The 144,179-nt window shown below is 41.3% G+C and overlaps 2 protein-coding genes across 3 annotated transcripts; both read right to left on the bottom strand.

Moving 5' to 3' along the window:
• Positions 1–17,853: 17,853 nt before the first annotated feature.
• LOC140729177 (neuronal acetylcholine receptor subunit alpha-3-like) lies at positions 17,854–25,412 on the bottom strand. Of its 2 annotated transcripts, XM_073048650.1 has the most exons (6): positions 25,151–25,412; positions 24,846–24,994; positions 24,698–24,742; positions 22,113–22,222; positions 20,990–21,998; positions 17,854–18,018 (listed from the first exon to the last, which is right to left on the bottom strand). In XM_073048650.1, exons 1-6 carry the CDS (start codon positions 25,389–25,391, stop codon positions 17,896–17,898), a joined length of 1,677 nt encoding a protein of 558 aa, XP_072904751.1. In that variant the 5' UTR covers positions 25,392–25,412; the 3' UTR covers positions 17,854–17,895. The 2 variants fall into 2 exon arrangements, with proteins under 2 accessions (XP_072904751.1, XP_072904752.1); XM_073048651.1 differs by lacking the exon at positions 24,846–24,994 and having other exon boundaries at positions 25,151–25,222.
• Positions 25,413–67,572: 42,160 nt separating this feature from the next.
• Positions 67,573–127,989, bottom strand: LOC140729175 (neuronal acetylcholine receptor subunit beta-2-like). The gene is made up of 6 exons (XM_073048647.1): positions 127,546–127,989; positions 108,813–108,958; positions 103,626–103,670; positions 95,258–95,367; positions 92,813–93,764; positions 67,573–68,524 (listed from the first exon to the last, which is right to left on the bottom strand). Exons 1-6 carry the CDS (start codon positions 127,589–127,591, stop codon positions 68,372–68,374), a joined length of 1,452 nt encoding a protein of 483 aa, XP_072904748.1. The 5' UTR covers positions 127,592–127,989; the 3' UTR covers positions 67,573–68,371.
• Between the last annotated feature and the right edge of the window lie 16,190 nt (positions 127,990–144,179).

Raw genomic sequence — 144,179 nt, 5'->3', positions numbered from 1 at the left:
GAAGGAATGATCGGATTTGGAATGTCTAATTAGTCCACATCCCCCAGTGCAGAGTGAAAATTCTGATTTAGTATCCGCCATTACCTCTCTGACAAATAAATGGAAAAATGCTCAGGTTCAAAGTCTCTGCTATGGCAGGCTCCGCCTATTCTCTGGAATAACACTCACCCCTAAAGGGGAGAGGAGTACGAAGCTTGGGCAGAGCAGATCTCCCAGCTGTTAGATGAGTGGCAGTGCTCCGATGACGTAAGGTGACAGTGATTGGTTGAGAGTTTGACTAGGCGGGCTGCTGACATTGTGAGAGCCATCAGGTTGCGGTATCCCATAGCAACAGCTGTCAATTACATGCAAGCACTGGACCATGCTTTTGGCCCCGCAGGAAGCCCAATGGAGCTCATGGTGGGGTTTCAGAACATGCGTCAGAAGAGGGGGATGAAGGCCATGTGTCAGTTTGCCATCACCATGAAGGCAGAGGGAAAGGAGGGGCAGGATTGAATGGTGGATCAATTGGGGGCTTCTGATGATGCCATTGCCCAAGTTTACTGTAGCCTAACTGCTCTGAAAACAAATCAGCTGCCGGAATTGAGTTCTAGGGAATTGGCAGCTGCTCAGTGAGACAACGCGGGCATTGGTGTCATTTGGTCAGCGATCAAAAAGAGAGATATGGCTCAGGCAGAGAAGATGAAACATGCAGCAGTCCCTCCATTACTGTGAAAATATCCTTGGTTGGAGTTGCGGAAGCAGATCCTATACCAGGTCATGTCACCCCGGACCGACCTTGACGTTGACACTTGGTTCCGTCCGAGAAGTATCAGAAGATTGTGTTGAAGACACATCATGATGATTCTGGATATTTGGGGGTTGAAAAGACCTGTGGATTGCACAGACCAGTTTTACTGGCCCTGAATGAAGTCGAGGTCGAAGAATACTGCAAGTTGTGCATTTGCTGCCTACGTGGGCAGCTCTCGAGTCCCACTTGCAGAGTGCGGGGCCCCTGGACCTAGTGTGTATAGATTTCCTGTCAATAGAACCAGATGCCAGCAACACGGCAAATGTCTTAGTCATCACGGACCACTACATCAGATAGGCACAGGCTTTTTCTGACAAGGACAAGAGGGTGTCCATGGTGGCCAAAGTGTTATGGGAGAAGTATTTAATTCATTATGGCATCCCCAAGTGGATACATAGTGATCAGGGATGGTATTTTGAGCAGACTCATCCATGAGTTACTAGGCATGCTTGGAGTCAAGAAGTGTGCTGTTTGTAACAGGTGACACGTGGTACAGTATCCACCCAAACAAGGTTTCTGAAGTTGGCCGGGCTGAGGGCGGGTGTTCCCCTAGATTAAGCCACTAGCTGAACTGAGTGTTACAATTGTATTATGTTTGCTATTGATGTATGAGTACACATTTACCCCAGATTTAGTAGTGCAGTGGTTAGTGCAACTTGTTACAGTGCCAGCTCGATGCCTGCTGCTGTCTGTAAGGAGTTTCTATGCACTTTCCATGACTGCACAGTTTCCCTCTGTGTGCTCCAGTTATCTCCCACATTCCAAAGATTTATAGTATTATTTATGATCTGTGGGCATGCAATGTTGACTCCAGAAGCGTGACAATACTTGATTTGATGCAAACACCACATGTCACTGTATGGTTTGATTCTTCAATATAAACATGGCAAGTAATCAAGTTCATGAAATTGCTTAAGATATCCCAGACGAAGGTAGCCTTATTGACCGAATTCCATGTATGTGTTCTCCAAATACTCAAATGCACTTTTAAGCAAATTAAAGTAGAAAATTATCTGCTAAACTGTAGTCACAAATATTTACCCCCTCTGAACGCACTGCCCTCCACTCTCTCTGCACCAGTCCTAACTTTACCATCAAACCCGCAGACAAAGGGAGATGCTGTTGTAGTGTGGCAGACAGACCTCTTACTTACTGAGGTCAGACACATCCTCATACTTACCCCTTAAAGAGGACCATCAGAAAACTGTCTCTGATACCATCACTGACCTCATCAACTCTGGAGAACTCCCATCAACTGCCAGCAAACTCATAGTTCCCTTACTCCATGCTGCTTGCTTCCACTTCCTACCCGAGATCCACAAACCTGACTGTCCAGTAGGCCCATTGTTGCTACCAGCTCCTGCTCCACCGAACTCATGTCCTCATATCTCGACTTCATTCTATCCCACTTGGTTCAGTCCCTTCCCAGCTACATCCGTGATGCTTCTCAAGCCATTGATCTCCTTACTAACTTTCAATTCCCTAGCCCTGACCGTCTCATTTTCACTTTGGATGTCTAGTCCCTATGCACTTCTATCCCCCATCAAGATGGCCTTAAGGCTCAACATTTCTTTCTCAATAAAAGAACCAATCTATTCCCCTCCACCATCACACTCTTCATTCTCCTAATGAGGTGCATATACGATACAAGCTAAAAGCTAAATAGTTCAACGCTCCTGTCACTTCATGTGTGTTGAGACCTGGGTAGTGGTATGGAAATCAGTAGTACAGACTGGGAGAAGAAGCTGTTTCTCCTCCTAACAGTTTTTGTCCTAATGCTATGGTACCTCCTGCCTTCTGGTGTGGTGGGGTGGGGGGGGCAATCAATTAGTGATAGGTCTGTTGGACAGATGGAGAGCTCTGTATATACAGAGCTCCTGATAAATATCTTTGATGGGTGGAAGGGAGTCCCCAATGATCCTCCCAGCAGTCCTTGCAATCCTCGGAATTACAGAGATGACTTGAAATGATAGTGAAACAGCTGGACAGGGCACTCTCGGTGGTGCTCTGTAAAAACTGATTAAAAGTTATGAGAGGAGGGAGTCTTGCTCACCTCAAATGGGAAATGGAGATGCAGCTGTGCTTGTCTTAACCAATGAGGTTGTGTTGAGAGATCAGGCCAAATCAACTATTATGTGCGCTTCCAGAAACCTGGTGCTCCTAACTCTCTCCACAGATGAACCGTGTATGTGTAGTAAGGAGATGGTCAGACTGCACCTTCCTGAAGTCCACGACCATCTCTATGTTCCTGTCCTCATTGAAACACTGGTTATGCTCACACCATTGTACCAGCTGCTCTACCTCCTCTCTGCACATTATCTCATCGTTGTTGATGAGGCCATCCACTGCTGTGTGTCATCAGCAAACTTTATGATTTGGTTTGAAATGGATCCAGCAATGCAGTCATGCATCGGCAGCATCAACAGCAGTGGGCTGAGCACACAGCCCTTGGGGTGCCGGTGCTCAGCGTGATGCTTCTGTCAACACGAACTGACCGTGACCTTTCTCTCAAGAAGCCTGGGATCCATTTACAGTCAGAGGTGTTGAAATCTACTGAGGAAAGTTTATCCACCAGCTTCTGAGGGATGAAGCAGAAACATAAAAACACAGAAAACATACAGCACAATACAGGCCCTTCGGCCCACAAAGCTGTGCCGAACATATCCCTACCGTCAAACTAGTTAGGCTTTTCCCATAGTCCCCTATTCTTCTAAGCTCCATGTAGCCATCCGGGAGTCTCTAAAAAGACCTTATCGTTTCCGCCTCCATCACTGCCACTGGCAGCTTATTCCTCGCACTCACCACTCTCTGCATAAAAAACTTACCCCTGACATCTCCTCTGTACCTACTTCCAAGCACCTTAAAACTATGCCCTCTCATGCTAATTATTTCAGCCCTGGGGAAAAGCCTCTGACTATCCACACAATCAAGACCTCTCATTATCTTGTACACTTCTATCAAGTCACCTCTCATCCTCCATCACTCCAATGAGAAAAGGCCGAGTTCACTGAACCTATTCTCATAAGGCATGCTCCCCAATTCAGGCAACATCCTTGTAAATCTCCTCTGCACCCTTTCTATGGTTTCCACGTCCTTCAAAGAGTGATGTGACCGGAACTGAGCACAGTACTCCAAGTGGGGTCTGACTAGGGTCCAATATAGCTGCAACATTACCCCTCAGCTCTTAAACTCAATCCCACGATTGATGAAGGCCAATGCACCGTATGCCTTCTTAACCACAGAGTCAACCTGGGCAGCAGCTTTGAGTGTCCTATGGATTCAGACCCCAAGATCCCTCTGATCCTCCACACTGCCAAGAGTCTTACCATTAATACTATATTCTGCCATCATATCTGACCTACTGAAATGAACCACCTCACATTTATTTGAGTTGAACTCCATCTGCCACTTCTCAGCCCAGTTTTGCATCCTATCCATGTCCCGCTGTAACCTCTGACAGCCCTCCACAGAATCCACAACACATATTAAATGCTGAGCTGAAGTCAATAAACAGCATTTTGGCATAGAAGGCACCATTTTCCAGGTGGGTCAGGAAGGAGTCGAACATTGAGGCCATGGCATCATTAGTGGAACGACTGGCCGACTGGCAGGAGACTAAGAATGGGAATAATGGGGGCCTTTTCTAGCTGGCTATTGGTGACCAGTGATTTTCCACAGGGATCGGTGTTAAGACTACTTCTTTTCACATTGTATTTATGTGATTTGGATGACGGAACTGATGGCTATTTAGCCAAGTTTGCAGAGGATACAAAGAGTGGAGGGGTAAGTAGATCTGAGGGAGTGGTGAGGCTGCTGAAGGACTTAGATTAGGAGATGGGCAGAGAAGTGTCAGATGGAATAGAGTCCGGAAGTGTACGTTCATGCACTTTGTTAGAAGAAGTTAAAGCATGGACTATTTTCTAATAGGTGAGAAAATTCAATTATCAGGGGTGAAAGGGACTTGGGACTCCTTGCGCAGGACTCCCTAAAGGCTAACTTGCAGGCTGGGTCAATGGTAAGGAAGGCAAATGCAATGTTAGCATTCATTTCCACAGGACTAGAATATAAAAGCAAGAATGTAATGCTGAGATCTTATAAGACATTGATTAGTCTGTACTTTTAGTATTGTGAGTAGTTCTTGACCCCTTACCTAAGGAAAGGTGGAATGGTTTTGGAGAGGGTTCAGAGGAGGTTCACAAGCATGTTTCCAGGAATGAAAGTGTTAATGTATGAGGAGAATTTAATGGCTCTGGGCCTGTACCGACTGGAGTTCAGAAGAATGAGGGGGGATCTCATTGAAAGCTATTAAATATTGAAAGGTCTAGATGGATTGAATATGAAGAGGGTATTTCCTGTAGTGGGGTGTCTAGGGCCAGAGGGCACACCCTCAGGAAAGAGGGACATCATTTAGAACATATGAGGAAGATTTTCCTTAGCCAGAGGGTAGTAAATCTGTGGAATTCATTGCCAAAGATGTCTAATGAGGACAAGTCATTGCATATATTTAAAGTGGAGGTGGATAGGTTCATATTAGTCAAGGCATTAAAGATTACAGGGAGAAGGCAGAAGAATATACAGGGTATATCAGCTACGTTATAATGGAGAAGCAGTCTCAATGGGCCAAATGGCCTTATTCTGCTCCTATATCTTCTGGTTTTATTTAGTTCATGTAAATAGGTACAGATTTCATTCTGAGAAGGTATTCTGACTGAATTCCTGCAGTAAATATGATAATTCCTAATTGCAGAACTCACCCAAGGTTTAGCGATTGATTCTTCATGCATAGACGGAACATTTCTATGAACCATTTATCCAGATAATCATCCATTTCCAGCATCAAGTTGATAAATTTCTCTGCTTTGAACAATAAATTATCATTCACTGCAATTCAACTTGCTGATGCTAAGGGACTTGGGGATCTTGCCAGCAGGCAAATGGCTTGAAATTTCTGCCAGCAAGTTGCATTAGAGTTAACTTTGTGACTCCATATTTTTAATTTCCTGTGTTTCCTGAGGATTTTTTTTCAAAGTGCGTACCATTTCAGCTCCCCAATCTGAAGATACATTGCATATCATATTTAACGGACATTTAGTGCCTGCACAGAAAGGAAGTAAAGCAAGTGAATGGATGACACAGAAAGCCTGACCCCATTCTTCACTGAATGCTATGCTGGCAATTATAATGGGAAATAAAGTCATCACAGTGTCTGCTGATGGATGGGGAAGGGGTTTACAGCTGATGCTAGGTGCACATGGCTAGAGAGAGCAGAGGCGTGATCTCCCAGTTGGCATCCGATGCTTCAAGACATTTAATGACCTCATTGACTTAGAAAGAATAACTACAGTGGCATGTTTTGCTTTATCATCATTTGTGTATTGATATACAGTAACTAATCTTATCTCCTCTACATAGTCCTTCAGGAGAGAGTGAGCAGCTTCAAGTTCCTGGGTGTCAAGATCTCTGAGGATCTAACCTGGTCCCAACATATTGATGTAGTCATAAAGAAGGCAAGACAGCAGCTATACTTTATTAGGAGTTTGAAGCAATTTAGCATGTCAACAAATACACTCAAAAACTTCTATAGTTGTACTGTGGAGAGCATTCTGACAGGCTGCATCACTGTCTGGTATGGAGGGGCTACGGCACAGGACCGAAAGTTCTGCAGAAGGTTATAAATCTAGTCAGCTTCATCTTAGGAACTAGCCTACAAAGTACCCAGGACATCTTTAGGGGATTGGTGTCTCAGAAAGGCAGCGTCCATTATTAAAGACCTCCAGCACCCAGGGCATGCCCTTTTCTCACTGTTACCATCAGGTAGGAGATACAGAAGCCTGAAGGCACACACTCAGCGATTCAGGAACAGCTTCCTCCTCTTTGCCATCTGATTCCTAAATGGACTTTGAAGCTTTGGACACTTTTAATATACAGTATTTCTCTTTTTGCACATTTTTTAATAATCTGTTCAATATACATAATTGATTTACTTGTTTATTTGTTATTAAGTTTTATTTTATTTATTATTATTTATTCTCTCTCTCTCTGCTAGATTATGTATTGCATTGAACTGCTGCTACTAAGTTAACAAATTTGACGTCACATGCCGGTGATAATAAACCTGATTCTGATGCTGATGCTATTCTCTTCGCTGCACATGTATTTTATTTCTTCATTTTTCAGTATCTGGACGTTGTTGGCCAAGTCTGCAGTTATTGTCCATCCCCAGTTACCCACAGGAAGGTGATGGTCAACTGCCATTCTGAACCACTGCAGTGCTTCCACAGTACTTTTGGGAAGGGTATTTCAAGATTTAGACAAGGAAATATCAGTATATACCACCAAAAAAAATTTCCAAGTCAAGATGATGTGTAAATTGAAGGGATACGTGATAGTTTTGTTTTTGCCTTGTTCTTCTTGCCTTTCTTGGTGGTGGAACTCATGGGCTTGGGAAATGTTGCAGGAGTAGCAATGGTGAATAACTTTATAAATGGAATACACTGCAGCTCTTGTGTTCCAGTTGAGAAGGGAATAAATGTTTAGGGTGATCATGAAAAGTGCTATTCAAGTGAGTCATTTTGGCTAAGAGAGTGTAGAGCTTTTGAGAGTTGGCAGAGCTCCATCACACTCCTCACTAATGTGAGAAAGATATTGGCTATGAAAAGGTGAGTCCCTAGCCCGACAATTACCTGCCTATGACCTGCTTACTTAGTCATGGCATCTATGCAGTTCGTTTGGTTGAGCCATTGGTTTAAGATGCACTGGGAAATGCAGGGTATGATCATTGAATGTCTATGGGAGATGGCATTCCTTGTGCTAAAGAAGGCAAATGCAATATTGCCATTTCTTTTAAGGGGAACAGAATATAAAAGCAAGGAGATGTTGCTGAGCCTCTATAAGACACTAGTCAAGCTGCACTTGGAGTATTGTCAACAGTTTTGGGCCCCATATCTCAGAAAGGATGTGCTGTCATTGGATAGAGTCCAGAGGAGGTTCACAAGGATGATTCTGGGAATGAAGGGGTTACCATATGAGGTGTGTTTGGCAGCTCACTGTACTCACTGGAACTTAGAAGAATGCAGCAGGATCTCATTGAAACATGCTGAATGTTGAAAGGACTAGATAAAGTGGATGTGGAGATGATGTTTCCTATGGTGGGTGTATTCAGAACTAGAAGGCACAGTCTCAAAATTGAGGGGTGACCTGTTAGAACAGATGTAAGGAGGAATTTTATTTAGCCAGAGAGTAGTGAATCTGTGGAATTCTGTGCCACAGACTGCAGTGGAGTCCAGTTCTGTGTGTGTATTTAAGGCAGAAGTTGATAGTTTCCTGAATACTCAGGGCATCAAAGGATATGTTGAAAAGGCAGGTGTACGGGGTTGAGTCAGATCCGGAATCAGCCATGACAGAATGGCAGGGCAGGCTCGATGGGCTGAATGGCTTAACTCTTCTCCTATATCTGTGGCCTTATGGACAGTTCTATCCTATCAAAAATTGTCATTACTTGATATTTCTGTGGCTAAATACTACCTATTAGTCCATGCCTGATTATCTCCTGGGGCTGCTGCATTCAGGCATTTGCTGAGCATTTTTGAATGGAATTGAACATTGGACAAATATGTTTGCTTCTGATCTGCTGATACGAAGATCACTGATGTAACAACTGAAGATGGCTGGGCTTAGGATACTACCTTAAAGAATCCCTTAAGTAATTCCCAGGGGTTTGGATGTTCAACCACTGACCACCATGGCCGCCTTCCATCTGTGTTTAAGTATTCACTTTAATGCTGTTCCTTCTTGCACCTTGTGGAGCATTGGGTGGCAACTTTGCCATTTCTTTAGCATTTTTGTCTGTTTTTTATGAGGACGAGGTGCTAGCTCCAACCTCAACCCAATCTGGATGGAAAGCGTGCAAGGGGGCAGTCAGATTTGAACCCAGGGCCACTCGTACAAGCATAGCATGGGCCCTGTCACATTGGTACGCTCTGGGACTGAACTTCACGGCAAGATTTCAGCTTGTACTTGACCTTTCTAAATTGGCCTGGCATTTTGATCGATCAAACCACTCTAGACACTTGAACGCTTCCTGAAATGTGGAAGTTGAAAGAACCCAGCACTTTCACAGCTACCAGTGGCTGCTGGAAACTAAATCCAGCATCTAGATTTTTGCTGGATTTGGTTTTCAGGTTATTGATCTGAAAAGTTTCTCTCCCTAGTGATGTTCCTAACTGAATGAGTGTTTCCAGCTGCGTTGGTGGTCTCATATTTGACCATGACGTACTGTAGTTAAAGGTCATTTAGATGGGAGCAGACTCATACAGGCACAGGGAGAACATGCAAACTCCTATCACATAGCATGAGAGGTCAGGAGCAAACCCAGACTACAGAAACTGTGAGGAAGTTGCACAATGTACTACCATTTCACATCCAGCCCAGCTGTAGTTGATGGTTTTCCTGTTTTAAACCAACACCATCAATATGCTTTGTTTGAGTATTTATTAACAAATTTCTGAATCCAAAGGGATCTATAGAATGAAATGCATATCCATTAGAAGAAACAGTTGTATAGTAGAAGACTTGCATTGCAATTTCTGTAATAACTCCTTGCCAAAGGACGAGATCAAAATGCAGAACCTTCAGCTGTTTAAAATCCATTATCCTCATGCACTGTCAACTTTAAAATGTCACAGCTCAAATTACACATAAAATTGCACATAAAGACTGCATATTGGCTATAAGGCACTGCGAATATCATGGCAGAGAGACTGGACCTTTTTGTATTTCTGTGCTTTGCCCCCACTTGCTAAGATCAGGGATAATTTTCCATTTTCAATGACTCTTGATTCAATTGTATCCAAGATCATTCTGCAATGACAGACCCTCAGAGGTAGAGAATTGTAAAGCCTGGTTACCATTTAACTGAAGATATCTCTTGTTCAACTGCAGGTGGGAAATACCTTTTCCGGAGCCTATAGCACTAAGTTCTTAACTTCCAGCAAGGAAAACAAGATGATCACATCAATCTCCATTAACATTTGGATAGTACATTGAACTTACTCTTTCACTTTCTTACTCTTCCAAATTCCAGGGAATATCAAATATGTCCTAATCCCATCTTCCAACATTATGGCCATGGTCCTACAGGTCACAGCTCTTCAAGTACATACATACTGTTCACTCTCTCAAGGCCACTTTCCTGCTTTAGCCAAAAAAATCAAATTTTGACTCATCAGTCCAGAGCATTTGCTGCCATTATTTAGCACCCCAGTCCTTCTGTTTTTGTATGTAGGTGAGTGTTTTGGCTTTGTTTCCACTTCAAAGGAATGGCCTTTCCATGAAGACCACTTCTGACAAAACTTCTCCAGACTGTAGAGGAGTATACTTGGGTTCTAGTGGTTTCTGTGAGTTCAAAGCTGATAGCAATGCTGCACTTCCTCCAGTTTAGAAAGGACATCAGTTTGATGTACAGTATCTCTCATCTGCTGCACTCCATGGCATTTCTGATCCTCAACCTTGCCCATTTCTTTGTGCTTCTTCAGGAGATCTCAGACAACACATCTTGTGGTGTTAAATTTCTGCTTGGGAGAGACCTTGCTGGTGCAGGATGACCACCTTGTATCTTGTTGCTATGCTCACTCTCGCCATGGAGTAAGAATTGACGATCTTAAGGTTAAACAGTGACATCTGCCACACCCTCAAATATTAGTTGGGTTGTCCTTTGCCCAAATTGATTCCTTTTACACCTGCTTCTGTTTCAGTTAGTCAGTTCCGTTCATTCAACTCATTTTGTCATTGTTCATTAACACCTGTTTGTTATACTTGTTCAATCTTGCACTGGGCTGTATACCTACAAAGTAATCAAGTTTCATTTGAAAAGTGGTCTATTACTTAATTTCTTTCTTTAACAAAATACATAAAAGTTCCCTGTGACATTTCATCTTTTGGGAAATGAAAGTTTGCAAATCTAAAATTTGCTCTTTTCTACTGACACACCAGTGCTGAAGCCAAAATATAAACATCTAAAACAAAATTTGTATTAAAAAAATAGGGTGCCTAAGACTTCTCATAGTACTGTATATGTACTTGGAAAATAAAATTACTTTGGCTTTGACAAGGGTGCAGTCCTGCTGCATCATCACTAATCTTCTTTGCACTGCTTCCTCTCCTGTGCAAATCCACAGAGGGCAATTTCATTATCCCAGGAACTAGTCTCGTGGATCTTCGTTGTTCTTCCTTCAAGAGAATAAAATCTATGTATAGAACTCTAGGTACATCCTCGAGAATAATTTTTTTACACTCACACTACTTTTATAATTGTTTTTAAAAATTATCCAGTTATTAGGATGTGGGTCTACTGGAAATGCCAGCATTAGCAGACCAATATCTAACGGCTCCTTAACAGACTGCTTTGTTTGGCAGTGAGTCAAAACTGTTACTCTGGGTCTAGAATCACATAAAGGAGAGACAGGTGAGGATGACACAGTTTCTTCCTTCAGGGAGTCAATTAATCAGACAGGGTTTTATCATTAAAGAAACTAACAGTTCTTATTTTCTATTCTATATTATTAAAGGAATTTATATTCCACATCTGAACTCAGGTCTATGGATTGCGAGTTGAAGTCTCTGGGCTACTGGTTTGTTAGTTTAACCACCGTCCCATGACTAAATCCTAAAAGCATGCCTATGAATTAATGCTTATTTATTTCAATAATAATACAATATTAATTTAATCATGATGGCAGCCAGATTTAAGGTAGGGTGCTGCATAATAGATAAATTACCAGATTAGGGATCAGAGAGGTGGACCAATAATCCTGAAAATTGTGGTCAAATGAGAAATTTAACTGTGAGCATTAAATAAAACAGGAGTTTAAAAAATATTTCTAAGATTAGTAATGATAATTATATATTCAAAGGATTATAATCAAAACCTAACTGATTTACCAATATCCTTTAGGGAAGGAACTCCACCATCACCATCTTCACCCAGCCTAATTTATCTGTAACTGAAGGTTCCCATAAAGGTGGTTGATTCCTTGCTCCCTTCAGGTAAGTGCAATTAACCTGGGCAATAATTTCCATGTATATAAATTTCAATAAATACATTGAAACATGCAAGAACTTTGGAAATTAGAAACATAGAAACTTAAAAACATAGAAAACCTACAGCACAATATAGGCCCTTTGGCCCACATTGCTGTGCTGTACATGTACTTTAGAAATTACCCAGGGTTACCCATAGCCCTCTATTTTTCTAAGCTCCATGTACCTATCCATGAGTCTCTTAAAAGACCCTGTCGTATCCGCCTCCACCACCGTCGCTGGCAGCCCATTCAACGCACTCACCATTCTCTGCGTAAAAAAAACCTACCCCTGACATTCCCTCTGTACCTGCTTCTAAGTACCTTAAAACTGTGCCCTCTCATGCTAGCCATTTCAGCCCTGGGAGAAAGCCTCTGATTATCCACACGACCAATGCCTCTCATCATCTTATACACCTCTATCAGGTCACCTCTCATCCACTGTTGGTCCGAGGAGAAAAGGCTGAGATTAAATTCAAATTCAAATTCAAATTTAGATTAAATTCAAATTTATCTGACCAATGTTTTCGATGTAATCAAGAAATTGGTACCGTTTTACATTCTACTTGGTCTTGTTCTAAAATTCAACCTTTTTGGATAAATTTAAGACTTTTACTGGAACAAGTTATTGGAATACAACTCCCACATAGCCCAATTTTATTTTTATTAGGTGATATTGAAGGGATAATACCGAAACCTAAATTGAATAAATATCAGAAAAAATTTATAAAAATTGCATTGGCAGTAGTCAAAAAAGCTATTGCAGTTTCTTGGAAATCTGATTCATATTTAACTATGGATCGTTGGAATAATGAAATATATAGCTGCATTCCACTTGCAAAAATTACTTATAATTTAAGAAATGAATATGATATATTTTTGAAAATTTGGCACCCCTATCTACAAAAGATAGGATTAAATAAATAGGTCATTTGAAGATAAAATTATAAGTTATTTGGGGAAAATAAAAACTAAAGTTATTTTGAACTCCATGGAGCATATGAGAATCCTCTGATATCCAGGCAATCTTTCTATATTTTTTCTTTCTTTCTTTTTTCTTTTTTTTTCTTTTCTTCTTTTTCAGATAGGGATCTAAGGGGGGGAGGGTTAAGGGGAGGGGGAGGGCCAATATTAATTTTTCACTATTCTAATATTCTATTCATTTTATGTAATTCTCTTAAAAATTTAATAAATAAAAAAAATTTAAAAAACCTATTCTCATAAGGCATGCTCCCAATCCAGACAACATCCTTGTAAATCTCTTCTGCACCCTTTCTATAGTTTTCCCATCATTCCTGTAGTGAGATGACCAGAACCGAACAGTCTTCTAGTGGAGTCTGACCAGGATCCTATATAGCTGTAACATTACCTCTCAGCTCTTAAACTCAATCCCACAGTTGATGAAGGCCAATGCACCATATGCCTTCTTAACCATAGAGTCAACCTGCGCAGCATCTTTGAGCGTCCTATGGACTCGGACCCCTTTGATCTTCCACATTTCCAAGTGTCTTACCATTAATACTATATTAATGGTAAGACACTTTGATCTTTTGATCTTCCACATTTCCAAGTGTCTTACCATTAATACTATATTCTGCCATCATATTTGACCTACCAAAATGAACAACCTCACACTTATTTGGGTTGAACGCCATCTGCCACTTCTCAGCCCAGTTTTGCATCCTATCCATGTCCTGCTGCAACCTCTGACAGCCCTCCACACTATTCATAATACCCCCAACTTATCTGTAGTTTAGTTTAGTTTCAAAGTAAATATGAAAAAAGATAGGTCTAGTCCTTGGGTTGAGATTCTAAATTGGAGAAAGGCCAATTTTGATGGTATCAGAAAAGATTTGGCAAGTGTGGATTGGAATTGGCTGTTTTTTGGCAAAGGCGTACTTGGTAAGTGGGAGGCCTTAAAGTAAAATTTTGGGAGTACAAAGCTTATATGTGCCTGTCAGAATAAAAGATAAAGGTAATAGGTTTGGGGAACCTTGGTTTTCAAGAGATATTGAGGTCCTGCTTAAGAAAAAGAAGGGTTCTATAGCAGGTATAGGTAGGTTGGAACAAATGAGGTACCTATGGGGTACAAAAATGCAAGAGAACACTTAAGAAAGGAATCAGGAGGACTGCAAGAAGACATGAGGTTTCCCTAGCAGATAAGGTAAACGAGAATCCTAAGGGATTCTGCAGATATGTTAAGTGCAAATGGTCCTCTGGAAGATCAGAATGATAATCTATGCGAGGAGCCAAAGGAGATGAGGGAGCTCTTAAATGATTTTTTTTGCATCTGTATTTACTCAGGAGATGGACACAGTCTATAGAAGTGAGGCAAAGCATCAGTGAGATCATGGAGCCTATGTAGATTGCAGAGGAGGAGGTGTTTGCTGTCTTGAGCCATATTAGAGTAGATAAATCCCCAGGGCCTGACAAGGTGGTCCCTCAGAGCCTGTGGGATGTATGTTCAGAAATTACTCTCCTTAACAGAAATATTTGTATCATCCTTAGTGATGGGTGAGATAAGGTTGGATTGGAGGATAGCTCATGTTGTTCTACTGTTTAAGAAAGGTCCTAAAATAAACCAGGACATTATAGGCTGGTGAGTCTGACATCAGTAGTGGGAAAGTGATGGGAAGGTATTCTGAAGGACCAGATATATAAGTATTTGGATAGACATGGAAAGACTAGGAATAGTCAGCATGGCTTTATGTGCGATAAGTCATGTCCAACCAATCTGTTAAGAGTTTTTCCAGGAAGCTATCTGGAAAACTGATGAAGGCAAGGCAGTGGATGTTGTCTACATGGACTTTAGCAAAGCATTTGACAAGGTCCCCTGTGGAAGGTTGATCAGGAAGGTTCAGTCACTTGGCATTTAAGCTGAGATAGTAAATTGGATTAGATAATGGCCTTGTGATGAATACAGAAAGTGGTAGTAGTTGCCTCTCTGACAGAGGCATGTGACTAGTGGTATGCCACAGAGATTGGTGCTGGGTTCATCACTGTTTGTCATCTATATAAACGATCTGGATGATAATGTGGTAAACTGGAGCAAATTTGCGGATGACACCAAAATTGGGGGTGTAGTGGTCAGTGATTACAGCGGGATCTGGACCAGCTGAAAAAATTGGCTTTAAAATGGCAGATGGTATTTAATGCAGATAAGTGTGAGGTGTTGCACTTTGTGAGGACCAATCAAGTTAGATCTTACACAGTAGAACTAAAGGATCTGGGAATACAGGTCCATAATTCATTGAAAGCATTGGCGCAGATAGATGGGGACATAAGGAATAATTTTGGCACATTGGCCTTCATAAATCAAAGTATTGAATAGAGGAGATGGGATGTACATTGAAATTATATAAGACATCGGTGAGGCCGAATTTGGAGTGCTGTGTACAGATTTAGTCACCTACCTACAGGAAGGATGTAAATAAGGTAGAAAGAGAACAGATAAAATTTACAAGGATGTTATTGGGTCTGGAGCTGAGTTATAAGGAAAGGTTGAATAGACGAGGAGTTCAATCGTAAACAAGAGGAATTCTGCAGATGCTGGAAATCCAAACAACACACACAAAATGCTGGAGGAACTCAGCAGACCAGGCAGCTTCTTCGGAAAAGAGTAAGCTGTCGACGTTTCAGGCTGAGACCCTTCAGCAGGACTGGAGAAAAAAAGATGAGGAGTAGATTGAAAAGTTGGGGAGGGGAGAGAGGAACACAAGGTGACAGGTGAAATGAGGAGGGGTGGGGGTGAAGTAAAGATCTGGGAGGTTGATTGGTGAAAGAGATTTTGGGCTGGAGAAGGGGAAAGGGAATAGGGACTGGTGAAGGACGGGGGAGCATTAACAGAAGTTTGAGAAATTTATGTTCATGCCATCAGGTTGGAGGCTACCCAGATGGAATATCAGGTGTTATTCCTCCAACCTGAGTGTGGCCTCATCGCGACAGTAAAGGAGGCCAAGGATAGACATAGCAGAATGGGAATGGGAAGTGGAATTAGAATGGGTGGCCACTAGGAGATCCCGCTTTTTCTGGCAGACGGAACATAGGTGCTCGGTGAAGCAGTCTCACCATCTACAATTTTTTTCACTAGTCCTGCTGAAGGGCCTCGGCCTGAAACATCAATTGTACTCTTTTCCATTATGCTGCCTGTCCTACTGAACTCCTCCACCATATTGTGTGCATTGTTTAGATGAGGACTTGATGAGGGTAAAATAAACTATTTAGCTCTTTCTGATCTTGTAGCATGTGGAGTCTGTTAGTGGGCGATGTTTATGAAGTATCTGTACAGGGTAAACACTGTAGATCTGTTAATGACTAAATGCCTGTTGGTCACTTTAAGAGCTAGGTTGATGTATTCTTATTCGTGTCTGTCTGTATTTAGGCTTATCTCATATGTAATATTAATGTTCTTTTGTAGATCCAAAAGAATGTTGTGCCCAAATCATTGATGGACTAATGGATGAAAAGTAACCATTACAATGTTTAGTTGATTTATGAAGGTATGCTGAACACTGTGTTAATGGATACAGGATGTGTTCAAAAAAAGGTAGGCTTTATTGAGACAAAAGATCAAAGATTTTTCTGTCTTGTGATTGCTCTGCACTTGTGAAACTTATATTTATTGGGCTGCTTTTCCCTGTTTCATTGGACTTCAGCCAAGGACTGGAAATCGCAGTCAGTGCCTGTGACCAAGGGGTGGTTTCATGAGTGAGTCGGGAGATTGGAGTTCCCTCGACCACAGCAACAATCAAGTGTTGACTATGAATCATGAGCCCTGAAATCATTATGGCTTACTACATGGTATTTTGTGTGGTTTATTTGCGTTTTCTATTCTATGATAATAAATTAGGCTTAGGTTGTTGTGCTTGTACACTTATTGCCACATTTCCTGGACACTCGAATTGATCAACACGGCCCATTACACCATCCAGGTCATCAGACCTATACTAGCTCAATGTAAGAGCTAACTGGTTAGGCCCACTGCCTGTATAAAGAAAATATTTTCTCATGTCGCTTTTGACAATTGACAATTACCTTCAATTGATATCCCTCAGCTTTTGACCTTTCCATTAATCGGAAGCATTTCTCTTTATCTACACTGCCTAAATACTTCATTAGTTTTAATCAGGTTCTATCAAATTTTCTCAAAACCTCCTCTGTTCCAAAATTTCTGTCTACCCACAGAACTAAAGCCCCTGTCCCTGGATTTATTTTCATAAATCTCTTCATCACCCTCTCTAAAACCTTTAATTTTTTTCTGAAGTGTGTTGTCCACATATTAGAGGCTCAGCTAGTGTTTTAACAACATTCATCATGAATTCCACTAGTACCCTATGCCTCTATTTATAAAGCCCTGGATTGTAGATGTTTTTAAATCACTTTCTCAAACTAATTTCAGTGAATTACACACATACTTACTAGGGTATCTCTATTCTTGTTGTCCTTATAGAATTGTAGTATATATGATCACTTCTCATTGTATACTTCATATTTCTCAGCATTATATTTCATCTTCTACATATCAATCATTCCACCAACGTATCTATAATATCTCATTGAAGTCCATTACTATCCTTGTCATGGTTTACTAAGTCCACACATTTTGTGTCATCTACAGATTTGGAAATTGTACACTGTACATTCAAGTCCAAAGCATTTATATTAAGAAAAAAAGCACAATCCACGAGATGGTTTCATGGTTAATTTAGCTTACTGTGTTAAAAGGTGTATTTTCATGAAATATTCATCACATCTCCCGTTATATATTCTGGACATGATCTACAAGACTTAGATAAGGTAACGTAAACAGTAATATAGGTGATTTGTAGCTTCACACATAAATGGCCACATGAACAGTGATTTGTTAAGTCAATCTTTCCACAATATTAAAGATGGAGATTTCAGTAGCATAATCTTTAATTAATTTTAATGTTGTCATGCAATGTAGGCTTTGATGTGACATGTGACATTGATATAACACACACTAGATCACAACACAGATGACTTTTATAGGTATCAAATGCTACCTAATTATTCTGTAGCCATCAATGGCTGTAGAAACAATCCTGCAGTTCCAAGAACACAAACTAAAGTGAAAACCCACAGAAATATCCTGTCAATCACCAGAGCCACATATTTCCAATCATCTTCAACCTGCAAGACATAAAAACAGATTACCTTCCCATTATATTCACAGCTTTTGAAATGGAACAAAAACGTGAGAGATTATTTCAAGCAAGATCATTGAAACATATACATGAAGAACATTTTGTATCAATTCTCTGATGTTCATAATTGGCCACAAGATGTGGTGTCAATCCAGTGCAAGTATTCTGTGCTAAAGAATATGTTACAATCAAGACAACATCAATACTGCATTTTGTAATCATTGCAATATAGATGAAGACACGGCAGCAGAAGTAATATCAAGTTAATGTCCACATTGAGAGATAATCAGTGGCAAGATAACCGAGAGAAAACTGCAGATCTTCTCTGAATAATTTCAAAAGGTTTCTCTTCTACCTGACGGATGAGGTATAATCTCAACAATCTGAAAACTGGCATCTCTGCTTGGGCAACACTCAATCAGGACTGTATTAGCAGTGTCAAACAATATTTTTAACTCTCAAGCAATCCTCACTGCTGTTTAGTTTTTTTTTTGCACTACGTAATTTAATTTAACAATTTAGTAGACATATATATATATACTTAATGTAATTCAGTTTTTTTCTCTATATTTATCATGTATTTAATTGAACAGTTACTGTAAAGTTAACAAATTTCACAACAAATGCCAGTGATATTAAATGCTGATTCCGATTCTACTAAAAGCAAGTAATCTCTCTTATTGTTATTGTTTGAGGTCGTTCAAAGAATGTTATTATTTTAGGTTACCGGTATTTTTTCTTGACATCCAATAATGAAATATATCTCATAATGGAGCCAGCTCATTGGTATTAATGGGGCTCCTCACTACTGTACTTATCAAACAAAAGAGAACAAGTCATGAAAATGAATATTGTGAACATGTCATGGCTAAAAATAAAATGAGCTCACTTTGGAATAAAGTCTGTCATGAAGATGTTATAAATTCATAAATATAAATGCAAAATAATTTAACAATGGAATAAATATGCATATAAGCAGAATACTTTTTAAGAATATCAATGTATAAGTTTAGGCAGATTATTGTGTGTTTTTGTGTCTTATTAATCGGATGGAGATTAATCCCTCTGTTATAATGATAAAATCATAGAAATAATTGGAGAGGGTTATAGGTGCATATCTGCATCTTAGCGTATTTTTAAATTTAGAAACCAATTACCGGAATGACTCATCACTCGGCAATATTAATTTTGATACCCCTATCTCCTTTATATTATTGTGTTCTATTATTCTGCTCCAAGGATTGAATAATTCTTTTGAACATATGTTCTTTTACTGGAACTAGGGAAATGAACACTAAATAATGGGAACTTAGGGAACCATGTCTATGTGGCTGGATTAAAATTAATATTTATTACCTCTTTATTAATCAATGGGAGAAACTTCCAGCAACACTTATGTGGGAATCTGTATGCATAGGTGATATTAATTAGAAGACAGTAAGATATAATGGGGTTGTTAAGAAAGTTTGCCAATGTTTGACTGGGAGATGTCAGAGGGCTTTCAATTTAGTAAACCATCTGATTGCCACACTAGAGGAATAGCGAGGCAATGGAGAGATCTATAAAAGGTTTATCTGGTCATAAGAGAAATTAGTAGTCATACGTTTCAGGAAAAGAAATGGTTAGAGGTAACAAAAAGTATTATTTTTAATTATTGAAGAGTGTATTAGAGTAGATATACACAAGGTTTTACCACCAATGGGGGGGAAGCCAGGACAGACACCTATATGTCTGTCCTCCTCTTGTGTCAAGATGAGGTCACCCTCAGGGTGGAGGAGTGACTCTTTATATTCCTTCTGGGTGGCCTCCAACCTGATGGCATATCTTCTTCGGATAAAAAGTTTTTTTCCTCCCCCCCCTTCTTTTCCCCACTCTGGCCTTTTATCTCTCCTTACCTGCCTATCATTTTTCCTGGGTTCCCTCTTGCTTCCCTTTCTCCCATGGCCCACTCTCCTCTCCTATCAGATTCCTTCTTCTCCAGCACTTTACCTTTCCCATCCACCTGGCTTCACCTTCCCCTCCCTCCACCTTTTTATTCTGGCATCTTCCCCCATCCCTCTCAGTTCTGAGGGAGGGTCTCAGCCCAAAACATCGACATCGACTGTTTATTTATTTCCATAGATGCTGCTTGACCTGCTGAGTTCCTCCAGCATTTTGGGTGTGTTGCTTTGGATTTCCAGCATCTGCAGACTCTATCTTGTTAATCACATATATGACAATCACTAATAGATGCATGAGGGGATTGAGGAGAAACAGCCTTGCCCAATGAAGGATTGGACTATGAAACTCATTGCCAAAGAACAGTGGTTGAGAAACAGATAACAGATACATTAAAATAAATAGGATAGTGTGTGGGAGAAAACAATAGAACCGTATGTTGACAGGGTCCAATGAGGTGGAATCATGAGCTGCAGAAGTAATGACTAAGCACTGATATTAGCCATTTGGAGTGAACAATTTAATGTACTGCAAATTAAAATCAATGTAATTTACAACTTAACACTACAGCTGTGAAGTGGCTGTGGTACACTTTCTTAATTATTTAATGGAGAGACAAGCTTGAAAGGAGATGAGACTGGGACTTTACTTACTGGAACATGGGAGATTGAGGGGTGACCTGATAGAGGTACATAAGATCATTAGGAGTATAAACAGGGTGAAAGCACATTATCTTTTAATTAGGAGGAGGCTAAAAACACGAAGGCATAGGTTTAAGTGACAAGAGATTTAAAAGGGATAACAGGTTCAGCTTCTTCACGCAAAGGGTGGTGCTAGTTTTAGAGGCAGCATATCAGTAACATTTAAACACCACCTAGATAGGTACATGGATACGAAGGGCTCAGTGGGTTATGGGCGAAATGCAGACTAGCTTGCTAGCAAAACACAGCTGAGGTGGGCCAAAGGGCCCGTTTTCATGTTGTATGACTCTATGAGATACACACAGCAAATTTACTGACCTCTTTAGCTTCATTCTGACTCCGTGTGTTATCTGCAATGTATTTGATACTCTCTATTGCCTGCTGAACTTCAGAAGAAAGAACTGAGACGCCAAGGAGAGATTCAAGTGATTGAGGACTGATTGGTCCTTGTCCTTGCAGGTTAGAGGTTACAGTACTCATGGGCTCCTTGCAGTACAAGCAGTATGATCTTGTCTGATCTTTGGCTGACTTGAATTTTCCATATTCCAGGTGGTTGGCACAGTCTTTCTGGATACACTTATCCTTCCTTTGCCTGCTTTTCAGTTTCTCAGTTTTCTTTTCTTCTAAAGGCCTCCTCATCAACATAACTTTAGGTAGGATTTCCAAGAAGACTTTTTGCACCCACCTTGGCATGATGTGGGTGGTTGGCGTTCGATAATGAACATTCAGGACAAAGACTGTAATAATGATAGAGAGAGTCACAAATATCATCGTGAATAAGAGGTACTCGCCTATCAGAGGGATCACCAGGGAGGTTGAAGGGATCGTTTCTGTGATAACCAGCAGGAATACTGTCAAAGAGAGTAGGACAGATATACAAAGAGTGACCTTCTCCCCGCAGTCAGAGGGAAGATAAAAAACTAGAACAGTTAGGAAAGAGATTAACAGACAGGGAATGATCAGGTTGATAGTATAAAACAAAGGCAGTCTACGTATGTAGAAAGAGTAAGTAATGTCCGGATAAATCTCTTCACAACAATTATACTTCAGTTCATGCTTATATCCAGGGGCATCAATGATCTCCCATTCGCCACTCTCCCAAAAGTCCTTCAGATTTACTTTGGACCCTATGATTGCTAGGTCAATCTTAGCTTTGTCGTAAGTCCATGATCCAAATTTCATAGAACAATTCTGATAGTCAAAGGGAAAGTAGGTGATGTCCATAGGACAGGAGCTTTTGAAAATAGCTGGAGGCATCCAGGTAACAGTGCCATCGTATTTGAGAAGAGCCTTGGTATTATCTTCAATTTGAAAACCCCCAACGGCACTGTAAAGGTGAAAAATCCAGAAGTAATCAGTGCAACTTTCAAATGTGGAAATGGTCATAAATTCTCTCATTAGATTGAAGCACTAATGCCCATTCACTGATCTTAAAACTTACTTGTTATACAGTACAATATCCGGTTTCCAAATCTTGTCAGCTGGGACTCGGATGTACTTGATACCATCATAGTCAACTGGATTCCATCGGAATTTGTAATCATTCCAGATCTGTTACTCATGGAAAAACAAAATGCATTCAGAAGGGTATGCGTTGCCTTATCAATTGTGTAATTATTTATGATACACAATGCACTATTTGTTAATTGGTAAGGTTTTATACCATGTTTAATCCTCTAATTGCTAATGTTCTTGTAAAAGGTAACAATATTCCAAAGATAATGAAATCTATAATTGAGCTTTGTAGCTGGCTTCAATTTTGACTGATGATTAATAATGATGGAACAATAATAATCAGTAAAATAAGGAGGGAAAACAGATTTCCTATTGCTGTTTTCAAGCCACAACATATTACAATAATATAGGCTTATTACTGCAAAGATATTGGTAATGAATAATAATTAATTAGTAATAAAAGCTCACAGATTTCCTAAGTACTGAGTGTGGAAATCTGTAAGATTCTTTTATTAAATGATCTCATTTAGTTGCTGACCTAGAAGGAAGCTGTTGAAGAAGGTCTCATTTTCCCTGAGAACTTTAAATATTCAATAAATAACGATGGAAAATTACACCTAAGAAAATATAAAAGTAAATTGCTTAACAACGAGGGAATATACTTATTATGTGAACATCTATTATATTTACAAATACCTTTCTAAAGGAATTGGAAAATTCTTACATAGAGATAAAAAATATATAGTTTTCCTCAGGTCCAATGAGTAACTAAATAGTAACAGTGCCTTATTCGGTCATGAAGAATTTACTCGTCAGAATCACAGTACTGGATTTACACGGCATGTACTGCTTAGTGTTGAGGCCAAAAACTTCCACTTTAGCCTTTTCTGACCACAAGGGCTTCTTCCACATCTTTACAGTATCTTCTAAGTGACATTTTTCTAAGTCTTTACAGGCAGTACATGTGGCATAAATCTAATACTGCCCATCAGCTACGGAACACCATTCCTACTGTAAAGTATGGTGGAAGTAGCATCATGCGATGGGCATGGTCTTCAGCAGCAGGGACTCAAAATCTGGTCAGGAATGACGGGAAAATGAATACTGCTAAATACAGAGAAATTCTGCTAGCCTCTGCCAGAAGGCTTAAGCTAGGGAGGAAGTTCATCTTTCAGCAGGACACTGCCAGGGCAACTATGGAGTGGCTTAAAATGAGAAAAAATGATGTGCTTGAGTGGCACAGTCAGAGTCAAAATCCCTGGTTGTAATACAACTAATTTATCTGAACAAAGGGTTGAGGGCTGAATACTTCTTCAAGGCACCGTATCCATCCTGCCAGACTTCTTTTAATAAAAAGTCCAGTGTGTTTCTAACATGGCTGAGGAATCTAACTGGCCAGTTAACTGTGGCATAAGGATAGCTTCATGTCAACCTTAAGTGCCAGTTTTAACTCAGCCGGTGGCACTCTCAGATCTTTGTCAGAAGGTTCAAGACTCATTGTAGAGGTAAGTGCAGGAACTTAGACTGATATAAGTAGTACTGCATTCACAAAGATACTGTTTTTCAGACACTTCACTAACTTTCCCGCATCAAAATGAAGGATTCCAATGCACTATTTTGAAGAGGCTTGGTATGGGTGGTGTGGGATGGGAATGATGGGATTGCTCTGTTTGGCAATGAGAAACGCAGCCACTAAGGATGGAGCAAATTAATTTCAGAATCATCAAGAAGTCAGAATTGGAACAATTGATCTGCCAGAAGGACTCAGAGGGCCGAGCAGCATCTGCAGGAGAAAAGGGATTGTCAATATTTTGGGTTGAAACCCTTCATCAGCACCTGCAGAACTGGAGGATTTCAAGGAACTCAGGAAGGAGGGGACCACAAAGATAGGAAGTGGACCATGGCCAATCAAGGATAAATGGTATAAGTTCTGGGGGTGGGGACAGCATCAGAGTTATAAGTCACCACATTTTAAATAGGATGACAAGCAGAGCCCTGAAATAGTTAACTGATATGGAGGTAGAAATAGGCAGACTTTTTTAAGGACCTGAACAGTGCAGAAGGAAGCTGACTGCCCACCTCCCATCTGGCTTATTAACGAGCAATGTGATTAGACTCAGACACTAACCTTCTCTCACAACCCTGCCTTACCTCACTTTGAATTTATTTGGCTTTAAATCACATCCGTTTTAAAATACTTTTGCAAACTGACTCCCCTGAAAGAGAGGGTAAGCCTGCTATCCTGAGGATAAATGGTATAATGGAACAACCCATGCAAATGATTTCATTCTGTCAACTAAAGGAAGAGGACGTTGATGTTTCTGCTGCTGATATTTCAGTGCACATCTCACAGCAAATCTGCTTGCTATTGGTAATGAAGTGACCAGTGATTAAATTAAGCAGGGCAGTCTGGCACAGACTGGAAGTAAATACAGAGCAGAAACTGCACCCAGATAAGCGGACTGCATCTCAGAAACTGGTAAGTAGACAATACTGGTTCCACTGCCACTGCTGTTACATTAGTGGGGCCATTGCTCCCAGAGATGAACACCTGTACCTCATACAACTTACATGCCGAAGCCAAAGATTCGTCTCCATTATTTGGTTGACTTCATCCTGTCAAAAGAGGCGATGGAGATTAAAGGAATTAAACTTTAAAAAGTAACAGCACTATCTATTGAAATACACACTTGCCATGGAGTTGATTCCATACACTTACCACTTTGACCAGCTGAGACATGGAGACCTCGAACTGCACCATCACCGGGTCAGAGACGTTCTCGACGGGCCTGATGTACTGATTATATTTGCGGAATATTCTCCGGAATAGACGGTCTTCTGCTCTGGAGGCAAGACAATCTGCGCGCACTGACACACACAGACACACACACACAGAAATATCAAACATGAAGGCAACAGAATAGTAATTGCACAAACACAGAGACTACATTCTATACAATAATCCTATTTTAGTCCTTATTTTCGGAATCTATATTTTCATTGAGGTTAAAACCATACGCTTACCGTGTATCAGTAATAGCAAACCAATGGGGATTAATAGATGCGTCCTCCCTGGAGTTGTCATTTGTTTCCCTTGAGTGCCGACACGGCTATTTTTGGTCGGAGTTGAGTTACCAGAGGCAGTCGAGCTGCAAAGGATCTCCGAGCAGCGGGACTGGAGCAAGGCGGAGACAAGCCCCCAGGCTCTGATCTCTTTTTCGGATCCGAAGTTGCTGATTTGGACTGCTCGTCTCCCGTCAGTCATTCTCAAGGTACCCGCCTGCGCTCCTCCCTCAGCGGAAGCAGACTGCGGGTCGGCGAGCGCAACAGGGAATCGTCATGGGAAAGAAGTCTCTCTTTCTCTCTCTCTCTCTCTCGCGTTCTCAAACACACATACAACATCGGCCTGTGGGTTCGCAGAAAACCACTGTTAAATTGTGGTTTCATGTACATTTTCATTCAAAGTGGACATAAAGCCTTATCGACGCAGAAGTGTTAGAATCAAAAGTTGCTATTGAAATATGGCCATACCAATTAACCGGGCAGATCCTTTTTTCTACCATCCCTGATGTGTGGTGAGTGCAAATGACGGAGGAGGAGGCACAGTGGACCACATCCTTTGTACCTAGGATGGTGATAGTCCTGTGCGTCCTAAGAGAGTTAAACCAGGAAAGGTAGGACCATCCATTTTCACATACCCCCACCATGATCACCACATTCAGATTTGAATCAATCTGTGACCATTCAGTGAAAACATCTAGGAGAACGCAGAGAAGACTCCCCCAATTGTTCCACATTAAACCACTGGACTATACTTCTATGCCTCTCCTTGCAGAGAAAAAAAATGAATGTTATGCTCAGGAGAGGGTAAGGTAAGTTTGTGTAGGGGGGGTAAGGTGAAGGATGTTGGAGAGAGGAAATTATTTTTCTTTCTTTTTCAATCTTTTTATTAGTATTAATAATATTATGAACAAAATACAATTGATATATTAGTAAAGGGATTACAAACATACAAATTCCCATTACACATGAAAGAATACATAAGCAATGAATACAGTATAAATAAGTTTTCCGGAAACATGAACCATATAGTATATATATGAACAAGGTAAATCTAGATATTTCAAAAAATATAATATAAAAAAATATATATATATGCAAAGTTGACTAACCTACTAATCTAGTATCTAAGGGAAAAAAAGGAAGCAAAAAAAGAAAAAAAAAGAAAAACTAAAAAAGAGAGAAAGAAAAAAAAGGGCTGTTTATAATATCTCACAAGAATACATAAACATCAATGTCGTCAACTCCGATCCTCTCAACATAGATACGACTAAAGCTGAAAAAACCAATAAGCTTGGAACAGGGTCGTATTACATCATATGAAAATATTGAATAAATGGTCTCCATATCTTTTCAAATTTAATAGAAGTATCAAATACACCACTTCTAATTTTTTCTAAATTTAAACATAACATAGTTTGAGAAAGCCCATGAAATACAGTGGGAGGATTAATTTCCTTCCAATTCAACAAAATAGATCTTCTAGCCATCAAAGTGAGAAAAGTAATCATTCGACAGGCGGAAGGAGATAAATGAAGTAAGTCCATCATCGGTAAACCAAAAATTGCGGTAATAGGATGGGGTTGTAAATCGATGTTCAGTACCGCAGAGATAATATCAAAAATATCTTTCCAATATTTTTTCAAAAGCGGACATGACCAAAACATATGAGTTAAAGACGTGATTTCCAATTGACATCTGTCACAAATAGGGTTTATATAAGAATAAAAATGAGCTAATTTATCCTTGGACATATGGGCCCTATGTACAACCTTAAATTGTATTAATGAATGTTTGGCACATATAGATGATGTATGAAAGAGGAAATTCAAAATATTATTTGTGTTATTGGTGAAAATAAGATCATTGCGGTCATGAATAAATGACAAAGGCAGGTATTTGACAGCTTGCCTTTTTTGTGTTGCGGTACGGAGCAATCAGTCATGCTACAAGGCAAAACATTCCAGTTTTCCCTTCAGTTAATTCTGCAAAACGTTTTTGCATAAGGGCTAAGAGACGAGCAGTGGGACCAGTACTGGGATGCTCACTTTGTTGTAAAGACATTAAGTATTTGAATATGGTGATAGGAAGTATGATTATGTTTGCAGATAACACAAAATCAGTGGTGTTGATAGTCGGATGTTCATAGGGTACAACATCATGATATGCACTGACAACGACTGAACCCAGGGGTGGAGGAATGACGGACTCTGATGTAGAGTCAGAAACAGTTTACTCATAGGAATTCCAACAGAATATTGGTGGCTCAACTGAGCGACACTGTGAGACAAATCATTCTCGAAACACCAGGACTCCATGATAGAGACAAGTCGGGGGTACGCTTTAAATAATCATAGTACGCGGAAAACAAGTGCAAATCAAATAAAATAGATACGATTAAACATAAAGCACAATGGCTTAATGACACTGGATAAGACAACAATTAATAAATGCAGGTGCACTGGCCCACAGGTCTCATGACAGATACTGATCAATTGGTAAGATGGTCAGAGCAATGGGAGATGAAATTTAATTCTGATGAACATGAGGTGATGTGATTTGATAGGGCTAAGAAAAGTTAGGACACAATAAATGTTAAGACCTTAGAGAGTATAGAGGGACCATGGTATAGAACATAGAACATAGAATAGGACAGCACATTACAGGCCCCTCAGCCCACAATGTTGTGCCGACCCTCAAACCCTGCCTCCCATATAACCCCCATCTTAAATTCCTCCATATACCTGTCTAGTAGTCTCTTAAACTTCACTAGTGTATCTGCCTCCACCACTGACTCAGGCAGTGCATTCCACGCACCAACCGGTCTCTGAGTGAAAAACCTTCCTCTAATATCCCCCTTGAACTTCTCTCCCCTTACCTTAAAGCCATGTCCTCTTGTACTGAGCAGTGGTGCCCTGGGGAAGAGGCACTGGCTGTCCACTCTGTCTATTCCTCTCAATATCTTGTACACCTCTATCATGTCTCCTCTCATCCTCCTTCTCTCCAAAGAGTAAAGACCTAGCTCCCTTAATCTCTGATCATAATGCATACTCTCTAAACCAGGCAATGTCCTGGTAAATCTCCTCTGTACCCTTTCCAATGCTTCCACATCTTTCCTATAGTGAGGCGACCAGAACTGGACACAGTACTCCAAGTGTGGCCTAACTAGAGTTTTATAGAGCTGCATCATTACATCGCGTCTCTTAAACTCTATCCCTCGACTTATGAAAGCTAACACCCCATAAGCTTTCTTAACTACCCTATCTACCTGTGAGGCAACTTTCAGGGATCTGTGGACATATACCCCCAGATCCCTCTGCTCCTCCACACTACCAAGTATCCTGCCATTTATTTTGTACTCTGCCTTGGAGTTTGTCCTTCCAAAGTGTACCACCTCACAGTTCTCCGGGTTGAACTCCATCTGCCACTTCTCAGCCCACTTCTGCATCCTATCAATGTCTCTCTGCAATCTTCGACCATCCTCTACACTATCTACAACACCACCAACCTTTGTGTCATCTGCAAACTTGCCAACCCACCCTTCTACCCCCACATCCAGGTTGTTAATAAAAATCACAAAAAGTAGAGGTCCCAGAACAGATTCTTGTGGGACACCACTAGTCACAACCCTCCAATCTGAATGTACTCCCTCCACCACGACCCTCTGCCTTCTGCAGGCAAGCCAATTCTGAATCCACCTGGCCAAATTTCCCGGGATCCCATGCCTTCTGACTTTCTGAATAAGCCTACCGTGTGGAACCTTGTCAAAAACATTATACGTTCCAAAGATCTGAGAAGGTGGGAGCATAGGTAAATAAGGTAATGAAAAAGCATGCATATACAAGCCTTCGTTAGCCAGTCCATAAAATATTATTGCATAAAGGTTATGCTACAAATTTATAAAACTTTGGTTAGGTCACAGTTGAAGTATTATGACATGGGAAGGATGTGATTGGACTGCAGATGGTGCAAGAGAGATTCACCATAATGTTGGCTGGAATGGAATGCCTCTAAAGCTGGCCACAGACCAAGTGCTGGTAAATGGGATTGGTATAGATGGAAATATAGTAGCCAGCATGGACCTAGTGGGCTGAAGTTTAGTGGCTTTTGGAGGAGGTGGAGTGAACTGACTCAGGTTTGGCCCCATGGCTTGAGTCAGTAAAGTGTCTAATTAAAAGCTGAAAATGTTGGAACTACTCAGCAGGTGAGGCTCCATCTGTGTTACTTGTTAATGTTTACGGTCAAGGATCAATAGGCCATTGCTAAACCAAGAGTGGGTTACCCAGGTAGCTTCAGCCAGTGCTAGTGAGGGCACATTTTACTAAGACAGGTGAGCCATTCAGTGTCAAATGCAAGCCCCTCCCAATACTGGCAAGGATGCCCATGGATGACAGGATGGACCCAAATCTACAAAACATAAGATGACTTTTTCAAAAGTCTCCATGTTTCCACTTCTAAGGCTGTGCTCCCTGTGGACTGAGGATCCTCTTCGCTCTGAGCATCTGTTACAGCTGGACAAATTGCATCTATTTCACAATCAACTTCTAAAACCTCGCTTGGGATATCCATCACACTCCCTGGACCAGGTTCCCTGCAATGTATACCATGTCATCTTTTCATTGGTGCAGTAGATTCAAAGATAAAGAGTAATAGAATAATACAGCACTGAAACAGGCCCTGGGGCCTACCCTGCCCATATGGACTAATAATGACTAATCCCATTCAAAGCCATTTCCTTCCTCCTGCTCTTCTTACATTCCAGCAGAAAATAGAGGAACATTTGCCAAAGAAGGAATTTTAAATTTGGTTTCAACAAAAGCAAAGGTTTTCTTGCTTTCTGTTTAGCACTTGATTTGGAGAACCTTGTTCTCCCATGTGTCCAAAGAATCCAAACCTCTTCAGAAACGTGGAGCTCTTGGAAAGTCACATTTGACTGGTCTTATGAGAAAATTTATGTTGGTCATTTATAAACTGATAGATACAGAAACATTTGTCTTGAGATTGGGTAACTGTTATTTTTGCTGTACTCAAAACCACAGCACAGTTTAACACCAATATCCAATTAGGGCCCCTGCTGAAATTGGTGAAGTTGACCAAAATCCAGTTTCAAACCATATATATGGTGGTGTTTACAACTAGACATAACTAGACTTGAATGACTAAGGATGCTGTCACATTTTACACATCTTGTGATACGTGGCTATGCATTAACCAGTAGGAAATTTCCCCTTGTTGATACCCATGTAACAGGATGTCAATAAGAGGATGTTGCTGATTGGCACATTCCAGCCTCCAGTCCCCTGTGCCAAGGGATGTCCTGGAGCCTGATGTAGCCAATAACAATACCTTCCTGAGGAAGGAACATATTCCAACATCCTGCCATCTCTAGACACTGAAGTGCTGTGTTCAGTATGAAAGCCCCTTAAACACATGTAGAGTGTACTGTTAAAAGAAGTCATATGAATGGTATTTATGATTTTTAAATAGAATCTACTATTGAATGACAACATAAACATAGAGTTATTTGATGATTTGTATTTTTTAGAAGTTCAAAATACATTTATTATCAAAGTATGTATAAATCTTACAAACTTGAGATTCATCTGCTTACAAGCTGCCACAAAACAGGAAAACCAAAAGAATCCCATTAACAAAAAGGCCAACACCCACTGCACAGAGCAAGAAAAATAAACAGAAATCATGTAAACAATGAAAGCAAGCAAACACGAAGAAATCTGCAGATGCTGGAAATTCAAGAAACACACACAAAATGCAGGTGGAACACAGCAGACCAGGCAGCATCTATAGGAAGAAGTACAGTCGACATTTCGGGCTGAGACCCTTTGCCAGGAACTGCTTTCAGAACCAAATTTATGTACATTTTTAATGAATAGAAATTTATTTTTTAAATTAAAATGAATTCCTTTTGGCAGCCACACAACCACAAATAATTTGGCTGCCTTGCAGGAGTGAGGAAGGTTGATCCCATATTCAGCTAAAGGGACTGGGAAACCCCTGGCTATTGATATCTATAGCAGGAGGGAGGTCCTGTGTGTCAGCATGGCCAGGAGAAATGGCTGCAATTGTTAGCATCAGGAATAAGGATCCCTTCACTGTGAGCAATGCAGAAAGAGATATATCAGTCTACATCTGCAGAGTGCAGATACTCAGAAAATAAATGTACTTTATGCAGAGATCTACATTCAGTATGTGAAGTGCTTTTCATCAAGAAATACACAAGTGTTGTAGCAAACTATTGATATAATGGGAGTAAGAATTGGTTAATTTTCTGCTATATTCCGCAGAGGTAAATTTGCACAGAAGAATATGAAGAGACTTTTGTGACATATGGGTTGCAGATGTTGTGCAGATATTAGTGATTGTATGGTATTGTACTAAGAAAAGGCAGGAGGGTTCTGATAGGAATCAACAGTGGACCATGGAAGAAAAGGAAAGAGGAGGGGTATGATAGGAGAGGATAGTGGATCACTCCCTGCTTCTTATTTCATCCCCACTCTCCTACACACCCACCTTCCCCCTCACCTGGTTCCACCTATCACCCATGAGCTTGTATTCCATCCTCTCCCCCCACATGCAGGAACCGGTAAGATGGTGGTGCACTCGGATGCAGTGGCTCTGACCAAAAATGCAGTTGTTAGCTCTTTATGTCTTTTTCACAATCGCATGACACTGCTGGCTATCAAGAACATCGAGTACTCCATTTCTTCCCCACTGGTTAGCAGCAGAGCTGAACTTGTCATGCACTGTGTTGCAGTCTGCTTCAGCTGCCCAGGGAAGAAGGCACCATCACTGGTGGTGCAGGAATGCTGTGCATGATCCAACATATCAATTATTATCATTATCATTTCCCCAGAGATTTTCATCAATTGTATCATGTTAATGTAGGTATGTGAGATAAGAATAATGATAAAGCACCTAAACTGTTAACAAAAAAAACTATTTTGCTGTGATCTACAAGTGTGTGGTGATGTTGCGTTAACAAAAATAGTGTAAAGAATTGAAAAGTACGAAGTAAATTTATAATTAAAGTACATACATCTATATATACTGTATGTTATTAGATGCAACTCTGAGATTCATTTTCTTGTAGGATTCTGACTTTTAACAAATATTTCTGAGACAAAGACTCAGAGAAGAAGGAGCAATGTGTGTCTGAATAGGAAATTTAAGCCTATTCCCTGTTTTTATCAGTTCTAATGAAAGACCAGCATCATGTTACATTAGCGCTGAATTTCTGTGGACAGATATTGGCTGACTTGTGGATTTAATGACAAATTTCCGGAGAGTCTGGCTTCAGTTCAAATTTAGATCGATAAGTTTCATATCTGAAAGCAGCAATGAATTCGAGCCAAATGCAACAGCGCTAGATATTGATATTTAAAAGGCTTTGATATAACCTGTATCTTTCCAACAATTCCCACACCTGTGCAAATGTTTTAGCCAGAGTATAATTTACAGAAAAACAAAAACAAGTGAATAGATGCAGTATGGATCAGCAAATAAATAAAAAGCTGGACTGAAAAGTCCAAGTCATAATTTCATCATAAAGTGAAATTAAGAAATTATGAAATTAAGACATCTCCCAAGTACTTATTTGTTGAATGGCTAGCTGGTTAGTCTACAGAAAATAAGGGTGGTATGCATTGTAGCATGAAAATATGAATTGCATTTAAAGTGAGATACCACTGGTGACATCTCAACCCTTACTCTGACCCTGAGTGTAGGGAATTTCTGTTGTGAACTGGATGCACTTCATACCTGGCCCCTCAGCTTTGCACAAATCACTGGTGTAAAAAGGATTGTGCCTTCAATTTAAGTTAAGCTGGGGGTGAATTGGTTCGTTATGGTTACTCATTATTTTAATTAACATAGGTGTTTTCATTAAGTATGGAATTTACACTTAATATTTTATTAATATTATTTACATTGTTATTTATTTTTTAATTGCTTCTAAATGTCTCTTATCATTAGCGATATTTGGAAGTGTTGAAAAGTTGGTAGGCCAGGAGGTGACCTCCATTTCCACTGCTAAGTCGCTGCTTGTGAGCCATTCAGTGACATCAGGGGTCGTCAAACCCAATGTAAAATGTGGCAGGTTTTAAATGAGCTTCCCATTCATCCTTTTCACTCTATTAATGAACTGTGTTGGTGCTCTGGTAGAGCACCCTAGCAGGTCCGGTGACCTCGGTTCGATTCTTACATCCTGTGCACTCTGTATGGAGTCTGCATGTTCTCCCGGCTCCAGTTTCCCCTTACATCATGAGGACTTGTAGAGACAATCTAACTTGCAACTGTAAATTGTCTGTATTGTGAAGAAGCATGGTAGAATCTGAGGGGAGCTGATTAGAATATAAGGAACAGAATGGGATTAGTGAAAACCGGTGCATGATGGTTGGTATGGACTAGGTGTCAGAGGATCTCTTCTCATGCAGTATGAGTCTATGATTGCAGCAGAATCATACCATTTATTGAGTGCAAGTGGTTTTGCTACACTGTTTGTGGCTACTTTAAGCAAGTACTACCCTTTAAGTTCTCACAGGTTGATACAGCAACATGCAAGCTCCTGCTTCTCCCATGCCTGAGCTCCCAGCAGCAAGAAAACAGCTTGAATGGGTACAATCTGAGGAGTTTGGAAAGAACAAGCCACAACATAGAGGTGAAATGCAAAGTCCTGTTTCCTTTGCTGCAATTCAACAAATGTTGCCGTTCTCTTCTGTTTGTCCTTCAGTGTTCTGGAATGCACAATTCTGATAATGAATTTTGCTGGTAGAACATGGCCATTAAGTAAGAACAAACTTTTTCCTAATAACTAAATTAAATGTCTCCAGGATTTGATTGAGAAGAATAACATTGTGTTGCCTTTAAGGCATTTGTTTAGTTTATTATATTTTCGCTTTAGTAATTCGTTTGTTATCATTTTCTAGTTAAAGTTAAGGTTGTTTAAAGTAAATTCGTTGTCTGTGATATATTGCAGCATGCGATGACGTCACACCTGGTTACGTCGCGTCTTGTGGGAAAATACCGGTTTGGAGAAACGGGAAGGAGGGGGCTTGTGTGTGTGCAGGATCAGCGCGAGAAAAGTTTTCTTTCTACACCCTTAAAACATCAGTGAAGCGACGCCGTAAGTTCATGAGATAATCGATATGTTGAATTAAAAATGTTAATGCTGATTCTGTTAAAAGTAATGATGATTGATAAAGTTTATGTTTTTTGTTATTTAAAGAGTTGCGGATAGTTAATGTTGAAGTGTATTTAAAGCAGTCGATGGCGTAGGTAGATTCTGACTGTATGTTGCACTTTAATGTAATATAGTTGTTGTAGTTTTACTTTTGCAAGTATTTATGATGTAAATGTGATGTCAAGAAGGAAACAAATACTATATATATTTTGTATTGTTTTATCAACAGTTTTCACCATACGTTAATGTGGAAGTGAACAGTAAATGGTTAATCTTACTGGGACCGCCCCACTGACTGGTTTATGCTTGGTGTTTAGTTCAGAGTTCTGTTATACCTGTGCGAGACCACTACAGTGAAAAGGCGGCGTTATCAGGTGTTTCAAGTGCTGCAATGACAACTCGATCCAGCATCAAGTCGTTGCCATCCAGCGACAGGGGCAGTAGGGCATCAACAAGTAAGGCTGCTGATGCAAGAGCTAAGGCAGAAGCCGCCAAGGTGCGAGCGTTCTACGCCGAACGAGAAGCAAAATTGAAAAAGGAAGCAGCTGCCAGAGAAGCCGAAAACCAAAAGGAAGCGGCTGACAGAGAAGCCGAAAACCAAATGGAAAAGGCTGCCAGAGAAGCCAAAAACCAAAAGGAAGCGGCTGACAGAGAAGCCGCAAACCAGTTGGAAAGGGTAAGGATAGAGTCAGAGTTAGAAGTGCTGACCCTACACTGAGAAGCAGAAGCTGCCAGGGTGGAAGCAGAGATAATAGAAAATGCTGAAGAAATGCATGTTCTAGATGACGTAAAATCTACTTCAGTAAGAACCAGATTGGAACGCACAAGCGACTATGTCCGATCTCACATGGACTTGAAGATTCGTTCTTCCTCTCCATACTTATATGATAAAATCCCACCTCATGAGGAGTCTCAGAGAGGACCAATTGCATCACATCCATCCGAGGAAGACAATTTACCCTTGCAACTCCGTGACGAATTAAAGAATGAAAGGGCCGATGACAAATACTTCTCAACACCAAACTTATCAGATTTGGCGAGAGGAGAGGCAAAGGCTGGATTCAGAACAGCAAATTCCATAACAAATGTACACCCTCAGTCATATACTCACCGACATATTCCCCCAGCCAGCATGCCACTTGCAGTTGAACCCATGGCACAGTATTTAGCACGATGAGATCTCGTCACTTCAGGACTATATCAGTTTGACGATAAACCTGAAAATTACCATGCATGGTACTCCTCATTCACCAATGCTATCCACGGAGTCCAGCTCGGAGCAACCCAAGAGTTGGATCTTATGACGAAATGGCTGGGAAAAGAATCATGCGAACAGGTGAGACGCATACGTTCAGTGTACATTAACAACCCCAAGCTAGCCTTACGCAAAGCATGGGAGAGACTTCGAGAGTGCTATGCGGCCCCTGAAATTATTGAAACGGCACTATTTCGACATCTGGAAAATTTTCCTAACGTGTCAGCCAAGGACCACACTAAGTAAAGAGAGCTCGGAGATTTACTCATGGAGATTCAAGGCGCCAAAGAAGATGGCTATTTAACTAGTCTATCATACCGAGATACTTCATACGGGATTAGACCAATCGTGGACAAACTTCCATTTGGGCTGCAGGAAAGGTGGGTGTCTGTTGGCTCAGAGTACAAGGAGAAGAACGATGGTTGATTTCCTCCCTTTGAGTATTTCATTAGGTTTGTGTGCAAGGAGGCAAAGAAGCAAAATGACCCTAGCTTCATGAGTCCAGGTAGCAGTACAATTTACACCAAGCCAGTTAAATCCACTTCGAATAATTTCAACATCAATAAACCTGTCTCAGTGTGTAAAACTGAAGCCTTTACAACTAACAATGACCCTAGCAAGAATTGTCCATTGCACAACAAACCCCACCCCCTCAAAAAATGCAGAACGTTTAGGAAAAAAACCCTTGAAGAGAGAATGGCCCTGTTCAAGGAGAAAAAAATATGTTTTAAATGTTGTTCCTCTACCTCTCACCTTGCTAGAGAGTGTACGATCTCCGTGAAGTGCCCGGAATGTAATAGCACTAATCACGATGGGGCCACGCATCCCGGCCCGTTACCGCAAACCGACAAAGCTCCTTCACCCTCACAAGAGGACGGCGGGGAGGGAGAGGATCACTCCAGGACAACTGTTGTCAGCTCAAGCTGCACAGAAGTTTGCGGTCAAGCTCAGTCAAGCCGTTCTTGTTCAAAGATCTGCCTCACTAAGGTGTACCCTAAGTGAGCCAAAGACAAGGCCATCAAAGCCTATGTAATTCTGGATGACCAGAGCAATCGCTCACTAGTCAGACCAGAGTTCTTTGACTTGTTCAACATTGAGAGTAATCAGTTCCCATACTACCTTAGAACTTGCTCAGGCAACATGGAAACTTATGGAAGGAAGGCAGAAGGCTTCCAGCTCGAGTCCCTGGATGGTAAAGTTGTCATCTGTCTCCCTCCACTCTTAGAGTGCAATGACATTTTGAATAACTGCACTGAGATCCCGACGCCAAGTGCGGTGCTACACCAGCCACATCTCCACCACATTGCCAAGCACATCCCAGAACTGGATCCAAAAGCAGAAATACTCCTGCTATTAGGAAGAGATGTTCTCCGGGTGCACAAGGTTACGCAGCAGGTCAATGGACCACACGACGCCCCCTTTGCCCAACGCCTGGATCTGGGCTGGGTGGTGATAGGAGAGGTGTGCCTTGGCAATGTACACAAACTGACAGTTAACACACTCAAGACCAATGTGCTAGAGAGTGGCCGCCATTCAATTTTTCAACCCTGCACAAGTTTCATGTGTATCAAGGAAGCACGACAAGGCTTTAACAAATGTAAAGTAACCGACAAGACGCTGGGTCAGTCAGTCTTCGCTCAAACTGAGCATGATAATAAACTTGCTCCATCAGCACAAGACGCCATTTTCTTAAAAATAATGGACACCAAGGTCTTCAGAGACAAAGCAACTAATTGGGTTGCCCCACTACCTTTCAGAGAACCACACCAGCGCTTGCCAAACAACAAAGAGCAGGCAGTCAAGCGGTTCATGTCCTTGCAAAAAACCCTGGAAAGGAAACCTGAGATACAGCAACAATACGTAGCATTTATGGAGAAGATCTGCGCTATTGGACATGCTGAAGTAGCACCGCCACTGAGAGAAGGTGAGGAGTGCTGGTACCTCCCAACGTTTGGGGTTTACCACCCACAAAAGCCCAATCAGATCAGGGTGGTCTTTGACTCCAGTGCTCAGTGCGCTGGTATCTCCCTTAATGACGTGCTCCTTACAGGCCCCGACCTCAACAATACCCTTCTCAGGGTCCTGCTGCGCTTCCGGAAGGAGAAGGTCACAGTCTTAGCGGACATCCAGCAGATGTTCCATTGCTTCTTAGTACAGGAGGACCATCGCAATTTCCTCCGTTTCTTATGGCACAAATGTAACTTTCTTCGCACTGCGGATGAATTGGCCCAGGCAAAGGACATCATCTTTAAAGCAACTCAAAGAGCGGCTTTTGCAAGGGAGTTTTTGGTCCTCCAAGCTAATAAACAAATACCAAAGGACAGCCCTTTGAGGAAATTCAACCCGATCCTGAAGAACGATATCATCTGCATTGGAGGCCGGTTAATACACTCCCAGCTTCCAGCTGCAGAAAAGAGTCCAGTAATCCTGCCCAAAGACAGCCATGTGTCCTTACTGCTCACTCGCCATCACCATGAACAGGTAAAGCATCAGGGCCGTCACCTGACTGAAGGAGCAATCAGGGCAGCGGGACTGTGGATCTTGGGAGGTAAAACACTGATCAATTCAGTACTTCATAAATGTGTAACCTGCAGGAAACTGCGAGGCAAGTTGGAAGCTCAACGTATGGCGGACCTCCCACCAGAACACCTCGAAGCCTGCCCTCCTTTTACATATGTGGGGCTCGACGTATTTGGTCCCTGGACTATCACTACAAGATGCACCAGAGGAGGACAAGCAGAGAGCAAGTGGTGGGCCATCATGTTTAGCTGCATGAGTTCAAGAGCGGTACACATTGAGGTAATCGAATCTTTAGATACATCCAGCTGCATTAACGCTCTCAGGCGCTTCTTTGCGCTAAGAGGCCCTGCAAAACAGTTAAGGCCTGATTGCGGCACGAACTTTGTTGGAGCATCCAAGGAGCTGGGGATGGACAAAATGGTGCAAAAGTACCTCAGTCAGCAGGGATGCAACTGGGAGTTTAACACACCACACGCCTCTCACATGGGGGGCGCATGGGAGCGGATGATTGGTATCACCAGAAGAATTCTTGATTCAATGTTTCTGCAGCAAGGCACCCGACTGACCCACGAGGTACTGTGTACACTAATGGCAGAGGTCACAGCCATTATATATGCACGACCACACCTACCTGACCCGGAAAACCCCTTCATACTCTCGCCATCAATGCTCCTTACACAGAAGGCAGGAGCTCCCTCTCCACCAGGGGACTTCTCAGATAAGGATTTGTATGCAAAGCAATGGAGACAGGTTCAGGCTCTGGCAAATCGGTTCTGGTCTCGTTGGAGGCATGAATATCCACCTTTGTTGCAACACAGACAAAAGTGGACAGAACCCTGAAGGAATCTTCAAGTTGGAGATTTAGTCCTGCTCAGGGACAAGCAAATCACCCACAACAGCTGGCCAATGGCCAGAATCACTGCCACATTCCCTAGTAGGGATGGACATGTCAGGAAGGTTGAGTTGAAAACTTCTGACCAAGGTGATGTAAAAATTTACCAAAGGCCAGTGCAGAAGTCATTCTACTTCTCCCTAAGGACTGATTTAGAGACTGAAGTTTTGTATTATGTTCATTGTGACCTTACGAAGGTCAGGCGGGGAGTGTGTTGCCTTTAAGGCATTTGTTTAGTTTATCACATTTTCGCTTTAGTAATTCGTTTGTTATCATTTTCTAGTTAAAGTTAAGGTTGTTTAAAGTAAATTCGTTGTCTGTGATATATCGCGGCATGCGATGATGTCACACCCGGTTATGCCGCGTCTTGTGGGAAAATACCGGTTTGGAGAAACGGGAAGGAGGGGGCTCACATGTGCAGGATCAGCACGAGAAAAGTTTTCTTTCTACGCACTAGAAACATCAGTGAAGCAATGCCGTAAGTTCATGAGATAATCGATATGTCGAATTAAAAATGTTAACGCTGATTCTGTTAAAAGTAATGATGATTGATAAAGTTTATGTTTTTTGTTATTTAAAGAGTTGTGGATAGTTTGTGTTGAAGTGTATTTAAAGCCAGTCGATGGCGTAGTTAGATTCTGACTGTATGTTGCACTTTAATGTAATATAGTTGTTGTAGTTTTACTTTTGCAAGTATTTATGATGTAAATGTGATGTCAAGAAGGAAACAAATACTATATATATTTTGTATTGTTTTATCAACAGTTTTCACCATACGTTAATGTGGAAGAGTGAACAGTAAATGGTTAGTCTTACTGGGACCGCCCCACTGACTGGTTTATGCTTGGTGTTTAGTTCAGAGTTCTTTTACACCTGTGCGAGAACACTACAAGCATTTCTTACTGATCAATACTTTATTTACAAAAAAACCGAGTTAATGTTTCTTGTCAATGAACTTTCCTGAATCAGTCTTTCTCCTTGGATATTGCTTAACCTGTTGAATATTTCCAGCATTTTCTGTATTTTTTATAGTCAAGATTGCTCTAAGTTATGCAGTGTTTTCTACACTCTGCGCATTGTACATGCCATACTTCAAATACACATCATTTACAGTCTGTTGTTGTTTTTTTCCCTTCACTATTGTGTTACTTTGTGTGGTAACCTTTAATCCTAGGATTTAAAACCTAGGATTTGCCCTCTCTGGGAACTATAGAAAAGTTAGAGGGGGGCACACCATAACAAAAACAAAATATTCTTATCAAGTGTTAGATTGAAAAATGTGAAAATTGGTTTGAGCCATAGACAAACATACTCGATGAATTGTAGTGCAGCCATGTTATCTCATTCATCTCTAATCCCGATCACAAAATGGCCACAGTCAGGATGAATCCCTGCAGCATTTCAAACTCATGTCTTGTGCTTATTTTGATAAAATAGGTTTTATCCATATAAGCGCAAGACATGCATTTTCCAGGAGTTCTGCAGAGGATCTGATTCCAACCAAGATTTTAATTACATTTCATTTTATTACTGTTGCTATTCATGAAATTTCCCTTACTTTGAGATCATTTTGTGAAGTGTCTCTTCATGGGCTGTAATATTGTTGATTGTGGCACAATGTTTATTCGTAAAGGGCTTCAATTTGTAATCATTAGTTTTCTCACCATCCATCCAGTGCATAGTGTGAATGGATAAATGAAAGAACATTGTATATCATCAGGATTAGCCCTGAATACGTTTCTTGCAGGATCATGCCTTTCATGAGATGAGATGAATAAGAAATTATAGATATATCAGATGTACATGTATATTAATGGCATTGTAAGGGAGGTGTTCACCCATAGGTCTCATGCAAATATTAAAATGGAAGCTGGTCATGGCCAGCATCAACTCCTGCTTAAGCAATGACCTGAACCCACTGCAATTTGCCTATTGCCACAGTAGGTCTACAGCAGATGCAATTTCTCTGGCTCTCCACTCCGCTTTGGAGCACCTGGACAATAGCAATACCTATGTCAGGTTGATGTTTATTGATTACAGTTTAGTACATATAACATGGCATACCCTCAGTATTAATTAACAAGCTCCAAAACCTGGACCCCTGAACCTCCCTGTGAAACTGGATCTTTGACTTCCTCGTCGAGAGACCACAGTCAGTGCAGATTGGAAATAACTTCTCCCCACTGACAATCAACACTGGCACACCTCGAGTTAATGTGCTTAGCCCACTGCTCTACCCTGTTTACACCCATGACTCTGTGGCTAGGAAAACAGCATCTATAAACAGTTCAAACAGCATCTATAAATGTGCCGATGACACAACTATTGTTGGCAGATGATGTTGTTTCAGATGGTGACGGGGAGGTGTACAGCAGTGAGATTAATCTCTGGTTTGAGTGGCGTCAAAAGAACACCCTTACACTCAATGTCAGTAAGACCAAGGAGCTGATTGTGGACTTCAGGAAGGACAAATCGAGGGAACACACACCAGTCCTCATTAAGGGATCAGCAGAGGAAAGGCTGGGCAGTTTCAAGTTCCTGGATATCACCATTTCTGAAGATCTATCCTGGGCCCAACATATTGATGCAATTACAAAGAAGGTTCAGCAGCAGCTCTACTTCATTAGGATTTAGAGGAGACTTGATATGTCACCAAAGACTATCACAGACTTCTACAGATGTTCCATGGAGAGCATTCTAACCGGTTGCACCACCATCCATCACTGCACAGGATCGGGAAAAAGCTGTAAACTCATCCAGCTCCATCACTCGCACTAACCTCCCAGTATCGAGGATATATTCAAAAGGCGATGTCTCTATCATTAAGGACCGCCATCATGAGGACCTGCCTTCTTCTCATTGCTGCCATCAAGGAGGAGGTGCAGGATCCTGAGGACACACACAGTGTATACGTAATAGCTCCTTCACCTACGCCATCAGATTTCTGAATCAACAATGAATCTCTGTAAGCTACCTCACCATTTTAGTTTAATTTTTTGCTATCTTTTTGCACTGCTTGTTCAATTTATAGATAAATATATGTCTTAATGTAATTTATTGTTCATTTATTATTATCCATTGCAATGTGCTGCTGCTGCAAAGCAACAATTTTTGGTTATACCTGAACTTGTGGGGAACCAATATGGTTGTGGGTAGATTTGCTAGAGCTACTCAGGAGAGTTTAAACTAGTTTGGCAGGGGGATAGAAACTAGAATGATAGGTCAGGGGATGGGTCAGTTGTTATACAGGTAGGTACAGCATTTAGAAAGACTGTAAGGAATGGTAGGCAATGATTAGGGCAAAATTACAGTCAGTGGGATAGGTTAAAGTGTAGGTATTTTAATGCAGCAAGTATCAGAACCAAGAGTGAAGAACTTAGAATGTGGGTCAATGCATGGAACTATGACAGTGTGGCAATTATATAAACTTGGCTGTCACAATGACAGGAATTGCTGCTGGAGGTTCTGTGGTTTAGATGTTCCAAAAGGGACAGGGAGAGAGAGAAAAGGGAGGAGGTGTGGCATTGCTAATCAGGGATGGTATCACAGCTGCAGAAAGGGGGGGATTTTATGCAGGGATTATCCACAGAGTCAGTGTGGGTGGAAGTCAGAAACAGGGAGGGGGTAATTTCTCAACTGGCAGTGTTCTAAAGACTTCCTGCCCCCCAGTAGTAACACAGTCACTGAAAAACAAATTGGGAGGCAGATTTTGGAAAATTTCAGAAGTACCAGGGTTGTTAACATGGGTGACTTCAACTTCCTTAATATTGATTGGCACCTTCTCAGCGCAAAAGGTTTAGATGAGGTGGAATTAGTTAGGGGTGTCCAGGAACTATTCCTGGCACCATGATGTATAGGCAGTTGAATGATGGGAGAGGTCATACTGGCTCTGGTGGGAGGCAATGAATCAAGTCACGTGTCTGATTTCCTGGTGGGTGAGCTTTTGGAGACATCAAGAACAACTCCCTAACCTTTGCCATAGCCTTGGAGAGGGATATGAGCAGATGTTAAATAAAAGTAGTTAATTGCGTGAGGGTGAATAATGATGGCATTAAGCAGGAACTTGTGGACAAACGTAAATTGGGAACAGGATATTCTCAGGGAAATGCAATTCAGAAATGTGGAGTTTGTTTAGGGACCACATGCTGGGGGAGCTGGTCTTGGATAGGTTTGTCACATTGAGGCCCCATTGCAGATGGTAGAGTGAAGAAATGATGGTTGACAAGAGATGTGGAACATCTAGTCAAGAGGAAGAAAGAAGGTTTTGGAATCAAGGATCAGACTCTAGAGAGTAATAAAGTAGCCTAGAAGGAGATGAAGAATGGACTTAGGAGAGCTGGAGGGAAGCATCAGAAGGCCTTAGTGAGTAGAATTAAGGAAAACTCAAAGGTGTTCAACATGTATGTGAAGAACAGGATAGATAGAGGATGGAACCAATCAGGGATAGTAGAGGAAACATAATATAGCTGGAGTCAGGTCTGGTGGGAAGTGTTCATAATGAATAACTTACTCAGTATTCACCAGTAAGAGAGAGCTTGCCATTTCTGAGGATGGCGTAAAACAGGCTGAAATGTTAAGACAGAGGATGTGCTAAAACTTTTGAAAAACATTAGGGTAGGTAAGTCCCCGGGGCCAGATGGGATATATCCAAAGTTACTACAGGAAGTGAGGGAAGAGATCAATGCAACTTCGTTGAAGATCTTTGTGTCCTCACTGGCCACAGGAGTAGTATCAGAAGATTGGAGCTATTGCTTTGTTCCAAAAAGGGAGCAGGAATAACCCTGGGAATTATAGACAAGTGAGTCTTAATTCCGTGGCGAGCATATTATTGCCGGAGATTCTTGGAAACAGGATTTATGAGCATTTGGAGAAGCATAGCCTGATTGGGAATAGTCAGCATAGTTTTGTGGGTGGTAGGCCATGCCTTACGAGCCTTACAGAATTCTCTGAGGATATGACAAATCACATTGATGAACATAGAGCAGTGGATATGGTGCAAATGGATTTTAGTAAAGCATTTGACATGGTAGGCTCATTCAGGAGGCAAGGGATCCAAGTAGAGTTCACTGCATGAATTTAGAATTGGCTTGCCCACAGAAATCAGGATGCGGTTGTAGATGGAGTGCATTCTGCCTAGAAATCTGTGACCAATGGTGTTCTGCAAGAATCTGAACTGGTACTCTGTTCTTTGTGGTTTTTATTAATGTTTTGAATGAGGAAATGGAAGGATTGGTTAGTAAGTTTGCAGATGACTCAAAATTTGGTGGAGTTGTGGGTAGCGTAGAAAAGTATTTCCCAACCTTTGTTAGCCCAATGTCCCCCTAAAGTACCTCCATACTTGCCAAACCCCTCTTAGGCACAATATACTTTCCTGCACCTCCATAGTGGAAAGATATGTCCACCATGTGCTAACATGAGAGAAATGATTCTGTTTTAAATTTTTATTTGTCTTTAAACTTAGCTTACACAGTACCCGCATGCTGTACAGCAGCTTCAATATCAATGTGATCCTTGAGCTTGATGTTTTTAGCAAGATTTCAAATATGTGGTTCAAGTTGATACAGCAAAAGCCTTAGGTCCCTATGCGTTACAGTGTCCAAGTGGTTTCTGTTTCTTGTGAGTATGTGGTTCACTGCACTGAAGCCTCTTTCAACAAAGGAGGAGGATGGAAATGCAACGAAGAGCAGTTTGGCTCTTCTCCAATGCCCAAGAAACTTCGTATGACAGGGTAGCCACATACCACAAAACCTGACATTTTTGAAAAACATTTTTTTCTTTGACATTATTCTGAATTTTGGTCATTTCTTCTTGCAAGCTATTTTCCTGTTCTTCTTCCTCACAAAGAAATGGGTTAATTACCCAGTTCTGAATTTCCTGATCATTCAAATCCGTGAATCAATTCTGACAATCCTTCTTCAGTGACTGCAGGTCTAAGCAGTACTTTTACAAATCCCCATCTATGAAAGGGAATGCCATATATTCCATGCAGGGAAACTGAGAGAACTTTCTTTTCCCCAATGTTTTACTTATACATTGCCAATTTTCCAACAAAAGTGGACTCTGCACTTTTTGCCTGGATTAAATTGAAATTCTTACCCTGCAGTTTCATATTTAGAATGTACATTTTGTCACACAGATTGGCTAGGTATGCCACATCTCCCCGCAGAAATTCAATCCTGTTTCCCAAGCTGTTGTCGACTTTGAGCAAATATTCAACCACAGTGGGAAAAAAGATCAAAGAAACATTTTATGCAGCAGCCTGTTGACAGCCAACAGACTTCAGTGTGAAGAAGCAAGCATTCAAACTCTTCATTATTGTCTTGGTATAACTGATAAAATATTCTGATATTTAATGGAAGTGCTTTAACTTTGTTGATAGCAGATATTACAAGGGTCATGCTTGAAAAAGCCATTGGCTAAGGTTTTTGGCAGTGAGATGTTGATGATAAATTACAAAAAGGATTGCAAACAAACATGGAATTTCTTTTTTCATGAACACCACTAAACCAGCATGGTGACTTGTCAAATCTGGTGCTCCATCTGTTGCTCAAGAAATCATGTTGCTAATTGGAATACTTTTATCTTCAATATACATTTTGAGCTTGCCATAGATTGATTCTCCATTGATAATTGTTTTTAACTTTTTACAGAAGAGAATTTCTTCATAAACTTTCTCATTTTTGATAAGTTGTATATATGCTATTAGCATATTAGATTTTAAAATACTGGTATCCATTTTGAGAACAGTGGTGAGCACTTCTGATACAGCATGATTAATCTTTCATCGGTTGTATGAGATTTTACACACTTTGCTATCATTTTGGAAGTGTTATAAGAAGCAATGAGACCACTATCAAGGTTATTTTTAGCTTTCTTGGCAAATAACTCGAGTGCGCAATGCTTTTCAAATGTTTCTTTTATTTTCTGGAACTGAGTAATACTATAAGGAGCCTTTTCAAGGTGTCTTTCACGGAAGTGTTCCTGCAATCTTGATGGTTTCATGGCTTCATTGGATAGTACAGTATTACAAATACTGAAGTATTTGTAGTACAGTATTACAAACACTTGGAGCATCGCTGATCTGATGGGAATGAAAAAAGAACACACTCCAGGTGCGTCAATACAATAGCATTGTATTGAAGCACTTTCTGTAGCTTCTGTTTCTTAGCAGGATTAGAATTCAAGGCTTCACCAACTTCAGACACATTAAGATTGTGTTGTACCTATTTATCCATCATTAATGGGGCTAAGTTAAAATAAATTCACACAAACAACTGAATGGTGAGCATTCAGAATGGAATCTGAATGTTAGTGGGGATAGATATAGTGTTTGGCAAGCAACCTTTATACTATTCCAGTTGACTCGATTGACCGATCACATAAGGTCCCATAATCCCCAAGGATGGTTCTTGGCTACACATATCTTGAACACCTTAAGAGCAATCCTTGGGGATTGGCGGGTTCACTGATCGGCTTCATTTCATTGTTTGGATCTGGTCAGAGCTGTATCGTTGCTCGACCTGTTTTCCATCGATCTGTAGAGAAAGTTGAGAGGGCGTACTTCACTTACCAACTGTTAAATTGCATGAACCCATACAATGCTATGAGTCGAGGGGAATTGTTGAGAACCCTGGTTGCTAATAATACATCCCCAATAATGTCTGTTGGCTTGTCAGGTTGGATGAGATTGCTGTGTCTCAGACGTGTTGTGATGGTGAGTGCTTATGCCTGCAGAGCTACTGTTCTTCCTGTGTTTCAGTGCCTCATCCTTTTTTTTTGGAAGTGCCTACTCTACTAACAGTTGGTCAGATCTCATGCCTCATGCTAGGGTGCCACTCACTGCCCTCACCAAGAAACTTGAAAACCCCCCTGACATCTTCTGTTACCCCTATTTCCCGCATTGGGAATCACTGGTGTAGAAGGTTGTGGTAGGTTACAATTGGCATGATTCAGAGCTGGACTGAGAAGTGACAGATGAAGTTCAACCTGGAGAAATGTGAAGTAATTCATTTCAGAAGGTTGAATTTGAAGGCAGAATACAGGGTTAATGTCAGGATTCTTAGCAGTCTGCAGGAACAGAGGGACCTTGGGTTCCACCTCAAAGTTGCTGCACAAGTTGATAGGGTGTTGAACACCCAGTAGCTGCTCACCCTTTCCACTGCTGATGCGTCAATGAGGACTGGTGTGTGTGTTCCCTCGACTTCCTTTTCCTGAAGTCCTCAGTCAATTCCTTGCTCTTAATGATGTAGAGTGCAAGGTTGTTGCTGCGATACCACCCAATCAACGAGAGAGATGAAGAAACATATTTCTGCCAAGATAGTAGTAACATTCTGAATCTTTGTAATTTCAAGACTGTAGAAGCAGGAATCCCAGTACATTTAAACAGTGCTTGGATGTATTCTTGAAGAGTGGTGAGAGCTGATCTTCATGAACATCTTCAGTGCCGGGGTCGCAAAGGATACAACTTTATGGCAAAGTGTGATCAGCAAGGTAAACATAGGATAGGCTAAGTGTAATGAAGTCTTTCAACAAAATGATTGAAGCTTGATCTTGTCATAAAGAATATCCTGTTTTGTCAGGGAAACAGCCACAACATGGTAAGGCAGCACTCTTGGTCTAGACACTGTATCTGCTGGATTATAATACTGAAAGGTGAAAGACCACGATACTGCCCACCTCACATGTGCCATGATAAATGTAGAAGATTTTTGGGCTGAATACTGTCTAGTCGGTTATCGCCATGAACCTGGCCCAGGAGTTCAGCATCCACAGGAGTGTTGCTGTAAGAAGACCAACATTGAAGGTCTGATGAACCAAACTATGAAAGTCATTCTGAGACGAGGGAACTTCCAGTCAAGATGGTGCCTGCATACAGTGCTGCTGCGGTCGACACCTTATGGATAGATCATGAAACCATATATTTCAAACAAGAGAAAATCTGCAGATGCTGGAAATCTGAGCAACACACACAAAGTGCTGGAGGAACTCAGCTTACCCAGCAGGATCTATGGAAAAAAGAACAGTCGACGTCTTGGGCTGAGACCCTTCAGTAGGACCATATATAACCATATATTTCACTTCTTTTATGTCTTTTACATTTGTTTTTTGACTTGTGATTCTGGAACTGTTGGAGCCTGTGGTTTGCAGTTTGGAGATGGTTTGCGTGTTTCAGCACTGCAGTCTCCGAAGGGGTTCCGGGAGGCAAGGGCAGCGTTCATGAACCTCATGGCTAGAAAGCTGTAGGGGGGAGCATGAGCCGATGTTTGCCAATTAAAGTGATGAAGGAGATAGAAACATTGGGGCGAATGTGGAAGGTGAGCATCGGCTGCCTGCCTTTTGATCGCGGGTGGGATTGCTCTGCTACAGAAGATGGGAGACTGCCTTTTGATCGCTGGGGTATCACACTGCTGCTGAAGAGTGGAGACTCCCTTTTGATCACTAGTGGGGTCTCTCTACTGTGTCTGGAGAATGTTACCCAGGTTTATGGATTTTTTTCAGTCTTATAGTTTTTTATATTCTGTGTTTATCACCTGATCTTTCTCATTTTTTGTGTGTGGGGGAGGAGGATGTGCCTATTTCATTTTTGTCTGCTTTTTTTGTGCGGGGAAGTGGATTTGAGGGTTGATGATTATGTTGCTGTTCTTCTCTTGGTTTTGTAGCCAGCTGGAGAAGAAGAATTTCAGAGTTGTATACCTTGTTAGTAAATGAACCTTTGAACAATTGCTTACCTTGCTCTGTCAGATTAACATATTCCCCAGTGCAAATTAATCGAGATCTGTCTGTTGTTTGGTCCCATTTAATATCGTTTCCTGATTGTAGGTACTGTAAGCAACAATACCCGACACATTTCTGTACACTGAAAACACCAGTAGCCAGCTCAGAAGTCTGTGTTGCTCGAAGAGTGACCCTTTCTCATGTTGCTGCAACTCCATTCACAGTGATGTTTAACTAATTTGAGGGTTGCTGGGCAGTGTGGATGAAAGGTCTATATCTTTAAATAAGTAAATAAGTAATTTTCAATTCATTTCAGGAGGTTTTCTCCTAGTATATACCCTCTTATCTTATGGTATAATAACTTTATGGTATGGCAATAGGAATTTTGTTGAAAGAAATATTTCTCAACCATTCCAATGATTCTTTTAATTGAATTGTGGAGACAAGTTAAACTGCCGATCCTTGTGAAATAAGGTATATTGTTTTAAAGAGGTGTCATTAGCTCTTCTCAAGTGATTTCCTGCAGAGACTTCTGTCAGGTTCATCCACTCAAATAGGCTGTATCCGTTCCAGTCAAAGAAAGGATTTATTGTGATTCTGGTCTTTTGAACAAAGAAAGAATTACCCATGTATGAACTAAGTCAACACTCGCTGCTGTTGGAATTTTAAGCAGTTTGCAAAAAAATCAAACATGCAGGCTATATTGATATGGACTTGATGCAGGAAACTGAAAGGAGATTTAAAAATGTAGCTACCAAATTATAACTGGTTAAATCTATTCATACTTGCATAGCATGCATGGTGCTGCAGCAAATGGTGCTTCTGCCTAACAGCTCCAGTGTGCTAAGATCTTGATCTCCAGTGCTGTCTGTGTGGAGTGTGACTGTCCTCCCTATGACCAAGTACTGCAGATGCTGCTGTTTCCTTCCACATCCCAGCTCATCCTATGCTGGTTGATGGGTGGCAGGCAAATCAGGAGAAAGTGATGGGCATGTGAAAGAGAAGAGATTAAAGGGAAGAAAGTTGAGAGGGAGTGAGTGATGGAATTTCTTAGTAATGGACAGAATGGCCTCCTTCCATGTTGTAAGAAAGGTATCAGAAATAGTATGAAAACTACCATATTTCCCACGAACGTTCAGCATGGAAAAGAGGAATAAACACATTTGAGTATTTCTGCTGCTATTATGTTTTAAGTGAGAAAGATTTGTATGAACACTGCTTTCCAAAGGGATGTGAAGAGATTCAGATGTCTCTTACCTAGAAAAGATATACTTCTGCATATATTTATGCATGTTTCACAAATGTATTGAAGCTCTGAGAAAACCACTCCTTACAAGGCTTCATAATCCAGTTCCCTGATTTGCTTCTGAAATTCCTGCTGCTTTTCCTTCCCCTGAGTACAATGAGCAGGGTAATTATTAACAAGATGACACCCTGTAGCTGAAAGTGTGTGAAGTACTGGCTGGCTTCCGGTTAAGATGACATTACCGAATGTGTGTGACTGCTTCTGGTAGTCAGAAAAATAAAAATATGAGTAAAACCATCACTAAACATACCTTTTCTTTGGTAAGTTGTGTTAAATTTTTTGCCACAAACAGCAAAAGGGTTAATGATGGCGAAGTGAGTTCGGGGAGTGAGCCAAGATGGTGTGTTGCAAATTCATTGCAGTTGGAGTTCCGATGCACTTACAACTGGCCCAGGAGTAAGATTGGATCACTCTGGTGCCAGAGGCAGAAGTCAGGGTCTGGGCAGAGAAGTTCTGATGCTTGTTCAACTGGCTTGGGTGCAAGGGTGGGTTTCTTTGGGCACCAAGCTGATCTGAAGAGCTAGAGAGCAGCTTCCGGCTGGCTGATGGAATCTGGGCCCGGAACGAGTCACTAGGCAGCGTGATCCAGGCCCAGAGCCTTTTGCAGCAATTGGGTCCTAGTGTGGGGATACGATTCACTGTTTACACTATTTAAATGCTAGCCCAGATAGGAGGCGGGAGCCAATTTCACTCACTCTCTGTGATCTTCACTCCTCTCTCCTTTCACTGTTCCATTGTTTGAGCAATTTAAAAGCTGTCCCAGGTAGAAAAGACAGGGTATTGATCTGCGATGACCATCTCCGTGGCGCTGAGGCTATGAAGCCTGCCCCAGCTGCGGTGCTCTGTGCCCACTAATATGATGAACTGAGGTCACAATTTTGGTCCAGAATACTGTTGTTCTCTTCAATTGTTTGCATGATTTGTATTTTTTTCTTTTTCTTGTGCATCAAATGTTGGTCCTTTTATTTTTGTTCCTTTTTTTAATTGGGTTCTTTCGGGTTTCTTGCCTTGTGGCTACCTGTGAGCAAGCAAATCTCAAGGCTGTATAATTTATGCATTCTATGATAATAAATGAATATTGAATCTTGAGGTACTGTGATTGGGCCCTGTATAAATAGGCCCCTACCTTGTTTGACCTCTACATTGATACTGCATTTCAGTAGCCGACTCAACCACTAGACTAGCACAAAAGAAACAATTTCTGGAATTAGGCTTCTGGTGGCTCTGCGGTGATAATGTTGAAAGAAGACAGAAAACAGCTAGCTGATTTTTTTTTGCCGTCGAGCGAGCAACAAAGGGTATTATCTGTAGATTTGACAAGCCATTTTGCTGTAAAGAATGAGCACAATGAGATTATTGGTTTCTGATGCAGAAGGCTGCACACAGGAACATGTCATAGCAGCACTAAACTTGCTCACTAGTTTTACTCGATATCAGTCATCTCTGTTAAGTGCCAAATGTTAGTTCAAAATATCATGTTTTCACGTTTTGCAAGCAACTATTGGATTCTGTACAAAAAGGATGGGTTGCACTTGAATCCCAGGGGACCAACATTCAGGTGGGGAGGTTTGCTAAGGCTACCTGGGAGAGTTTAAACTAGATTTGTTGGGGGGTGGGAGCCAAACTGAAGAGACCGGGGAAGAGACGGTTGGCTCACAAATAGAGAAAGCTTGTAGACAGTGCGAGAGGGAGGATAGGCAGAAGATAGAGAAGGGAGGCGCTCAGACTGAAGGTATGAGATGTGTCTGTTTTAACACAAGGAGTATTGTGAACAAAGTGGATGAGCTTAAAGTGTGGATCAGTACTTGGAGATATGATGTGGTGGCCTTACAGAGACTTGGATGGCTCAGGGACAGGAATGATTACTTCAAGTGCTGGGTTTTAGATGTTTCAGAAAGGACAGGGGGTGAGGCAGAAGAGGTGAGGGCGTGGCACTGTTGGTCAGAGATACTGTCATGGCTGCAGAAAAGGTAGGAGCCATGGAGGGATTGTCTACAGTGTCCCTGTGGGTGGAGGTTAGGAACAGGAAGGGGTCAATAACTTTACTGGGTGTTTTTTATAGGTCATCCTTAAGTAACAGGGATATTGAGAAGCAGATAGGGAAACAGATCCTGGAAAGGTGTAATAATAACAGAGTTGTCATGATGGGAGATTTTAATTTCCCAAATATCGATTGGCATCTCCCTACAGCAAGGGGTTTAGATGGGGTAGAGTTTGTTAGGTGTGTTCAGGAAGGTTTCTTGACACAATATGTAGATAAGCCTACGAGAGGAGAGGCTGTACTTGATTTGGTATTGGGAAATGAACCTGGTCAGGTGTCAGATCTCTCAGTGGGAGAGCATTTTGGAGATAGTGATCATAATTCTATCTCCTTTACAATAGCATTGGAGAGAGATAGGAACAGACAAGTTAGAAAAGTGTTTAGTTGGAGTAAGGGGAATTCTGAGGCTATCAGGCAGGTAATTGGAAGCTTAAATTGGAAAGAGATGTTCTCAGGGAAAAGTATGGAAGAAATATGGCAAATGCTCAGGGGATATTTGTGTGGAGTTCTGCACAGGTACATTCCAATGAGACAGGGAAGATATGGTAGGGTACAGGAACCATGGTGTACAAAGGCTGTAATAAAGCTAGTCAAGAAGAAAAGAGAAGCTTGCAAAAGGTTCAGAGAGATGGTAATGTTAGAGATCTAGAAGATTATAAGGCTAACAGGAAGGAGCTTAAGAAGGAAATTAGGAGAGCCAGAAAGGGCTATGAGAAGGCCTTGGTGAGCAGGATTAAGGAAAACTCCAAGGCATTCTACAAGTATGTGAAGAGCAAGAGGATAAGACATGAAAGAATAGGACCTATCAAGTGTGACAGTGGGAAAGTGTGCATGGAACCGGAGGAAATAGCAGAGGTACCTAATGAATAATTTACTTCAGTATTCCCTATGGAAAAGGATCTTGGTGATTGTAGTGATGACTTGAAGTAGACTAACAAGCTTGAGAATGTAGATATTAAGAAAGAGGATGTGCTAGAGCTTTTGGAAAGCATCAAGTTGGATAAGTAGCCAGGACCAGCTGAGATGTACCCCAGGCTACTGTGGGAGGCGAGGGAGAAGATTGCTGAGCCTCTGGTGATGATATTTGCATCATCAATGGGGACGGGAGAGATTGGGGAGGATTGGAGGGTTGCAGATGTTGTTCCTTTATTCATGATTTTTATAAATGACCTGAATGAGGAAGTGGAAGTATGGGTTAGTAAGTTTGCTGATGACACAAAGTTTGGAGGTGTTGTGAATAGTGTGGAGGGCTGTCAGAGGTTACAGTGGGACATTGATAGGATGCAAAACTGGGCTGAGAAGTGGCAGATGGAGTTCAACCTGGATAAGTGTGAAGTGGTTCATTTTGGTAGCTCAAATATGATGGCAAAATATAGTGTTAATGGTAAGACTCTTGGCAGTGTGGAGTATCAGAGGGATCTTGGGGTCCGAGTCCATAGGATGCTCAAAGCAGCTGCGCAGGTTGACTCAGTGGTTAAGAAGGCATACGGTGATTGGCCTTCATCAGTCATGGAATTGAATTTAGGAGCCAAGAGGTAATGTTGCAGCTATATAGGATCCTGGTCAGACCCCACTTGGAGTACTGTGCTCAGTTCTGGTCGCCTCACTACAGGAAGGACGTGGAAGCCATAGAAAGGGTGCAGAGGAGATTTACAAGGATGTTGCCTGGATTGGGGCGCATGCCTTATGAGAATAGGTTTAGTGAACTTGGCCTTTTCTCCTTGGAGCGATGAAGGATGAGAGGTGACCTGATAGAGGTTTATAAGATGATGAGCGGCATTGATCGTGTGGATAGTCAGAGGCTTTTTCCCAGGGGTGAAATGGTTGCCACAAGACGACACAGGTTTAAGGTGCTGGGGAGTAGGTACAGAGGAGATGTCAGGAGTATGTTTTTTACTCAGTGGTGAGTGTGTGGAATGGACTGCCGGCAACAGTGGTGGAGGCGATATGATAGGGTCTTTTAAGAGACTTTTGGATAGGTACATGGAGCTTAGAAAAATAGAGGGCTATAGGTAAGCCTAGTAATTTCTAAGTTAGTGACATGTTCGGCACATCTTTGTTGGCCGAAGGGCCTGTATTATGCTGTAGGTTTTCTATGTTTCTATGTTTCTATCTGGAAATTTTAATGACCTAGATGTTAATGACCTAACACACTAGAAGTAGCAGGTAGGAGTGTGTTTGGGAATGGAAGGAGCTGGTCCAGACACAAATTCACATATTGTTTTCAGGATTCTTCAGAATCCTACTGGGAGATGGGGTGGTTGATATTTGATGATGTTTTTTGAGTGGGTTGTGTTGGGCTTGAAATTCTGCCCTGTGTTTTTAGGAAGAGAGACAACTAACACCGGAATATAGCAAAACGTGGCTTTATTGCAGAATTCGTAACTGGCACAGCGAATCCACGGAGTCGCTGGAGAAGGCGTTCTGTTTTCCCCTTACAATCTGCTCTTATTTATACCCCTTTTCCCCCCAGCACAACCCCGCTACATATTAGGTAATATCGGGCACTTGTGTCCATCTTATTGGCCCGCAGCCATATGCTCACGAGTTACCTGTTTCTTTTGTTTACTGAATCGCGTGACACTAATAGTATCGGTGTAGCGGGGTCCCCAGTTTCGCTCCCCCTCCCTCGCATTCCAGCCTCCTAACATTATGTGTGTTACGTGAGCCACTCCTGACCTGTAATGGCAGTCCCGAATTAACCCCAACACTCCCTCCCTTGGCCTCCCAGAGGCCACATCCCCACATCCCTTACAATCTTTTCCGCGGCTGCCGGGATCAGGCAGAGAGGTGAGCGTCCCCCGGCACTCTTTGGCGTGTCCTCCCTATTTGCTTATCCTGATTTGTCCGACCTAGGGTCACAAAATATGGGTAGGGGTTCCCTAAACATCCGCAATTTTTACAAGTAGCATGCAACATTTCAGAAAACTTAATCAATAACAAATTCACAATCCCCCCCTTGCCATGGTCCATTTCAGTCCGTGTCCTCACATAGCGCGTCCGCTTTCCGGGAGGGCCGTGTCCTCCCCTTCCACCGGGAACAAGGGTGCCTGGTACGCCGGTGGAGGTCCATTCTTTCCAGTCAAGGCTCGATCTATAGTCCGGATGACTAGGGTCCTAATACAGGGTATGCAACAACAACCACACGTGATAAAGATAGCAATTTAAATAGACAGTCCTAGAGCTGACTGTCCCAGAAACGCTCCCCACTTGCCAGAGATCTTATTTAGCCAGTAGAAAATGATGCCAGTTATTGTCCCCCTCCCTTCTTACCTTTTAATGCCCTGTTGGAGACCTCGGCAACAGGGTATGGACCATGCCACCGTTTTCCGTTCCAGGTGAGCTTCCCTGGGCCTCGGAGGAACACTTCCACTCCTACCTTGATGGTGTCCGACCCCTGTGGCTGCTCACTGTTAGATTATTGAACTCGCAGAGTTATCAATTTTACCATATTTCTAAAAACTCTCATATACTCTGTTACTCAACACACAAATGTCTGAGTTTTCGGTAACTCGAAATTGAAGTGCTCCATGGCTCCCTAGTACACAGAGAGGATCAAATGTGGGACGGTCGCCTTTCAAAACCTGACCTTCGCGTGGGAGATTTCTCCTCTTAACAACCAGTCTAAGGTAGGCGCCGTCAGTATCCCTGTGTACTACGGTGTCCCGCGACTTAATTCTCCTCACTCCTGAGACTTTTATGCCCATCGTGGGCGGCGGGTACCCTCACTCAGAAGACTTTTCCACGGGCGGAGAATTTTCCTAAAAACAGATAAGAGTTAGTACTTACCAGTCACGATTCTGCACCGGGAATGATCTCTCCCAGGGTAATTTGGGGTTGGTGAGGATCCGTCAGCAGACAAGATCTAACTCAGTAATTTTACTATCTAGTGGAAGTCTTAGATATAACAGGCACTTCCTGACCTTAGTCGAGGTTGCGGCCGCAAGTTGTCTGCTGTCGGACCCGCCAGCCTGTGTTGTCTCTCCCTCCCCACGTCGGGGTCACCAAATGTTGGGCTTGAAATTCTGCCCTGTGTTCTTTTAGGAAGAGAGACAACTAACACCGGAATATAGCAAAACGTGGCTTTATTGCAGAATTCGTAACTGGCACAGCGAATCCACGGAGTCGCTGGAGAAGGCGTTCTGTTTTCCCCTTACAATCTGCTCTTATTTATACCCCTTTTCCCCCCAGCACAACCCCGCTACATATTAGGTAATATCGGGCACTTGTGTCCATCTTATTGGCCCGCAGCCATATGCTCACGAGTTACCTGTTTCTTTTGTTTACTGAATCGCGTGACACTAATAGTATCGGTGTAGCGGGGTCCCCAGTTTCGCTCCCCCTCCCTCGCATTCCAGCCTCCTAACATTATGTGTGTTACGTGAGCCACTCCTGACCTGTAATGGCAGTCCCGAATTAACCCCAACAGTTGGTACCACATTCCTTCTTTGTTTCTTGACTATCTGTGGGGAAGACGAATTTCAGGGTTGTATATTGCATATATTTGGTAATAAATCAATTTTGAATCTTTGAATTTTGGCTGAACAGGTGTATGATGGCAGACTGATTCAACTTATAGCACATTGCTAGAATAGTTTCTGTTGGATCCTGAAGCTAGTTATGCAAGCAAGCCAACAGATGGAGCAAAGATTGCCCAAGAGATACCACATGGTTGCTGGAGCTCATGGTAAATGCTGACTGGAGATACAGTGGCTTTCTATCCCCTACAAATAGAAAGAAGATGTCAGTGATTAATATGGTGCATCCGGTGACAGCAGGAATGCAATCTGGAGCTTAGCTGAGAAACATTTTGGTATTCTTGTCAGCCAGATCAGATCAGATAAATCATTTTTGACATCCCCATATGCCAGCACCATTGGACTGCCTACATACTGTAAATTACTCTCTCTTTCATTGCTTGCCATTCTGTATCATGAGGAAGAAAGAACCACTTTTCACCAGTCCTTCAGAGTGCTGTTATCTTCCTTCTACTTCAGGACTGCAATTCAAAGTTCAAAATAAGTTCCTTATCTAACTACATACACAGTATTTTACCATATACTTCCCTGAGATTCATGATTCAAAGGAGGTTGATGCAGACTAAGTGGGATCTCCAGATTCTGCTGAGGATGGAGCCAGTGGTTCTTGATGGCTATTCAGAAAGTTCTCAGCTCCTTTCCCCATATTCGTTTGACTTATTTGTTCATCCACTGATGAGACTCAAGGTGTTCAGTGCCTTTCCAGATACTTGATTTGTGTCAGGTCAGTATTTCCCCTGAGTTGGTGAGGATTTACAGTTTTTCTTAAAGGCTTAGAGGATGACGTTGGTGTGTTTCTTTTTGCCTTTCTGGAACTCACAGTAGTGTCTCAGTTTCAAGAATTTGGTAGCAGATGTACAGACCCTGTGGCCCATCTACTGGAGTAGGCTGAATGTGTTCAATACCATTGACTCTGGTTTGATACATCACCAGTAGATCTGGAGATGTTGTGGAATCAGTAAATATGAAGAGATAATGCAATTTCATTTTTCCTCATTAATAAAGTACAATATAAAATTAATTGTGTGGCTTTGTAGTCATACCTAACTGGGTGGTCTCATTGGCATATTGGCATGAGAGGAAACATAGCAGAGAAAGTTTAAAAACAGTCACTGAAACAAGTTCTTTTAAAATTGTTTTCTAAAATACTGTAGATTACCATTTAATAAGTGTCTATGTCAGTAATTAGTAGTTAGCATTTCACCTCCAGAAACAGTTAATACCACAACCACACTCCTCTCAGTTAATGGTAAGCAGACCATCAGTTCCTGTGTTACAACAGAGACCACCCTTTAAAAATAATTTGAAAGACTTAGTATAAATAGTTTTTCTCTTCACTTGGGACCTGTTGAACAACACTGTGGCCATTTGTCCATGAAAGATTTCGGGTTGTCTAAAAATTTAGAGCAGATATAATACAGGAAATGAAGCCGCCAATTTGCACAAACTCCCACAAACAATAAAGCAGAAAACAGCAGACTGAGGGGAAATTTGGTCACTGATACGGAATGCAACAAGAATGTACTGAAGGTGGCCAGTATTATGCAGGTCTCCACACTTTGTTCTGTGGGTTAAACTCTAATTAACTTTGTAGAGGTGAGCAGAGACGTTTGTTGATAGTTTTATATGTGTTTAACTCTACCAACAAAATGTAAACATGAGTGAGTAAAGTTGGTGGTAGGATAATTACTGGTAATAGTATCAGGAATAATTTCATCACTGTTCTTCCATGTAGTGCTCTGGAATCTTTTATGAGCACAGGCAGCCTCACAGTTTAATGCATTACCTCAAGTTCAACATCTCTGACAGTCTAGCACTCTTTCAGCACTGCACTGGAGAGTTAGACTTAATTGAAATTTTTGTATTGCATTTTGAATCTAATGTTGTTGTCTAAAATTCAAAGTTATGTCATGTTTTAGGGAAAAATATCTATCACACATTGTGTATCAAGGAAAGATTGATGCATTTTTACATCACTCTTAATTTAGACTATGTTTAGTTTTGATTCTGCCATTGAAATGGGATCATGTTAAATATCCCTGAAATATAGTGATTTTTTAATCTTAACAATTGTTAAAACATGTAAAGCTATTCATTCCTTGAAAGCCCCTTGGGCTACCTTATCATTTTGTTGGCACAAATTAACTTAGCTGTCATTTAATGCAAAAGCAAACTTCCAATCATTTGATTTATTTTGCATTTCATGGATGGCTATAAATGCCTGCAGAAATGATTAATGAAGGTAATGCTACTTTGGAATATTCTTGATATCAAATACATATACTGGGTAGTGAGATATATGTGTTCAATTCACATGATAGATGGGCAGTCAAATTAGCCATAGTTATTTTGATTATTATGTAGAGGAAAAGAGGTGACAGTTTTTAATATAAATGTTACAGTTGGTACTCTGACTGCTTAGTGATCCTGTGAAACATTTCTGCTAACAGTTGCGCTCTCCATGCTGCACATATTTTCTGGCTCATTTAGAGCAAAAGCATTGGCATAAACTCAGGGGAAGGCAAAGGAGTCTAAATTGGATTCCACATTAAACATTGAAGCATAGATGCTTTAACATGCTCCACAGCCTTGATGGAGGCTTGATGCTTCTGTTCCACTGGATATCACAAAGAGAATAGAAGGATTATTTTCCAGACAAGTATAAATATGATACATTAACTGTGATGTAATTGCTTGTTTCAAATGTATGATGGCAATAATGATTGCACTTCAAGAAGCACCACACTGGTTATCACAAACATCCAAGTCATGAAAGGACCTATATAAATACAAGCCTTTTTCTTTTCTGATTGGTGAGACTGGCCCAGGTCTATCAGCCTGAATTGCCTAATCCATTCCTGTTAATAGTAACAAGAAAATTATTTTTAAAAAACCTCAAATTTCAAGTAAAATTGGATTTTGTTCCTGTCTTTAACTTTCATGTAGGTGTTTATAGTCTTGCAGAATTGAGAAAAAAAAAACAATTGTGAACACAAAGGGACTGGGGCAGGTTAGATATCTTAATAGGGTTGGCATAGTGCCCTAAATATTCTTTCTCTGCTCACTCATTCAATAATTTTCACATTCAAATGCATTACCATGCTGTATCATAGTCCATAAGCTTATATCAATGGAAGAATCATCAGGGCTCTTTTTCATTGGATACTTTCCAGAAAATATCCATAGCTCAAAGTCCCAATAAAATGTTGATGCATTAGCATCAATCATTCTAGTGACATCCTAAGACCTTTAGTTAAAAGTGTGATACAAGGCAGCTAATTGAGGAGATGCATTTTTAATAGTGGGTTGACTCACTTACAAGAAACAGATGTAAGAAGTTCCTACACTCTGGATCAAAAGGGTTATTTCCAGCAGTATTCAGAAATGCAAAATGTTCACCCTCATGGTTGTTGTAATTAATTATACGGGCTCACTGACAAACATGGTGCAAAATATTAGCTGGATGCTGTATTACCACACCTGAGATAGCAGTCTTAAAAAGAAAACAAACATTATTATAAATGTGGTGTAACAATACAGCAATAAATCAAAACCCTACAGAAGTGCAGAATATGGATGGAGTAGGGAACTCCTGGAGTAGTTATCTGAAGTAAAGCAGAGAATGAAGTTCCTCCTGCCAGATCCACATACAATGTATAATTTTATCTATCTTAGCCACATCTGTAATGTAAATGTACGGTATGTATGGACATTCTACCTCTGTTTATGTGTGGCTGTATGGTGATGTGCATCCCATTTCTACACTTGAGTGCCTAAACAAACATGATACTGCATAAGTAGTCTTTGAGATGTACTCCATAAAAACAACTTTGACGCAACAAAATCAACTAAAACTAGCCAAGTGGAAATTACTAATGTTCCTCAGCATTCACTAATTGGTAATGTCTTCAAAAATACTTTAAGGCACAATTTTTAATTTCAGAACAGATCATCATGGGTAGTTAACTGCAGCACCAATCACATCTTCAACCCAGAACACTCTTAAAAGTATATTAGCCAAGCTCCACAAATAATGTGACATGTTACTGGGGCAGTCAGAACGTTTTGCTGAGTTTGAGCTTGTGGGCAATACTTCCCCATCTACTATAAGTCCATAGATAGTCTGATGTCAGAATGTCTGATGCTTTGTCATGAGCACAATTAAGGTGCTTTGATGGAATAAAATGTAACACCAGCAGTTTCAAATTCATCAATAAGTTTCCTCACAGTTATTTATGCTTTCATCTGTTGAGGAGGTGAATGTGTTTATATAAACAAATACTTCCAAGAATTCCTTTCAGTTTACAGCCTATTTTAAACAGGAATTTTGGTACGTCCTGAGTTATTACAGAACAGATAGTAGCATGGCTGACTGGCAGAAGGCAAAGATTGTGAAAAAAGGGGACCCTTTCTGATTGGCTGCCAGTAACTAGAGGTGTTCTGCAGGCTTCTGTGTTGGGACCACTTCTTTTCACATGATATGTCAATGATTTGGATGAAGGAATTGATGGCTTGGTGGCCAAGTTTGTGGATGATATGAAGATAGGTAGAGGGGCAGGAAGTGTTGAGGTAGTTCGGTTTCTGTGGAAAGACTTAGATTGGAAGAATGGGCAAAGAAGTGGCAGATGCAATGTAGGGTAGAGAAGTGCATGGTTATGTAATTTGAAAGAAGAAATAAAGGCATTCACTATTTTCTAAGTGGAGAGAAAATTCAAGAATTATGGGTGCAAAGGGCCCTTATGCAGGATTCCCTAAAGATTAATTTGCAGGTTGAGTTGGTGGCAAGAAAAGCAAATGCAATGTTAGCATTCATTTTGATTAGAATACAAAAGCAGGGGTGTAATGCTGAGGATTTATATGGCATTGGTCAGGCTGCACTTGGAGTATTGTGAGTAGTTTTGGGTCCCTTTTCAAAGAAAAGATATGCTAGAATTGGAGAGAGTCCAGAGGAGGTTCATGAGAATGATCCCAGGAATTAAAGGGTTAACATATGAGGAATGTTCAATGGCTCTGAGCCTGTACTTGCTAGAGTTTAGAAGAATGATGGGGGATCTCTTTGAAGCCTATCAAATTTTGAAAGGCCTAGTTAGAATGAATGGGGAGAGGATATTTCCTGTAGTGAGTAAGTCTAGGATCAGAGAGCACAGCCTCAAAATAGAACAGGGATTCCCAAACTTTTTTATGCCATGGACCAATACCATTAAGCAAGGCGTCTGTGAACCCCAGGTTGGGAGCCCCTGGAATAGGGGGACATCCACTTAGATCAGGGAAGAGAAGGAATGACTTTAGCCAGAGGGTGATGAATCAGTGGAAATCATTGTCATAGACGGCTGTGTGGCCAAGTGTTTGGGTATGTTTAAGGCAGAGGTTGATAGGTTCTTGATTAATCAGAGCATTAAAGGTTAAGGGAAGAAGGCACTGGGATTGAGGTTGAGAGGGTTAATAAATTAGCCATGATGGAATTGTAGAGCAGTCTTGATGGGCCAAATGGCCTTATTCTGCTCCTTTGTCTTATGGTCTTACACATTCTTGGGAAGGCACAATGACATCACTTAAATTGTTTCAATGTGAAATCTTCAAGTTTGTGCCATAAACTGAGCATTTATAAAATTGTCACGTTATAAATTAGTCATACCACATGACTTCCCCATCCAACAACAAAGTAATCCCCTGATGAGCGTAGAGCAGTGACCTTATAGAATCATCATTGAACAGGCCCTTTGCTCCAACTGGTTCATGCTGACCAAAACATACATCTAAGCTAGTCCCATTTGTCTATGTACCTCTAAATCACAGGTTCCCATCCTGAGGTCCATAGATTATTTGCTTAATGGCATTGGCCCATGGCATACAAAAGGTTGGGAACCCCTACTCTACACCTTTCCCAAGTCACCTGAAGCAATCGATTGCAAATCAGACATTTTTTCAAGCATCTTGCTGGCATCCTTTTGACTGTCCATTTTTCATCTGCTTTAAATAAATAAAAACCTGTCAAAGGCTATTTACTGCTTTGTTGCTATTCATACATAATGAGTTAGCCCCATAATTGAGAATATTCTTCCAGGGTCCTTCACATAGTGCAGTGGGGAGCATTTTCAGCATTTCATGTTGTCTACGTTCAGTTAATTATGTAGGTCAGACACAAGGATGATGCTACCTACTGTGGGCAAGGATGGATTTGAAGAACTGCACCAGGTAAGTTATCAGTAAAAGATTGCATGAGTTGGAATTATCTCAGTCTGCTTGATTATGAAAAGAGAATGAAAATCTAAAGACCACTGAGCTCCAGGTGTCATTATAGCCTTGGCCATTACATCTAGAAAAGGCCATTCTTCTCAGTAAATTGGAGTAAGAGTGATTCGTCTGTTAGCGTCAATGGATCCTAACCTGGTTCACTGGATTAGTATGGATTATTATAGCATGTATCAGTGCATGGAGTTATGATGTTGTGGTCTTTACTGAAACTTTACTGTTGCAAGAGCAGGATTGGCTGCTTGATATTCCAGGGTTTCAAAAGAGATGGAGTGGTGTAGGGAGTGGTAATGCTAATTGGGGATACTATCACTGCTGCAGAAAGGGAGGACATCTACTGTGTGTGGTTGGAAGTCAGAAATAAGGAGCACTCACCCTACTAGGTTCTAGATAGTATATACCTGTAGAATATAGGTATTATATTATAGTACTATAAGGTACTATATTCTATAGCCTCCCCATCCCCCCACCCCCATCCAACAGAGATACTGAAGAGCAGATAAGTAGTCAGATTTTGGAAAGATAGAAAAATAATTGGGTTGTTTTCTTGGTAACTTCAACTTCCTTAATATTAATTGGCACTTCCTTCATGCAGAAGTTTTAGATGGGGCATATTTTTTTGTTTGGTGAGCCAAACAGAAGAGAGCCCATAGTAGATCTAGTACTAGGTAATGAAGCTAGTCAAGTTAAAGATCTCTCAGTGGGTGAGCATTTTGGAGACAGTGTGCATATCTCCCTGTCCCTTGGCATAGCCATGGACAAGAAAAGGAGCAGATTATATGGGGAAGTATTTATTGAAGCAGGGTTCATCACAAGGGTATTATGGAGGAACCTGGGAATGTTCTCAGGGAAATGTATAGCAGAAATGTGGAGGTTATTTAGGGAGGACTTGCATGGGGTTCTGGATAGGTTAGTCCCATTTAGGCAAGGAAAAGATGGTAGGTTAAAGAAACCATTACTGACAACAGATGTAGAACACCTAGTCAAGAGGAAGAAAGAAGCTTACTTAAGTTTTAGGAAGCAAAGAACACGCAAGGCTTTTGAAAGTTGTGGGATAGCCAGGGAAAAGCTGCAAAATGGACTTAGGAAAGTTAGTACATTGCTTGAGAAGGCCTTGGTGAGTAACATTGAGGAAACCTCCTAAGCACGAGAAAATGGGAGGATAACTTGAGTGAAGGTAGGACCAATCAGGGATAAAAGAGGAAACTTACCTGGAGTTGGGGGAAGTAGGGTGGAAGTTCAGTGGGTCATACAGTGTGTGAAATTACCATTACAAAGTTCTTGGGAAACTGAAAGGAATGAAGGTAAATAAGTTACCTGGACTAGATGGTGTACACTCCACTGTTCTGAAAGAGATGGCTGAGGAGATTGTTATGGCATTAGTAATGATCTTTCAAGAATCACTAGATTCTGTAATGATTCTGGAAGACTGGAAAATTGCAAATGCTACTCCACTCTTCAAGGAGGGAGAGAAGTAGAAGATAGGAAATTACAAGCCAGTTAGTCTGACATCAGTGGTTAGGAAGATGTTGGATTTGATTATTAAGAATGAGGTCTCAGAGTACTTGGAGGCACATGATAAAATACCCCATAGTCAGCATGGTTTCCTCAAGGGAAAATCTTGTCTGGCAAATCTGGTGGAATTCTTTTAAGAAATAGCAAGCAATATAGACATAAGAGAATTGATTGATGTTGTATACTTGGATTTTCAGAAGGCTTTGACAAGGTGCCACACATGAGGCTGCTTAACAAGTTACAAGCCTATGGTATTACAGGAAAGATTCTAGCATGGATAAAGCATTGGCTGTTTGGCAAGAGGCAAAGATATAAAGGGAGCCTTTTCTGGTTGGCTGCCAGTGACTAGTAGTGTTCCACAGGGGTCTATTTTTGGACCAATTCTTTTTAAGTACAATACCGATTATTTCAGTGAAGCTTTTATTGCAAAGTTTGCAGATGATACAAAGATGGTGGAAGGCAGGTAGTTTTGAGGAAGTGGAGAGCCTATATTAGAAGGATTTGGACAGATTAGGAGAATGGGAAAAGAAGTGGCAGATGGAATATAGTGTTAGGAATTGTATGATAATGTACTTTGGTAGAAGAAATCAAAGGGTTGACTTTTCTAAATGGAAAAAAATATATAAAAACTGAGGCACCAAGGGACTTGGGAGTCCTTTGTGCAGAATTCCCTAAAGGTTAATTTGCAGGTTGAGTCTGTGATGACAAATGTGATATCTGCATTCATTTCAAGAGGACTAGAATATAAAAGCAAGGATATCATGTTGTGATTTTATAAAACACTGCTGAGGCTCACTTGGAGTATTGTGGCAGTTTTGGGCCCCTTGTATTAGAAAGAATGTACTCAAGTTGGAGAGGGTTCAAAGGAGGTTCACGGAAATGATTCCAGGATTGAATGGCTTGTCACATGAAGAGCGTTAGAAGGCTCTGGTCCTGTATTGACGAAAATTCAGAAGAATGAGGGGTGAACTCATTGAAACCTATTGAATGGTGAAAGGCCTTGATATAGTGCATGTGGAGAGAATGTTTCCTATAGCTGCAGAGTCCAAGACCAAAGGACACAGCCACTGAATAGTGGCATCCTTTTAGAACAAAGGTGGGGAGGAATTTCTTAAACAGAGAGTGGTAAATCTGTGGAATTTGTTGCCACAGGCAGGAGAGGAGGCCACATTTTTATGTATATTTAAGGCAGATTCATGATTTGTCAGGACATAATGGGATATGGGGAAAGGCAGAAGATTGGGGCTGAGGAAATATGGATCATTTTCTGGGATTCCTCATCTCATGTTCATGATATTTATTGCTTATTCATTTAATATTATTGTTTTCTTTTTTTTAATTTTCAGTTTGCTGTCTTTTGCACTTTGGTTGTTTGCCTATCTTGTGTGGGTCTTTTATTGATTTATTATGTTTCTTTGTACTCACTGTGAATGCCCACAAGAAAATGAATCTCAATGTTGTATGTGGTGACTAGATGTACTTTGATAATGAATTTACTTTATGTTTTGAACTTTGACAACTGTCCGAATGTAGTTTGAAAAAAAAATCAGTGTGATAATGCACTACAGAGAGCCAAATCCTTCAGTTTTTGGACTCCAGGCCAAATAATTTTTATTGCAATTTCAGACAGAAGAGTACTATGGATGACATCTTGCTTTTCCTCCTGAAGTCCCTTACATCTCAGAAGCTAGTCTTCAGCAAATTCCACTCATTCCATGTATCATCAGGAACATTTACAGCAGAGGTCATGGGAGTAGACATCTTCCTAATTACAGCTCAAGACTTTGCTCTGAACTATGTATGCTTCAGTCTAAGTTGTTTCAGTTTAGCCCAACACCAGCATCCACCCAACAGTACATGCAGTTGGCCAGGTCCAGACCATATGTGGCAGAACAAATGAGAAGTGAAAACCCCTTAGCCTTGTATGATCTTTATTAGGGTGATGAGAAGTCTCATCCATAGTGCAAGCTAGCTGCACCTGCTCACCAAGCACTTGCTCACTGTTGTTCCATTTGGCTTTTGACAATTGATTTCAGAATTCATTCAGATCTCAGTGCATCCTGATGTAGAAAGATGAATTCTAGAAATAAGCAAGAGTTAGCCTTGAGGTCAAGGTAAAAGTGTAGCATCAACACAGCCCAGTAAAGTTGCCAGTTGTAATCGCATTAAATCTCTATCTGTGGAAACCTACCCAGAGCAAAGGATGATAACATTAACTGGAGGTTAGTCCTTTCCACTGAGGGACATCACTGTAGGAAGTTGTCTCTGTTCCAGGCTGTTACATTAACTCTCTTCCCCCAGTCATGTCAGATGTGGGGCTCTTCATTGATAATTGTTAATGTTTGGTTCAATTTGCAAATCTTTAAATCACAAACTTGTCCATGTCTATGGACAGCAAGACCTATACAAACTTCAGGTATGGGCTGATAGTGAGTGATAGGCACCAGACAATTGACAGGTCTTTACTAACAATCAATAAATTGATTATTACTGATACTCCAACAACATCCTGTGTGCCACCATCGAGCAGAGCCTTGGCTGGAACAGCCACAAAAACATGGGCTGAATATCCTGTGGTGAAATCTTTCCCAAAGTCCTTCCATGGTCTACAATGATAGATTGGAAGTATGATGGAATTATCTCTACCTGGATGAGTGCAACTCCAGAAGCTAAACTACCCTTGACAAAGAAAAACCTGCTTCATTGACCCTCCAATCTCCACACCAAAATATTAATTCCTTCCCTAATTAGGCACACAATATTGAAATGCATGCCATCTAGTAGGTGTACTGTAACAACTTGCCAAGCCTAGCTCCCAAAGTCTTCCACTCCTGCCATTAAAAATTATAAGGGCAGCAATTACATATGTACACGGCTATGTGCAAGTCACAGAATATCCTAAATTAGAAATAAATTAATGCTCCTTTATTATCATCATATCCACATCCTAGGGTACACTGCTGGACAGCTCTGAGGAAGCACTTTCATGAGGAAGACTGCAGCAGTGCAAAAGGTAGCTCACCCCTGTCTTAATCAAGTGGTGGGCAGTTCATACTAGCCTCATCAGTAGGATGTTCTCATCCTGCATATGAAAGAATATATTCTGGGGAAAGAGCTATATAGATCAATCCATGTATCAGGTTTATAGGAAGAAGTTTTTTTTATTAATGTTCAATATCTTGATCCATTTTTTCTCCTTACAGAAACATCCAATATACTCATTATCACCACAGGCCAGAATTGCAAACATAACTCATACTTTTTACCTGAATGACATCTACAATAATTTGCATGGATCATTGAATTAATGTAAAGCCATCCTCATATTCAATAAAATGTTGACAAACAAGCAATGCGATGGCATCAACAGTACTAAACAATAAAAGCATGAGCTATGTTTCATGTACAGATTCGGGTGATTAAAAAGTATCCCATTTGGTCTTTCTCACACAATTGTATAAATCATGAAGATGTTGTCTATTAGGAGTTGAAGTAATGAAGAGTCAGCAGTTCCAGTGGGAATTCCTGGATTGTATCATTTACTGTAAATCAAGGGTGGGAAGTTTTTGTTCATTGGCTTTTGACATAAGAGTGCTGCTCTTTCATATCCTTACAGTCATCCTATTGTACTAATCTTTGAATCAAATTCAATGTTGGCACTGAGCCTATAGAGACCGACGTGCTGTAAGTTTTCAAATATGGAAGCTCTTACTTGGCAGAGCGCATACTTGCAATAAGCTTTTATTTCAACTTTTTCCAAATTGGTGTGGGAGAGGGAAACAGGAGATCATGTTAAAATTTCTTTATTGGTTAATCATGTAACAGTATTTGTTTTAAAGTGAATAGTGTCATCAATATCACCATTGTTCTGTGTCTCTAAACAGCACATGCTTGTTTGGTGCCCTGGATTTTCTTTCAAATTGGAAAATGCAACCACCATGCTGGGAAGAGCATCACTCTGCATCAGAAAAGACGTGTGGTGAAGTGTGGTTTTGGAAGAAAGGTTGAAGATACAGACCTAAAGTACCAACCACACACACAAATACAAATATCCACAGAAACAGGCGGTCGATAACCATAGCGACATACTTCCAGTCTTCACTGATCTGAAAATCAGAGATAGATGCATGTCAGAACATAATTTGTCAAAATCTTAACACAAATGTTGAAAGGAATTTATTGCTGTGTATATTTTAGAAACATAGAAACATAGAAAACCTACAGCACAATACAGGCCCTTAGGCCCACAAGGTTGTGCCGAACATGTCCCTATCCTAGAAATTACTAGGCTTACCTATAGCCCTCTATTTTGCTAAGCTCCATGTATCTATCCAAAAGTCTCTTAAAAGACCCTATTGCATCCACCTCCACCACCGTTGCTGGCAGCCCATTCCATGCAATCACCACTCTCTGAGTAAAAAACTTACCCCTGACATCTCCTCTGTACCTACTCCCCAGCACCTTAAACCTGTGTCCTCTTGTAGCAACCATTTCAGCCCTGGGAAAAAGCCTCTGACTATCCACACGATCAACACCTGTCAACATCTTATACACCTCTATCAGGTCACCTCTCATCCTCCGTTGTTCCAAGGAAAAAGGCTGAGTTCACTCAACCAATCCTCATAAGACAATCCAGGCAATATCCTTGTAAATCTCCTCTGCACCACAGAGTCAACCTGCACAGCTGCTTTGAGCATCCTATGGGCTTGGACCCTAAGATCCCTCTGATCCTCCTCACTGCCAAGAGTCTTACCATTAATACTATATTCTGCCATCATATTTGACCTACCAAGATGAACCACTTCACACTTATCCAGGTTGAACTCCATCTGCCACTTCTCAGCCCAGTTTTGCATCCTATCAATCTCTTGCTATAACCTCTGACAGCCCTCCACACTATCTACAACACCCCCAACCTTTGTGACATCAGCAAACTTACTAACCCATCCCTCCACGTCCTCATCCAGCTCATTTATGAAAATCACGAAGAGTTTAAGGGTCCCAGAACAGATCCCTGAGGCACTCCACTGGTGACCGACCTCTATGCAGAATATGACCCGTCTACAATCACTCTTTGCCTTCTGTGGGCAAGCCAGTTCTGGATCCACAAAGCAATGTCCCCTTGGATCCCATGCCTCCTTATTTTCTCAATAAGCCTTGCATAGGGTACCTTATGAAATGCCTTGCTGTAATCCACAACATCTACTGATCTTCCTTCATCAATATATTTAGTCACATCCTCAAAAAATTCAATCAGGCTCGTAAGGCACAACTTGCCCTTGACAAAGCCAAGCTGACTATTTGTAATCATATTATACCTCTCTATATGTTCATAAATCCTGCCTCTCAGGATCTTCTCCATCAACTTACCAACCACTGAGGTAAGACTCACTGGTCTACAATTTCCTGGTCTATCTCTACTCCCTTTGTTGAATAAAGGAATAACATTCGCAACCCTCCAATTCTCTGGAACCTCTTCCATCCCTATTGATGATGCAACGATCATCGCCAGAGGCTCAGCAATCTCCTCCCTCACCTCCCACAGTAGCCTGGTGTACATCTCATATGAGCCCGGCGATTTATCCAACTTGATGCTTTCCAAAATCTCCAGCACATCCTCTTTCTTAATATCTACATGCTCAAGCTTTTCAATCTGCTGAAAGTCTTCACTATTATCACCAAGAGCCTTTTCCATGGTGAATACTGAAGTAAAGTATTCATTAAGTACCTCTACTATTTCCTTCAGCTCCATACAAGCTTTCCCACTGTCACACTTGACAGGTCCTATTCTTTCACATCTTATCCTCCTGCTCTTCACATACTTGTAGAATGCCTTGGGGTTTTCCTTAATCCTGCCCACCAAGGCCTTCTCATGGCCCCTTCTGGCTCTCCTAATTTCTTTCTTAAGCTCCTTCCTGTTAGCATAATCTTCTAGATCTCTAACATTACCTAGCTCTCTGAACCCTTTTGTACGCTTTTCTTCTTGACCAGATTTATTACAGCCTTTGTACAGCATGGTTCCTGCACCATGCCATAACTTCCCTGTCTCATTGGAACGTACCTATGCAGAAATTCACACACATATTCCCTGAACATTTGCCACATTTCTTCCGTACTTTTCCCTGAGAACATCTGTTTCCAATGTAAGCTTCCAATTTCCTGCCCGATAGCTTCAGAATTTCCCTTACTCCAGTTGAACGCTTTTCTAACTTGTCTGTTCCTATCTCTCTCCATTGCTATGGTAAAGGAGATAGAATTATGATCACTATCTCCAAAATGCTCTCCTACTGAGAGATGTGATACCTGACCAGGTACATTTCCCAATACCAAATCAGGTACAGCCTCTTGTAGGCATATCTACATATTGTGTCAAGAAACCTTCCTGAACACACCTAACAAACTCCACCCCATCTAAACACCTTGCTCTTGGGAGATGCCAATTGATATTTGGGAAATTATAATCTCCCATCACGACAACTCTGTTATTATTACACCTTTCTAGGATCTGTTTCCCTCTCTGCTCCACGATGTCCCTGTTACTATTGGGCAGCCTATAAAAAACACCCAGTAAAGTTATTGATCCCTTCCTGTTCCTAATCTTCACCCACTGCAGCCGTGACACTATCTCTGATCAACAGTGCCATGCCCCCACCTGTTTTGCCTCCCTCCCGGTCCTTCCTGAAACATCTAAAACCCGGCACTTGAAGTAATCATTCCTGTCCCTGAGCCATCCAAGTCTCTGTAATGGCCATCACATCACACCCTCAAGCACTGATTCACACTCTAAGCTCATCCACTTTGTTCACAACACTGCTTGTGATAAAAATAGATACATCTCAAACCTTCGGTCTGAGCGCGTCCCCTCTCTATCACCTGCCTATCCTCCCTCACACTCTGTCTCCTATCTTTCTCTATTTGAGAGCCAGATGCCTCTTCCCCAGTCTCTTCAGTTTGGCACCTGAGAAAATTTCTATCACATCCAAACCTTTGACTTCTGACCACACAAGCAGTCCTCGCATGACCTTTATCCTCCTCCGCCTCACCATCTGCTCTAACACTCTGGTTCCCCTCCCCCGGCAAATTTTTCCTGTCCTTTTTGAGTGATGTCGTCCTTGGGATCTTCCAGTCATATGCATTCCTTCTCTAAGAGTGTCATTAACCTTTTATCTACTTCTTTTAAATCATACGGCATAAAACTCAACAGGTGGCATTCTGAATTTGGGCAAGAGGAAACTTAACAACTTAGCTGAACTTTGTTCCTTTACACTTCCACTGATGCTAAACAGGGAGAAAAATTGAAAGTAACCTGTAATGTATGGGTGAGCAAATATTGGCACAATTTACCCTTGTCTGTAGCCAAACATGCATTCATTGTATTCAAAATACAAATACTTCGGTAGCTGTAATTAAGAATATAAAAAGAAGAGAATGCTAGAAATAATGAGCAGGTCAGGGTAGCTTTATGTTAACTTCTGTTTCCATTTTCTCAGTGGCTCCCTGACCTGCTAAGTATTTCCTGTATTTTCCATTACTCTTATACCCAGTTAGAAGAACAGCATTTCAGTTCAAAATGTAGCCTTAAGAGCTTGCTACTCTAAATTTCCTATAAAATCTATTTTCAGAACAAAATGTCCAAAAACACTCCATTTATAATCTAGCAAAGACTTTCACAACAGAATTTTCTGCAGTTTCTTCTTCAAGGTTGAAATGACTCCAGAAGGCAACATCCATCATCAAGAATCCCCACCATCTAGGACATCCTATCTTATTGCAACACACACAAATGCTGCAAGAACTCAGCAGGTCAGGCAGCATCTATGTTTCGGGCTGAGACCCTTCATCAGGACTGGGGAAAAAAGATGAGGAGTAGAGTTAAAAGGTGAGGGGAGGGGTGGAGAAACACAAAGTGATAGGTGAAAGCAGGAGGGGTAAGAGTGAAGTAAAGAGCTGGGAAGTTGATTGGTGAAACAGGGCTGGAAAAGAGGGAATCTAATAGGAGAAGGCAGAAGGCCATGGAAGAAAGAAAAGGGGAGGGGAGCACCAGAGGGAGGTGATGGGCAGGCAAGGAGATAAGGTGAGAGAGAGAAAAAGGGAACAGGGATTGGTGAAGAGGTGGCATTACTGGAAGTTCAAGAAATCAATGCTCATGCCATCAGGGTGGAGGCTACCCAGATGGAATATAAGGTGTTGCTCCTCTGTGGCCTCATCATGACAGTAGAACACAGTGTTGCAGAGGCACACACCACCAGGATCAAAAACAACTACTTCCCCTCATCTATTTGGTTCTTGAACCAACTGGCTCAACACAAATCACTGGAGTTTAGCAGCACTGTGACCATATTGATGACTTTGCATTAAAACTTATGTTTTTTGTTATAATTGTTTTCTTCATTGTAAAAATTACATATAATTTGTTTAATTTATGCTTTTCTTGTGAATGATGATTATATGATGCCATGTGCCAATGATGCTGCTGCACATAACATGTGAATACGTGTACTTGTGTAAATGACAATAAATTCAACCTTGACTTTCTTAACTTCTAAGTTTATCATTGCTTGCATGTTAACTCGTTAAAAAAACATAAGCAACACCATTTAAAAACGCAAACATGAGGAAATCTGCAGATGCTGGAAATTCAAGTAACACACACAAAATGCTGGTGGAACGCAGCAGGCCAGGCAGCATCTATAGGGAGAAACACTGTCGACGTTTCGGGCCGAGACCCTTTGTCAGTATTAACTGAAAGAAAAGATAGTAAGAGATATGAAAGTGGGAGGGGGAGGGGGAGATCCGAAATGATAGGAGAAGACAGGAAGGGGAGGGATGAAGCTAAGAGCTGGAAAGCTGATTGGCAAAAGGGATACACAGCTGGAGAAGGGAAAGGATCATGGGATGGGAAGCCTAGGCAGAAAGAAAGGGGGAGGAGAGCACCAGAGGGAGATGGAGAGCAGGGAAGCAGTGATTGTGAGAGGGCAGAGAGAGAAAAAAAGGGGGGGGAGAGAGGGAGGAATGAACGAATGAATGAACAAACAAACAAAAATAAATAAGGGATGGGGTAAGAAGGGAAGGAGGGGCATTAATGGAAGTTAGAGAAATCAATGTTCATGCCATCAGGTTGGAGGCTACCCAGACGGAATATAAGGTGTTGTTCCTCCAACCTGAGTGTAGCTTCATCTTGACAGTAGAGGAGGCCATGGATAGACATTTCAGAATGGGAATGGGATGTGGAATTAAAAGGAGTGGCCACTGGGAGATTCTGCTTTCTCTGGCAGACAGTGTAGGTGTTCAGTGAGACGGTCTCCCAGTCTGCGTCGGGTCTCACCAATATACAAAGGCTGCACTGAGAGCAACAGACACAGTATACCACACCAGCCGACTCACAGGTGAAGTGTCGCCTCACCTGGAAGGTATGTCTGGGGCCCTGAATGGTGGTGAGGGAGGAAGTGTAAGGGCAGGTGTAGCACTTGTTCCACTTACAAGGATAAGTTCCAGGAGGGAGATCAGTGGGAAGGGATGGGGGGGACGAATGGACAAGGGAGTTGAGTAGGGAGCAATCACTGTGGAAAGCAGAAAGGGGGGGGAAGGGAAAGATGTGCTTGGTAGTGGGATCCCATTGGAGGTGGCAGAAGTTACGGAGAATTATATGTTGGACTCAGAGGCTGGTGGGGTGGTAGGTGAGGACAAGGGAAACCCTATCCCGAGTGGGGTGGCGGGAGGATGGGGTGACAGCAGATGTGCGGGAAATGGGAGAGATGTGTTTGAGAGCAGAGTTGATGGTGGAGGAAGGGAAGCCCCTTTGTTTAAAAAAGGAAGACATCTCCTTCGTCCTGGAATGAAAAGCCTCATCCTGAGAGTAGATAATAGATAATAGACAATAGACAATAGACAGTAGGTGCAGGAGTAGGCCATTCGGCTCTTCTAGCCAGCACCGCCATTCACTGTGATCATGGCTGATCATACACAATCAGTACCCCGTTCCTGCCCTCTCCCCATATCCCTTGACCCCGCTATCTATAAGAGCTCTATCTAACTCTCTCTTGAATGTATCCAGAGAGTTGGCCTCCACTGCCTTCTGGGGCAGAGCATTCCACCTATCCACCACTCTCTGGGTGAAAAAGTTTTTCCGCATCTCTGTTCTAAATGGCCTACCCCTTATTCTTAAATTGGCCTCTAGTTCTGGACTCACCCATCAGCGGGAACATGCTTCCTGCCTCCAGTGTGTCCAATCCCTTAATAATCTTATATGTTTCAATGTGACGGAGACGGAGGAATTGCGAGAAGGGGATGGCATTTTTGCAAGTGACAGGGTGGGAAGAGGAAAAGTCCAGGTAGCTGTGAGAGTCCATAGGCTTATAGTAGATATCAGTAGATAAGCCATCTCCAGAGATGGAGCCAGAATGATCAAGAAAGGTGAGGAAGGTGTCGAAAAAGGACCAGATAAATTTGAGGGCAGGGTGAAAGTTGGAGGCAAAGTTAATGAAGTCAATGAGTTCAGCATGTGTACAGGAGGCAGCGCCAATGCAGTCGTCGATGTAGTGAAGGAAAAGTGGGGGACGGATACCCGTACAGGCTTGCAAAATTGACCGTTCCATAAAGCCAACAAAAAGGGTGCCCATGGCTACACCGTTGGTTTGGGGGAAGTGGGAGGAGCCAAAGGAGAAATTATTGAGACTAAGGACTAATTCCGCTAGACAGGGGAGAGTGGCGGTAGAGGGGAACTGGCTAGGTCTGGAATCCAAAAAAAAGTGGAGAGCTTTGAGACCTTCCTGGTGGGGGATGGAGGTATATAGGGGCTGGACATCCATGGTGAAGTTAGGCAGTGGGGGCCAGGAAACTTAAAATCATTGAAAAAATTCAAAGCGTGAGAAGTGTCACGAACATAGGTGGGAAGGGATTGAACAAGGGGGGATAAAACAGTGTCAAGGTATGCAGAAATGAGTTCGGTGGGGCAGGAGCAAGCTGAGACAATGGGTCTACCTGGACAGGCAGGTTTGTGGATCTTGGGTAGGAGGTAGAAACGGGAGGTGTGAGGTGTGGGAACTATGAGGTTGGTGGCAGTGGATGGGAGATCCCCAAAGCTGATAAGCTTGGTGATGGTGTGGGAGACAGTGGCCTGGTGCTCCTTAGTGGGGTCATGATCGAGGGGTAAATAAGAGGAGGTATCAGTGAGTTGTCGCTGTGCCTCGGCAAGGTAGAGGTCAGTATGCCAGACTACTACAGCACCCCCCTTATCAGCGCGTTTTATAGTAAGGTTGGGATTGGTGTGGAGGGAGTGGAGAGCAGACAGTTCGGAAGGAGTGAGGTTGGAATTGGAACAAGGTGTGGTGAAGTTGAAATGGTTGATATCCTGTCAGCATTTATTTGAACATAATAACATAAGACACTATTTGAACATAATCAGGGAAGACACAGCAGTGCAGTAATGAGCAGGTGTAAAACTTCTGAATGAAATGTGAAACTAAGGCTATGCTTACCACTTAGATGGGGGAATAATTATTCCATGGCACCATTTGGAAGAACAGGCAGTTCCTCCTTCTCCATAGGGCACTCACGGTGGAATTATACTCCTGGTTTCTTTTCCCCCTATACTAACTGTTACATTTAATCTCAGGCTCCGGGGGTTCATTTAAGTTTATTGCCACAATCAATTTACAAAATATTCACTGTTTAGAAAGGGCAACTAAGTGGATGCTTATCGATGTAATCTCAGATTATTGTGTGAATTCTGGTCACTGGGATGGGTTTCGGGAGAGAGGAGAAGTGACCTGGCATGGGCATTATTATCAGATTGCCAATTCCATGTCGGCTTATCCCTAGTATCAGTATCAGAATCAGAATCAGGCTTACTACCTGGTACCACTGGCATACGTTGTGAAATCTGTTAATTTAGCAGCAACAGCAGTACAATGCAATACATAATATAGGGAAAAATAAGTAAATCAATTACAATAAGTGTGTGTGTGACACCGCTCCTTGAAGATGTCTTGCATACCACAGAGGCTAGTACCCAAGATGGAGCTGATTAATTTTCTGTAGCTTCTTTCAATCCTGTGTTGTAGCCCCCCACCCCCATACCAGACAGTGATGCAGTCTGTCAGAATGCTCTCCCACAGTACATTTGAGTTTCCTAGGTAACAAACCAAATCTCCTCAAATTCCAGATGAAATAAAGTCACTGTCTTGCCTTCTTTATGTCAGTATGTTGGAATCAGGATAGATCTTCAGAGATCTTGACACAGAGGAAGCTGAAATCTCTCACTCTCCCCACTTTTGATCCCTCTATGAGGATTGCTATGTGTCCCCTCATCCCACCCTTTCTGAAGTCCACAGTTTGCTCTTCGGTTTTCTGCTATTGAGTTCAAGGTTGTTGATGTGACACCACTCAACTAGTTGGTATATCTTGCTCCTGTACACCCTCTCGTCTCTATCTGAGATTCTGACAATAATGGTTTATCATTAGCAAATTTATAGATGGTATCTGAGCTATGCCGAGCCACACAGTCATGGATATAGAGAGAGTAGAGCAGTGGGCTAAGCACACACCCCTGAGGTTCACCAGTGTTGATTGTCAGCAAGGAGGAGATGTTATCACCAACCTACACAGATTGTGGTCCTCTGGTTAGGAAGACAAGGATCCAGTTGCAGAGGGAGGTACAGAAGCCCAGGGTTTGTAGCTTTTCAATCAGGCCTGTAGGAATGATGGTGTTCAACGCTGAGCTGTAGTCAATGAACAGCATCTTGATATAGGTGTTTGTATTGTCCAGGCAATCTAAGGCCTTGTGAAGAGATTGTATCTGCCGAAGATCTATTGTGGCAATAGGCAAATTATAGTGGGTCCAGGTCCTTGCTGAGGCAGGAGTTGATTCTGGCCAGGACCAACCTCTCAAAGCACTGCATCACTATAGATGTGGGTGCCTCCTTGATGATAGTTATTAAGGCAGCTAACACTACACTTCTTGGGCACAGATATAATTGTTCCCTTTTTGAAGCTGGTACAAACTTCTGACCATAGCAATGAGAGGTTGAACATGTCCTTGAATACACCTGTCAATCAGTTGACACAAGTTTTCAGAGCCTTACCAGGTACTCCATCAGGGCCTGATGCCCTGCGAAGGTTCACCCTCCTGAAAGCCGACCTGACGTAGGCCTCCAAAACAGAGAACACAAGGTCACCGGGTGCAGCAGGGATCTTCACAGCTGTAGTTATATTCTCCCTATCAAAGCGGGCATAGAAGGCATTGAGCTCATCTGGTGGTGAAAGATTGTTGTCATTCATGCTATTGGGTTTCACTTTGTAGGAACTAATGTCCTGCAAAACCTGTCAGAGTTGATGGGCATCTGACGTCGCCACCAACCTCACTTGGAATTATTTCTTCGCTCTTGAAAAAGCCCTCTGCGAGTCATACCTGGGTCGCCACACTTAAGTGCCACGGTTTTAGCCCTTGACAGACAATAAAGATCCTATTTCATTCACAGCTTTTGGTTTGGGAGCTGTGAATGGCATCACGGCTAAATGGCATCTTCCATAACATTAGGTTATTAGTGAACTTGACTGATTTCTGTTCCACTCCTCATTACTTTAGCAAGCGTTGTTGGGCTTTGGCCAAATGACCATTGGGTGATCTCATTGTCTCAGTCAAGCATGTGTCTTACCAAGTCCCCCCAAGTCACTAAGTGTTCCTTTGCAGTACTCTGCACGAATAACTGAGAACCTCACACAATGGAAAAGTTTGTTGCAAGTCAAGTAAAGAATAGATTTTTCCAGGAGGCATTTTGCAAAATTAGAAACTGGAGGAATATTGAAAGTCTAGTACAAAATTGTTAAAAGGATGAGCTGGAGAATTCAATGAACTGGGTGCCACAGTAGCATTGCTGTTAGCATGATGCTATTACAGCTCGGGGTGTCACCCTTTGGTGTTCAATCCTGACATCCGCTGCAAGGAGTCTCTGTACATCCTCCCCGTGGAATGTGTGGACTTTCTCCAGAGATGTACTGGGTAGGTTCATTGGTCATTGTAAAATGTCTTACAATTAGGCTAGGGTTAAATCAGGGCTGTCAGGCACTGCAGGATGATGCAGCTCTAAGGGCCAGAAGGGCCTATTTCGCGCTGTATCTCCAAACGAATAATTGGGGATCTGTTTAACTGAGATTCACTAACCTATCCAGCCTAAAATGAATAACGAGAAGTTACTTTAATGAAGTTGAAAATCCCATCAATTATCTTTTCCTAATTGTTCTTTCCATTATTTATCGGCTTGCTATGGAAATTGTGTTTCAGTTAACAAAGAAATGCTGCTTCAGACTCAGGATATTTGATGACAGATTTAAATGATTCCAGCACTGGTGACTGCTTGATGGTTACAGTGGGCCCCAACATCTGAATCGCACTGCTGTGTTTTACTCCATCTCAGTTTCATCTTAGCCCCAGAAAGTAGGTGAAATATGTCATAGTTTGCAGTGATGAGACAAGTTAGTTCTTTGCACTGAGTATGGACTGACTCAAATTGAATTTTTTGCAAGATAGAGCTCCTTTCAGACTTCATTGACAACAATATGGCTCATCTCCAACTGGGACCTGGCTCTGCTCTGACTCCACCAGGAAACCCAGGATATAATCACATTGCTCAAAAGGCAGAGCAGGAGAGACATCAAAGAGACAGTGCATCATTCTCGACATTGATCAGCATGGAGTTGATAAGGTGCAGGAGTCTTTTCAGGGCCATCTTCGACAACTCGCGGCTGTTGGTCAGGCCAGAAGATCACCTGAGACACAAATTCTTGACATGAGAGTAGAAAATGAGACTGGCAGGACATTCACCTGTTCAGGGTCTGGAATAGCCACCTCTGGCTGAATAAGGAGGGACCCTCACAGTCCAGACCACTAGTGGGCAAGATGCCCACCCTCTGGCCTTTCCACAACTGGAATTTCAAGGCCAATGTGTGATCACTCTAGCACATCTTACTTATTGTAAATTCATGCTAACTATCTGATAAATATTTTTTTTAAAAGCTTGAAAGGGCATAGATGCCATGTAAATCCTGCTTTTCAGTCCAGTGAAAGGGAAATAGGACAACATTAGGAGCCTACTGCTTCGAGTTACCTCAAAGAGAAAACTAAAGATGAAGAGGACATGAAAGGAGCCAATGAAATATTAATGTTTTGCTACCAGAGGACTGGTGGAAATCTACATTTTAAACCTGAGCTCAAACAGGGTGGAAAGCTGCAGAATAAATTCTACCAACTAATTAACCGCTTGCTGAGTCAACACTACAAAGCAATCCATTATCACTGAGCTGCCTGTAGATTTCATCCTGTGTACAGTGAACAGTCTAATATTCCAATTGACATGCTCCCGTGTTGTCAACAGCAAATGCCAGCACTGAGAACACTGGTTCAATCTGAAGCAATTACAAAAATCTGCCAAAAATTATAGGCCGTTAGTTAGCTGGATAGAAATCACGAAGCTAGGTGAAAATGTGAAAAGAACAGAAAAATGAATGATCCAGGTCACCTAAAAGTAAAATTTGATAAGATAAATTAGGAACAACACCTTATATACCGGCTGGGTAGCCTCCAACCTGATGGCATGAACATTTACTTCTCTAACTTCTGTTAATGCCCCTCCTCCCCTTCTTACCCCATCCCTGACATATTTAGTTGTTTGTTTTTTTCTCTCTCTGCCCATCACTCTGCCTGTTCTCCATCTCCCTCTGGTGCTCCCCTCCCCCTTTCTTTCTCCCTAGGCCTCCCGTCCCATGATCCTTTCCCTTCTCCAGCTCTGTATCACTTTTGCCAATCACCTTTCCAGCTCTTAGCTTCATCCCACCCCCTCCGGTCTTCTCCTATCATTTCGCATTTCCCCCTCCCCCTCCTACTTTCAAATCTCTTAGTATCTTTCCTTTCAGTTAGTCCTGACGAAGGGTCTTGGCCCGAAACGTCGACAGTGCTTCTCCTATAGATGCTGCCTAGCCTGCTGTGTTTCACCAGCATTTTGTGTGTGTAATTTGATCTTCTCATCAGCTTGATCCTTAAAGGAAATGTTGGTGAGTAAATGGCTGCCTCACTTAGTAGGTCACCACTACTCACTCACTATATCCTTCAATAAACTGGAGTTAGGCTTTTGACATACGGTAAAAAGTGACTAAAGATTTTAGGTTTATCAAAGTTGACATGCTGCCTTGTGTGAAGTAAACAGCCACTTGTATTCTTTCCTTATGATGTATGATATGCTGGAGGAGGAGGGTGACATTTAGATCCCTGCACTCTATAGGGCTTCTCTCTGTCTACAAATTGCCCTTCGCCTGTTCTCTTCATCCAGGACCATCTACTTCCCAAACTAACCCCAAGGTTTGCTTTAAGGTTTCTGCTATAGAGTGAACAGTGCAAGATTCCCTTTAGAAGATGAGGACAAGCTTCCTTCAGTGGCTCATTTCTCTGTTTCTGTTTCTTTGCTAGCTCTCTTTATAATTTGTAGCTGTCTATTGCTGGTTCCACAGTAATTCCAAATTTTCTCATCTTTCCTTCAATTTTCTTCCACCTTGAACTTCTTGGACACAGTAGTGCATAACTCTCATCAAACTCGTCTTTCTCTTTGGAATGTAGCTTTGTAGAGAACCATCAGGAAACCACAGGTTTCCTGACCTATCTGTCATTGATTTATCCTTTAATCTATTTTTCCAGTCCATATTAGACAACTCTCTTTATTCCATTATTCTTGCCTTTATTTAACTTTAAGACATTAGTTTGATAATCAAGTTTTGCACCTTCAATCTGAATTTGAAGTGCTGCACTCTTTTCAAGGCATCCTTTACTGTGATTTTTATTAAATCCAATTTCATTACACAACCTAGAAATCATCTTGAATATACCTTAAGAACTTCTCATCAAGGTTATCCTTGTCAATTTGATTTGTCTGATTAATATGATGATGCAAAGCATCCATAATTATGACTGTACCTTTCGTACAAGCCCCATTTATGTCTTGTTTTGCACTTTATACTACAGAGTAGGTACTGTTAGCATGCCCACCAGTGACTTATTGTCCTTACTGATTTTTCTTACCTCTACCCAAAATAATTCTATATCATTCCTCACCACTGCAATAATGTCACTGTTTACTTTAAACTGAGCCATTATACTTCATTTTCTTCTGTGAGGTAAAGGGGAAATACAAGAATGTCGGATAAAGGTTGAGGAAAAACAAAAGGATTGAGAGAGTCCATGTGTATAAAATGGATCATGCAGATGGACTGAAAATTAGAATGCTAAATCCAGCAGGAACGCAAGCAATTTCAGGAAAGTTTCTTTCTGAGAAGTCAGATTGTTTTGCACTATCAACTTGTCATGGGGTCCTGAACTGACCCTATGAACTGTGCTCTTAAAAAGAGAGAGGGAGGTGTCCAACACAGAGACCTTGTTATTAAGAGAGAGAGATGCGAAGAATGCTCGGAAGATTGATGTTTTGGTTTCTTGGCAGTTTGTTTACATTTCCACAAGGACACTGCCTGCTTGTAAAGTTGTTACAGAGAGAGCAGGGCGGAGCAGTTCGGTGGACAGCTGGTGTTCAGCATGCTGGAATAAATACCAGGTCAGCTGCTGGACCCGGTTCTGGACACTGGATGAGCTTGTTGTGCCCACAGGAAGGTGGGTTTTTGGAGGATCGATCAGGAGAATCGATCAGTGTCTCTCGCAGTGCAGAAAAGGTGTGACCGGTGGGGAGTTATTGGTGTGTCCAACCCTGGCCTGGGTTGATAACTTTACCACAGAAGAATGGTTGCCTTGGTTATGGTCACAGTCGGTGACTTTAAAAGGATTTTGGAGGACAACGGGAAGATCAACGGCACCAGCTCACCTGAAGACCTACATACCTCCCTCTCTCTTTCCAACCCTCTCAACTAAACACCACGAACTGAACTGAACTTTACACCATCGTAAGACTGTATTCATTTACCCCTTGGCTTGAAGAAACTTGGTATTTCTATTTCCACACATGTATATCTATAATCATTGCTAACCTGTTTGATATATCTGCATTTATATTACTGTATTGCGTAGTTACTAATAAACACTATTAGTTATTAGCAATACCAGATTCCAAAGTATTTTCCATTTCTGCTGGTTCTTTAACCACGTGACAAAAATTGGGGCCTGTGTCCCGGATATGAACAAATTGGTTGGGGGGGGGCTTGTTTGAATTGATTGGAGACAATCCCTTTTGATTTGGTTGTGTGGAGTAACAGCAGAAATGGATGTTGATGATTTTCTGGCAATGCCAGATCCTGCGGGCTTAAAGAAAGCTAAGAAGGATGAGCTGTGGGAGGTTGTTACTGCATTGAAACTTAGGAAGGCACAGAAGGGTATGACGAAGGTGGAACTCCAAAGGATAATAGTGAAACACTATATTTCTACAAAGCAATTTAGTGAGGAGGAGTTAAAACTGTTTCCTCTAGGTAAAGAGAAGCTCCAGTTGCAACTGGAACAAGTGAAGCTATAGAGACTTAAATTAGAGAGTCAAATGAAGTTAGAGAGACTGAAATTAGAGAGTCAAATGAAGTTAGAGAGACTGAAATTAGAGAGGGAAGAAGCAGAAAAACAGAGAGAAGAGGCAGAAAAACAGAGACAGTTTGAGAGGAAGATGTGGCAGTGACAGGATCAAGCGTCAGGTAGGAGTAATGAGCTAGTGGTACCATTTAATATCGGCCAAGAAATTGAATTAATACCGCCTTTTGATGAAGCTGAGGTCCACCAGTATTTCCCACACTTTGAAAAGCTGGCCCGGATTCGACAATGGCCGAGGGATAAGTGGGCTATCATGTTACAAAGTGTGTTGAAAGGGAAGGCTCAGCAGGCGTATTTTGCCCTGACCACTGAACGGTCAAGGAATTATGATACAGTGAAAGATGCAGTGCTTAAAGTCCACAAGTTGGTTCTGGAGGTGGAGAGACAAAAGTTCAGAGATTTGAGGAAGCCTTGGAACCAAATGCATGTGGAGTTTGCCCATGAGAAAAGCATGTACTTTGATCACTGGTGTACCTCGAAAGGGGCAAGTGAGAATTTTGACAAACTGAAAGAGATGATATTGATTGAGCAGTTTAAAAGTTGCATCCCTGAATGTATGAGGATGTACTTAGATGAGAAAGCAGCAGAGACACTGTCAGAGACTGCTAAGTTAGCAGACGAGTATGCTTTAACCCACAAGGTAAAGTTTCTCCCGAGCAAGAGCTATCAAAGGGGTAGCAGGGATAACAGAGATAGCCCACCGGCTAAGCCAAAGAGTAAAAACATAGAACATAGAACGTAGAACAGTACAGCACATTACAGACCCTTCGGCCCACAATGTCATGCCGACCCTCAAACCCTGCTTCCCATATAACCCCCCACCTTAAATTCCTCCATATACCTGTCTAGTAGTCTCTTAAACTTCACTAGTGTATCTGCCTCCACCACTGACACAGGCAGGGCGTTCCACGCACCAACCGCTCTCTGAGTGAAAAACCTTCCTCTAATATCCCCCTTGAACTTCCCTCCCCTTAAAGCCATGTCCTCCCTGACAAACAGTTATCCACCACTACTCTCTGGCATCTCCCATCCAGTCACTGTTGAATCAATTTTTACTACTTCAATATTAATCCTAACGATTGAACCTTCCTAACTAACCTTCTGTGTGGAACCTTGTCAAAGGCCTCACTGAAGTCCATATAGACAACATCCGCTGCTTTACCCTCATCAACTTTCCTAGTAATTTCTTCAAAAAATTCAATAAGATTTGTCAAACATGACCTTCCACACACAAATCCATGTTGACTGCTCCTAATCAGACCCTGTCTATCCAGATAATTATATATACCATCTCCAAGAATACTTTCCATTAATTTACCCACCATTGACGTCAAACATACAGGCTTATAATTGCTAGGTTTACTCTTAGAAACCTTTTTAAACAATGGAACTACATGAGCAATACGCCAAACCTCTGGCACCATCCCTGTTTTTAACGACATTTGAAATATTTCTGTCAAAGCCCCTGCTATTTCTACACTAACTTCCCTCAAGGTCCTAGGGAATATCCTGTCAGGACCCAGAGACTTGTCCACTTTTATATTCTTTAAAATCTCCAGTAGTTCCTCTTCTTTAATCACCATAGTTTCCATAACTACCCTACTTATTTCCCTTACATATGCATATTCAAAATTTAAGAATATGAGGTGGATTGAAGTATTAATAACAGCAGTAGTGAGAGAGATCTTTGGATCATATCACAGTATGGAAGTAAAATGGCTAGGTAGGGTTAATGTGGCAGAGAGTAGAAAGCATTGGTGGTGAATAGTAATTGTGAGGGAAGTGAGGGATTACAACAAGGTCATATTGTAATAGAGGCTTTTAATCTACTGACAGAGTGGACAAATCATATTAGCACCGACAATGTAAAGGATTAATTCATGGAAAAACACTCAAGGAGTTATTCAGCCAGAAATTTGATAACTTGTGTGGTCCTGATCGTCTACATGTCCAGAATTTTGACAGCTGTTAACACAGAGTACCGGTAGTTGGATGCAATAGTTATCATGTTCAAAGCCATGCTTGATTTTTACAGGGTATATATGTAACCCCACTATTTAACAACAGACAGAGAGGGGTGACAGGAAATGATCAAACTGCTGTCCCTACTTCAGTAGTTCGGAATATGATAGCATCCGTAAAAAAGGATGTGACATCTATAAAAAATAACAAACAGATTGTGCAGACACAACATGGACAAGTGAAGGCAAAACCTTTTTTTGGCTATCCAGGGAAGTTTTCTTGAGGATGTCTCCAGTAGAGCAGAGGTGGGGGAGGGGGGGGGGGGGTTCCAGTCAATGCGATGTATTTGGACTTTTAGGAGACTTTCCGTCAGCTTCCACACAGATGATTGGCGAACAAGGTTAGAGCTTGAGATAGCTGGGTTATATACGAGAGTGGCTTGATAATTAGTTAATGAATGAAAGAAAGGAATGAGAAGGAATAAAGAGGGCTTTCCCTTCCAGGTGATGAATACTGGGCAGTGCAGGGGTCTCAACTACTCATACTCATAAAGGGAATTTAGCTGCGTAGGCCGAATGCGACATTTCTGAGTATGCGAATGACACAAATATACAGTAAGTGGGAATGATGAGAAAACAAAGAGACTTCAAGGGATTATCAAAAGAAAGGTGAGTGGACAACATAGCAGATAGTTGAAAAATTGACATGCATGGCTACTTTATCAGAGTATGTTCATGGTCTTCTGCTGCTGTAGTACAATAGTTCCCCTTACTATCAGAGAATGTATACAATATATCCTAAATACAATATAGCCTCTTGACTACAAGGTTTGACATGTGTGTTCAGAAATGATTTTCTGCACACTACTGTTGTAATATGAGGTTATTTACCTCCCCGTCAGTTTCAACCAGTCTAGTCACTCTCACTTGAAGTCTTTCATTAACAAAGCACTTTCACCTACAGAACTGACACTCACTGGACAATCTTTGTTTTCTATATCATTCTCTGTAAACTGTAGAGACTGTTGTGCATGAAAAAGAAAATCCCAGAAGATCATCAGTTTCTGAGATACTCAAGCCATTCCATTAGATCACATTTCTTCCCTATTCTGATGTATGGACAGAACAACAACTGAACCTCTTGACCATGTCTGCATGCTCTTCATACATTAAAGTGCTGTCACATGATTGGCTGATTAGATATTTGTATTAATGAACAGGGGTACAGGTGTACCTAATAAAATGGTCACTTTATTCATATTCACTGTTAAAAGCAGATATGCTAAATATTTCTGAAGGACACACTGAGTAAAAGCTGATGTTCAAAGGAACACATAAGCCCTTGTACATTATTTACTGAAAGATAACATGCAGCTAAAGCAGGTGTTTAGGATGACAAATGACATACTGGCACTAACTGACTACGGGAGTAAAGATGTCTCACCACAATTATATGGGGCTTTGGTGTGACTTTACATGAAGTATACTGGACAGTTTTAATCTCATTACTATACTTGCTACAGAGAATGTATAGAAATGATTCACCAGACTACTCCAGCATGAATCAATGTCATCACCATTTGTCCTGGGGTTTAACAGGTTTTTTGGGAAGGAGGATGAGGATTTTCTACTACAGATCAGGCAGATATGTGAAAGGACACACATAAATTGCTGGAGGAACTCAGCAGGCTAGGCAACATCAATGGAAAAGACAGATAGACACACAGACAGACAGACAGACATACTTTATTGATCCCGAAGGAAATTGGGTTTCGTCATAGTCGCACCAACCAAGAATAGTGTAGAAATATAGCAATATAAAACCATAAATAATTAAATAATAATAAGTAAATAATGCCAAGTGGAAATTAGTCCAGGACCAGTCTATTGGCTCAGGGTGTCTGACACTCCGAGGGAGAAGTTGTAAAGTTTGATGGCCACAGGCAGGAATGACTTCCTATGACACTCAGTGTTGCATCTCAGTGGAATGAGTCTCTGGCTAAATGTACTCCTGTGCCTAACCAGTACATTATGGAGTGGATGGGAGACATTGTCCAAGATGACATGCAACTTGGACAGCATCCTCTTTTCAGACATCACCGTCAGAGAGTCCATTTCCACCCCCACAACACCACTGGCCTTACAAATGAGTTTGTTGATTCTGATGGTGTCTGCTACCCTCAGCCTGCTGCCCCAGCACACAACAGCAAACATGATAGCACTGGCCACCACAGACTCGTAGAACATCCTCAGCATTGTCCGGCAGATGTTAAAGAACCTCAGTTTCCCCAGGAAGTAGAGACGGCTCTGACCCTTCTTGTAGACAGCCTCAGTGTTCTTTGACCAGTCCAGTTTATTGTCAATTCGTATCCCCAGGTATTTGTTATCCTCCACCATGTCCACACTGACCCCTTGGATGGAAACAGGGGTCAACGGTGCCTTAGCCCTCTTCAGGTCTACCACCAGCTCCTTAGTCTTTTTGACATTAAGCTGCAGATGATTCTGCTCACACCATGTGACAAAGTTTCCCACCGTAGCCCTGTACTCAGCCTCATCTCCCTTGCGGATGCATCCAACTATGGCAGAGTCATCAGAAAACTTCTGAAGATGGCAAGACTCTGTGCAGTAGTTGAAGTCCGAGGTGTAGATGGTGAAGAGAAAGGGAGCCAGGACAGTCCCCTGTGGAGCCCCAGTGCTGCTGACCACTCTGTCTGACACACAGTGTTGCAAGCGCACATACTGTGGTCTGCCAGTCAGGTAATCAATAATCCATGACACCAGGGAAGCATCCACCTGCATCACTGTCAGCTTCTCACCCAGCAGAGCAGGGCGGATGGTGTTGAACGCACTGGAGAAGTCAAAAAACATGACCCTCACAGTGCTTGCTGGCTTGTCCAGGTGGGCGTAGACATGGTTCAGCAGGTAGACGTTTCGGGCTGAGACCCTTCATCATGAAACCTGCTGAAGGGTCTCGGCCTGAAATGGCGACTGTACTCTTTTCCATAGATACTGCCTAGCCTGCTGAGTTTCTCCAACATTTTGTGTGTGTTGCTTGGATTTCCAGCATCTGCAGATTTTCTTTTGCTTGAGATATGTGCAAGATCCACTTCTTGGTGCTACTGCCTGACAAACCTCCAACAGAGGTCAATATACACAGGCAGAGCTAGCAGGCTGGCAAAGCAGTGGTAGTAGAGGATGTGGGGGGGCTTTGGGAAGCTCGTCCTCACTTCATAGGAGCAGACAGATTCAGAATTTGATTATTTTTGTGCAAGTCTCAATGCAATGAAGTAGGGTAAAAGGAGTGGAAAAAGCAAGGATTGTGTTCTAACAGATTAATTTACTTTCTAATATGTATAAGTTGTGATCAATTGACTCAAAGAAGCGGAATTTTTATTAGATGTTGAATAGAGAAGGAAGGGTTATTCTTAAACACTCTCTTCTCAGTTGATTTGAGAGAATAATTGCCTTCATCCATAATACAGACAAGGTGGCTGGCAAACTTTGTGTTCACTAATGCTGATGGAGTTCATAGAGTCATCCATCATGGAAACAGGTCATTTATCTCAGAGTTCCTGCTGACCATTAACAACCCATTTACATTCATCACACTGGATTCAACTCGCATTGTCCGCAGCTTCCTCGAGATTTTAGCTCACACAATGGAGCCCTTTTGCAGTAGCAAATCAACCTACCAGCCTGCATACGTTTGGGATGTGGGAAGAAACTGAAACACCCACGATATTTCAGTGAAATCATGCAAGTTACACACAGACAGCACCAGAAGTCATGATTAGTGATGTCAGAGGGAAAGCTGATATAGACTTTGATGGGAGATGACTGCTGAGTGGTTGAGACCAGGCAGTTAGATGAAGCAGAACGGAGGAAGGATTTAATAGCGTGGATTAGTTAAGCATTTCTCTTAATTGATTTGGAAGGATGGGAAGATGTGTTCCAATTTGCTAGCAAAGGCTTGTGGTGGAATTCTGATTTCACAGTGGTCTGCTGAAGCATGTAAGTTTATGTTTATGTAAGTTTATCTCAGTAAGGTGAGTGCTAGGTGGCCTCATTTCTGTTGAGGGCAAAACAATCTTCTGCTTTTTTTTATGAGCTTTCAGCAGCATGGTAAACTGTATTGATCATTAAGTGCTGGAAGAAATTACTTTTTAAGTTAACACAAGACAACAATACATTGGTAAAGCATGTTTGCTCTGAAAGTGGCAACCATTATGTCTTGGTCACAGGGAAAGCTGATAGAGGTTCGAGTACATTTTTTTAGATTTCTTTAGTTCTGAAGGGTTCAAATAAAGTGAATTGGAAAAGATGAGTATTTCTGCATGGGGAATCAATGCACAATTGTTTTAAAGAGAGAAAAATGATATACAAAGGGCATTTTGTGCACAGAGGGTGGTAGTGCATGAAATGTTCTGCCATTACCTGATGCAGCTGCAAAGCCAGAGACAAACAGCATGAAAACAGCCCTTTAACCCAACTGGTCCATCCAATCAGGATGTCAATCCAAACTAGTCTCATTTGCCTGCATTTGGTCATTATACTTCTAAACATGTACCTGCCCAATCATACTTGAAAAGTTGCCTTTGTACCTATCCCAACCACTTTATCTAACTACTCATTTCATATGCATACCATCATCTGTGCATAAAAAAGTTGCACTTCGATTTCCTATTAAAACTTCCCCTCTCAGCTTAAACCTGTGCCCACTACTTCTTGACCCCCCCAATCCTGGAAAAAAGACTGACAGCATTTACCCTATCTCTGTCCTTATGACTTTATTAATCCTGCAGTCTCCTGTGCTAAAAGGGGAAAAAAAATATTCGCCTGTCCAAAATCTCCCTATAATTCAGTTCCTCAAGTCCTGGCAGCACCCTTCCAATTTCTTCTGCACTCTATCCATTTAATAATATCTTTCCTTTAGCAGGGTGAACAAACCTGAACATAATACTCCCCAATACTTCAAGTGTAGCTTCACTAGATTTGTGTATGACTGTAACATCAGCTCCAAATGTCTATGCTGAATGCTTTGACTGATAAAGGCCAGTATGTCAAAAACCTTCTTCATCATCCTGTACATCTGTGACTCCAATTTCAGAGAACTCTGTCCCTGATTTCCAAGGTCACTGTGTTATACAACAGTCCAGAGAGACCTGCCATTAATTGTGAAGAGTCTTATCCTCATATGACATTCCAAAATGCAACACCTTACACTTATCTGAATTAAACTCCATTTGGCATTCCTTGGTCCTCTTATACAGATAGTCAAGATTCCCCTGTTGTTTTTGATCAGCTTCTTCACTCTCTATGATACTATCAATTTAGAACATAGAACATAGAATAGTACAGCACATTACAGGCCCTTCGGCCCACAATATTGTGCCGACCCTCAAACCCTGCCTCCCATATAACCCCCCACCTTGAATTCCTCCATATACCTGTCTAGTAGTCTCTTAAACTTCACTGGTGTATCTGCCTCCACCACTGGCTCAGGCAGTGCATTCCATGCACCAACCACTCTCTGAGTGAAAAACCTTCCTCTAATATCCCCCTTGAACTTCCCTCCCCTTACCTGAAAGCCATGTCCTCTTGTACTGAGCAGTGGTGCCCTGGGGAAGAGGTGCTGGCTGTCCACTCTGTCATGTTGTCATTTTGTGTCATTTGCAAAGTTATTAACCATGCCTTGTAAATTGTCATCCAGATTTTAACCACGCCTTGATACGCATGAGACAACAATGGGTCCAGCACCAACCACTGAGCACGCCACTAAACACAGGCTTCTATTCTGAGAAACAATTTTCCACCATCATTCTCTGCTTCTTGCCATCATAGCCAGTTGTGTATCCAGTTAACCAGTTCTTCCTGCATTCCATGTGATCTAATATTTCAGAGCAGCTTACCACGTGGAACCTTAGCAAACGCCTTGGTCAAGTCCTTGAAAGATCATGTCTAACACTTCATTAACCTTCCGAGTCACTTTATCAAAAAACTCAATCAAGTTCGTAAGATATGATTTTCCATGCACAATGCCATGTTGGCTACCCAAAATCAACTTCTGTCTTTCCAGATATACATATAATTTACCCCTTCATAATCTTCTCCAGTAACTTACCTACCACAAATGTTAAACTTGCTGGTCTATAGTTCCAAGGCATTTCTTTGCAGCCCTTCTTAAATGTTGTACAACATTCACTACCCTCCAGCTTTCCAGCACTTCACTTGGGGATAACAATGATGCAGACATCTCAACCAGGGCCGCTGTAATTAATTTCCATGGAGATTTGTCTACCATCATATATTTTAAGATACCCAGCACCTCCTCTTCTGCAATACATGAGGGGTGATAGATAAGTTAGTGGCCTAAGGTAGAAGGAGTCAACTTTAGAAAACCTAGCACATTTACTTTTAAACACAGTCCCCTCCTACATGTACACACTTAGTCCAGCGGTCGTGGAGCTTACGGATCCCTTCTTTGTAGAAGTCCATGTCTTGAATCTCCAGAAGTGGTCCACAGCATGGAGAAATTGATAAGTTTGTGGCCTAAGGTAGAAGGAGATGAGTTATTTACTTCAAACTTTCTGCATTATCACTCAAAGAGTTAAACTGCACGGGCATGCAACAAGAGTGTCTTGGACCTCCAGGTGGTCCACAGCCGGGATGATTGATAAGTTTGTGGCCTAAGGTAGAACGGGATGAGTTAGGCAGTTCTCGTTACATACACGTGCAGCTCAACTCTTGAGTGAAAATGCAGAAAGTTTGAAGTTAATAACTCATCTCCTTCTACCTTAGGCCACGAACTTATCAATCACCCCATGCTGTGGACCACTTCTGGAGATCCAAGATGCAGACTTCTACAAAGAAGGGATCCATATGCTCCATGATCGCTGGACTAAGTGTGTAAATGTAGGAAAAATAAATGCTAATTTTTCTAAAATTGATTCCTTCTACCTTAGGCCATGAACTTATCAATCATCCCTCATAGATTATCCCCATGACATCTCAATTATCTTTCCTTAGTTCTAATGTCTTCATGTTTTTCTCTACAGTAAAAACAGAGCAAACAGAGTAAACAGCCGACGTTTTGGCTGAGACCCATCATCAAGACTCCATTTTCTCAGCCCAAAACATCAACTGTTTATTAATTCCCATACATATTGCCAGGCCTGCTGAGTTCTTCCAGCATTTTGTGTGTTCTTCTTTGGATTTCCAGCAACTGCAGATTTTCTCTTATTTACCACTTTGCCCTTCTCCTGTTGCTCCATACAAACATACTTGCTTTGTGAGGGGCCTTCTTTCCCCATTAGTTATTCTTTTTCACTCAACATACTTATAAAATCTCTTTGGATTCTCCTTAATCTTCCCTGCCAAAGCTGACATATGCCTCTCATTTGCCCACCTGATTTTCTTCTTGAGTAGGTTTTTGCATCCTCTATACTCCCAGAGATTCACTTGATCCCAGCTGCCTGCACTGGACTCATGCCTCCTTCTTATTCCCAACCAGCACCTTATTATTTCTGATCAACTAGGGCTGCCAACTCATCCAGAGACCAATGAATTACGAAAGGAAGTATTTTGGAAGTGGATGTATGGAGAGCGACAGTACAATATCCTTAGTTTATGTCTGTCCCAAGAGGGAGCAGCCGTAAACTTGACGGGCTGAATGACCACTTTCTGCATTATAGGTTCTCATGCCTCTACTTGGAACAAAACACAGGGCTGGGGTCTATGGGAGACAAAGTCGGTTTGACTATAATACTAAAATATATCTTTAATTAAAGTAACCATCAATTTGGATAATTTTTACTGCTTAGTAACTTTGTTCTCTAGATGTTGAAATAAGAGGAAGGAAAGGATAAGCTCACGCTCTGGTCTTCATCTTCACATTTCATGTGCTCTGCTATGAATCTGACACCATCCACTGCCTCTTCTATGTTGCATCGACCCTTTGCTGATCCCTTCTTCCTCAAATCCTGCTGATGGGACATGTCTCTCAGTCTCCAGCCACATCTCAGTGCTGGCTCTTTGTTCCCACAGCTTGTTTCAAAATCAGCTTGGTCTATTTCACTATCAATACAAGCCAACAGCTGTTTCTTCCTCATTCGGTCCTTTATACTTCGATTTTCTGGCCGCTTCATTAACAGAAGAGTGGGCAGCTTTTTCAGAAATATTTGCTTCACCCATTCAGGCATGGTGTGGGTGGTGGGTGACCGATGGTGGACGTTCAACACGCAGACACTGGTGACTATTGAAAAGGTTACCAGAACCATGGTAAACATCAGGTACTTGCCTATTAGTGGAACGTCCAGTGATGTTGGTGGAACAATCTTCGATATGAGCAGTAAAAAGACTGTTAATGCCAGCAGAACAGAAATGCACAGTGTAATCTTCTCGCCACAATCAGAGGGCAAGTAGAACACCAAAATTGCAAGAGAAGTAATCAACACACAGGGGATGATAAGGTTAATGGTATAGAACAATGGCTTCCTCCTGATGATAAAATCATACGTGATATCAACATACGTTGGGTCTGTTGGAATCTCATTCCTTCTCCCTGGAAGTGACACAATGTCCCATTCTCCGCTGGGCTTGAAGTCATCCCTGCTTGCAACATCGCTGCTTAAAACTAAATCAATTTCAGTGCGATCGTATGTCCACGATCGAAATTTCAACGTACAGTTTTGCTGGTCAAACGGGAAGTGCTTTACTTCAATTCTGCAGGCACTTTTGTAGATGGCAGGAGGCAGCCAGAAGATATCTCCATTGCTGTATACAACTGCATTAGTATAGAGAGACACCTCATAGGTTCCATCAGCACTGGAAAGAAAGAAATATATAGCGTTAATTTCTCAGGATATTTGGGGAGCTATGAATACTTCCTCCTTTCAAATGGCTGGGACTTTCCATTTTTTGTTTGTCTGCAGATGACACTGAGAGATAAAGGAATCAGATCACATCAGTATCCCCCCACCACCAGGAAAATATGCCCAGGTCTGAGACCCAAAATATACTCAGTTGGCAATGATGGGGAAGGCCAACTCATTTATATTCTTGAAGCAAACACTCCATTCTGAGCTGTTACGGGAATTCATTATGAGGCAGAGAGAGGAAATGATTCAACAGTGTAGACAAATCCTTCTTGAAATAATGGGAATTCTAACCCCAGAAGGACCCAGCATAAGTGGCAGAACAATCAAACCACATCGCAACCTACTCACCTCCTAGTTTGTCAAGCCTCCTGCACAATTTGTACAAGAGTCGGCAATTCCCTCAATAGCTTCATCAATTACTTCATAATCCAACTGATCAGAGTGGAAGCAAGTCCTCCTAGATTCTGAGAGACTACCTGAGAAGAACATGACAGCTCCGATCTAAATCCTTGGACTGGTTTACAGAATGTAGTGGGCTGGTTGCCTGACAGACTAGATTATACTTGTTGGAGCTTAGAAGGGTGAGAGGGACCTGAATGAACCATGAGATTATGAGATGTATACATAGGGAGGATGTTTCTCTTTTCAGAAAGACTTGAACTATTTAGGGACATTGTTTAAATGTAGGTGGTTATCCTTTTAAGACAAGGATGAGGTGACATTTCTTCTCTGAGAGTAATAGTGTTTAGCACTCTCTTCCTCAAATGATAGTGGAAGGCAAGTTTTAGAATATTTTAAGACAGAGGTATTGTGGATAAATACTTGATAAGCATAGGGGTGAATGGTTCCTACAGCTGGACAGACATGTGGAGTGGAGAGCAACAATGATATTCTTACAATGCTGGCTTGACTGGTGATGCCCACATCCCGTAAATGAATAAAAAAATGTCAGAGAGGCCAGATGACCTATTGCTCCTAATTCATATGCTGGCCAACAAATAGATATTGAGACTAACCTTGGCTCTCAATCCACAGTCTTGAAGGTGGTAGTTAATATAAGCAAAGCTTTCTGCCTCTACCATCCTTCCAGGATTTACGTTTATACGATATCTACATGCTAAAAGCAGAAATTGCCTCTAAAGCACAACACATGAAAAGTGATTCTGCAATCTGATTCTCTGGCAGCAATGTATCTGAGGTTGTCATCCTAATGTTTCTAGAGATAAACTCCCAGGATGTGTAGCCACTTGGACCCTGCAGCATCATCTTCAACAGCTCAACCAGGAAACGTATGTCTACACCATCTTAAGTCATTTTTGGAGCAAATAAATGCTGTTTCTTTCATGCCTTCACCCAAACAGGACTAGGTGAAATTATAGATCCCTAAAATTGCAAAGTTCTATCAAAGTACAAAAAAAATGAGATAAATAGTTAACTTACTTGTTATATAACACTATGTCAGGGAGCCAAAGATGCCGAGAAGATATTCTGAGCTTGTCGATACCTTCATATTTTCCTGGATCCCATCTTAACCGATAGTCATTCCATTCCTAGTTGGATAAGATCAATCACAGATCACGGGTGATTAGCAATGTTTCTTTACTTTGTTTTGTTCATTCAATAACAGAAAAAAACCTTGTAAGAGCGATGTCGGATTGCCTTCATCAAATGTCATTAAAGAGATTTCCCTATAACCGTGAAAACTGGACCCATTGCTGCATTTTGGTCAAACACTCATTACGAGACTTTTATGGAATATTATTTGATGATTTATGGTTCTAGTTCCTGAGGAGACTGAGGTCCTTTGGAGTATGCAGGCCTCTCCTTCACATGTTCTACCAGTCTGTTGTCACCAGTACAATCTTCTAGGCGGTGCAGTGCTGGGTAACGGCATTGACATGGGTGAAGCCAACAGCTTAATAAACTGATTAGAATGTCTGGCTCTGTTACTGGAGTCAAACTGGACACATTGGAGGCTGTGGTAGAACAAAGGACCCTATGCAAAATCCAGGCAATTCTGGACAATGTTTCTCATCCTCTGCATGCCACCTTGGCTGAACAAAGGAGAACTTCTGGTAATAGACTAAGACAACTGTGCTACTCCAAAGAGTGCTATATGAGGTCATTCTTACGCTTGGCCATCAGGCTCTATAATGAGTCAACCTTTAGCCAGGGAAGTGATGACACCCCCGCCATTAGAATGTTTGAGGCAATTTATTTTTTATTCTTTCTTACTTCCCTTTTTGTACACTTGTATATCTGTGACACTGTAATTTCCTTTGGGATCAATAACGCATCTATCTATCTATCTATTAAAACAGCTTTCATAAATAATCACTCAGATACAGATAACTTCATCCTTCAAGATTCAGGGCCATCACACTTTGTCAAAGAGCAATTAATTCCTTTACCATTGACAGCCATATCTTCTGCAGCAGCCAGGATGTTTAATTCCCATCTGACATATTTCTGCCTCTCTGCCTCTTTCTCCTCTTTTTAATAAGCTCTTTGAACCTATGTGCCTAATCAATAATTTGGCAAAAAGCCTCAGTGCTCTTTTTCAACTTTTCTGTGTCACGTAGACTCTTAGTGCCTTGGATGTTTTACAATTGGAAGGAAATGTGGAAGTTTCCTTGTCTTCCTTCACGCTGATACAATTGTATTTCTATGCTATATTGTTGTACGTACTATTTATTACAAATTACAATAAATAGCACATTGTGCATTCAGACGGAGAGTAACATAATACTTTTACTCCTCATGTAAGTGAAGGATGTAAGAAATAAAGTTAATTCAATTCTCCCTTAAACAAGCCTACAATGACCCTGGGAATGCGAGGCAAATCATGTTCTTACACCAATTTCATTCACGCAGATATTTACTTTGGTTTGTTTTATGTAAATGTGCTTTTGCAAACTTGTTATAAAACCTTATTATGTGTGGTTTTATAGGGAGATAATATGTTAATAAGACAATAAATGTGGAGCAAAGGTTTGGAATGATTTCTTTTTCCCTCTATCTGATGTATTTTCCCCACTTATCTATTTTGCAAATTATATAAGTCGTTAAATCAACTTAAAGCAATCTACTTCACAGTCTAAGACATGACTCAATAGCAGAACAAAGCAATTATCTATAATTGCCGACTTCTGAATGAGACTAACCTTGGAAAATGTTGCGACATTTTGCCAATTTGCTGTAGTTTCATTAGCAGTGACACATGAACTGTAGCAACACTTGTAAATGTGTAAACCTTAGTTTTTACAAAAGCATTAACACAAATGCTACAGACTCTTACTTCAAAGTCAACTAACCTTTTCTGTTTATTCAATTGTAACTGATATCATATCAAGAAACTATACTCAAATAAACCATTTTCCCTTATACAACACTGCCTCTTCAAAGTTTGAAGATATCAAAAACTCAGTGCACTGCTAAGTGGTATTGTGAATCCCCAGAATGTTTATTACAAGGCAAAATATATAGTAAATATAGAAACTTAAACTTTAATGGTCTGTGGTCCAAAGGTACATGTATAACCATTGTATGAATTCCAACTGTACTAAAACTTATTTTGAGCATTTGCAACTTTTGTTCATGCATCTCAGGAAGCTAAAATTCCTTGATCTCTAAAACTTAAATGGGGAAATTATACAATAGAATCTATGATTCTATAATTAGATTAGAGTACCTAATAACACCCTTTATAATAATTACTTCCCTTGTTAAAGGCCAAGAGACATTGCAGATCCATGTTTCAAGTTACATCAAGTAACAGAATCTGTATTTTTGTTTAACAGATGCATATCTGCAAACCATGTTTCATCAATAAAGCATTAGTATTAAGGGTGTTTTGTACACACTTATAACACACTTACCACATTTCCTGAAGAAGGAATTTGAAATAAACCATAATCAACAATAGGCATAATAATAGTAATGTTTACAGTGATTTTCAAGCTGTGAGCAACAAAAGTGATTTATAAACAGTTTAAGTATACAACTCACAATCATAACTATGTAAAATTGCACCAAATTATGTAACCCCAGTTAGAGACATAGAACACTACAGCATAGAAACAGGCCCCTTGGCCCATCTGTTCTGTGACAAAATATTACTCTGCCTAGTCCCATTGACCCACACATAGACTATAACCCTCTACACCCTCCATCCATGTACTTATTCAAGCGTATCTTAAAGGTTGAAATCAAACATCCACCACTTCTGCTGACAGATCATTCCACACTCTCACTACCCTCTGAGTTAAGAAGCTCCCCCCCATGTTCAGCTTAAATATTTCATCTTTCACCCTTACCCCACGACCACTACTTCTAGTCTCATCCAACTTCAATGGAAAAAGCCTGCTTGCATGTACCCTATCTAAGCCCCTTTTAACGTCATATATCTCGATCAAATCTTCACTCATTCTTCTACAGTCCGGGAATAAAGTCTGAACCTATTCAACCTTTCCCTATTATTCATGTCCTTAAGTCCCGGCAACATCCTTCTAAATTTTGTTTATACTCTTTCAATCTTATTGATATCTTTCTTGTACATAGGTGACCAGAACTGTACGCAATACTCTAAATTATGCCTCAACAACTTCGGCATAACATTCCAATTCCTGTATTCAATACTGTGATTTATGAAGGCCAATATGCCAAAAGATCTCTTTATAACCCTACCTACCTCTAAGTGCACACTCATATCTCTCTGTTCTACCACATTCTTCAGTGCCCTACCATTCACTGTGAAAATTCTACTCTGGTTTGACCTTCCAAAGGGCAACAATTCAAAACTGCCTGCATTAAATTGCATCTGCCAGTTTTCAGCCCATATTTCCAGCTGCTTCAGATCCCCCTGCAAACCTTGATAGCCTTCCTTGCTGTCCACTACACTATCAATTTTGGTGTCATTCATAAATCTGCTGATACAGTTTACCACATTATTATTCAGATCACTGATATAAATGACAAGAAACAACGGACCCAGCACTGATCGATACGGCACACCACCTCAAGTCGGAGGGGCAACCATCTAATTACTACCACTGTTTGGCTTCTCCCATGAAGACAATGTCGAATCCAATTTACTACCACAACCTGAATGCTAAGTACCTGAACTTCCTTGACCAACCTCCCATGCAGGACCTTGCCAATGACCTTGTGAAAGTATATGTAAGACTACATCCACTGCCTTCCTCCATCAACTTTCCTGGTGACCTCCTAAAAAAAAATGTATAAAATTGGTTAGGCAAGACTCACTATGCACAAAGCCATGTTGATTATCCTTAATCAATCCCTGTCTATCCAAATACTAATATACCCGTCCCTTAGAATACCTTACAATAGAATACTTAGAATACCCCCTACTGACATCAGGCTCACTGGCTTTTCCTTTCCCAGTATATTCTTAGAACCTTTCTTAAACAGTGGAACAAAATTACCAATCCTCCAGCACCTCACTTCTGTCAAAATTGTTTTTAAGATATCTCTGTTAGGGGTCCTGCAATTTCCGCACTAGCCTCTGAAAAGTTTTGAGGGATACCTTGTCAGGGCCTGGACACTTATCCACTCTAAGTTGCATTATGACATATAATCCGTATATGGTCCACAACCTCACTGCTGTGTGGCCTCACTTCTATAGCCTCTGTACCCTTCTCCCAAGTAAATATAGATGCAAAAAGATCCACTTAAGATCCTCCCCATCTCTTTGGCTCTCTGCATAGATGACCACTCTGATATTCAAGAGTTCCAATTTTGCCACTTGCTATCCTTTTGCTTTTAATATATCTGCAGAACCCCTTGGAATTCTCCTTCATCCTGGTCTGCTAGAACATGCTTATGCCTTCTTTTAGCGCTCTTGATTTCCCTCTTAAGTGCTCCCTTGCATTTTTTATACTCAAGTACAGTCGGCCGTCCTTATCCGCAAATTCCGCATGCGTGAATTCAACCAACCGCGAATCGTGAAAACCTGGAAGTGCTCTTCCAGCACTTATTGTTTCAGCATGTACAGACTTTTTTTCTTGTCATTATTCCCTAAACAATGCAGTATAACAACCATTTTACATAGCATTTACATTGTATTAGGTATTATAAGTAATTTAGAGATTATTTAAATTATACGGGAGGACGTGCATGGGTTATCGTGGATCGGGAACGATAAAAATCGGAAGTTCTCTTACTAAGTAAGTTGGAACAGGTACATCTGGTATTAATTAGCATCAGTTAGTCAAAGGTTTGTCTTAGCATATAATATATATTTTGCCTTTCTATGCATATAAAACACTTAAGAATGTATGTTTCAGTGCCGGGCTCGGAAGCCTGTGACAGACCGCTCCCGAGTACGCTCTCCACCATGCCAGGTTGATGTGGATCAAAAGCCCAATAATTAAACCACTGCGTTGCTTAGTAATAATTGTAGCTTTCACTGGGGCAGAGACTTTCTCACTTTATCCTTTAAAATTGTTTTGATCGTTGACCGACATAGCCAAACGCTTTTCCAATGACCGATGGCGTTTCACCTCTTTCCGATCGCTTTATTATTTCTACTTTATTTTCAATCGTGATCGTGATTATTTTCGTGAACAGAAACACTGCGGATTCAGAGAAATGCCGTTGGGTCCTAATGTCCACCGCACTGAGACAGGTTAAAAATAAGGTCTGGCGTTCCACTGGGTCTTAAGATCCACTGCATTGAGACAGGCTGAATAAGGGACCTGAGCATCCATGAATTTTGGTACCCGCGAGGGGTCCCGGAACCAATCGCTCGCAGATAAGGAGAGCCGACTGTACCCCATTTGTTCTTTGCTGCCTGTATCTGTTTAACCAAGGCCTCAATATTCCTCAAAAACCAAGGTTTCCTAAACCGGTTATCCTTGCCTTTCATTCTGAGAGAAACATACAAACTCTGTACTCTCAAGATTTCACTATTGAAGGCCTCCCTCTTACCAAGCATGCCTTTTGCCATAAATCAACCTGTCCCAGTCCACATTTGCCAGATCTTTTCTGATGCCATTAAAATTGGTCTTTCTCCTGAGGAGCAAACTAATCTTTTTCCGTTATTATATTGAAACCAATGGAATTAAGAACACTCGATACAAAGTGATCCCCTGAACACACTTCTACCAACTGCACTGTCTCGTTCCCTAATGGATAATCCAGTATCACACACTCTCTAGTTTGGACCTGTATATATTGATTAAGGAAACTTTTCTGAACATACTTGACAAACTGTAGGCCAACCTGCCCTTTCACAGTATGGCAGTCCCAGTGAATAAGTGGAAAGTTAAAATCACCTAATATCACAACCTTATGTTTCTTACAACAGTGTGCAATCTCTCTCCAAATTTGCTCCTCTAAATCCCACTGACTGTTAGGAGGTCTATAACATAATCCCATTAATGTGGTCATCTCTTTCTTATTCAGTTTAACCCATATAGCCTCAAAAGTAGAAGAGTTATCTAGTCTGTCCTGATTGAGCACTGCCATGACATTTTCCCTGACTAGTAATACTAGCCCTCCCCCCCCTTAATCCGTCTTCTTCTAAGTCCAGAGCTGCCAAGTCCTGCCCTTCTTCCAACCAAGTCTCAGTTATGGCTACAGTATTATAATGCCATATTCCGATCCATTCCCCAAGCTCATCTGCCTTACCTACAATACTCGTTGCATTGAAATAGATGCAACTCAGAATTTTAGTCCCATCATGCTCAATCTTCCGATTCCTGTCTTTGTATGAAGGCATAACAACATCTTTTCTCATAACTAGTCCCCCAGCTGCTCTGGCACTCTGGTTTCCAACTCCTTGAAACTCTATGAATAACTTTTTTTAAAAAACCTCCTTACCCAGAGGATTGTGCATCATATAAAATATATAAAATTTATCTACAAAATATCCTGCAAGACCAAACTTCATTCCCACTGGATTTATCTTTAAAGAAAGTGATACAGCAACACTAAATATTCCCGGTAATGTATTAATTGTAATCAAAAACATTTAGAATCCTTAAATACATCTAGGATCAAACATGATTCAAATTTATTATGAGAACTTCTGGCAATTGCCAGAGCTGTTTTTCTCCTGTTCTTCATCTGTTTTCTAATGTGCTGCACACACCCTTCCTGTTGTTGAGACCATAGCCCCAGAATCTTAGCTATTGTCCCAGTCATTATCCACCATCAATGTAAAGAATTTATTGGTGATCTCTCAGCTAACCAATGGGTAGTGTTATAGAGGTAGAAACAAGGGGTCCTTGTGACTGAGCGGATAAGAGTTTGAAACTGAGATTAGGAGTCACGTAGCAAACTGGGATGGTAAATAATCCCTCTCAACTTGATCTAGAGGCCAGGGATAATATTAATTTTAATGCAGCAGTTTCATAACTGGATATTGGAAAAAACAGGCAGCTGAAAGATTAGGTGAGGCTGTGGACAAATAGAACTGGGACCCATTAGTGTTTATGTGATTTTCAAAGGATATTATCAACTGCAGTTTGAGGAAGAGGAAAGGCCCATGAATTAGGAGACTCCAGAGATATGGTTGAGGGATTGAATTAAGAAGCCACAATAGAAACACACACAAAATGGTGGAGGAACTCAGCAGGCCAAGCAGCATCTATGGAAATGAATAAACAATCGGCGTTTCAGGATACGACATTGACAGTTTATTCATTTCCATAGACCCTGGCTGACCTGCTGAGTTCCTCTAGCATTCTGTGTATGTTGCTCTGGATTTCCAGCATCTGCAGAATCTCTTTTGTTTATGACTAGCCACAATAGAAGATGCTTTAGTTTTATGCTGATCAGGAGCTAGGCAATTCAAGAGCAGGTGAAAGCTGGCAAAATCCTCCATGTCAGATGGTACATGAGACTGAGAAGGACAAGGAGGGATCATTCACCACAGTGCTATTGACTCAGCTGGAACTACGTTCAAGCACTGGCAATGAGAGAGTGCCAAAGGGGAAATCTGAAAATGGGAATTCTCAGAAAAATGGCAAAGATTGGGTATCTAGGCAAGGAAATGGGGTTAAGTTTGCAAACGCCAGGAAAGAGGGTGGGGTTTGATGGTAGAATTGCACTTTTGAAAGGAAAAGTTTGCAATTTCCAGTGCAACGAAGTTGGGAGCATAGGAGCTTGCAGCAAATCAGGCAGGCTGGCATGAAATGAGCTTAACGGAGGCTAAAAATTAGCTTAGAAATAGAGTGAGTAGAAACAGTAGGAAAATCAGAGATGGTTTTATGACTAGTGTAGAATAGGACCTTGGAAGAGATTTAACTTGGTAATATGGAAGTAGGGATTTGGCAGGGACAGCCAAATACACAAACTTGAGCATGGTAACAAAGAAACTCAGATTTAGCAGCAATATAGATGGAGCAGCAGGAAAGGGTTTAAGCTATTACTGAAGGAAAGAGGCTGGGTACCACCTTCAACCTGAATATTAACCCTGATCCTTCAAAGTCTCTGTGTTCTGATTTAAAAACTGAGTAAGTTTCCATGCATCAGTAATTCACTTTAGTATCGCTGATGTGATATCCATTATGGGCTCTTGGACACTCTTGATATACTGCAGGAAACCATACCTGTTATTTACTTTTCATATCCTAGAACAGAGTTAATTTCAACGTAACTTTCAGGGTGCGTGTATATACACTGTCACCTTTAGAACTGAACTGCTTGATTTTGTCCCAATCATTTCATTGCACAATTCCAGGAAGAAAAGCTTAATAATTAAGACTCTATTCATCATGCAATATGTTTAATGCAGTTCCTGTGTTTTAAACTTATCATCAATATAATAAATCGTACAAACCTGGGTGAGCCAAGCATTTGTGGTCATAATCTGCTCCCGCTCATTCTGGAGAAATATAAAAATCTTAATATTTATATCTATATAAATATATAATTTATAAAATTTAATATAATGTATTAAATATTAAGATATAATTTGCATCTTAATATTTATATTTATATTTTACTACAAATAACACAGGTGAAGACATTTTATGACACTGGCAAAGTGAAAACACAATATATTATTATTTAATTCACAGAACATGTTAATCAGCCCACACGATCCAATTACACCCATGTGACCAATTAACCTACTAATTACTTTGTCTATAGGTAAAAAAAAGAGAGGAGGTCCTATAAAAAGAATACCACGGGTTAGAAAGGATGCTGAGAAGCAGAACCTTGAGGGTAGTAATCTTGGGGCAGTGAGGATAAGAATAGAATGAAGTGGCAGATAAATGCATGGCTGAAAAATTGGAGTAGGGGACAGGGATTCAGATTTCTGGATAATTGGAACCTCTTCTAGGGCAGCTTGGACATGTATGAAAGGTATTAGTTGCACTTGAATCTGAGGAGCAGCAATATTCTTGAGGGCAGGTTTACCAGAGCTGTTGGGAGTGGTTTAAGACAACATGGCAGGGGAATGGGAACCAGGATGATAGAGCTGAGGATGAGCCAGCAGGTTTACAAGTAGATGATGGATATAACAAGAATGTAAGGAAGGACAAGCCAATGACTGGGTACAAATGCAGACAGAGCAAAGAGTTAAACTGTACTACACAGGCAAAATCCAAAAGGGTGAAGAATGCAGGACTGGAGGTGCTGTATTTAAATGTGTGTAGCATTTGGAATAAGGTCGAAGAACTCATGGTGTAATTGGAGATTGGTAGGTATGAGGATGTGGGCATCACTGAGTCGTGGCTCAAGAAGGCCATAGCTGGGAGCTTAACATCAAAGGATATACTTTGTATTGAAAGGACCGGCAGGAAGGCATAGACTGTGGTGTGGCTCTGTTGGTAATAGACGGAATTACAATTTTAGAAAAAGGTGCAAGAGTTAAAAAAAATATAGCTATCATATATAGGCCTCCAAATAGTAGCCAAGATGTTGGTTTGAGATTGCAAAGGGAGCTGGGAAAAGGTATGTAACACGGGTAATGACACAATTGAAATGGGGACTTCAATATGCAAAGGGATTGGGAAAATCATGGTGTTGGATTGCAAGAGAAGGAATTTGCTGAATGCCTACAAGATGGCTTTTTAGAGCTTGTGTTTGAGTCTACTCTGGGAAAGGCTATCTTAGATTGAGCGTTGTGTAATAACCCAGACTTATGAGGGAGCTTAATGTAAACAAACCCTTAGGAGGCAGTGATCAGTATCACAATGGAATAAAAGGAATCACAGAGGCTTCAGAGAGGGGCTTGCCTGGTGGATTGAAGTAGGATAATGGCAGGGATGACAGAAGTTTCTGGAATAGATCGCAAGGCACAGGATAGATATGTCCCACAGAAGAAGTAGTTCTCAAATGGCGGGGGTAGGCAACCATGGCTGATAAGGGAAGTTAAGGACTGCATAAAAACCAAGGAAAGGGCATATAAGGTAGCAAAAGTGGATGGGAAGTTGAATGATTGGGAAGCTTTTAAACTCAAACCAAAGGTAACTAAAAATGCTATAAGAAGGGAAAAGATGAAATATGAGGACAAACTACCCAATAATATAAAGTAAGATACTAGAAGTTGTTTTCAGTTATATAAGGAGAAAAAGGGAGGTGAGAATTGATATTGGATCACTGGAAAATGATACTGGTGAGGTAGTAATGGGGGACAAAGAAATGGCAGATGAACTTAATGAGTACTTTAGATTTATCTTCACTGTAGAAGACATTAGCAGTGTGCCAGAGGTCTGTGAGTGTCAGGGAGCAGGAGTGAATGACATTGCAATTACAAAAGAAAGAGCACTAGGCAAACTCAAAGGTCTTAAGGTACATAAGTCATCTAGAGCAGATGAACTACATACCAGAGTCCTGAGAGAGGTTGCTGGAGATAATGGGTGCATTGGTCATGATCTTTTGAGAATCACTTGTTTCAGGCATGGTCTCAGAGGACTAAGTTTGCAAAATGTCACTCCACTCTTTCAGAAGGGAGGAAGGCAAATGAAAGGAAAGTGTTGCCAGTTAGCCTAACCTCTGTGGTTAGGAAAGCATTGGGAATTGATTATTAACGCTGAGGTTTCAAGGTACTTGGAGACTAATGTTAAAATAAGTCAAAGTTAGCATGGTTTCTCTAAAGGGAAATCTTACCTGACAAATCTGTTAGAGTTATTTGAGGAAATAGCAAGCAGGGTGGACAAAGGAGAGGCAGTGGATGTCACTTACTTGGATTTTCAGCAAGTGTTTGATAAGGTACCCCACATGAGGCTGCTGAACAAGATAAAATACTATGCCGTTACTGGAAAGGTACTGGCATGGATAGAGGAATGGCTGACAGGCAGAAGGCAATGAGTGGGAATAAAAGGGACCTTTTCTGGTTGGATGCCATGGACTAGTGGTGTTCCTCAGGGATCAGTATTAGGACTGCTGCTTTTCACATTGTTTGTCAATGATTTCAATAATGGAATTGATGGCTTTGTGACAATGTTTGCAGATGATACAAAGGTAGGTGCAGGGATAGGTAGTGCTGACGAAGCAATGTGATTGCATCAGGAATTATACAAATTGGAAGAATGGGCAAAAAAGTGGCAGAGGAATACAGTGTTGGGAAATGTATGATAATGCATTTTGGTAAAAGAAAATAATAGTGCAGACTATTATCTAAATAGGGAGAAGGTTCAAACATCAGAGGTGCAGAGGGACTTGGAAGTCCCCATGCAAGACTCCCAGAAGGTTAATTTACAGGTTGAGTTTGCGGTAAAGAAACGCAGTGTTGGTGTTTATTTCAAGGGGAATAGAACATAAAAGCAAGCAGATAATGCTGATCCTTTATAAAAGCTAACTTATACTTGTGTGTACAGGCTGTACCGCAGCCTATGCCATAGCCCTGATTTTCACTTCTGTGTCACTCTACGCTGTAGTGAGCATGCATTGGTGTGCGCCAAAACGCTAGTTGGCGGTGGGATTTCTATGGCACTGTGTTGAGTTTTTTTTGTGAGAGACACGGATGAGGAAATGCATTTTTGCATGACGGCAGGTATATTTGACGATTTGGTTCATCTATTTCGCATCGGTGTACACACAGCCTACAGATATGGCAGAGAAGAAGCAACCGGAAACGCTTTGGAGGAAAAGCGATGCTACCAAGCAGACCAATTCCAGTTGTTCCGGTCTGCGTCGCCGTGACGCGTGAGTAACTTTTCTGGAGAGGTACACGTCACTCTACGGTGTAGGGTATGGCGTAGGTACTACGTAGGGTACGCTTAACCTATGGCGTCGATACGACACACAAGTATAAATCAGTCTTTACAAGGGGTACTGTCACAAGAAAGTATTATCCATATCAGGTATCCCCACCATTAAGGCCATGCTCCTTTTGGGCTGCTGCATCAGGAAGGAGATAAAGAAACAAATATACCCCTCAATCATCGGGCTCTTGAACCAGAGGGGAGAACTTCACTCAGCTTCAGTCACTCCAACACTGAAGTGATCCCACAAACTATGGACTCACCTTCCAAGGGCTCTACAACCCATTCTCAATATTTATTGCTTATTTATTATTATCGTTTTTTTTGTTATATGTTAGTTCTTGCACAGCTTGTTGTTTTTTGCACATTGGATGTTTACCTGCAGTTTTTCATCGATTCTGTTGTGTTTCCTTGTATTTACTGTGAATGCCCTCAAGAAAATGAATCTCAGGAGAGTATGTGGTGGAATATATGTACTTCGATAATAAATTTACTTTGATCTTTGAATTTTGACGCAAAATTAGGAGGTGTTGGCAGTGAAGGCTGTCGTAGATCACAAGGGGACCTTGATCAGTTGGAGAAGTGGGTTGAGGAGTGGCAAATGAATTTCCATACAGACAAGTGTGAGGTGATGAAAGTCAAACCAGTGTAGGACTGACGGATGGTGAGGAACTATGGAATGTAGTGGAACACAGGGTCCCAGGCGTACAGTTGCATATTTGTTGAAAACGCCATCACAGGTAGACAGAGTGGAGAACGGCATTTAGCTCACTGGCCTTCATGGGTCAGGGCACTGAGTACAGGGATTGGGACATCATGCTGTAGTAATAGAGCAACAGTATTATAAATCGTTGTTCACCCTGTTGTAGGAAAGATGTGGTTAAAGCAGAAAGTGCAGGAAAGATTTGAGGATATTGCCAGGCCTAGAAGCCCTGAGCCAAGGGAGAGGCTGGCCAGGCTAGGTCATATTCCTTAGAACATAGGAGAATGAGGAACAACCTTATAGAAAGGTTTAAAATGATGAAAGATATATAGTGTGGTAAGTCTTTTACCCAGGGTAGGTGACACTAAAGCTATAGGGCATAGATTTAAGAGCAGAAGGATTTAAAAGGGACCTGAAGGGAAACTTTTTTCAAGCAGAGGGTGTTGAGTTTATGGAATGAACTGCCAGACATGGTTGAGGCAGGTACAACAGCTTCACTGAAGAAGCCGAAGCGGTTCAAGGAGGGACGGGGCTTCGAGGGGTATTGGGCAAACATAGAAAATTAGATCTAACTATGTGGGAACTCTGGTTGGCATGGACTGGTCGGCCTGTATCTGTTCTGAATTGCTGCTGCATTTCTCTGACCAACAACCCACCTGCCGGAGGAACTCAGCAGGCTGAGCAGTATCGTGTATTGAGACAGTATGCTCAACAATTTGGGTCCTAACCCTGCATGTGAACGCAGAATGGAAATGGGAAATGGTTAGAAAGAGTGAGAGTGAAGCCAGAAGTGATTGGACACATTGATTGATGGATTGGGGGGGGGGGGGGGGAGGACCAGGGAGTGTGGAAGGATGACAGGCAGATTGAGTTAGGTGGCAGGGAAGGAGGATAGGAGGCAGACAATAAGCGGTGTGGGGAGGGTGAAGGTGGAGACAGCTGCTGGAGGGTGATAAGTGAGAAAACAAAGACTACCAAGTGCTGGAATCTGGGTGAAATGTATGTGAACCTGAACCAGAAGCCAACATTCAGACAGCAGACATCTTTACAAAGTTCAATGTCTCTTTGCATCTCAAATGGATAGTTTCAAATAAAATAGTGTACTCACCACACTTATTAACTGTGAGAGGGACACCTTTATTGCAATGGTTACTATATCAGTACTGTTCTTTGCAGGTCTGATGAGCCGATTATAGCGATCAGCATGTAGGAGATAACTAGCTAAGCGTTCCTCTGTATTAGGAGGTAGAGCACCTGAAAGCAAGCAAACAAAACAGGTACACTATCCTTTAACTGATTCCATTTCTATTTTGATTTACGGTGTAAGTGGGGTGCAGTCCATCAGTGTTAAGAAATTAGAACACTCTTCTAGTTTTTGTTTCTGGATTTTTCTTTCCTAGCTCATCCTTGGTGAGCAAACTCCTACTCCTTGGTCTAAATACACCACGGTGAAACTGGGTGTTGGACTTCCTAACAGACCTCAGATAGTCAGGATGCACAACCACTCCTCCTTCCCCATCATCCTCAACACGGGTGCTCCCCAGGCTGCGGGCTGAGCCCACTGCTGTAAACTCCGCTCACGCATGATTGCACAGCCAGTCACCCAAATAAACACGTTGTCAAGTTCGCCAATGACACACTGTGGTGATGCTCATCACCAACAACGAGACAGCCTACAGTGAGGAGCTGGAAGAGCTTGAGGCCTGCTGCAATGCTTACACAATGTCAAAAAGACAAGGGAGATGGTTATCGATCTCAGGAGAACTCGCAACACTCACACCTCTCTTTTTATTGACAGCACAGCAGTGGAAACTGCAAACAGTTTAAAAATCCTGGGAGTGCACGTCTCACATCACATGGTCCCAGAACATATTCTACACAACCAGGAAAGCTTACCAACACCTCTAGTTTCTGAGGAGGCTGAAGAGAGCAGGTCTGTGCACATCTTTCATCATGTCATTCTACAAGCTGCATCACTGCATGGTATGGAAATAGCACTGTGTGGACAGGAAGGCTCTACAAAGGGCAGTCAGAACTGCGCCCAACACATCACTGGCACCAGCCTACTTCCATCAATTTATACAGAAAGGTACCAGGAAGTGGCTTGTATCATCATGAAGGATCCCACCCACCCTGCTTATAGACTGTTTGTCTCACTGCCCTCTGAAAGGAGGCTACGTAGCATCCATGCCAGGACCACCAGCAACGTTCTGCCTCAATTTTTTTTATATAGCTGCGCAGACCAACCATTGTTCTGAGTTGGAAATTTTAACCTGGTCTGAAAACTGTGAGGCACTTGTTTGAGGCAACTGTTTTTTTTAAAATAGGCATACTATGAATGTTTAGAATTACACCTGAAAGCAAGAGAACAAAATAGGCACACTATCCTTTAACTTGTCAGCTTCATTAACAAAAATCACATACTTCTGTTTGCTTAACAAAAAAGTTAGAATATAGAATTTTTCACATTGAACAATCACAAACTACAATTCACAAAACAAGTGAACAATGTCGGGCAGTGAAAACAACCGACAGGCAAAATGGCAGAAGTAAAATGTTTTGACAAGACAGAGACAAGGTTTATTAACAAGGAGATGCTGACTTCTATACTGCATTTATTGTTACAATTTGTAATAGAGTTGTAACTTGAAACACTGACAATGTAAGTACATTGAAGCTCTAAAAGGTTTCAAAGTAAAGGTTGTGATATTTATTATTTATAAAATTTATGGATTATATTAACACATAATTAACTACAGAGTATTTCACAATTATATTAACACAGACTTCAAAATTATATTAGCATAATTTAAAATTATATTAACATTACATAAAAGAAAATTCCAGCTGCGCAACAGGCCCTGTGCATGGCTGCATTTCAGTTATTGTGCAGCTGTGCACCCACGCAGCTTAGAGGAAACAGTGACCATCAGACTCAACAGCAGTTATTTTCCCCAAGCAATAAGGCTGAAAAACACCTCCGTCCACTAACTTACCCCTTCACACCCCCAACAACACTACATTATCATTCTGTCAGTCATAGACTGTCTGTCTCACTCCACTCGGGAAGGGGGCTACGTAGCATCCATGCCAGGACCACCAGCAATGTTCTGCCTCAATTTCTTTTATAGCTGCACAGACCAACCATTGCTCTGAGTTGGAAATTTTTACCTGGTCTGAAAACTGTGAGGCACTTGTTTGATGACAGCATAACATGAGGTTTAGGAAGCAAAGATCAGATGGGGCTATTGAGGAATATAGAGTAGCAAGAAAGGAGCTTAAGAAGGGGCTGAGAAGAGCAAGAAGGGGGCATGAGAAAGCCTTGGCAAATAGGGTAAAGGAAAACCCCAAGGCGTTCTTCAATTGTGTGAAGAACAAAAGGATGACAGGAGTGAAGATAGGACTGATTAGAGATAAAAGTGGGAAGATGTGCCTGGAGGCTGTGGAAGTGAGCGAGGTCTTCAGTGAATACTTCTCCTCGGTATTCACCAATGAGAGGGAACTTGATGATGGTGAGGACAATATGAGTGAGGTTGAAGTTCTGGAGCATGTTGATATTAAGGGAGAGGACGTGTTGGAGTTGTTAAAATACATTAGGACAGTTAAGTCCCCGGGGCCTGACGGAATATTCCCCAGGCTGCTCCACGAGGCAAGGGAAGAGATTCCCGTGCCTCTGGCTAGCACCTTTATGCCCTCGTTGTCCACAGGAATGGCATCCAAGGATTGGAGGGAGGCGAATGTTGTCCGCTTGTTCAAAAAAGGTAGTAGAGATAGTCCGGGTAATTATAAACCAGTGAGCCTTACATCTGTGGTGGGAAAGCTGTTGGAAAAGATTCTTAGAGATAGGATCTATGGGCATTTAGAGAATCATGGTCTGATCAGGGACAGTCAGCATGGCTTTGTGAAGGGCAGATCGTGCCTAACAAGCCTGATAGAGTTGTTTGAGGAGGTGACCAGGCATATAGATGAGGGTAGTGCAGTGGATGTGATCTACATGGATTTTAGTAAGACATTTGATAAAAGTCCACACAGTAGGCTTATTCAGAAAGTCAGAAGGCATGGGATCCAGGGAAGTTTGGCAAGGTGGATTCAGAATTGGCTTGCCTGCAGAAGGCAGAAGGTCGTGGTGGAGAGAGTACATTCGGATTGGAGGGTTGTGGCTAGTGGTGCCCACAAGGATCGGTTCTGGGACCGTGATTTTTTATTAATGACCTGGATGTGGGGGTAGAAGGGTGGGTTGGCAAGTTTGCAGATGACACAAAGGTTGCTGGTGTTGTGGATAGTGTTGAGGATTGTCGAAGATTGCAGAGAGACAGTGATAGGATGCAGAAGTGGGCTGAGAAGTGGCAGATGGAGTTGATGGTGTTCAACCAGAAGTGTGAGGTGGTACACTTTGCAAGAACAAACTCCAAGGCAGAGTACAAAGTAAATAGCAGGATACTTGGTAGTGTGGAGGAGCAGAGAGATCTGGGGGTACATGTCCACAGATCCCTGAAAGTTAGCTCACAGGTAGATAGGGTAGTTAAGAAAGCTGATGGGGTGTTAGCTTTCATAAGTCGAGGGATAGAGTTTAAGAGTCGCAAGGTAATGATGCAACTCTATAAAACTCTGGTTAGGCCGTGCTTGGAGTATTGTGTCCAGTTCTGGTTGCCTCGCTATAGGAAGGATGTGGAAACATTGGAAAGGGTACAGAGGAGATTTACCAGGATGCTGCCAGGTTTAGAGAGTATGGATTATGATCAGAGATTAAGGGAGCTAGGGCTTTACTCTTTGGAGAGAAGGAGGATGAGAGGAGACATGATCGAGGTGTACAAGATATTAAGAGGAATAGATAGAGTGGACAGCCAGCGCCTCTTCCCCAAGGCACAACTGCTCAATACAAGAGGACATGGCTTTAAGGTAAGGGGTGGGAAGTTCAAGGGGGATATTAGAGGAAGGTTTTTTACTCAGAGAGTGGTTGGTGCATGGAGTGCACTGCCTGAGTCAGTGGTGGAGACAGATACACTAGTGAAATTTAAGAGACTACTGGACAGGTATTTGGAGGAACTTAAGGTGGGAGGATATATGGGAGGCAGGGTTTAAGGGTCGGCACAACATTGTGGGCCAAAGGGCCTGTACTGTGCTGTACTATTCTATGTTCAATTTATGTACAGACACTCCTGTGCCTAGCATCACTTTAATAGACATAAAATCAATCTATGTTTATAAGCTATCTTATGTATTTATATCAATTGTGTTTTTTCATTGTTGCATTTTTTATCTTAATGTGTTTTGTTTTTGTGGTGCATTGGATCCAGAGTAACAATTATTTTGTTCTCCTTTACACTTAAGTACTGGAAATGACATTAAATAATTATGAGTCTGGATCAGGGTAATCACAATGTATAGACTTTCCGATTTTTCTGAACAGTTTTGCCTAACTCCCTGCGAAGATGAATTACCTTCAGGTGGAAGGTAATAACTGTTCCTGAACGTGGTGGTGGGGGACCTAAGGAAATGTTGTCTTCCTTGTATCTTCTAGTTTCCCTTTATGAATTTTAAACCCTCCCCTCCTAGTTATTCTGGCTTCTTCCCAGTGCCTTTCCAATCCTGATGAAGGGTCTCGGCCCAAAACATCAACTCTTTATTCTTCTCCATAGATGCTGCCTGAGCCATTGAGTTCCTCTAGCACGTTGTGTGTATTACTCTGCAATTCAAGCACCTGCAGAATCACTTGTGCTTATGGTTTGCACATTACATTCCTATTGAACTTCAATAAATCACAATTTATTTTTCATAAGGCCTTGATCTAAGACTAAAACTAACTTCCCAACAGACTGATATCCTTGTCTCCATTAATGGCCCAACCACTTACAGTCCTTCACAATAAAATTCCCATATTTTACCTCAACCAAGGACTACATAATACCTTCAAGTACAGATTTGTCTTCACCAATTCTACGACTGAACTATGCCTTAAGACTATAAGACATAGGAGCAAAATTAAGCCATTCGGCCCATTGAGTCTGCTCCACCATTATATCGTGGCTAATTTATTATCCCTCTCAACACCATTCACCTGACTTCTTCCTGTAACCATTGACACCCTTAATATGTCAAAAACCTACCAACCTCTGCTTTAAATATACCAATGTCTTGGCCTCCAGAGATGCTAGGCAATGATTCCACAGTTTCACCACCCTCTGGCTAAAGAAATTCCTCCTCATGTCCATCTAAAGGGAAATCCTTGTATTCTGAGGCTTTGCCCTTTGGTCCTTGACTCTCCCACTCTAGGAAACATCCTCTCCACATCCACTCTACCTGGGCTTTTCAATGCTGGCTGAGTTTCAATGAGATCCCCTCTCATTCTTCTAAACTCCAGTGAGAACAGACCCAGAGCCTACAAGCACTCCACATACATTAAAATGAGAAAACCTGCAAATGATGGAAATCCAAAAGAACTCAGCAAGCCAGTCTTCAACTATGGAAAGAGTAAACAGTTACAGTTTCAGGCCAAGATGAAGGGTCTCAATCTGAAACGTTGACTGTTTACTCTTTTCTATAGATGCTGCCTAGCTTGCTGAATTCAACGAGAATTTTTTAGTGTATTCCTCTTACATAACCCTTTCATTTCCATGATCATTCTCAAGAACCTCCTCTGGACCCTCTCCAATGCCAGCACATACTTTCTTAGATAAGGCATCCAAAACTGGTCAATATATTTCAAGTGCAGTCTGACTAATATCTCATAAAGCCTCAGAATTATATCCTTGGTGATATTATATAACAACATTATAGTTCTAGTCCTCTCAAAAAAAAAAGCTAACATTTCATCACATTGTGGGGATCATTGAGACATAGCTGAAAGAAGATCATAGTTGGGAGCTTAACATCCAAGGATACACTTCATATGAAATGGACAAGCAGGTAAGCAGAGGGGGTGGGGTGGCTCTGTTGGTAAAATATCTGTTAAAATTAAATCATTAGAATGAGGTGACATAAGATCAGAAGACATAATCCTTGTGGGTAAAGCTGACAAACTGCAAGGGTAAAAAGACCATGATGGAAGTTTTATACAAGCCTCCAACTAGTAGCCAGGATGTGGAATACAAATTTCAAAGGGAGATAGAAAAGGCATGTAAAAAGGGCAATGTCATGATAGTCATGGGGATTTCAATATGCAGGAAGATTGGGGAAAATCAGGTTGGTGCTGGATCCCAAGAGTGGGAATTTGTAGATTGCCTATGAAATGGTATTTTAGAGCATCTTGTGGCTGAGCCCACTAGGAGAAAGGCAATACTGGATTGGCCAATCAGCCAATATTCTATCTATGCTAGTATAATTCCTGTAATACCAGAGACTGTTATCTTGTTAAGTAGCCTCATGTGTGGCAGTTCTAAAAGGCCTTCTGTAAATCCAAATAAACAACAAAGACTGACTCCCCTTGGTGCATTCTGCCTGTTATTTTCTCAATGAATTCCAATAGATTTTTCAGACAAGGTTTCCTCTAAGGATACCATGCTAACTTTGGGCTACTTTATAATGTGCCTCCAAGTACTCCAAAACCTCATCCTTAATAATGGACTCCAAGATCTTTTCAACCACTGAAGTCAGGCTAACTGGCCTATAATTTCCTTTCTTCTGCCTCCCTCCCTTCATAAAGAGTGACATTTGCAATTTCTAAGTCCTCTAGAACCATTCCAGAATCTAGTGATTTTTGGAAGATCATTAGTGATGCCTCCCCAAACTCTTCAGCTACCTCTTTCAGAACTCTAGGGTGTAGTTCATCTGGTTCAGTTTTCAGCTTCCCAAGCATCTTCTCCTTAACCATAGCAACTACATTCACTTTTGCCTCCGACACTCTTGAATGTCTGGCATACTGCTGGTGTCTTCCACAGTGAAGACTGATGCATAAGACTTATTAAGTTCATTTGCCATTTCTTTGTCCACCATTACTACCCCTCCACCATTACCACCCCTCCAACAGTCCAATTTCCACTCTCACCTCTCTTTTATTCTTTATCTTAAAAAAGCTTTTTGATATCCTCTTTGATATTTTTGGTTAGCTTATCTTCATATTTAATCTTTGCCTTCTGGTGGTTTTTAAAAACTTCCCAATCCTTTAAATCCCCACTAATTTTTGCTTGATTAGATGCCATCTCTTTTGCTCTCATGCTCTCTTTGATGTCCCTTGTCAGTCATGGTTGTTTTATCCTCCCTTCAGAATACTTCGTCATCTTTGGGATATTTCTATCCTGCACCTTCTGAATTGCTCCCAGAAATTCCAGCCACGGCTGCTTTGCCATCATCTCTGCCAGTGTTCCTTTCAAATCAACTTTGGCGAAATCCTCTCTCATGCCTCTAAAATTTCCTTAACTCTATTGTAATACTGATATATCTGATATTATCTTCTCCCCCTCAAACTGCAGGGTGAATTCTATCATATTATGATCACTGCCTCTCAGGGGTTCCTTTACCCCTGCTCAAGTCAGAATAAAGGGGTCTATTTGGTTGGCTGCCGATGACAAGTGGTGTTCCACAGGGGTTGATTTTCAGACTGGTTCTTTTCAGGTTATATGCTACAGACTTGGATTACAGAATTGATGCCATTTTGGCCAAGTTTGCAGAGGATACAAAGATAGGTGGAGGTGCATGTTGTGTTGAGGAAGCAGAAGGACTTGGGCATATTGGGAGAATGGACAAAGAAGTGGCAGATGGAGTATAGTATAGGGAAGTGTACTTCCCTACGCTTTAGTAGAGGGAATAAAAGTATAGACTATTTTCTAAACATGGAGAACATTCAAAAATCAGAGGTGCAAAGGGACTTGGGAGTCCTTGCGCAAGATTCTCTGAAGATTATCATGCAGGTTGAGTCACTTGTAGTTAAGGAAGGAAAATGCAATGTTAGTATTCATTTTGAGAGAACTAGAATATAAGAGCAAGGATGTGATGCTGAGGTTTTATAAGACATTTGTCAGACTTGGAGTATTGTGAGCAAGTTTGGGCCCCTTATCTAAGAAAAGATGTGCTGGCACTGGAGAAGATCCAGAGCAGATTCACGAGAATAATTCTGGGAATTAAAGGGTTAAAGTATGAGGCGCATGTGATGGCTCTGGACCTGTACTCAATGGAATTTAAAAGAATGACAGGGGATCTCATTGAAACCTATCAAATATTGAAAGGCCTAAACAGTGCGCATGTGGAGAGGATGTCTTAGATGCCCATTTAGAACAGAGATGAGAAGCAGTCTCAATGGACCGAGTGGCCTATGTCTTATGCTCTTACTACCGATTAAAACTGCGAGTTCCTTTATGAAATCTTGCATGAGGATTCCCAAGAACCTTTGCACATCTGATCTCTGAATTTTCTCCCTGTTTAGAAAATAGTGTACACCTTTATATCTTCTGCCAAAGTGCATGACCATACACTTCCTAACACTATATTCCATCTGTTACTTCACTGCCCATTTTCCTAATCTGTCCAAGTTTTTCTGTGGATACCCTGCTTCATCCACACGAAATGACGCCGACCCTGACTATCTTTACATCATCCACAATCTTGGCCACAAAGTTATCATTTCCATCGACCAAATCACTGACATATAACGTAAAAAGTTATCAGTCCCAAAACAGACCCCTGTGGAACACCACTAGTCACTGGCAGCGAAGCAGAAAAGGCCCTCCTTATTCCCACTCCTTGCTTCTTGCCTGTCAGCCAATCTTCTGCCAGTGTCATTGGATCCATGTGGAAAATTCCCAAAATGAAATTGTATATCAGATAAAACAATCTCCATATCCCTGGATTCTCTATAGCTTTAAACGAGCCTCCCTCTGATGCCTGCTGGTGAATGAAGTATGTTAAAACTCTGTTTCGGCAAGGATAAGGATCAATCTTGCTGGGGAGGAATTCTGTTGTTGTACAAGGCACAGGTCAAGATTGAACATGGGTTGCTGAGGAAGCAGCTCTATTAGCCACTGTGCTCATTTGTTAAGTACATTCCAGATAAGTTGATAGGTTCGAGATATTAAGGAAGTCAAAGGATATGGGGTTGGTACAAAAAAATAGTACTTGGGTCAAGATCTATTAGGATTTTATTAAGTGACAGAGCGACCAAATAGCCTCTTCCTGTTTCTATTTCTAATGTTACATTCTGTTAATTTGGTGCTTGAATTTATTTTTGAACAAATCTGTCATCTTAGGAAGTAATCTTGCAAATACTGTACTACAAGCCATAAGACCATAAGCCAAAGGAGCAGAAGTCGGCCATTCAGCCCATCGAGTCTGCTCCGCCATTTTATCATGAGCTGATCCAATCTCCCCTTTAGTCCCATTCCCCCGCCTTCTCACCATAACCTTTGATGCCCTGACTACTCAGATACCTATCAATCTCTGCCTTAAATACACCCAATTGTTTGGCCTCCACTGCCACCCGTGGCAACAAATTCCATAGATTCACCACCCTCTAGCTAAAAATTTTTTTTCGCATCTCTGTTCTGAATGGGCACCCTGCAATCCTCAAGCCATGTCCTCTCGTACTAGACTCCCCCACCATGGGAAACAACTTTGCCACATTCACTTTGTCCATGCCTTTTAACATTCTTTCTATGAGGTCCCCCCTCATTCTTCTAAACTCCAAGGAGTACAGTCCAAGAGTGGTCAAACATTCTTCATATGTTAACCCTCTCATTCCCGGAATCATTCTAAAAGCCTTGCAAGTACTTTACAGCAAGTATTGTATTCTTGAGTAACAGTACCAAAACTGTATAGAATAAGCCAGGAATGGTTCCAAGGCTCCAATTGTAAGAAGACATCTTTACTCCTGTACTCAAACCTCTTGCAATAAAAAGTATCATTCTATTTTCCTTCCCGTCTGCTGTATCTGCCTGTTGGCTTTCAGTGATTTCTGTACAACAATACTATTAGAGAATTGGCTTACTACTGCCTACTTGCTTGCTCTCCTTCCCATATTCTTGCCAATGTGATTCATTGATCCAAATGTCGGGAACAGAGTTCAACAAATAGCCTGTACTCTACATTTTATTTCGTACCAACAACCAGATGTCTTTTCTACATCTTACTTACATTGTGACTTACTGGGTTTTCAACATACCCAGTGGCATCTGGCTAATTAATTATTGCAGAAGTACATCCTATAATTACAAATATAAACGTATTACAACACGCAAATTGCTGGAGGAACTCATTGGGTCAGACAGCATCTATAGAGCAGAATGGACAGGCAGTATTTCTAGTCAAGACACCTCATCTGTGCTGAAGATTCTCAACCCAAACCATCAACTGCCTATTTCCCTCCATAGATGTTGTCTGACCTGCTGACTTCTCCAGCATAGTGTGTGTTTCTCCCAATTCCCACCTCTGCAGTTTTCTGTCTCCACAAATATGGTAGCCAGTTCTTACACATCATGTGCTCAAGGGAAGTTTATGTGAGATTTATTTCCTTTCTGTGACTGTTTAATATACACGCAGTGGCCACTTTATCGGGTACATGTGTTCACGTGCTCGTTAATGTAAATATCTAATCAGCTAACCATGTGGCAGCAATTCAATGCATAAAAGCATGCAGACATGGTCAAGAGGTTCAGTTGTTGTTCAGACCAAATATCAGAATGAGAAAGAAATGTGATCTAAGTGCCTTTGACCATGCAATGATTGTTGATGCTAGACAGGGTAGTTTGAGTATCTCAGAAACTGCTGATCTCCTGGAATTTTCATGTACAACAGTTTACAGAGAATGGTGCAAAAGAAAGTAATCCAGTGAGTGGCAGTTCTGTGGGAAAATGCACCTTGTTAATGAGAGATCAGAGGAGAATGGCCAGGCTGCTTCAAACTGACAAGAGTAACACAAATAACTATGTATTACAACAGTGGTGTGCAGAAGAGCTTCTCTGAATGCACATCAAACCTTGAAGAAGATGGGCTACAACAGAGAAAGGCCATGAACATACACTCAGTCGCCATTATTTTGGTACAGGAAGTACCTAATAAAGTGGCCACTGAGATTTAGCAGGGATTTTATCAGTAATGATGTATAGTGCTCTGTAACTATGGACCTACCAATGAATTTTATAATCGGGTTCTGGAAAGCTCAGCTGCAGGGTTTACTTCTGTTTGCTCTATAATGGGTCCAATGAGCAAGAATTCCTGCTTTAAATTATCCCACTCATTTCACCTCTTGCAGCAGATGTCATCCCATGCCCGCACTTCGGGAAGTCTGATCAATTGGTTGTACTTTTCACCTGGTATACAGGCAGAGACTGAGGACCGCTTCACCATGGTGAGGACTGTGAAGGTATGGTCAAGGGATGTGGATAAAATCTTGCAGGTCTGCTTTGAATTTGGTGTACAGGGATTCATCTTTGGATCAGATTGAACATGTCCCAGTTGTCACTGACTTTGTCAAGACCTACTTGAATGAGTATGTGCCTTTGGGTTGGTCTAGTATGTTGGTGTCATACATGGTACAGTATATGGTTTGAGTATCTCGGAAACTGCTGATCTCCTGGAATTTTCACGTACACCATCTCTAGAGTTCACAGAGAATAGTGAGAGAAACAAAATACATCCAGTGAGCAGCAGTTCTATGGGTGGAATCGCTTCTTAACAAGAGAAGTCCGAGGCGAATGGCCAGACTGGTTCAAACTTACAGGAGGGTGGCAGTAACTCAAGTAACCACATGCTACAACTGTGGTGAAACCTTGAACTGGATGGTCAACAGCAGCAGGTGGCCATGAACATAACACACTGGCCACTTCATTAGGTATAGGCAGTACCGAATAAAGTGGCCACTGAGTGTATGTGACAGCTTATCTGTTAACATTACTGAACCAAGCACGCAGGCCACATTTCATCAATAAAGCACTCCAAGTTTTTATCTGTATGTGCATTAAAATTTTGATTTGGCCCTCACAAGTCATTTAGATGTTCTAAAGAACATGCAGAAAGGTCTAACTAGAACAGTCTAGACCTAAGGATTTCAGCTGTGTTTTTATCCTTGAAGAGAAACTTGGTAGAGTTCTATAAGATAAGGGCAAATAGAGTGAAACTGTTGCCGTTGGTTGATAGTTCAAAGACTACAGAATACAAGAGTTAAATGTGAAAGACAAAAGATTCAGCAGCAAACAAAAATACGGAGGTACTCAGCAGGTCATGCAGAAATGTGAGGGGAAGTGGACAGACGATGTTTTGGTTAAGACGTTTCATCTGGACCAGAGAGTGAGAGGAGATTGGGAAATGAAGAAAAATAGCTTACAGTATTTTGCAGAGACTACTTATGATCTGGTCTGCATGGTAGAAATAAAGGGAAAACAATCTGCAGTGCTACAAGAGTGAGGAGATGTGACAGATGGAATTTGTGTAGATCTGACGGGCCAAATGAGCTCTGAATCTATGATCTGTTTGTTGCTAAATCCTGTCAGCTGAATTGCATAATTTACTTCTTAGCCTACACAAAATGAATAGCAAATTACTGCTCAAGTAAAATATTGTTACTTCTAAATATATTAAAAATGTCATATTTTAATATGTGAAAATTAAAATTCTGAAAAGCACTTTTGGCTATTTTAACAGATGCAAAAGTATATCTTATAGTTGTATCAAATATACAAATTAATATATTCTCCTAGTTGTGAATACATTTCCCTGGGGCATAAATGCATTTCTATTCATGAACCAATCTTCATTCAGCAGGACTACAAATTGAGTTTAAGCTTTACTGTATGTTTATCTAACCTCCTGTTGCTTTGATATCCTTTATTAAATTACTGAATGAAGGATGTTGATCTAAAATAAGACCAGAAAACATAGTAAGAGAATTGTGCTATTTGACCCATCGAGTCTGCTTCACCATAAGATCGAAACTGATTTATCATCCCTCTCAACCTTATTCTCCTTCCTTCTTCCAGAAACTTTTGACATTCTCACTGATCAAGAACCTATCAACCCCCATTTTAAATATAATCAATTACTTGGCCTCCATAAGCATCTGTGACATTCAATTCCAGATTCACCTCCCTCTTGCTAAAGAAATTCCTTTGCATCTCTGTTCAAACTGCATCCCATGGCTGTGCCTGCTGGTCCTAGACTCTCCCAGAATACTTCAAATATGTTCTGACAAATGCATTATAAAACCTGAGCATTACATCTTTGCTCTTATATTTTTTTATTTTAGTCCTCTTGAAATAAACACTAACATTGCTTCTGCCTTCCTTGCTATCAACTCAGCCTGCAAGTTAACACAAACACGAGGAAATCTGCAGATGCTGGAAATTCAAGCAACACACACAAAATGCTGGTGGAATGCAGTGGGCCAGGCAGCATCTATAGGAAGAAGCACAGTCTACATTTCGGGTGCTTCTTCCTATAGATGCTGCCTGGCCTGCTGCGTTCCACCAACATTTTGTGTGTGTTGCTTGAACTTCCAGCATCTGCAGATTTCCTCATGTTTGCGTTTTCAAATTCACTACTGCAAAGCCTCTGCTAGTGACGCCTACACTAAAGAAGTTCAAATCTTCTCTTCGACGGGAGTTCAGTGAAACCCTCTCTAACTGCTCCCCATCTGTAATTTCTTCGGTCCTTCAACTTTTTGATCATACTTTGATCCAGACCCGCTATTAAAGGTGTCCTGACGAAGGATCTCAGCCAGAAACGTCGACTGTGCTTCGTCCTATAGATGCTGCCTGGCCTGCTGCGTTCCATCAGCATTTTGTGTGTGCTGCAAGTTAACATTCCTGCACTAGAACTCCCAAGACTTTGTGCACATCTGATTTCTGAATTCACTCCCTGTTTAGAAAATAGTCTATGCCTTTATTCCTTCTAGCAAAGTGTATGACCATACATTTTCCTACATTGTTTTCCATCTACCATTTCTATGCCCATTCTCCTAATCTGTTCCAATTTTTCTGCAGACTCCCTGCATTCACTAATGTAACCACAAAGTTAATAATCCAGATCATCAATATTAGATCCAGTATTAACCCTTGTGGAACACCACTAGTCACCGGTAGCCTAGCAGTAAAGGTCCTCTTTATTCCCATTCTTTGCCTTCTGCCAGACAGCCAATCTTCTGTCCATGTTATTATATTTCCTGTAATACCATGGGCTCTTACCTTGTTTTGCAGCCTCAGGTATGGTGGCTTGCCAAAAGCCTTTTGAATATCCAAGCAAACAACATCCACTGACAGCCCTTTGTCTATCCTGTCTGTTACTTCCTCAAATAATTCCAACAGATTGGTCAGGCAAGATTTTTCCTAAAGGAAACCATGCTGACTTCGGCCAATTTTATCATGCACTTCCAAGGGTATCCTGAAAACTTATCTTTAGTATTAGACTCTAATAAAGCCAACCATTGAAGGCAGGCTAACTGACTTATATATTTTTTTCTTTTGTCTCTCTCCCTTCTTAAAGAATGGAGTGATATTTGCAGTTTTCTAGCCCTCGGGAACTATTTGAAAAACCTAATGTTTCTTCAATGATCAATACTAATGCATCCACAATCTTTTCAGCTACCTCTTTAAAACCTTGGAGTATAGTTCATCTGGTCCAGGTGATTTATCTTTCTTCAGTCCTTACAGCTTCTCAAACATTTTCTCCTTATTAACACTGACTCACACCTCCCCTCTGACATTCTTGTATTTCTGGCATGCTGCTGATGTCTTCGACACAAAAATTATTATTCAGTTCATCCACCATTTTTTGTGGTCCATTACTTATTCTCCAACATATTTTCCATCAGTCCAATGTACACTCTTGCCTCCCTTTTATTCTATATATCTGATTAAACTTTTGTTATCCTCTTTTATATTATTAGCTAGGTTAACTTCATATTTCATTCTTTTTCTCCTTATTGCTTTTTAGTTGCCTTTTGTTGTTTTATAAAGCTTTCCAATTCTCTAGCTTCCAATTTTTTTTGTTATATTGTATATCCTCTCTTTTGCTTTTATGCAGTCCTTGACTTTCCTTATCAGCCACAGTTGCCTTCCTTCAGAGTGCTTCTTTTGTGAGATAGAGTGATCCTGCATTTTTCAAATTACTCCCAGAAACTCCAGCCATAGTTGTTGTACCATAATTCCTGCTGGTGTCCCCTTCCAATCAAATTTGGCTAGCTGCTCCATCATGCATCTGTAGTTATCTTTACTCTACTGTAATGCTGATATATCTGATTTTAGCTTCTCCCTCTTGAACTCCAGGGCAAATTCCATATTATGTTCACTGGCTCCAAAAGGTTCCTTTACCTTAAGCTTCCTAATCAATTCTTGTTCATTATAAATCATCCAATCTAGAACTAGTGAGCTCAATCTCAAGCTGATCTAAACAGCCATTTTGAAGACATTCTACAAGTTTCTTCTCTTGCAATCCAACACCAATATGATTTTTACAATCCACCTGCTTACTGAGCACCCACCTGCCATTGTAATATTGCCCTTTTTACATGTCATTTCTACTCCAGTTTGTAATTTATACCCCACATCTTGGCTAGTGTTTGAAGACCTGTATATAATTTTAATCAGGGTCTTTTTACCCTTGAGCTTCTTAATTTTCCCCACAAGAATTCTACATCTTCTGATCTTACGGCACTTTGTCCTAAGAATATGATTTCATTTTTTTTTTAACCAACAAAGTTACCCTACCCAACCCTGCTCACCTATCTGTACTTTTGATATTTCATGTCTCCGTGATGTTAAGCTCCCAGGTGACTTACTTTCAACCTGCCTCCTGAAAGACGGTGTGCAGGTAACTCTCCCACGCCCTGTTGCATTGCGCTGTTTAAAGCACAGATTCCAGTCCATAACTTTGAGCCTGAGATCCTCAAACAACCTACACTTGCTGCAGATGTGGTCATCAGGAATCACAGTGGGGTCCACCATCTCCGACATCTTGCAGCTACAACACATCACCCGATTATGCATCCCTACTTTAGTTGTAATTTGATATTCTTTTAGTCAACTGCTCTAAAAATAACCTTGCCTGCACCTCATCTGTGGCTCCTTGCTGAAACCTTTTGAGGAAAAGCCTCAAACTTCAGAGTTTTATTATTATTGGCCGAACCAACAGACCCTCTGGAACCTTTGCCACCACCTCTTCTCACTGAAGCCTTTAGAACAGGTGTTCTCAACCATAGACAAATACCATTAAGCATGGAATCCATGGACCCCAGGTTGGGAACCCCTGCTCTGGAGGTAAGCCTCTAACTCTGTCTACTCCAATAATGCCACTCCCATAGTGGCCGCCCCATTTAAACCTCACTTCTTTTTATTGAGCCAAGTGAAACTCACACAAAAATGGGCCTTGTTCTTTTCAATGGTTTCCCTCTAGCACAGTCCTCACTCTTGCCACGACCAAGGGAAACCAAAGTGAAGTGAACACCACTTTCCCATTGTTGATATAAGAGACTACAGATGCTGGAATCTGGAGCAAAAAATCAGTGGATCAGGCAGCATCTATGGAGGGAAATGGACAGTTGACTTCTGTTGTCAAAGCTCTTCATCTGGACAACAATGAAGATGAAGTGTCCAGGTGAAGGGTCGCGACCTGATATTTTGACTGTCCACTTCCCTGCATTGATACTACCTAGCACTCTGAGTTCCTCTAGCATCTTCTTTTTGTTTTGTTCACTTTCTCAAAGATTGGATTCATTTCAACATGACACAGATAAGTTTGACTGACTGAGAACAAGCTGCTTTTAGTTGAATTGTTAACCAAACCCAAGTAAAATCCTGAGGATTCTCAATCTTTTTTTCCAAAGTTTGCAGACAACGCTAAGATAGGTGGAGGAGCAGGTAGTATTGAGGAAGCAGAGAGGCTACAGAGGACTTAGACAGATTAGGAGAATGGGCAAAGAAGTAGCAGATGGAATGCTATGTTGGGAAGTGTATGGTCATGCACTTTGGTAGGAAAAATAAAAGTAGAGACTATTTTCTAAATTTAAAAAAATTTAAAAAACTGAGGTGCAAAGGGACTTGAGTCCTTGTGCAGACTCCCTAAAGGTTAATTTGCAGGTTGAGTCAGTGGTGTGGAAGGCAAATGCAATGTTAACATTCATTTTGAGAAGACTAGAATGTAATGTTATAGTTTTATAAGGCACTGCTGAGGCCTTATTTGGTGTATTATGAGCAGCTTTAGGCTCTTTATCAAAGAAAGGATGTGCCGACATTGGAGAGGATTCAAAGTTCATTCACGAAAATGTTTCTGGGATTTAATGACTTACCATATGAGGAGTGTTTGATGGCTCAGGGCCTGTACTCACTGCACCCAGCACATAATTCTCTGCAATTTCTGCCATCTCCAATGGGATCCCACAGCCAAGCAGACCTTTCCCTCCCCCCCCCCCCCCATCACATTTTGCTTCTTCCCTCACTACCATTCAGGGCCCCAAACAGTCCTTCCAGGTGAGGCGACACTTCACCTGTAAGCCTGTTGGGGTCATATACTGTGTCCAGTGCTCCCTCTGTGACCTCCTGTATATAGATGAGACCTGACATAGATTGTGAGACCGCTTCACCAAGCACCTACATTCCATCCACCAGAAAAAGTGGGATCTCCCAGTGGACACCCATTTTTATTCCACTTCCTATTCCGATACAACTATCCATGGCCTCCTCTACTGTCACAATGAAGCCACGCTCAGGTTGGAGGAACAACACCTTATATTACCTCTAGGTAGCCTCCAATGACAGCATGAACATTGATTTCTTGAACTTCCAGTAATGGCCCCCCCCCCCTTTAACCATTCCCCGTCCCCTTTTCCCTCTTTAACGTTATCTCCTTGCCTGCCCCTTACCTCACTCTGATGCTTCTTCCCCCCACCCCCCTTCTTCTTTCTTCCATGGCCTTCTGTCTGCTGGTTAGATTCTCCCTTCTCCAGACTTGTAACTCTTTCACCAATCAACTTTCCAGCTCTTTACTTCACCCCTCCCCCTCTCGGTTTCACCTGTCACCTTGTGTTTCTCCCTCCCCTCCCCTCACTTTCTAACTCTATTCCTCATCTTATTTTCTCCGGTTCTGCTGAAAGGTCTTTGCCCGAAACATTGACTATATGGTCTATTCCATGGATGCGACTCTCCTGCTCAGTTCCTGCAGCATTTTGTGTGTGGGGCTTTGAGCCCTTCCTGAACGGGGACAGACGTGTACAGGGACTGAACATCCAAGGTGAAAATGAGGCGGTCAGGGACAGGGAATTGAAAGTTAGTGCAGAGATCGAGAGCATGAGAAGAGCCGTGGATGTAGGTGAGAAGGAATAAAACCAAAGGGGATGGAATGGAATCGAGATAAGAGTTCAGTGGGGCAGGCAGAGCCAATAGGCCTACCCGGACAGTCCGCTTTCGGGATTTTGAGTAGGAGGTAGAGAGAGCAGAGCGGGATATGCTTCAAATAAGTAAGAGTGAATTGGAGTAGGGAGTGTCAACTTCTGCAGGAGCTCACGGGACTGTGTCAATGCTTCCGGTTAGGAACTAATTATAGTACTCTTGCTGCCATTAACAAAATTCAAGTTTTCTAGAAAGTTCCACTCAAATGACAAGTCGGATAATGGGAGATGATGCGCTGCCCTGCAGAGATCGTTCCCTGGGAAGGCGTTACTATAACGTGCGCCGACAGTGCTGAATATACAGCAGAGGGACCCAGGTTCCGAGCCTCCCGCATCCTCCGAAATAAACAACCGGCACATTGAGCCGGTTGGCAACGCGCTGCATCAGTAACACACTGCGATTGGTGTGAATTCTGCGAATACTGTACTCCTAGAGATCAGCTCATGCGATCCTGTCCCTGTACCTTTGGGATAAGATTTCCCCCACATTTGGTTAAATTCACCCCGGTCGATAACCACGGGAAGACCAGTTTGCACTTACTTTCGCAGACGAGAAACAGCAAGGAGACTGTTAACGTTAACAGCATGGTCTTCACCCCTAGATCCCCTTCTGGTTACCCAGGCGAGGCCGGAATTGCGAACAGGCGGAGCGAGCCCCCTCTCAGCTCTCGCTTCCTTTGATCCGCACGCAGGCTGACGAAGGCAGAAGGCGAGTCCGGCTCCGGATCGGCGAGAACGGAATGGGGAGGGGAGATTGTGGAGAGGGGGAGGAGGGAGCGAGCATGAAAGTCGTGAACAACGGGAGAGTGAATGAAAGAGTCACCCCCATTGGACTGGGTGTCTAGGTTATGAGGAAAGACTCTCTGCCGGTCGGATGAATGGGCAAAATAAACCTTTATCTTTCTGTACTTATAAATAGCTGCAGGCTGCACGCTGTCCTCTGTGGCCGTCCCTATCTCTCTCTCCGACTCTACCCATCAGCATTCCATATCCTATCTCTACACTGTGACATTGCACTGACTCCCACAAACTTTTGAATATCTACTCCTTGCCCACGCGTCGTCAATCCGTCCACCCAGCAGTTGCTGAGGGGGACAGGCTTCTAGACCAACAATGCCACATCTTCAAAGTTGCCATGACGATGGAAAAAAAAGGTTGCAGGATCTAGAAATTGAATCGAAAGTAGAAAGTGATGGATAAAAATTCCGCAGGTCAGGCAGCAGATATTGCGAGCGGAACAGTCACTATTTCAGGTCTGTAACTCTTCGATAGATCTAGGAAAAAGACATAGTTTATATTAGGGGAGAAGGTGGGGGAAGGATGTAAAGAAGAAGGTGTTCTTTATGTGCATGGCAATGGAAGTGATTAGGCTAGGGTTAAATCGGGGATTGCCGGGCGACGTGGCTCGGGAAGGGCCGAGGGACTATTCGCAGTAATAAATAAATAATAAGTTCTGCAGTTCCTGCAACACTTGTCGGGAGAAAATTAACAAGTCCTGCCTGACCTCCAGCTGCTTGCTTTTTCGCCAATACATTAAGTTTTTTGTTCTGTGATGTGTATTGTTATCAGTAAGGAGGTTAGAACTATCTGGCCGGATAGTTAAACTGAACCGACCAGAGGCTGATGAATATCTGGAACGGCAACAGCAAGAACAGGGAACAACAAGCGAAGGCTACCGTTGGGCCGGTACTTGGATCGGAAAGGAGTAGAAGAAAGTGGGCCTAATACTGGCAAATGGGATTGGCATAGATGTTCATCACAGTCCGCGTGGACAGGTGATTCCATGAAAAACAGAAAATAGGAAATGCTGGGAAAACTAAGCAGTCAGGCAAAATTTGTGAAAAAAAAAGAAACAGTTAATGTTTCAGATGAAGGCCCCTTTATCACACCAGAGAAATGGTTTGGGCTGGTGGTGGTTTGGGGGGGGGGGGGGGGAGGGTGTGTGTGTGGGTGTAAAGAATTTCTCTGATAGAGTGCAGGCACGTATGTAGTAGGTAGGAGAAGGGAATGTTGCTGGTGTGTTTCTGGTATTTAAGGACATGTTCAACAGACTGGATGATATAAAGCAAAAGAGAAAAGGAAACAGAAAACCTACAGTGCAATACAGGTCCTTTGGCCCTACAATGCTGTGCTGAACATGTACCTACTTTAGAAATTACCTAGGGTTACCCATAGTCCTCTATTTTTCCAAGCTCCATGTACCTGTCCAGGAGTCTCTCAAAAGACCCTATTGTATCTGGCTCAACCAGCGTCACCAGCAGCCCATTCCACACACTCACCATTCTCTGCGTAAAAATCTTACCCCTGACATCTCCTCTGTACCTACTTCCAAGCACCTTAAAACTGTGCCCTGTTGTGTTAGCCATTTCAGCCCTGGGAAAAAGCCTCTGACTATCCACACAATCAATGCCTCTCATCACATTATGCACCTCTATCAGGTCACCTCTCACCGTCTGTCATTGCAAGGAGAAAAGTACAAATTCACTCAACCTATTGTCATCAGGCATGCTCCCCAATCCAAGCAACATCCTCGTAAATCTCCTCTGTACCCTTTCTATAGTTTCCATATCCTTCCTATGAGGCAGCTGGAATTGAGCACAGTACTCCAAGTGGGGTCTGACCAGGGTCCTATATAGCTGTAACTTTATCTCTCGGCTCTTGAACTCAATCCCACGGTTGCTGAAGGCCAATATACCATATACCTTCTTAACCACACAGTCAACCTGTGTAGCATTGAGTGTCCTATGGACTTGGACCCCAAGAACCCTCTGATCCTCCACATTGCCAAGAGTCTTACCATTAATACTATATTCTGCCATCATATTTGACCTACTAAAATGAACCACCTCACTCTTAACTGGGTTGAACTCCATCTGCCACTTCTCAGCCCAGTTTTGCATCCTATCAATGTCCCACTTTAACTTCTGACAGCCCTCCACACTATCCACAACACCCTCAACCTTTGCATCATCAGTAAATTTACTAACCCATCCCTCCACTTCCTCATCCAGGTCATTTATAAAAATCACAAAGAGTAGGGGTCCCAGAACAGATCGCCGAGGTACACCACTGTTCATTGACCTCCATGCAGAATATGACCCGTCTACAACCACTCTTTGCCTTCTGTGGACAAGTGAATTCTGGATCCACAAAGCATGATCCCCTTGCTCCTTACTTTCTCAATGAGCCTTGCATGGGGTACCTTATCAAATGCCTATGTAAGGCAGCAGAAATGTTTCTGATATTGACAGGAAGAAAAAGCAAGGGATTTAAATTATAGAATTTAGTATTAAATCTAGAAGCTTGCAACATACCCAGAAAGAAGATGAAATGACTTGGATATTGATGTAGAGGGCAACAGACGTATAGATCAGAGTAAGCAGAATGTTGAATGAAAATGACGAGGCAACTGGAAATTGAAGTTCACTCAATCCACATTGGTTTCTCAGTACAATACATTAAATGGGAAGAAGTGGAAGTGGATGGCTGTTTGGGCTCCTCAATGTGAAGGAAATTGGCACCTCCTGCGATTAGATGGGGAAGTGCTATGTGATAAGGAGTAACAGGTGGGGGCAAAGAAGTGGCAAGGAATTGGAAAGGGAGCAATTGCAGGAAGTAGAGGTGAGGGGAAAATGTGTCTAGTGGAGAAATTTAACTGGTGCTGGTGGAAATTGTGAAATGTTATGCATTGATTGCAAAGGTCAGTGGCAGGGAACGTAAGGACCAGGGGAACTCATCTCTTGTTCTGTCCAGAAGGAGAAAGGAGCAAAGGCTTAGATGTGGTAAATACTTGAGATGCAGCCAAGAGTTTTCAATCTGGAAGAGCAGAAACAGTAAGGAAGAAGGCAGATATTTCAGAAGCACCTGTACAGAATATTTCATCATTGGAGTAAATTCAGAATCAGGCTTATTATCACTGACATGTGTAATGAAATTTGTTGTGCTGTGGCAGTAGTACAGAGAAATACATGAAAATTACTGTAAGTTACAAAAATAATATATGCAATATATATAAAATAGTGGAACAAAAGAACAAAGTAGTGAAGTAGTGTTCATGGCTTTATAGACTGTTCCAAAACCTGTTGGCAAAGGGAAAAACCTGTTCCTAAAATGTCGGATTTGCATCTTAAGGCTTCTGTACCACCTTCCTGAAGGTGATAATGAAAAGAAGGCATATCCTTGATGGCGAGGGTCTTCTTTAGGCATCGCCTTTTGAAGATGTTGTTGGTGGGGAGGCTCGTGCCCATAATGGAGTTGGCTGAGTTTACAACCCTGTGCAGTGGCTCCTCCATACTGGACGGTGATGCAACTGGTTAGAATGCTCTCCATGGTACATCTGTAGAAAGTTGCCTGCATCTTTGGTGACATACCAAATCTTCTCAAATTCAAGGACTCGAAGGAACTGAGGGAATAATTCAAAAGTTCAAAGTAAAATTTATCAAAGTATATATATATATCACCATATATGATCCTGAGATTCATTTTCTTGTGGGCATACTCAATAAATTTATAATAGAACCAATAAAAGATGTAATAGAATCAATGAAGTTCTAATGGAAATTAGATTGGGAGGAAATACAGTCAATCTATCTGTGGGAACTTGTGAGTTTGCAGTGGATTTGTTAGTTTCCAATCTGGAAGAGCAGAAACCACAGGTAAGGAAGAAGGCAGATATTTCAGATCGACAAAGGGAAGGGAAGAGTCAGAGAGGAACTATTTGGAGGTGACACAGGGTGTACATCAGCTGCAAGAGTGGTTAAATGTTCAATTTCACCATGAGTGCAGGAAGAGGGACAAATGCTGCTACTAATGCTCCAGATAAGGAGGTGTGGCAGTGGGCCTGAGGAGGGCTGAAACAAAGGCTCTTCCACATACCAAACAAAAAGGCAGCAGTAGTTTGGTCCCTGTGAGTGCCCATAAATATACATTTGATCTAGAGAAAATTAATGGAATTGAAGAAGTTATTTAGCATGAGGATAAGCTCTGCTGGGTGAATCAAAGAATTGGTGGAGGGGAACTGGTTGGGCCTCTGTTTGAGAAAGAAGCAGAGTACCACCAGATCCTCCAATTGACTAGGTATGGAATACTCGGCCATCTTCATCTCCCAAAGTTCTCACTGGCTAGTACACAACAGAGAATTCAGCCTCAAATCATAAAATCAACCAGGCATATTTGACCCTTTGTATCTGTACCAGTTGACAAAGTGGTCCCTGGCCTAATTGCACCTTCTAGCAATGGCTTTGTGGCCCTGCACTTTATAGATCTTCAACTGAGTACTGCTTAAATGGGATGAGGGTTTCTGCATCTCTTATCATTTCATGCAGTGAGTTCGAGACCTTATCATCCATTGCATGGAAACATTTTTCCTTACTGCTCATTAATCCTTTTATTATTGAATTTAAATTTATACCTCCTAGTCTTTACCTTTCTGCAAAGTGAAGTGGGCCCTTCTATTCTACTCTAGGTAGACCCCTTACTATGCATCTCAATTCAATCTTTCCTGACTTTCCTTTGTTTCAAAGAAAACAAACCCCCTTTATCCAGTCTTTCCTCATTGCTAGATTTGTTTTATCCTGACATATCCTCTGCATCCTCCCCAGTTCAATCATTGCTTTACTCTAATGTGGTGACCAGAAATGGATATATTGACTTAATGAGCTTTTTCACTGTTTTACTACAATGTCCCTGTCCTGAAATGCTATACCTCAATTAACTGAAGAAAGCATCTGCATACTTTTTCTTTAACTAGCTTATTGACATTTTGCATTACATTTCAAGATCTGTGAATGGACAGTCGAAGATCCCTCTGTTTCTCCACACCATTCAATATCCTTCCCAGTGCATCACTTCATTGAACTAGTGCCAAGGGATGACTTTTACAAGCAGATGAGATCTGCATTAGCATCAGAAAGGTAATACTTATGATCATGCAGCTCTACATCAATATTAGCCATGAATTAATTCTGCAAAGCACAGCATAATCATTACCAGTTGAGCTATTGCTGGAATTTCAAATGTATAGTACAGAATTCTTGTGGCATGTTGTTCAGCTGGTAACTGGTGATCACAAGTTTGATGATAATTTCAGATGAAAAATTGAGAAACTTGCATCCAGCATCCTCACAAGAGCTTCTGGCAATTGAAGAGCTACTGAGTGCATTTGCAAGGCTACTCACTTGATCGACTCAAGTTGAAAGCAAAGTACTATTGTGCCATAAAAGTTTAAAGCCAATGGATTATGTCTTTAATGAGGCATGAGGACAAATGTTGCTAATGCTGTGGGATTTAGTAGTCATGCATATTCTGTCATTTTTCATTACTCAGTGATTTTAGTTTCAAGTATTCTCTGACATGAGCCATCTTTCATTATCAGTGTGCTTCCACATTCATGGTGTTATTGATTGGGCTCCTTCTATTTCTTTTTATACATTACTTTAAGAGTTCATTAAAATATCCTGATGAGGATTAAACAGTTAGAGTCCACCCAGTTCAAATTCAAATTAATGGTCATCTGACTGTACATATATACAATACAACCAAACTAAACAACATTCCTGTGGACCAAGGTGCACCCACAAAACATATATCACACAGTACATGACATAAAATATTACCACAATTAAGTTAATAAAATATGATTCGAAGTGCATGTAGTGCATAGCACAGGTAAACAATTAACAACACAGTAAACAATGAAGAGCTCAGTGCCCCTAGTGACGATGCCTTGGTGGTGACAGAGTACTCATTACACTCTCAGCCTGAGGGGAGAAGCTGTTACCCAGTCTGGCAGTCCTTGTCCTGATGCTCCCGTACCTCGTTCCTGAAGGTACTGGGTCAAAGAGATTGTGGGATGGGCAGTAGGGATCCTCAGAAAAGCTTTGTATCACTCCTATACAAGAAAGTCTTCTCTGAAGATTCCAATGGATATGCTTCTACACTTCTTTGGAGCATAGAAGGTTGAGGGGGGACTTGATAGAGGTATTTAAAAATAATGAGGGGGATAGATAGAGTTGACGTTGATGGGCTTTTTCCATTGAGAGTAGGGGGATTCAAATAAGAGGACATGAGTTGAGAGTTAGGGGGCAAAAGTTTAAGGGTAACACGAGGGGGAATTTCTTTACTCAAAGAGTGGTAGCTGTGTGGAATGAGCTTCCAATAGAAGTGGTAGAGGCAGGTTCGGTATTGTCATTTAAAGTAAAATTGGATAGGTATATGGACAGGAAAGGAACGGAGGGTTATGGGCTGAGTGCGGGCCAGTGGGACTAGGTGAGAGTAAGCGTTCGGCACGGACTAGTAGGGCCGAGATGGCCTGTTTCTGTGCTGTAATTGTTATATGGTTATATGATAATTTGAAACAGAACAACTCACACACCCTTTGATCTCATCTGGCATTCACCTCTGTATTGCAGAGGGTGATTCACTCAAAATAGATATCACATGGATGATGAAGCGACCAGATCGCTCCAAGACAGAAACAAACTCATTTATCTGGATGAAGAAGCAATTATTCTGTATTACAACATCTCATAAAGCACATTTAAGCCTCTCTTGTCCATACAAACCTAATGCAGATGTTCTTGGCATGTCAAGAAGAAGCAGTTTTACTGATATTCCATCTGATTTGTTAAATACGGACAATCAATTGTTATCACAGTTTCTAAAATGCATTTCATTCATTGCAACACACAAAGCAGTGGAGTGGCTCACTGAGTCAGGCAGTGTCTAAGAGGACAGTTAACACTTCTTTCTGAAGGGTCTCAATGTGAAGCATCAACTGCCCACTTCTCTACATAGATGCTCCGTGACTGGCCAAGTTCCTCCAGCATTTTATATGTTGCTGCAGATTCCAGCTCTTGTGTTTTACTTATATTTAATTTACTGTTCATTGGCATTCTACAACTGAAACTAACATAGCCTTGGCTCACTGATGTACCATCACATCAGTATTAGAGGAAAATGAGTTTGATGGCCATGAAGATCTGAATGGACAATTTAACTTCATTGTGCTGGCAGAGTATCACACTGTTGTATATATTGAGCTTCAAAGGAAATAATGAACTGGTTTTAGCTTGGTGTAATGAGCCTTGAAGATGAAAAGAGTAGTAAGTTGGATTCTTATTCCAGAAACAATTTTCCATTGAAATTCCCATTGTGAAAGAATAAAGTTTAATTGTCACATGTGGATGTCATAACATAGAAACATAGAAAACCTACAGCACAATAAAGGAACTTCAGCCCGCAAAGCTGTGCCGAACATGTCCTTACCTTAAAACTACCTTGGCTTTCCCATAGACCTTTATTTTTCTAAACTTCATGTACCTATCCAGGAGTCTCTTAAAAGACGCTATCATTTCTGCCTCCAACACTGCCACCGGCAGCCCATTCCATGCACTCACCACTCTCTGTGTAAAAAACTTACCTCCCAATATCAACTCTGTACCTACTGTAAGCACCTTAAAACTCACGCTAACCATTTCAGCCCTGGGAAAAATGCCTCTGACTATCCATATGAACAATGCCTCTCATTATCTTGTACACCTCTATCAGGTCACTTCTCATCCTCTGTCACTCCAAGGAGAAAAGGCCGAGTTCACTCACTCTGTTTTCATAAGGCATGCTCCCCAAACAGATTTTACTTCACTATATCTTGAAGGAGGCACTCTAGTCCAGCAGCAGCCTTGTAAATCTCCTCTGCACCTCTCTAAAGCTTCTATGTCCTTCATATAATGAGGCAACCATAACTGAAAAGGAGTTCAGTTCTTCAGGATAACGTGGGCACAAGTTCCAAGTACAAAATTCTTTAACAGAAAATACATTACTAACCAATATATTGATGCAGCTACAAAGAAGGTGCAACAACAGCTATATTTCATTAGGAGTCTGAACAGATCTGGTCTGCCACCAAAAACACTTGCAAATTTATACAGATGTACTGTGGAGAGTATTCTAACTTGGCTGTATTACCATCTGGTATTGGGGTGGGGTGGCTACTGCACAGGATAAAAGTAAGCTGCGGAGAGTTGTAAACTCAATCAGCTCCATCAAGGGCACTAGCCTCTGTAGTTTCCAGGACATCTTCAAGGAGCGATGCTTCACAAAGGTGGCATCCATCATTAAGGACCCCCATCATCCTGGACATGCCCTCTTTTCATTACCACCATCAGGAAGGAGGTACAGAAGCCTGAAAGCACACACTCGGTGATTCAGGAACAGCTTTTCCCCCTCTGCAATCCAATTTCTGAAGGGACATTGAATGCATGAACACTGCCTCACTACTTTATTTCTTTTCTGCACTACTTTTTTCATTTAACTACTATATATATATATAAAAACTGCAATTCACAGATTTTTGTTGTTGTGTATTGCAATGTATTGCCGCTGCAAATTTCACAACATATGCTGGTGATATTAAATATGATTCTGATTCTGACTTAAATGGTACGTTTATGAGTATGTCCATGTACTTAGCATTTAATGTTACTTTAAGTGATTGTGGACTACATAAACCTATTTATTGATGATTAAATAACTCAAAAATCAATTAGCGGTTATGGAATGGTTGTCTTGCTTCTTTCCTTGTAATGCACAGACTTAAAGATGATCTCAGATGTAATTATAAAATAATTAAAGAGCTGAATGGCATACCTAATAATAACAATTTTCATTTGATTTGTGAGGCAGGACCAAAGAATGTGCATTTAAACTGACATGACCTTTGAAATACACTGGATTGGGGGCTGTGGTACATGCTAACTCTGCATTTCTCGAACAGGGAGATGATGTGCTTCCTTTACTACACCTGAGATTGCACTTAACAGGAGGTTTTACAGTAAGAGAACATACATAAGAACATAAGAAATAGGAGCAGGAGTAGGCCATCCGGCCCATCGAGCCTGCTCCACCATTCAATAAGATCATGACTAATCTGTCCATAAACTCAGCTCCATCTACCTGCCTTTTCCCCATAACCCTCAATTCCCTTACTATGTAAAACCCTAACTAACTGTTTCTTAAATATATTTAGTGAAGAAGCCTCAACTGCTTCCCTGGGAAGAGAATTCCACAGATTCACTACTCTCTGGAAAAAACAATTTCTCCTCATCTCCATCCTAAATCTTCTCCCCTGAATCTTGAGGCAATGTCCCCTAGTTCTAGTCTCGCCTACCAATGAAAACAACTTTCCTACTTCTATCTTATCTATCCCTTTCAAAATTTTCAAGATTAATTGATGTGATCATGTGTCTAGTTTGAACTAGTTTTCAGTATAAAGATGACAATGAGCTCTTTGTTCTTTGTCTTCTTTCTTGTTCTCTAGTACTTACTGTAGAGTGAGTCAATTTTTATTTATTTTATTTATTTGTGTTATTACATATTGTTTTACTATGCTGTTATTTTTTGCTCTGAACATCTCATAAATTTTACCAAAATATTTCCCAGTGACCTTTTTCTATTTCTTTCTAAAAGACCACATGGTTACAGAGGGCTGCTTGAAGTAGGGGTGTGGTGACGTGGTGGGATGTGATGGAAATTTCTAATCATTCCACTGTGGGCTTGGTGGATTATCTAGACTCTTCCAGTTTGCGATTTCCATTTATACATTTAATGCTTCATCGTTTCTTCAGTTCATATTCAGGTTAGAAGTGATTTGCTACAAATGTTAATAGCAATCCACTGCAGTTGGTTGGATAAATTGTAAATGGTTGCTCTCAGAAGGAAAGTCAAAGTGACATTAGTAACTAAATAACTACAAGACGTTCTGCAATAAAAGAGCAACCCTTGGAAGGCCATTGACCTGAAATGATAACTTTGATTTCCTCTCTGATGCAGTGTGTAGAGCACTTAGAGCAGTGGTTCTCAACATTTTTCTGTTTGTGGCCCTCTTGTGTCTTTGATTTACATCTATGGACCCTACCCTCCATAGTTTCTGTCAGCTGCTGAAGTTTTTTTTGTCACATATACTAACTGTTCTAATACACAGTTAATATTTACATTTCAACAGATTATAGGTTAAATTTAATGTTACAGATGTATATGAAAAATACAAGCTATTTCAAAGCTCTGAATAGGATACTTTATTAGTAATATATGATATTCTTCCAACCAGCAAAGAAAAAGCACTTAATATTGTTACTTTGGATATTTAGGAAGATCCTGTGACTGATGCAAATGAGTGAGTTTTTGAATATATGGTTGCAAGGCATGTTTTACAAATGCTTTTTAACTGACAGGCAAAAATATGTCAAGACTTAGCAAGCCAATTTGTTTTTCCAAGCTAATTATCATTTAGACATGCTACAATGCTATCCCAAAGTGCAATAAACCGATGAAAGCAATTACCTTTTGATAATCACTGGGCCTCTGAATGCATTAGTAGCCATTTAAAATCTATTTCATTTTCCTCACAAAGTTGTCAAAAAAGATGATCTTGCAGTGCATTTGATTTGGTGAAATTCAGAGCATTATTACAGCAGCAAACATCCTCCCAATTTTCTTGCAACCAAATGCTGAAGGTGGATGACACAGGTATGCAAAGTCGTCAGGCACAGCATTTTTAAATGAGCAGTAAATCCTCTGTGTCGTCAAGCCATCAAAGCGGCACCATCAGTTGCACAAGCCTTTATATTTTCTAGCAGAATATTGTTTTCCAAGAAATAGCTCTTGACTTCTTCAAAAAGTAGTTTCACTTTTGGTATCTGTTCTAAGCTTTCAGGCAAAAATCATTTCCTCACTGGCCTGATCATCATTGAAAAAATCAAACATAAGTCTTCAGAAGGGCTTCATTATCACATAATGTGCTTTCGTCGATTTGCAGGGCAAAGTTCTTAACTTGCAGTTGTGCAACTGGTTGTTTTTCCACGTCAACTGACATTTTATCAATTGCCTTGACACTGATGAGTTGCTCAGGATTATGGCTTGAATAGTTTCATATGTGTTTGATTCATAACACGAGAAATTACAACAGAAACTGCAGGCAGAATCAATGATTTTACTTTATTATGTGACTTGCAAGCATCTGCAATTCAGTTTGAAAACTCATCAGGTGCAAGTAAACCTTCTTCTATCCCAGCTGCTTTTTCTCTAAATACTGTATTTGCTTTGCTGTCAGCCTGACTGAAAATTATCATGTACAGTATTTTTTTTTAAGCAGTCCAGTGTCTTGTCTTTCTTGGCCTTATGCACCGCTGATACAGGTTTGATAAGGAAAACCTGGCAGCTTCTGACAGTCTTTCACTTGGAATTAGGTGCAGATGGTTCCCTGTTAACATGTAATTATCTATAACAGGCCTCCAAGAGGACTACAGACTTGTCGTGGCTTGGAGGATTGTGTGTCTCAATGACCCAGAAAGGTATATTGGCTTGAGTCAGGGCTTTATATATTGGTTCTTGGTAGGGTAACCCATAACAGGTCAAAGGGTCCTCCAGGTTTGGGGGTCAGCTCAGGGCTAACAGCCCTTACTGGTAAAACCCAAATGTTATGAAAACAGCACTGAGGAATCCTTCTACATCTGAGTGTAACAATATCCCTGAGTCTTCACCTGGGGTTTGAATGGCTGAGAGCAGTGAAAACTGAGAGGAAGCTACTGACTTGGTGAAGGAAAGCGTGAACAGTGCCTGAGATGAAGGACTTTCATCGCTGCCCTAAATGCCAGCGACATAACAGGCAATAAGTATCTATAACAAAGTAATCCTAATCACTAGCTGGTGGAGCACATTGCAGCATATCATGCTGGGTCACATCCACCTACTCACTCTATAATCAGTGAATTGGAGTGGGGTTCAGTGGGCTGCCCTGCAGGGTGTGAATTGAGATTTGATCATTCAGAAGCAGAGATGACGATTGATGTTCAGCGTCATTTGCATAACCTAGCATATTTTCCCATTCATTTCAATCGGGGTTCCAATTAAATTGGATATATTCATTTTTTCTATAGTTTAATAATATTTCATTAAAACAGTAAACTTATCATGGACCATTTAGAAACTCCTTTGCCTCACCCCAGTTTCCTGTTTTTTACTTGTGGTCCCAATGGAATCTGTCATGGCCACCCGGGGAGCATATGGGCCACTGACTTAGAGCATTGTCTGGATTCATTTCACATTTCTTGCATCGTCTGATTTCTGATTTTTGGAAAGTCTGGTAATACTCTATCCAGTAGGAGAAGGTAAACCTAGCTCCAGTTAACAGATGCCAGATTGGCCTTCATTGAGAATTAAGTTAGCATCATATGACATTGATATAGGGACCTCATTAATGCAACTGGAACATATCCAGTTCACTTGACAACATATGTTCCACAATGAAGTGCATTTAAATGAAGGAAGTAAACAAACAGTAAATTCCAGTTTAGAGAAATGATCTGAAAGAACATTTGATGCATGCTGTCAGACATGTTCCTGTTTACATAACTGTATCAGGCAACATTGAATAGAAATCAACATAATGTGCCACTGCAGTTTCCCTTGGATTGCTAGTGGAGGGAGGACAGAGGGAGACGGATTCTGATTCAATAGACCTGAATTCTTTTCTGTAATTCCACTCTGTAACAAGGTTATGTTTTGTAACTTCAAGGCATTAAACTAATTCAAAGGAAGACATAGGAGTCCAAGATTGCGGGTCTAACTTTGTCTTTACTTTAAGCAAGATGTGCACGTATTACGTGGATGTGTGATAACGTATTTAATTAATGTATAACTCCTAGTGAATTATTTAAATGAACACAAATGCTTTATCAATCAACATATATATGAAATGTTATTTAAGTATTAAATACACAACACTCACTGTTTTTAGATGTAAACTCCAACTCAATAGACATTGCATCTCAACCATACACAGAGTATATTATATCATACAGCTACTAAGCAGACATCCTCAGTGGAGTAAATTTTAAATTGTCCCATTCAAGCTAAAAGATTTAATTGCTGTGGAAGATATTTTACTGTTGTGGAATAACGTCTGTCCTGAAAAGGGGGATCACTCTGTTTGGCAGGTGAGACTTGTGACTGTGAAACAATCTCATGTTCTGGGGCCATTCTGTGGTGGCTGTAGGCATTGACTCTGAGACTGCAGGAAGTGGTAGCCATGTTTCTTCTTCTTCTTCTTCCTTTTTCTTCTTCTAGTTTGTGCATCCTGATCTTGGGAAGGTGCATTTAGTTCACTGGAGTATTCTCTTATTAATACTTCTATTGCTTCCTTCACAATCTGATCACTCTTCTTGGTTTCCACATCCATGACATCATCTAACAAATCCTCTGTTTTTTATATCTCCATTGACTCCTTTCTTTTTGGCCTTCCATTCATCTAGATGGGGTTTGGTCCTTGCATTTACTTTTAGAAAAAGTGTTTTTCTCTCCCACTTGAAGTTTATACAATAAACTTAATGCGCACAGATTAGACTCTGGTTCTTTATACTCACAAAAGCTAAATGCTTGCAACTTTCCTGAAGCTCCTTGAACTCTCTTCCAGCTTAAAACCAAGCCACATCAAGTTAACAGGGTTTGATAAGGAAAACCTGGCAGCTTCTGACAGTCTTTCACTTGGAATTAGGTGCAGATGGTTCCCTTGTTTTCGGACCACTGTTTTTGTCACTTTCACTCAGTACGGTCCTTCCTTGGTCAATATGCTTTACAACCAGAGGCACATCTATTTGTCCTCTGTTGGGCAATGGTTCATAGTGTTCAGCATAAAGACAATCGTGGCATCATCCAGTACTTTTCTTAATTCATTTTCATATAGTTCATCGCAGGGGATGTGGCATGCTAATTGTGAATGGATCTCCAATCAAGTTGTATTTGTCTCAGCCAATCACACCCCCAAGATGCTGGTCCTTCTGTTTTTACCAATACAAGCCCAATGTGACTTGTTGGTTGTTGTATTTCCGAGTTACGAATGTCATTCCCACAGGAGTTATCTTTTCTCCAGCATAAATTCTTAGTTGAATATCTGCAGATTTCCGTTTGATATCTTTGAAATGCCATTCAATCCCACTTTGTGGGATGACAGAAATAGCTAAACCTGTGTCTAATATCATTTTAATTAATTTGTCATTCACTGCTGGTATAAGTCATATTACTTGTCTATTGTTAATTTTCTGACTGTAAATCTCAGGGCTACACAATCCTGTGTCACTGTCATCATTTTCAGATTTTTCATCAACACCATGCAGATTAGTGCTCTTTTAGAAACTGTATCTTGACTTTTTATCTTTTTCTCTTCTCAGTGCTGTCTGACACGCTCTTCGTAAATGTCCTATGTTTTTTGCATTTTTTGCAAGTTTTGGCTTTAAATCTGTATTTATTTGGTGTATTTGAGCCCCTGTCACAATAGTATAAAAATTATTTGGCCAGGCTGGTTTCTGTTTAGATGCTGTATTTTTATTCACACTCACTTTCATTGCTGTCTGAAACTCAATTGCATCTCTGTCTGTGGTTTCCATTGAAACAGTGATTTCAACTGATCTTCTGAATGTAAAATGTGCTTCAGTTAGGAGCTGTTTTTGAATGCTTTCTTTTATGATTCCATAAACTAAACAATTCTTAGTGCATCATTAAGCTCATTTACAGAACTGACAATGTTCAGACAATCTCTTCAATCCATGTGCGCTGTAATGAACTCCCCTTCTTTTTAATTCTGCTTATAAAGCCTAAAGTATTCTGCAATCAACAATGGCTTTGTTCTAGGTGTTCCTGGATCACTTTTCCAATGGCAGAAAAGCTCATTTTTGATAGTTTGGTTGGAGCAGTTAAACATGAAAACTAGATAATTGAGCAGTGGCATTAGATTAAGCCACATTTGTGTCAATACTTACAAACATTACCTTCAATGTCAGCACAAAAATAACAAAGCAGATCCTGGACATGTAGTGCAAAATAAAGTATTGCATTTGCTGTGAGGCATGGATGATGCTTGAGCTTCATCATTTGTAACATAAGTGCATTTCATCCCAAGTGAAAGCACATTTGTAATTTGGTGCACTCTGTGCGCTACTGTCCATTATTTCCCTTTGTTTTTGAAAGAACTGATTTTGCTCCCAGTTAATTAATTGCTTGACTTGTAATATCCTATGGGTTATTGATCTTTACTAGTTTAAACCCCGTTTATAAAACTCGTAAATCTCTGCACTTCTTTGTTTAGCTTCAGTCACATCCCTTGTTTTCATTGCTTGCGGTTTTCAGTTATTCATGACCTGATGACTGGAACCTTTCCCTAAATCTTTCTTTACTTCACTCATCCTATAAGATGCACATTAAAAGCTCACTCTAATCAAAGTTATGCTATCTATTCTTGTATCATACCAGGTTCAGCAACAAATATTGATATTCTTTCAATATAATACCTTTTGTAAAATGTGTGCATTTGGGAAATGTCCACTTAATGAGTTTCCTACTTTAGGCACATTGAATAGACAAAATAAGTCAAAGACTTTGAAGATTAACCCCTTGATGTCCCAGTTCTGACAAAAGCCTTGTAATCTATTCTACTTTCTCCCTAGGTTAATCACATCTTTCACCATTGCATCATATGACTACCACAATGGCAAGCAATATTCTGAGTGAAGTCTCACCAATGTCTTATAGAGATGCAACATGAAGAGGGAATACCTTTTGATAGGGTGAGATCAATAGGTGAAAGGAACCAACTTTTTTTTTGCTATCTTAAACTTCTTTTATGTTTTTGCTATTTACAAAGCTGTAGGAGATGTCCAGCAGGCCATGTTCTACTAATGGAGAAAGAAAAACTGAGCCAAAAGCACAGTTGAATGATTGGCTGAAATGGTCAAATCTGTAACATGCTGGAGGAATGAGTAAGTTACCTAATGTCAGTGATTTTCACATTAAGTCCAGAGGGCTAGAACTTGTTCAGACAGAAGATGAAGTGTTATTTTCAATATTTATTCTTATTATGTAGGAGGACACAGAGAAGCTTCAGACTGGCAATGCAATGGAAAATTAAAGGGGCAGGAAATGGAAGCTCAGGGTAACTCCTGCAGATTAATGCAAGTGAAACACAAAGTGATCCTTCTTTCAATGCTTGGTTTCTCCATAGAGGATACCAGGTTACGACCACTAAATGCTGATTACTAGATTGGAAGAAGTGCAAGTGAATCACTGCTTCTCCTAGGAAGAATATTTGGGTCTCGTCATGAGGAGAAGGTGAAGATGTGAACAGGCAGA

This window comes from Hemitrygon akajei, chromosome 6 (assembly GCF_048418815.1).
Source record: "Hemitrygon akajei chromosome 6, sHemAka1.3, whole genome shotgun sequence".
NCBI lineage: Eukaryota > Metazoa > Chordata > Chondrichthyes > Myliobatiformes > Dasyatidae > Hemitrygon > Hemitrygon akajei.
The sequence above is the reverse complement of the archived record's forward strand: the minus strand, read 5'-3'. Positions and strand labels throughout refer to the sequence as shown.

What these genes read in the sequence shown, in the direction of transcription:
- LOC140729177 (XM_073048650.1), bottom strand. Translation starts at nt 25,391, where the DNA reads ATGACTGACGGGAGACGAGCAGTCCAAATCAGCAACTTCGGATCCGAA. An exon ending in TTTGCTATTACTGATACACG is followed by an intron (nt 24,995 to 25,150) that starts GTAAGCGTATGG and finishes TGTGTGTGTCAG; the next exon opens with TGCGCGCAGATTGTCTTGCC. An exon ending in GTCAGAATGAAGCTAAAGAG is followed by an intron (nt 18,019 to 20,989) that starts GTCAGTAAATTT and finishes TATGTCTTGCAG; the next exon opens with GTTGAAGATGATTGGAAATA.
- LOC140729175 (XM_073048647.1), bottom strand. Translation starts at nt 127,591, where the DNA reads ATGCTGTTAACGTTAACAGTCTCCTTGCTGTTTCTCGTCTGCGAAA. An exon ending in GCTGTTTCTCGTCTGCGAAA is followed by an intron (nt 108,959 to 127,545) that starts GTAAGTGCAAAC and finishes GCTTGCTTTCAG; the next exon opens with GTGCTCTACCTCCTAATACA. An exon ending in CAAATGCTTGGCTCACCCAG is followed by an intron (nt 95,368 to 103,625) that starts GTTTGTACGATT and finishes TTATCCAACTAG; the next exon opens with GAATGGAATGACTATCGGTT.